Source organism: Thunnus thynnus, chromosome 20 (genome assembly GCF_963924715.1).
Source record: "Thunnus thynnus chromosome 20, fThuThy2.1, whole genome shotgun sequence".
Taxonomy (NCBI): Eukaryota; Metazoa; Chordata; class Actinopteri; order Scombriformes; family Scombridae; genus Thunnus; species Thunnus thynnus.
Window position 1 is genome coordinate 8,853,595 of NC_089536.1, and position 141,235 is coordinate 8,994,829.

The following is a 141,235-nucleotide window of genomic DNA, read 5'->3' on the forward strand; positions in this document are numbered from 1 at the left end:
CCCAAAATGTTGGATGTGTAGAGAGGATAATGTGTGTATGTCAGCTTGTTGTGTAAGTGACTGGAATGCCAAATATAATGTTTACTAGATTTCCCCAATGAAACCACAAAGTCCAGTGCAACACTGCAGCAGTTCCATTTGAAGGAGAATATAGATAAAACAAACTCTAGTTTAATACAGAAAATATAACAATTATGCGTCCAATCCAGGAAGCTCAAGTCAAACACAACCCGCTCATGCATAAAAGGCATTTTGTTAGCCCAATACTATATTATGTGTGATTACTTTAAATCTATGTTAATTATTGTTGCATTTTCTAGTTCCAGATCTTAACAATGAGGTTGCCGCCTTTCTGAGATACAATCAGACATTAAGCTGTGTGTGTGTGTGTGTTTGTGTGCATGTGTGTAGCTGTGTACACTGGTGAGGACAGATGTTTAAACAGGCAATCATCACTCAATGAGTAAACAGCTCTGGAGATTGGACTAAAGTGTGTGTGACTGTGGAGGTGAATACTAAAAGAGGAAGACAGAGAGTGCGAATGAAAAGACAAAGGAAGAACAGACAAAACTCTATCAGCTCATATTAGAAAGCAGCCATCAGGGCTGCATGCAGATTTGTGATTAACCCACATTTGTGGTATTTTTATCATCCAATGCAACTCTTTTATCAAAGCCATGTGTCAGAAAAGGAAGAAGCATCCTGAGGGACATTTTACCCCAAGTATGAGTTGAAATACAGACTCCTCAGGGCTTCACGGCTGATCTCTTTGGCCGCTGGCCCGCACAGTTTACCCAGCACTTGGTCAGTCCGTCTGTCTGCATCTTCATCTGCATCCCACCTCCTCCTCCTCCCCTTCCTCCTCCTCCTCCTCCTTGTAAAGACACACTTTGAAAGCGAAAATAGCTCAAGAGCAGAAAGACATGAGACTTGTCAGATCCATAAATAAATTGGGTCTTTGTGCACTTTGTTTGAGACTGGCTGACATTTTAAAGCCTGCCAGGTATTAATACCATTTCTCATGAGACAAAGATTGTATGCGTGGGTGTGCATAAATGTATGTGTGTGTATGTGTGTGTGTGTGTGTGTAAATGTGTCCCAGAAACATGTGTAACCAGTCCTCACAGATGTAGGCATGCTGACAGGTTTATGGTCGAGTTGAATCAGCAGAGTATCGTTCAGATAATGATCAAATTCCCTCAGGTACGGAGGAACGGACAAAGAATTAAAGGAGGTCAAGAGGGTGTGTGGGGGGGTTAAAGGTTAAGGCCCCGATCACGCAGAGCACTTTTTGCAGGTTGCAAAACGCGAGGCATAACACACTGCCTTTTTTTGTTGAAGCCTACAATTTAAAAGAAGAGCAGCTTGCTGTGTCTTTTTTATTTTTATTGCTGCTAGGCAACCACCAAATCACCTGTCCCTAGCCTAACTGTTTTTTTGTTTTTTTGCTGTGAAGTAAACTCACAGATCTGTACTGTTTATTTTTTAAGATCATTAGTTAGCTAGTTAGTAGCTGTTAAGACCATAACTATGGTTGGTAAAGTTATATAGCTGCGGGTATTTAGCAAAAGCCACCACCAGTTTGTCCGCAACTCGAGGCATTCAGGGCGCTCCTGCAAAAACGTGAGGCGCATAGAGCTGAAGGCGCTCAGCAACGCTAAAGCAGCGAGCAAAAAGCTTCACTCTCATTGAAAACAATTACAAAAAGCTGCCCCCAGGCAGCTAAAAAGCACTCTGTCTGATCAGCGGAAGAAAAGTGAGGAGGTGCGAGAGAAGGCCATTAATGGTCACCTAAATATAGGAGCAGTTTCAAGGTCATTTCTCCTCTTCATCACCACTCGCTTTCTCTCCTTGGTTGATTTTACGAGGTGGGGGGTCACTGGTAATTATCTGGTGTTGTCATACCTCGGGGGCTCAGCGAGACACCGGGTCACCTGTGATTCTGATTGAGGTCCTGGACATTCACACACACACACACACACACACACACACACAGAGGCATACACACATGATGCATACATGGAAGCAGCAGCAGGCGAATGTGCAGTGTTTCATTACGCTTCTGATTTGGTCATTCATCATGTCACAGTGAGGTCACACACAGCAGCCAACACAAGTTTATGTCTGTTGAGACTCTGTGTGTGTGTGTGTGAGAGTGTACAGGTTGTGAGTGTGTGTGTACACGTGTTTGGTATGAAGGCTTTGTTTTTTGTTGTTTATTGGTCCAGTTTACCCTTCAAGGCAGGCAGAGTGCACTTACACTTGTTCAATTCAAATGAAAGGGGTGAGGAACGACAACTTATTTGATTTGATATCACTTTTATGTCTGTGCCTTAAACCTGCATTAACTGATGATAAATACTCCACCCATTCACCAGCTAGTCACTAACTGTGTTTGTTTGCTGTTTGGTGCTGAGCAGGTAACGTACAGTCAGTTCTTAGCTCTTTTTCTCTGGTAACAGCTGCCTGCCGCAGCTTAAAATGACGCTATGAGAGCGCTGAGAGTGAACCAAAACTGTGAAGTTGCAGTTGGACAGCTAAACAATGAGCTGAAACTCACTATAAAGCCGAGTCACTGATAATTCTCTGTAGGTTCATCACTACTAGCGACGCCTCTGACATTACACATTGTTGTTTGATACATTGCTATCATAAAAAATAAAGATTATAGTATAGTATAGTATAGCTGTAGGCAGGAGCTGATTAGCTTAGGTTAACATAAAAACTGTTCAAGGCTCAAAAATATGTGAACCAACACCTCTAAAGTTGTGTTCAGACCAAATGCAAATTTCACTTTGTGTTTTTCACACAGCTTTATCTCTGGACTTTGTCTGTGTACCAAATGTACTGTACAGTCCAATGCTCACTTCCCGTTTAAAACCACGAGTGTCATGTTTCCAACCACGAGTCAGGACATTTTTTTAAAAAAACATAACATTGTTGTGTTTACTGTTGCCATGATGACAAAGTTTGCTTAACTTTAAGGAAGTTTCAAGTGATCATTTTAACCCAAACCATTTACCTAACCCTAACAAAGTGTTTTTTGTGCCTGCACCTAACCAGACCTCAACCAGTGTTGTCACACCATAAAACATAATTATTTATATTATGGTACATATATACATAGACATATATATTTATATCGGTTATTTTGGAGTGTATTACCACGGCCACTAGATGGCATAAATGTAACTATAGGCCGTTTTTGCCAGCTGAATTTTAGACCTATACTGTTGTTTAATTATGAGGATGTGTTGGTGCTGTAAGGTAGCTAGCAAAGTTCACGCCGACCATGTGTGTGCATCAGGCTGTTGTTGGCTAAGAAATAGCCTATAACTAAACCACTAATTGTTTATACATTTCTGTTTGTGTACAGATTAAACAAACAAGATAATAACGTGTTAATCAGTGAGCTTTAGTGGTGTTAGTTGGCAAGCTAGGCTAACTGTCTCCTCCTGCTTCCAGTCTTTATGCTAAGCTAATCGCCTCCCAGCTCAGACATGAGATTCGTATCAATCCTCTCAACATCACCAAATGTCGAACTATTCCTTTAATGAACATTAGATTGAATTTGAAACCTTTTCAACACTCATCTTTTTAAAATCTATAAGCAGCAATATAGGACATAGAAGCTGACATCGTTAAGTTTTGGCTGCTTAAAATGCTGTGCACATTCAAGCAATAATTTGGATATTAAAAAATTGAAGGTAAGCAGACAGATAATCTACAAAATGTAAAAAAAAATGTGATCAAACTGAGGCAATCTGACAGAGAAACACTTTCAGGTACGACAGCAAACACCAAGAGCTTCATTAAAAGACGCTTCCACGCAAATGTATTTTAATATTATGCACACCTCAAATGAATGTTAAGCGTGTTGCATATATTCTGTCCTCCTCAGTAAGCTAATGCATGAATGGACTGTGTGTGGACGTCCCTGTGTGGGTATTGTGAGATAGCGATCGGATGTTTCTGCTCAGAGACACCAAAAACACACACACACAGATCAAAGCTCTGCTCTGGCCTCAGTTCACTAACCTCAGTGATGCTGTGTTTTCTCAGAAAGATGTGTAATGGCAGAAATGCTTTTATGTAAATAAACTCTGCAGTAATGTCTATATGGACATCAGATAGCTGTGCAGTCCTGTTTGCAGTATGATTTTTTATCACGACGCAGAGGAGAGGTCACACTTAAAGGTCTATTCCTCATAGTAGCGTCTATTAATAATGTCTTACACTGTACAAAATATCAAAATATTATGTTTAAAAATATTCTCATGGTCAATATTTCAAGTTTCAGTGATCTCTATCTTATCTATCAGTAAGGGTTATGCTGACACCTTGTTACAACTGATGTTGCTTTATCGCCACCTTGTGGTTGATCACAGTCAGAGGCTGAAGGGAATTTTTTTTGCACATTGAAAAGTATTTCAGTTGAATAAGAAATCATTTAAAGGGTTACTTCACCCGAGTTACATCAGTTGGTTATTCATTTGTAAAGCAATGTGTAATCACTTGAGCATTTTAGCTCATTAAAAGACAATTATAAGGTGTTAACTGTAAGCGGCAGAGAACAGACTAACATTAAAGGGCTGGTTCATACCAAATTTAAAGTCCTCCTCCAGTCAAACGTGTTCTGCTTCTTGTTCTCCAACTTGTTTGAGCTTCACTGTGCAGAATGATGTATGTGCAGAGTGTGACACTAGAAGACTCTTTAACATTAATCTACTGAAGAAGGAAAGTTTCTCTGTTTTCACCATAAATCTCAGTTTAAGGGGTGTACACCTATGAGCAGGATTTGTGACATCACAATTAATTTGGAGCCAATCATGGTCCAGTATTCAACTTATGTGTGATGTGAAAACTTGAAGCCTCCAGTGCACAAACACTGAGATTGGACTAGAAGGAGACAGATTTGCATATTCATAGATTCTGGGTTCTCATGTCATTTTAAGGCTTATAACAAAATAATGAAACTTTTTCTGGAGATCTTTAAACAAAAACTTTTTATTCTCATTTACCTCTAGTGGTATCTACCCCATGCAGGTAGTTGTTGTTTTATTTGCCTGAGTTCTCTGAGTCATCTGCCTCCACTGTGATCCAATGGAAAAATTCAGCAGAACAAAATAAGTATCCTTGTTGCTCGCTGTGAACAGTTTTCATTGCTTTCAACTACTTCCCACTAAAGAAATAGTCCCTTTGAAACCTGTTATCAGTGTGTTCTGTGGCTTATTCAGAATAAACAGGACACTGATTCTGGAGACACACATTCCTGCTGCATTAATTAAATGTACTTCCATTCACCTCCATTTTTATGGGGTGGCGATGCAAATCTTAGAGGCAAATAAGCCCGAAAAATTATCATCATGTCAAGATATAGATTTTTGTAATTTGAGGGAACTGACCCTTTAAGATTACATGTATCAGCATCTCATTAAGAAGGCGAAACATGTTGTTAAGACAGTCATTTATTGAGGCACTTGACACAAGCCATGGAATGTACAAATCAAATACAACAAATTTAAGGTATTTTTCACATTCTTGCATCTGTAAACATGGTAAAGATAATACATTCTGACAGTTAATTCACATTGCACTGACCCCCCCAGCAACGGAGAGACACGCGAGGAAAAATATCAACCCCTCGCTCAGGGTAGTTTACATCAAACGACAGCTACACAGAGTGTACAAAACAGCAGTGGAGCCAAATACAAAACTATTACCCGACCCCCTGTTAGCTCCTCTGTCGTGAAGAGCGCAGATCTGACAGGAGTGGGTCAGCAAAAAACCAACATGTAGACAAGCTGTTCATGTGCTCTCGTTTTACCTGAAAATGCATCTATCCAGTCGCTTCACATAACATGTGTAAGAGGTAAGCAAATTGGGGATGAGGCATCTAAGTCTATTAAGCAGCACAAGAACACTTCTCTACTTCAGAAATCTGATCATTATTCAATATATTAAATATATAAATACAGTATCTATACTTTTTTAGCAGGCATGTGCACAGGCAGAGTCCAAATATGTCCGTCCTCTTTGGCTTTGCTCATTTGGATGTAAACATTAATGTACATATACTGTATATGTATGTGTTTTCAATAAGGATAGGATGCTCATAGGAATTACTCCTTGGCTAATCGCAAAAATAATTTCCTTTTCATATATTTTTTCCCCATTTATAGTTTTTGTTGTCTCGTGGCCCTACATGGCTCTCAAAAAATGTCCGTGCACATGCCTGCTTTTTTTAGAAACTTGCAAGGCCAAAAAACAAAAGATCTCAGGTGTGTGCAGGAGGGTAAGGCTGCTGTTGGGCTACTGTTCATGAAGAGATACAGAATGAGGTTTTAAAGTGAAAGCTACAGCTCAGGTTTGAAAAGCTCTCGGACGTTCGTACACCCCCCCCCCCGGTTGTCCTCTGGAGGAGCTGAGCCTGACAAAACTGAACAGCGGGCTCAGCTGGTGCTCACATCAGTAAGGGTTGGTGACAATAAGGCTATAGTTAGTAGAGGAATACACCACCAAAAACAAATGTTTTTAGTATCAAATACTTATTTTCTGTAGGTTTGTTAGGTGAAGGCTTGTGCTTGATCCAAACACCAAATATGCAGAAATATGGTTGAATACAACTTGTGTGTGAGTTTGTTGTTTGCAACCAATGTCAGCAAACACAGTTGTGAGGCCATAGCTACAGCTGAGAAACCAACGTCATGTTCTCAGTTTGTTTTTTTTACTGTGCTGTAATATATTATGAGCTGTTTCAACTTAACGTAAGTTCCCTGCTGCCTTAAAAATGTAAAACTGAGATAACTAAAGATATCAAGTTCACAAAACAAAAGGTATTGAGTTGAATCAACAACTGTTCAGTCACACTGATAAAAAGGTCGCGGTCAGACTTTGCTTTCTATTTACATTTTCTCAGTTTGAAGATTCAGTTTTTCATGTAACTCAAAGAACTTGTTGTTCTTGGAACTACTTTATACCAGAGTCAGTACAAAGTCAACATGCAAGGCTACTTAAATTATATGTGTACAGGGGTAGGGACTGAATCTGATACTAACATCCATCACAGTTTGCATTGTTTTCATTAAAACAACCATGACTTATCTTACAGGGAGCTTACCATCATGTATGTTTTCTTCAAACTACAAAAAAGAAGGGTCTCTGAAGAGTTTTAACCCTCAAACAATGCATGTTGGGAAGTATGCTAATAGATTATGTTTCTTTAAAAACTTAATTTAACGAGTTGCAGTTCATTCAATTTAACTCATGATTTCAAGTCAAAATACTTCAAATCAGTTTTAATTTGAAATTAATAAAACTTATGTATTATAAGTTAATGACAAAAATGTGTTGATTCCATTAAATTCCTGTATGATGACAAATTACATTCGGATTGTTTTTGTCTACAATAATTATACTACTAGCTGTTTGGATAATGTTTTGAAATAGCATTTAGACCATAAAATGAGAGAAAATTAGCAGAAAATATCAATAAATCAAATGTAAACAGTTAGGAAATTTTACAGTCAAACATTTTTATAGAGGTGTGTTATTAAACTGGAGGAGTTTGGACTCAGTATTTCTAAAATCCTGGCTTCAGGTGGGTGTAGTTACAACAGTCATAAAATTGGGTTCTTTCAAGCCTGCAGGTATAGTGAATGTTTGATATTTAAAACATGAGATTTTTGTGAAATATTCCTTTAAGGTGTGAAACTTGATGCTCAGTCTACTGTAGACTGTCAGCCATCTCTAGAGTGTCCCAGACTGATTGTTGTGTGTCAGTCTCTTTGTTGTTTGGTATTTATATTGTATTTTGTGGCCTGGTGGTGAGAATTCAGCCACACCTACACAGGGAACGATTAACGATGAGATTTTACCCCTTTATGCTCTGTGAAATGGGAAAAATCTACTTCCAGCCTGCTTAGACAGACACATTGCATCTGCGAACCCCTGTCTTTTTATACCTGTGTAAATGTAGCCCGTTAGCCCGTCCCATTCTGCGGAGTGAGGCTCTCCCAGGGACAGATGATCTCTTTGGCTCCTACTCCTCCCCGAGAGGCAGCTCGGTTCTCCTCCTCCTCATCCTCAGACTCTATGGGGTAGATACGGCACTCTGGGGGAATATCCACTTTAATCTGGAAAAAGCTGTGAAAGGTTGCAGAAAGTGAGACACTTGTCCGACGTTAATGTTCTGTTAAAATACTATGCAGCCAGACAGTATTAAGATAGTGAGATTTTTTTTGTTTTGTCGGCTCTTTTCTCTGGCACGTTGGATTTGAAATGACAAAATGAGTATGTGGTTAAAGTGCTGACTTTCAGCTTTAATTTGAGGTTGTTTACATTCACATTAGAGGGACTTGAATTTGTAGCCGTTTTTATACATATTCCCCTATTTTATAGGAACAGAAAGTAATTGGACGAGTTAACATATAAACTTAAATAGAACTATTATAATTAAGGCAGTATTCATTTATTTTATTTTATTATTTATGTGGCTACTTGGGGGAGGTGGAACAAGCTGTAAACACAATACTAATGAATTATCGCCTTATAAAACTGTTATGGGAAACACCTTAGCCAACAGCAGACGCAGAGCAACATTTTAAGTAGTGTTTTTGGCCTCCTGTTGAATATAAGTCTAATATTCATAGTATCTCTGGTTTGGTCTCTGCCAATTCCTGAAGGAAATGTTTGGCTCTTTAGCTTCTAAATGCTCACCAGCGCAGTGAGACAAACCAAAACAGTTAAGTTGTGGGCTGAAAAACCAAACCAATGAGCTGAAGGACCCTAAAACACTAGAGCTAAGGGGAACTGCAGAGTTGGGTAATAATCTGTGGGTTAATGACTATAAGCAACAACTTTCTCTATATGTGTAGTCGTTTGATCCATTGTTGATATAAAAATATTGATTAATGCAGCTTTAAATTTGGTGTCAACTCCTTTGCAGTCAATGGAGTAGAACACAACTAATTTCATATTTTTGAGGTCGATAGCTACACTTCTGTGATAAGCTAATATTCGCTCTAATACTCTACAACCCACAGACATCAACAGACACCATCAGGCCTGTACTTTTTTTATTTTCTGACTTCAGAATCAAGAACAAAAAAAGCTCTTGGCTGCATTGTCTGTCTGTTTAGGATCATTGGTGCATTGGAAACACCCTCACACAACCTTAAAGCTTAAAGTTACCAGTTAAACATTCATATTAAAGTGTTTGTTTCATTTAAAATCCAAACTGCTGGATTGGAGCTGAAAGACTGAAAATATAGCTATAACTGTAGAAAACACAATGCTTTCTGACTGCACTGTCAGTGAGGGGATCATGTTGTAGATTCTGTTTTCTGTGCAGTTTTGTAGGCGTGACTGTCTTTGTCTCACACTCACTTGCCGATCCTCCTGGTTGGAGCCTGGCTGGGTTGATCTGGGCTGATTGGCTGAATGCGGCTGCTTGTCCCGGCAGCCGAGTGGCATTTAGGCGACAGGCTGGCAAACATGGTGGAGGGGGTGCATCCCCGCTTCAGCAGACGCCGCAGGGAGAGAGCCATGCGAGACTTGGACACGTTTCCTCCTACTGAAGGTCGAGCTTCAAGGTTCCCCTCACGCTCCCCTTCACCTGCCTCCACTCGCCGCTCAGAGGCAGAGGTGCTGTCTAAGGCCACGCTGATGGGGGACGGACAGACCGGAGTGTGGGCCAGGAAAGGGAGAGAAGGTGAGGCGTTGGCAGAAGGGGAGTCGGTGATGCCAGAATAGACAGCAAGGTGGGGGACGGGGGTGGTGAAGCGGCACAGCTGTGAGGTCAAAGGGCAAGAGAAACAAGTCAGAGGGCGGCGAGAGAGGGTCTCCTTCCAAATACATGTGTGTGCATTTTGGAAGGTTTTCAGCAGATGATTCCTTCCAAACATTTAGAAAGAAATGACTGATCATATGTTAATTTAAAGGATATGGATGGCGATTTTCTACATTTTTCTTATTGTCAACAGATCTCATGTGCAGAACCAAACCAACAATGAATTCATCCTACTTACAAACATTGTGTGTGTATCCAAAGTCTGATATATCTTATTCCTTTGTGCCATAGACCTCCGTAGCTGACCAAAAGCTATTAAAAACACATCAATGAGCCACACTGCTGCACTGGGTGACATGTTCCTTCACCACAAAGTTTACACTTACAGTAGTTTGTTAGAAAAAGACTCCAAAAGACTAATAACAACGGTCACATTTTCAGTCTCAGGAGAGAAGTTCCTTGTATGGCGGATGCCACTGTGGCACTCGTTGACGTGTTTTTGGACAACAACGGAGGTCTACGGCACAGAGGAATATGATATGTCAGGCTTTGGATACACACACACGGTATTTGTAAGTAGGATGAATTCATTGTTGGTTTTGGTTCTGCACATGATGTTGCCAATAAGAAAAATATAGAAAATCACCAGAAATATCCTATGAAGCTCATACCTACAATGCGTTATACCTTCATAATGCACTACAGCACATGTAATGCACATGCATCATTAGAGTATTAACTATTAATCATGCATCATGTCTTTTTATAACAGTCATAAGACATAAATTTGCAAGGTCAAGTAATACAGTTGCTCATAGTCACTCTTGTTCATTAAAAGCTGTTACTAGAAAAAAATGAATGAAGATTGTGGTTTTACTGTTAACACCTTAATGAAAGCTCATTGATTGCACTAAGAAAAGGTGTATTGATGACCAGCTAATATTTCCTCTGACAGTGAGAGAGACATGATATGACCATCATACGGCCTTTTGTTCCTGACATCAGAGACTTCTTTAGAGTAGCAGCTCTCTCAGGGGAAACAAAACCACAGATGTGTTAAAGAAGGAGAACACCGGCTCCGACATGCTTGAAGGCAATAAGAATACAATAAACACCAGAGTTGTTCTCTGCTCAGTGTAGATATTTATGTATTTATAGCCTAATTAAATTCATATTTATTCAGACATTTTGATGTGTTATAGCTTTAATTTTGTTTCTGTGTAGCAAAAACTATGTACTGGAACTGAAAAAGCATTTCTAATCACACAAACTTCAACATCATGATGTTCAGAATACTTTCATACTGCTATGTGATGGATGTTATAGGACATTATCATATAATCTAGACCCATATTTTTAGCTAAGCTTCTCATTAATGCAGTTTTTTTTTTAGCTTTTTTCCTGTGTGTGAAGTATTATCATTATTACTGTATTACTATTATGATGATGATGCAAGATGAAGATTTACTCTTATAATGTTTTAGACATGATACATATGAGGCTGCAACTGATTATTTTCTTGATTAATACGACAGTCGTTTTGTTTAAAGTGTCAGTTGTTTTGTCCAACAAACAATAAATCAATTATTTTTTAAAAAGCTGCAAATTAGTTTTCAATCGATCAACTAATCAATTAATAATTTCAGCTCTAATACATATGTTACAGTGCATTATGTATGCACCTATGGCTGATCTTTGCATCACATGTACTGTCTCTAGTTTTAACTGAGATTAGTTCAGCGTCGTTGCCAATAATCAGGACAGAATCGTCATCAATCACTTCAAGCAGACAGCGTTGAAAACTCGAGGAAGGACAAGAGGAATGTGTGTCATGACGTTGATGAAAACAGTGAATGAAGACTCAGGACAAACAGATAAACATGAGGTGGTTTGTGGATGTTTTATTAGCTTATGACTGATGACACACAGAAAACATACAGACCAGTACAGAACGCTCTGACAGTGAAGACGGACAGTACAACACATGCATTATGGGAAACAATATGACAGACAAGGGTTACAGCATGTATGGACAGAAATGTAACAGACGTCCGAAAATGTCCAATCGTCTTCTGCCTGTAGTCTGTTCTCAATAAATCTGTGTGTGTTTAAAGAGTCAATTCACTGTAATCACTTAAAAACATATTTCTAGCCATGCAGATACTTTTGGTTTTATTTGAAAAGAGACATTAGTTGAAACACTGTGGTAGTAAAAGCATTTAAAAAGTCTCGGCAGTGTACATCTCAAAATGTAAATAAGTGCAGGGCTAGATACCACGAGAGGTAACGTTTGTGCAATGATGTTTGTAATTACAATGAAGTGACCTTTTAAAATAGTCCTACTTTACTTCACTATATATCTACTACACCTAATGTGTCTACACCACTCTGGCTGTAATACCATGCAACTAAATTATGATTTCATATTCTGTATTGCACATTCCCATTCTCAATAACTTCACTTTCCACTTTCTCAAACAGCAAACAGCTAATTTTTTACACCCTGAAAGTAACTTACTAACACTTTCTGTTGCACTACCAATCACACCAACATGACAGTGGCTCGCCGGGTCGAGTTTGAATGATTTTTTGTGGCATGTTGAGGATGAAACAACCTCCAAACAGGAGTTTTTTTCTCCACTGAACATCATGTTGGAAATAAATATTCTTGATTCTTTGACATTAGCATGGATATGCCTGTCAGTTTTTGTTTGAATATCATTAAACCTGCAATAACTGAGATTTTAACCACTTGGGGTCAGCAGAAACATGCTGTGAACTTTGGCGAACTTATTAGCAAACAGTTGCCTATTTACACATCCAACATATACAAAGCAACATTCATCTAGAGACATGTTTTTCGGGACATGTGGTGGATGTAAATCTAATATTTTCTCTCCTTAAAGGTATGTTTTGCTCTGCTTTGGGAATATCTGGATTCTTAACTGCTAAATGCTCCACTATGTTCAACAGCTAGTCTCTAACCGTGTCTGCCGTTTGGTGCTGCAGGTTGTTTTAAGTGGCTTTTTGGAGCTCTTCTGCTGATGCTGCTGCCAAAAATGGCGCTATGAGAGCACTTTAAAGTTGGCCACAAAACCAAAACAATGAGCTGAAAGACGCTTTAAAGCTCCATAAAGCTGTGGGGAACTGCATTCGGGTGATAATTCTCTCTGGAATCATCACTAGAAGCAACTTTTCACGTTACACATAATCATTTGATCCATTGTTAATATAAAAATCTCGATTATAGCAGCTTTAAAGGATAACTACGATGGCTTTAAAATGTAGACAACATCAGTAAGAAATGTACTACAGCTCCTATTCAAATGACTGCACTAAATAATTCAGTTACATAAAGTGGAATAATCAGAACCCTGACTGAGCGTCAGTATGTAAACTCATTTATCACTGAGCACCATGTGTTTGTGTTCATCTCTTAGGAGGAGGAGGAGGGACCTCCTTGCCCTGCTTGCTGAGTTTGCTCATGACCTGTGTGATGTCAACAGGGGCGCTGGCGGCCAGCTTGGCCCTCTGCTCCTGCTCCTGCTGCCGGAGGATGATGGGGCTGAGGCTGGGCCGCCTGTTCTTCGCATTATGCTCCAACTGGGCGTCACTGGGGGGGATTGAGAGGGATGATAAAAGAGAGGAGAAGGGAGGAAAAGACAAGGTAAAAATTACGTTTTTTAGAGTGATGGATGAAATGGATGAAGTAGCTGCAGTGAGCTGCAGTGAGACCAATTATCAGCCAGAGAGATGAGAATTTGGGTTTTTCAGATGTACTAATAAGTCACCCTTTGAGCCATTTCTGACTGTGCACTTGTTCTTTATCAGGCTGGATGAGATAACCGTATTCAGACTAAATATATTCAGAAAAAGTGCCATCAGTTAAATGCAAAAACGTGGGAATTTAAAGCTGCCACTTACGAGAATTTGTGCTCATCAGGACAGATGGCCTTCTTCGTCGTGTCCTTAAACACTGGAGATTTCATGTATCGACCATACGAGTCCTTCTTCATGAGCATGTAGATGTGAGTTTGGGCTGCGTCCAGCACGTATCTGTGTGGATGTCTCAGGCCACTCACGGTGATTTCCATTGTCTTTCCATCAATGTTGATCCACCGAGGTGCACCACGGGCCAGGAATGTCCTGGGATCAGGAGATTAAAATTGAAATTAAAAAGCTTAATATAGTCAAGTGACAGCTGCACTTGACGATATTATTTCAAACCTCGACAGCCATGAATTAGAGTCATTAGAGATAGCTGACGTATTCCACACAGAGAAGAAATGAAGACATTACTTGTAGATGTGCTCGGCTTTCTCTCTCATTGTCGCAGCTGTTCCCCACTTCAGATCCTCGCAACTTTCCCAGAACGCCAAGTTCTCACCTAAGATATTTGACAACGGAATACAATTGAATAGAAAAGAGAAAAAGGTTTACTAAGCTGATGTTTGCCCCTTCTAATCAGTCTTGTTCAATGTGTGTTTTTGTAGGTCATCTAATTAAAACAACAACCATCGTACCACTGAATTCTTTCTTCAGGAAGAGTCTGAAATCATCTCGTCCTCGAGGGTCTGAGAGCAGCTCTCCAAAGCTGAACGTCCACCTCTCCACACGCATTTTAGTTGGGATTTCCACACTGTGACACGCACAAATAAAGAAAAAACAAATCACCGAAAAGAACAAATTGTACTAGTTATTGTAAATTATATTCCAACCATCAGTTGAATCTCAAACACCTGTTAAATGAATGACATATAAATGATGTATCGTCCTTAGCTGACTCACTTGGGCATGTTCAAGTTCCAGTATGTGACATCATCAGTGAGCCAGGGGTTGCTGGGAAGACACTTGGAGAGGAAAGGGTCGTGGCTGTTGTAGGTGGAGCAGTATTTCACCAATCTGCAAAGACGGGGAAGGGAATTTACTGGAGAGGAGCGTCAAAGTAGCAGGCAATGATACAACCAAAGGGACTGCTGAATCTCAACTACTGGAATATCTTTGCATGACTTACAGTTTAAAAAAAACCTTATTTATCTTAAGCTGGCCCTTTATGCTGCCCCTCAACTCAGCCTCTGTCTCTAACAGGCTGTTTTAGCGCCTGTCTCTTTAAGGCCCCCCCTCCCGATGAGCCAACTCTGATTGGTTAGCAGTTCTGCAGGCTACGTAAACAAACTACAGTAGTACGATTTCACTTCTTTTTCTCGACCTTTACTCAAAATGAAAACTGCTCAAATACATCCATACATGTTAGAGCCAAAATCTGATCCGAAATATGCAAGTGGACAACCTGAACAACAAAAATCTTAGCAACAAAGGCTACAGAACGGATGGCTGTTTGTGGGCATGCACAAACAATCTGACGTCATCAAGAGGAGAAAGTAGAAGTAACTTTGCAAATTTAACATTCAGAGCAGGTTGAAGCCTGGCTTTTGACTTGCTGGGAGCATTTTACATACGTTCAACCTAAAGTTTTGGAACTTTGATCATGTTCAAAATAGATATCTGACATTATAACAGTATATAAATACATCTCTTGTAATTTAATTTCCTAAAAGTTACGTCCTGTTGCTTCAGTACACTCAGGTGTAAAAAGGAATCATGTCGCCAAATATGTCAAGTCACCACTAAATGGTAACAAAAGTGGGACATTACTGACACTAATGATAGATGGTAAATTAGTGACTAAAGCAGCTTTTCTCTTTTGACCGAATGTTGAAACATAAAATGTATTACTTTCGCCAAGGAGTTAATGTTTTTCTTCTTGTCTGTTTGTTAGTTAACAACATATAGTACAATTCTGGCGAACAGCTCTTATTGACATTGAATGGAAAGTTCAGCCACTGGTCAAAGAATAAGTAATAAGATTTTAGTTTTGAATCCAGAATTTTTTTACATTTTTGCTATCTTTGCTGCCTTTCTGAATGAAAGAAACCTGACCCTGAATGTCTATAAGTATATTTGAATGTAGATCTGCTCCCAGCTGCAAATTATCATTTTAATGAAAACATTTTATAGGATTGTGCAGCTTTGGCATAAGTATGTTCTTCCTGATACATCTTACAAATTGCTTATCACATGCTAGCAGGCTGATGACATGATAGCAAGTCACCAAACCTTCAGTTACTGTATCTATATCATGTCAAATCTCATCTCTGCATGACTTCCACTTGTCCTACATTTGCAGGTCAGTGGCGATACAGTGAGAGAAATATGTGTTTGTTATTATGAGATGTGCAGTATGATGCAACCGATCTATGGCGACTTGTTTTTTTCTCACAGATATACTGTAGGCAAGCTGGAAATATGATGGACTAGCTTACGCGCCAATGGACACAGACGACTTCACTCTGGGCCTCATGATGGACTGCTGGGTAAAGATCATCTAGAGGAAGCAGAAGAGAGATGACGGCTATAAAAACGCCATCGCTGCTAATGATAACACTTGGTTGAGATGAAACAGGACGAGAGAAAGAAGTGGGCTGCAAAATCTCACTTACGATTCTCTCGTAGAAGTCGGGTGTTTTTGTCTGGAGGAGAAAATATATGAAATGTTACATAACAGATTATGTGTCATATCACGGATTTAAAATCTACATCTGCAGAGACAGAGTGGGATATTTGTGCTGGGTGTATTTGTGTGTGTGCTCTTGTACTTCAGTGGTTTTTGTGGACCATTGTGAGTTTTAGACTACATTTTGAATGATTCTTGAAAAGGCTGTTTGAGAGTTAAAGTGGTTGCAAGTAGGTTAAGTGACAGCCAAGGTTTCTGTGTGTGTGTGTGTGTGTGTGTGTAGGTGTTTATAACCAGTTTAAAAGTCTGGATACAAAAAGAGAGCCATGGAAAATGCCTGCAGTAGAAAGAAGAGGAGAGGAGAGGAGAGGAGAGGAGAGGAGAGGAGAGGAGAGGAGAGGAGAGGAGAGGAGAGGAGAGAAGAGAAGAGAAAAGAGAATTTATTTTAGTTAAAGGTGAGTTTAATGATTGAAACAGCAGACAGGGGAAAGGAAAAGGAAGATAAGGAGCCGTTTACTGCACCTGGATCCATGCATTAAAGCCTCTTATTGAATATAAGCTGATTGACAGGAATTATGTTCATACAGGTCATGCAGAGACTCACCTGTTACCTCGTCTGCGTTTGGATCAACTCGTCTCTCCAGTCCATAGTCCATGGCACTCACTGTCCCTGGCTACACACACACACACACACACACACACACACACACACACACACACACACACACACACACACATCAAATAAAAGAAATTACACAACGTGTGTTTACCAAAGGACCAATTAATTAAAGCAGATGGCCATTTTACAATGCTAATCAACGGCTGCTAATGTGTCACACAATTCCCGACCACGTGGGACGACAAGAGGCCAGCCACGTGTGAAATGTGATTTTGTTTTAATTCACTGTTGGTTGTGATGAAAACATCTTACAGATATTTGTTTGTTTCCAGCAGGGGTTTTAAAAATTGATTGACTATAAACCACATTTACTAGCTGACAGAATAAATCTGTCCCTGAGAAATGAAATTATCTCAGATGGAAAGCTTCTGTGATTTTTATGAATAAGAGGGTGAGTGTGTAGAGTATGGGATTGTCAAGCGAGCAAATAAGTGTAACTTATATTAATATTTTATGTAATGTGAATGCAAACACCATCTCTTCTTTTCTGTTTGTTGCCTTCAGCATAAACATTTTCTTAGGCAGAAAAAGTGCAATAAAAATGAGACTCGAAACAAAACTTCTGTAATTTTTTCTACAGGGAAGGCTAAAAGAATATTATATGTTTAGGAAAATAAGCTTAATTGCTTGTCAGGATTAGATGATCAGAGCAATTACAACCGCTCTCATGCCTGTGCATTTAGCACTGAAGTAGCACCATGAAGTGATTAGCTTTGCTTAGCATAAACACTTGAAACAGGGGGAAACATCTAACCCGGCTCTGTCCAGAGTTTGAAAATACACCTACCAACATCTCTCAAGCTCAACACTTAACATGTAGTATCATATTTGTTGAATTTGTGCACAAACAGAAATGTAAAAAATAACTCTACTTCCCTCCTGTTCCTCCAGCTGTCTGAGCATTGTGTATGCAACCTGTCGCCTTTACGTCAGTACAATGCAGACAGCTGACTACTTCTGGCAGCTTCATGTACTTAGAAGACTATAATTGTGTGGTCCTTTGTGATGTTTGATCTTATCTGTTGTAATTAAGTTCTGATTGTAATGTTTTTATTGGATTGTCTTTCATTTATGTATGTATGTGCTCTGATATTTCTTTGTCTATCTGTTTCTTTTAGTGGTTGTGGGGAGGACCCAAAAATTCCCATCCATAGCACGTGAGTAAGGTGTAGTTATCAGATTTGCCTCTAGGTGGCGTATGCCTACAGCTTGGGGAAACTAAAATTGAGACTGAAGGGGAAACGATTCGCCACCGTGGAAAAAAATCCAGTAATAAACATAGGAGGCTCCGGGCACGGTGACAAAAGATGTCTACAGGAAATGTTTCCAGGAATGGGAGAAGCGCTTGGACAAATGTATCACATCTCAAGGAGAGTACTTTGAACTGGATCAGAGAGGTACAACTGAAAGATTTATAATCACAGATTTGGCCAAAAGACTCATTTTCATCTGCAGTCTCTGCACAGATTGATGTCATATGAGGAGTGACCCAAAAATTCCCAGAATTGTTAAAAAATATACTGACACATTAGCATCATATTGATGTTAATTAACGTGTGTTGTCCCTGATAAATAAATGGATAAAGTAAAGTAAATTAAAGTACAGAACTCACAGGTTTGCTGTGTGTCAATATGTTTTAGATAATTCTTTAAAATAGGCACCACGTAAGCACAATATAATCTAATAGAATAAAAGTCTTAAAAAATGGACAGACTGGGCCTCAAGATTATGTTATCATTATTATTATTATTATTTCAGCTTATATTTGCAGTAGCAGAGCGTATTCCCAATCAAATTTGTACTTAATCAAATGGTCATGAACCAGTTGACACAAAGTAAACCTTTGGGGTCTTTTGAGGCCCACTTTCCCAGATCCAGCCTCACAACACCGGGTAAAACTTAAGACTCATAATGCCGCAAGCAAGAGGTGCAAACCACTGCACCACATCTCCTACGCAGTGTGAAATATTAATCAGTCGTGCCCTTTTCCTCTGACTGGACATGTAATGGTAATGAGGCATCATGGGTAGAGATAATGAGATACCCTGGGAAGTATAGAGGTGGAGTGCAATTTATTTTCAGACTTCTCTGTCTGCTGGCAATCCACTGATATGAAGCTGTATCCTGCGCTCACAGTACAAGTCTGACAGCCATCTGTGTGTGTGTGTGTGTGTGTGTGTGTTCTCACCGGAGGTCTGTGAACCACCCAGTAGGCTCTCTCCTGGCAGTCAAACACCACACGGTCCGGCTTCTTCCTTTCCTTTGCAGCCCTAAAAGCCACACAGATTATTGTAACACCTTCTTGATTGTAAAACTCAGTGATGCCATTGAGTTTCTTCTTTCACACACCTACCTGTACTGCTCCTTAGCTTGCATCACTATGAAATCCCATTTATGATTCATCCACTTGTGAAGACGGTTATACTGCTCCTGAGCACAGAAAATAACACCTCGGTAAATGTCAACCAACAAAATTAATTATACTTGGGTCTCTCGGTGTCGCTCTTACCTGCTCATGCAGCTCCAGGATTCCTTTCTTACGTATGTTTCTTTTCGCCAGGTAGATTGCTTTAACAATGAAATGAAAAGGCGTGTTTAGCCGAGTGTTTGGAACAGGACGGGATATAAAATGCGCACAAGTGCAGTCGCACTCACCATAATCTGTGTCCTCGACAGGCCACTGCTGTGTAGGCCAGAAATACGGTGTCTGGGAAGGACAAATGAGCGAGTTATTATGTGTTCAGTGTTACTTTGAGTTGGATTTGTTTGTTACGAACCAGAACCAAAATTATTTAAATTTATCGTTGCTCTGGAAACCAAAACCAGACCAATTTCGGGTCACAAAATGCCGTTCTGCTTGCTCCTGCCTTTGTTCCGTCCTTGAACGGTGAACTATTTTATCTTCCTATTTTACCTTTTGCATGTTAGAGCAGTTAAAACAAAACAAATATTAGGATGACCTCAGTTCCTCGGCTTCACTTCATCCGTCTGTTTTTGACAACTGAGTGACTCATCGGTTGGACGAACAAGTATCAACTTGTTCAACAAAAAATTAATTCACAATAATTCTGATGTTTGATTAACCTGTTGAGTCATTTATCAAGCAAACATTTTCATGTTCCAGCCCCTCAAATATGAAGTTTTGCTGCTTTACTGTGTTTCATATCATTATAAACTGGATTTCTTTGATTTTTGGACTGTTAGTGGGACAAAACAAGACAATTTAAGACTTCAGAATGCATTTTTAGCAATTCTATCCGTAAGTCGCTATCAGTTATCAGTTACCGTGTGCTGAAGTTAAGAAAGAGAGCAATTAAAAATGCAATGAGAGATGGTCTATGTGTCATTAGCATAACACTTGTATTCTTGGTCCCTAACTGGCTATTTTCAGTCAAGTCCAGTATAGGGAGATTCTTCTATCACAGTATAAGTATGTGATTTTATCTCATGATATATATATAAAATGTAATCACAATTACACACATGGTCTGTTTTGACTAATCCACCAGATTAAATACAGAAAAAAATTAAAGTGCATCATCAAATTGATGGAAAAATCCTGTAAATCCAATATTATATCATGAAGCGTTCCTTCTCACTGCCTACCACAACCAGAGATAATCAGTTTCTGTTGTCTCATGGTATATATCATCATATCGTCCGACTCTAGTCAAGTCAGTCTGTTTACAGAGCATATTTAACACCAATAAAAGTGCTTTACAGAATACAGAAACTTGCACCTAATCACAACTACCAGTGGATTCACATCTGCATGTGTAAAAATAAAACGTAATGTTATACTCTATTAACAATTTTAACACAACCTATTTACTAAAAATGTTAAATGTTTGTTAGTTTTGGAAAACTTCTGTGATCCTTCATCAGATGTTGGGAGCATTTGCAGCTTTTAAAGATCAACCAAGACAAGAAACTTTTCAAAAGGAAGCTTCTTATGTATCCTGTCTGAAGAAACTATTTCAGCACAGTACGTGGCTCCTTTGGGTTTAAAATTTGGGCCAAAAAGTCTGAAAAATGGTGTGTGTGTGTGTGTGTGTGTGTGTGTACCTGGAAGCGATAGAGGGACGCATCTGGTTTGATCACTAAGCGTTTGTGGTCTTGTAGAGGATAGATGTATCCTAACGCCACCAGCATAGAGCCAAAACTCCTCGCCTCTGAAAACAACAGACATATATTTAAGTTAATTTAGGTCATTTGGGCATGAATTTAAAGCACATAAAACCTCTCACAAACTCTGTAATTAACGTAAAGTACATACTATAGCATCATCTCTCACCTTGCGTGTCTACTTTGAATCTGTCTGCTAACCAGGCGACTATGTCTTCACCTGCAGAGAAAAGATGCAAATGACAAGTCTGAGGAAACAAAGCATCTATAGAAAAAAAAAAAAAAAGCACTTCAGACAAAAGCAGCTCTGACAGCGAACGAAAAGAAATAAGTGCTGTGAGTGTTTGTGAGGTGGGTGTGCGCCTCTAAATGTCAGACCCCTCTCTGATATACCACTACTGACTATGTCGATAGCCTGTGAGCCACTCCAGCTAATGTGAGGAGACAGATGGAGGGAGAGAGGCAGAGGAGGAGGTGGACAGGGGGTTTGTGGAGGAAGAGCACAGCGAGAAACAGAGGAAAGAGAGGAGAGAAAGATACAAGGAAAGGAAAGGAGGAGATGAGAGGAAAGAAGAGGAGAGGTGAGAGGAGTAAAGTAAAGAAAGATGAAGGTAAGAAAAGGGAAGGAGAGAAGTAAGGGAAGGAGAGAAAGATAAAGAGAAGGAAGCAACAGGGGAGGAAAGGAGAAAAAAGAGGAGAGGAAGGGACAGGAAAAGAGAGATGAGTAAAGAAAAGAGTAAAGAAATGGAGTGGAGAGGAGTAAAATATTAAGGTAAAGAAAGGAAAGAACAGGAGAGGAAAGGAAAAGAAACGAGAAAAAGGAGAGGAGCGGGAAGAAACGGAAAGTAAAGAATGTTGAGGATAAGAAAAAGGAAAGATAGAGGAGAGGAGAGAGAGAAAAATAAAAAATGAGAGTAAAAGAAGGTAAAGAAAGAGGCAGGTAAAAAAAGGAGAGGAGAGAGGAAAGGAAAGAAAATTAAAGGAAAGTAAACAAGAGGAGAGGAAAGGAAAGAAAGATGAAGGCAAAAGGAAAGAGAAGAGGAAAGAGAAGGAAAGAAAGATGAAGGTAAGACAAGCAGTGGAAAGGAAAGAAAGATAAAGAAAAGGAAATAAAAAGAGAGGAAAAGAAAGGAAAGAAGAAAAGAGGAAAGAAAGTTAAAGGAGAGGAGGAGAGGAGAGGCATGTTTGCTAAGTTTCATTGATTCAGCTATTTTAACCAGCCTGACGTAGAACTCTAGGTTCCCTCTCTTCCTCTTCTTCTCCTCCTCCTCCTCTGCTGCTGCTGCCGCCCGCCCACCTTGCTCTGTGTCTGCTTTTCTCCTGTTTTTGTCTCTGTTACTTGCTCTTTTCCTCTCGCCCGCTCAATCATCCTCCTCCTTCACCTCCTACTTTTTTCCCTCTCTCTGACTCCGAGACCGCGGGGGTTGTCATGGAGATGGAATCTGTAGCTCTCGAGTTTGAGCCCAGAGCTCTGGTATCCTCCAGTGAGACTATACAGGCACAATCACTCAACCAGCCGCTGAATAACATCAAGTGTGTACCGTACGTGCATTCATCAGTGTTTGCATGTCCGCATGTGTGTGTGAGTGTGTGTGTGTGTGTGTGTGTGTGTCGCCTCCTCACCGGTGATGGCGTGTGGTATTGTTGTGATGACCAGCCGCTGAGGCTGCGACTTAACTCCTGATTTGGGATCCTGCATCTCCAGCAGCACTTTCTCCGCCTGCGAAGGAACATTATAAGGGGGGGTGAGAAGAGGTTATCACGACAACTGGTTCTAGGAGTGGGGGGCAGAGGTCACCGTGCCAACAGGTTTCTTGAAAAAAAAAAACAGGTTAGATGGATTAAAGATTTGAAAAAAATGTATCTTAATTGCCTCTAAGTGATTTGAGAACTCTGATATTAAGGCTCACTATCAAAGCGCGTCATTAATACTTCCTATCACACAAATGTGAGTGATTAGCCGACTCTCTTAACTCTATTTCCACTTCTTAAGTCCAAAAACTACAATAAAACTGCAAATCTGAACCATAACACTGTATTCAAAGATGGCAAAAGGTGAGGTGTGGGGTTTGTTTGATGACCTGATCTAATTGTTTTTGCTTGGCTTGTGTAGGAGGTTTTTCACGGTGAGTCACTGCCCTAAATAGTTTCTTAGTTATTGCGTCATCTGATCCCACAGCTCCCATAGATCCCACAGCTCAGGTGTGTACTGGAAAGCACGGAACAGTGCGGTTTATTAATTCAGTTTGTGTGTGAATGTGTGTGAGAGAGAGAGTGAGTGTGTTTGTGTGTGAGTGTGTGTGTGTGTGTGTGCGGTCGACTCCTGAGACTGTTTGAAGTGGCTTTGTGCTTTGAAGTCATCCTGGAGAGGCTATAAGCCCCGGGCTGAGCTGGACCAAAGTGGGCTTTCATGGACCAAAACACCAAGTTCTCCTGGACATGAGTTCTCTGTCAGCATTCCCCTGGAGAGCAGGGCATTGTGAGAGCTGTGAATCAATAGACTCTAGACATAGAAATTATTCTGTTAATGATAGAGCTTTTTTTTCTTAATGACCTCCTCCGCAATACCAAGAGTTACTACGCTGTGATAAACACGCAGCTCCTAACATGAACAAATGTGAAATGTGAGATGATGAATCGAGCCACACTCTGGCCACAGGACCGGGCTGGATTGTTTTCCAATACACAGCGCCTGGATTAACTTCTTTCCAGAGGCTGGTTGGTGTAGATGGAAGCACTGATACTGATCCAGGCTTAATGCTTATTAAACTGAATGACCTTATCACTGTGAAAAGGTTGCAACAAAACACAGACTAACATTTAGTGTGACAGACAGACGAAGTGCGAACTGACACCAAGATAACATCTGATTTGCAGCATTTTGATGTCTTGTCACTGTGTTACATGCTTTTCTGAATGCTTGCTTATGAGATTTTAATTGATTTTAATTAATTGGGTGACTACAATTCAGATTTTTTTGAATGCATAATTGAGGCAATGAAGGTTGTGTAATTCAAATGGTACCTGCTTTACAAAAAATGTCCAACCTAAAGAAATCTGTAGACCATCAGGCAAGGGATTCCTCTGAGGATCTTTAGAGAATACAGATTGTTTTAGAAGCTACTATAATGTGATTACAGCCAGGTTTTATGAGGTTACAGCAGATCAATACAGCACAAGCATTGCGTTTAGAGAATCCATGGTGCGTCTGCAGGTATTGTCTATATAAGCCTGAGCAGCTTTGTGATAACCACTGATGTAAAGGGGGATAGCCTACCTTCTTGAGACATGCCATCCGTGGTCGATACCTCTGTCCATGATCCCGGAGAGCGTTTCTAATTGTCATAGTGCCTGGTGCTTTCCACTCCCTCACACACGCACACACTCTCCCTCACACACACACACACACAGTCAATTCAACTGTCGCCTGTGAGCCCTGTCTGTGTCGTGTGGGGATGCTGAGGGGAAGTACAATGATCTATACCGGTGCTGCCTTCAAGTGCTCCTACATGGAGGGTGGGAATTTGAAAATGTGTTGTTACATTCTCGTTTTTCTCATTTAAATTGATTTTATAACGAAAGTGATATTGACACATCGGATATGTAACGGAAATAGGCAATTTATAGAAAAGCGAGGATGTCTTGTGTGCATTTCCCTATTTAACAATCTTTACAAGTGCGTTATGAAATTCCGTATTCCTTAACAGCCATGAATGCAACATCACTAAAGGGAGAAGGGACTCGACCAATCAGAGCGCGGCTTTTTCTAACCGGTAATGCTTGTTACGCAGTTACCAAAGCGAGCCACCAGAGAGCGACATGGTATCATCATTCAACTTCAGCTAATGTTCCGATTTATTTTTTACAAACTTAATTCAGAAATTATAGATTGTTTTATCAGTTAAACCACTACAGACTGCTTAAATGTAGTTAAACACGCCGAATAACCTCAGCTTATTAGTTTGTAAATGTGTAATTGCGTCGCTACGACCGTTAGGACAGATCATTATACTCATACTTCCAACTGACGTATTCATATGTCAACCTCGACGTATATATTAAGAGTTTATCGAGACATATGTAACTAAAGGTAAAATGTAATGTTTGTGTGAGTCAACAAGACATAAATGGTTAGATGTAAAGTGACCTAAGATTGATGGTAAACACTCAGCAGCACTACTTCCTGAGTTTAGGGAAGGGGCTTGGTCCCGTGCCTGCGCCCCGCGACCGCGCATCAAATTAGCATCGATGAAGTTTGTGCGAACATGGCGGATTTCCTGCCGACCAGGTCCGTATTAAAAGTTTGTCTACCCGTCTGCCTGCTTAACAACAGCGAGGTAGAACAGTTGAGAAAGTCGAAGGAGATCGATAAATGTCTTTCTCGGGACAAAACGTACGTGAAACGGCTGGTGAAGATCCTGCTGCTCGGCGCTGGCGAGAGCGGCAAGTCGACTTTCCTCAAACAAATGCGGATCATCCACGGCCAGGACTTCGACCAGCAAGCCCGAGAGGACTTCAGAGCCACGATTTACAGCAACGTTATCAAAGGTAACCTCGAAGGCACACTACGAGAGGAAATGGGGCGTTTGGCTACGACAGAAAGGCCTCAGAAAGGCGCTTAAAATGGATGGGAAAGTTTCCACATCTGTTTAAGCAGCGCTGGGCTGGCGGAGAGGACATACATAAACAGTCTACATCTGCTGTCGGCACACCCATATGCACCGCGTTTCTGATTATATCTCCCGGTTTAGCAGTTCGTAGCTGCACAGACATTGCATAGTTGGCATTTTTAAGTTTTTACAATTGCCATATAGAGGCTAGCAGTTTCAAATAGCCATAGGCAAGTTTTGCTGTTGCTCAATATCTAACCTAGGGATGTAGCTAATGGAGGGTGAACCTTCACTGCATTATGCTGTAAGGTCTGTCCACTCTTTGTATGTACAGGGTGTACTCTAAATAAAAAAGTTACATCATAGAGTTGAATCAATAACTCTTAACGGTCACATAAAAGTAAGTCATTATAAGCTTCACTAATGTATTTATTTTATGTAGAGCTGCAACAATCAGTCGATTAACCAATTAGTTGCCAACTATTGAATTAATTGCCACCTATGTTGATAATTGATTAATTGTTTTGAGTCATTTTTTTATGAAAAAAAAGTCAAACTTCTCTGATTCAAGCTTCTCAAATGTGAATATTTTCTGGTTCCTTTAGTTCTAAATGACAGTAGACTGAATATTTTTGGGCTGTGGACAAAATAAGACATTTGAGGATGTCATCGTGGGCTCTGGGAAAGAGTGATCGACATTTTTCACCATTTTCTGACATTAAAGAGTACGGTGTAGGCCTGTTGTGATTTGACACTATATAAATAAAACTGACTTGACTTAATTTCATAGCCCAAGTAATGAAAATACTTGTTAGTTGCAGCTCTAATTTTATTAATCACTATTTGCTAGGTGTTGCTTTACCTGTGTCAGCCTCTTGTGTATGTTTATGAGGTCAGTTAAGTGTTATTTGTACAGGGTCAAATAGCAAAATGTTACAATTTTCCGATCTTTACTCCTCCAGAAGTATTTGTCACATGGGTTTTTATGTTGGTGACTGTGAAACCATACAGTCACATCCTTTTTACATGCTGCTGCATCACTCTTGGTAGAGAAAACAGGTTTGTAGGACGCTGGTGTTATGTTAGTTCACCTTTTCTTCTAGCCTCTTACCCACATTGGGTTTCATTTCACTACCAGCAGGCCCTCCCTCACTTTGATCTTTTCACTGCCCCACCAGGTATACGTGTGTTGGTGGATGCCCGGGAGAAGCTGCACATCCCGTGGGGTGACCCAGACAACCAGCAGCATGGGGACAAGTTGATGGCATTCGACACCCGGTCAGCCAAGATGGCCAACGGGCAGCTGGAGACATCCGTCTTCTTGCAGTACCTGCCCGCCATCAGAGCTCTGTGGGTGGACTCGGGTATACAGAATGCCTACGACCGACGCAGAGAGTTTCAGCTGGTGAGTGGATGTACACGCAAGCACACAGTGAAATAGCAGTACTGAAAGATAATGCTGGCCCAGTGTTTGTACTAATTCACTGATAAGAACTTTTCTTTATGTCACTCTAGTACCAAACTCTCTATTACCAAATCAGATAGGAGTTTTCTGCTCTTTTATGAAAAGTCAGAGTTCATGAGCTGAAAGGTGTAAAAAACTGCAGAGAAAATAGAAAGTGAAACTGAATTTCTACTTAATTCATCCTCCCTTTCCTCTCTCCCTATATCTCGCTCTGGTTCTTATTTCTCTGGCGCTCTCTGTCGAGCGGTCAGACATGTGATTTAGTCAGCTTCCTGTTTACACCTCTCCCCGCTCCTTATGTCTTGGCTGTCGGCATGCACATTTTAACAGTGACGTTTACCCCAGAATAAAGCTGTGGTCGAGAACCTTCTCATGTACTTTCTGGGACCTTCCTGCGCTTTCATTTTACCCGGTAGCACTTTCACAACCCACTGCAACTTTTTATTTTTTTATTCAGGGTTGCTGTCACGTCATGTGATGTGAACTTTGAGGGTCTCTAAATGACCAGCAAATACATGACACAATTCTCCAAGTTCAGTAATGAGATAAAAGCAGAAAATTAACATTTTTTTTGTTCTGTCAGTTGCATAAGCCTGAACTGTTCTCAATGGTGTTTTGTTAGTCTGTCACACACGCAGCTTGCTGTTGTGAGCTGGTTGTGCAGACAGAAAGGGGAATAAGAGTGATCAGAGCTGGAATGTTGATCTGTAGTTAAACAGCTTTATGCTTACATACAGAGCCCCGGCTCTCCCACTCAGCGTTATTTGCACACAAACACAAGAGTGTCACACACCTCAAGTTACACAAGGACACACAAACACACACACACACACACACACATACATACATGCATACATTCTGTGTGTGTGAGTGTAAGGCTGCAACTATCGATCATTTACATATATTTAATGTAGAAAAAAGGTGAAAAATGTTCCTCAAAATATCAGAGTTGACGAAAATCTATATGCATGCACTGAACTCCTCTGAATCTGTCATCAGGATTAGTCACTGATAATTTGTATTAGTGCTGAAACAGTTAGTCAATTAATCAATTAGTGGTCTGACAGAAAAATAAAAGGCAAGAATGTTTATAATCAATTCAAAGGTTTAGCATTGCATCCTATAACATTGTTTGGCAAACAAAACAAGCAACTTATTGACCTTAACCTGGACTCTTTCAAGGTGTGACGGATACCTTTATAGATATTTAGATATTTTATAGGTTAAACAATTGGTCAGAAAAATGTTGCAGCATTTATTCTTATATTTGCAAGTATAAATAGTATATATTTGCATGTTTTAAAATCTCATCCCTCATTTACAGCCAGTGTTATGTCTAACCAATACACAGGACTACACATATGTACAGCATTTACAGATTAGTGTACATCTAAAATTATTGGTCGCTCAACAGAAAATTAATTGGCATTAATTAATTAATTTGGTGATAGTCATTTATCAATTAAGCTGCCAAATATTTCATGGTTCCAGCATCTCATGTGTGAGGATTTTCTGCTTTTTTTGTGTCTTAAATGATAGTAAACTGAATATTTTTGGACTGTTGGTCAGAGAAAACAGACAGATGATTAACCAATAAATGATAGACAAATAACATGGTCAGCAGATTAGTAAAAGCTACAGCTGCAGCTAACCATTATTTTCATTATAGATTAATTATATTATGTTCTCTATTAATCATTTTATCGTTTTATTTACAAAACATCAGGAAATACTGAAACATGTACTCTAATATAAAACCAGGAAAAACAGCACATTTTTACATTTGAGAAGCTGGGACAAGGGGATGTTTGACTTTTTTTTGCTTGAAATTTGACTCAAAGATGAATCTGTTATAAAATAGTCACAATGAATTTTCTGTCAATTGATGATTCGACTAATCGTTGCAGCTCTAGTTACAGCCCTAGATTCAACCATACACTCATAGTCACATTCATAGTACCTCTCATATGTTCTCTGACATGCCATTCAAGGACTCCACTTTAATTTCCTTAATATTATTACCTGAGGGCAATATAACTCCAAAAGATGAGCGCTCTTATTTTGACAGAAGCAGCAGCTGAAGAGTTGTTCTGTCAGGAGCTGTTTCCAATTTTCCTTGTTCTTGTTAGCGAACACTAATTTGTTTCCTTGCTAGCAGATACAACCCATCGTGTTTTGACCATGCCCTTTTTGTGATGCCTTATTTGCATCACAAATCACACGTGCCTTCGGGCTTGCTTGTAATGATTAAAAATGCATGTACAGTATAGAGAAAACCACAAAGGGCATGTCTCGCTCGGTGTAGTACAAAGTTCACCAACTGCTGACATCAGCCATAAACATAATCTCTTCTTACTTGAGATTTTTTTTTAAATCAATGTAGTGACACCTTCTAATGACAAAAAACAAAAAACCCCGCTATGTTTCGCATGAGTGAACACACTGATGTTGTTATATAATGTTGTGTTTCAGTTTTGCTTTGAGAGCACACATATATAAACTGAAAGGCACAGTCACGCCGTATAATGAACAGAAAGAGCTCAGAGTGATTGCTGTTCTTGTTTCGCTTCTTCTTTTTGTTATCAGACTCATTTTTGGTAATTTCAAAACCACTGGCTCCCTCTGACTTTAACTTCTTTACTCAGGCAAAGCCAGTCTTATGGCCAAAATTAAAATTAGCTTCACAACAAGGTGTCTCCTCTTTCTTTGGCTTTAGACTAGCAGCACGCCATTCTACTCCTCCCCTAGTGTAATCTTAGCCTAGCACACACTTCCCACGTGTGCACACACACACATTCACACACACACATGCACACACAGGTTTTTCAGGTCAGGTCAGTTTTTTTTGTTTTTTTTTAAAAGATCAAAAGGTGAGTACAGGAGCCTACAGCATGGGGAAATGGCTGCTATGTGTTGCTAACATGCAGAAATAAAACCCAATCAATCACTACTACTGACAAGGGTTGAATTTTACAACAAGGGGAGTCGGTTTATTGTGCCAATAATGCAAAGCACAGCCATGAAAAGGTGCGGTGCGTCACAGTATAGACACTGTGGGTCAGAGCGAAGATGACAAGAGAGATCTGTTTTGCTTTTTGCAGTCAGTTTTGGGTTTATGCTGCGCACAGGGGACACACACACACACACACACACACACACACACAGATAAAGGAATGCATCTCATTCTTGGCAGCCTCATGTCTGGGCTTGCACTAATTGCACATGAACAGCGTCAGAATGGTCTAGAAAAAACATCCCTACACACACACACACACCAGACCTAGCCACACTTCTGAATACATCAAAGACACACTTACAAACATGTGACTACTGCCATACGAAATGCTTTGCATCCTGCTTCACCTACCTCAGAGCAGACTCAGCTATCAGGCAGACACACAAGTTTTGAAAAAGAAAACAAACAGATTACCTGCGTGTGTGTGTTTGTGTCTGTCTGAGCTACTTTCAGGGACAAATTTCAGACTTAAGACCAGTTTATTGGGGACCTAGGACAATATGTGTGTGTGTGTGTGTGTGTGTGTGTGTGTGTGTGTGTGTGTGTGTGTGTGTGTGTGTGTGTGTGCGTGCGTGTGCGTGTGCGCGTGTGTGCATGTGTGTGTGTCGGCTCCCCGTCTCTACAACAGCAACAGATTTATTCTATTGAATGCAGTGACAGTGAATATGAACCTCATGTAAACTCTGCACGTATCATTACACTTTGTGATTAATATGTAATAAATTGTGAAGAATTAACAGGAATTCCTCCTCTGTCCTGTCGCAGGGTGAGTCAGTGAAGTATTTCTTGGATAATCTGGATAAGCTTGGCGACCCGGTAAGTTGTTTCTCTTTGCACTAATTGTTATAATCAGTCCTGTAGATATTATAGTTAATATTGCAACACGTCTAGACAATTTAATTTAACACCGGCACACAAACAGCTAAGATTATTGTTGAAGGATGCTGACGTTTCAGAAGAAGAAGCACTTTAACATGAGAAAACTGGCATGTTATCACCTCTTTCCTGATGTTTTGCCTTTTTTCAGTGTTTTCAGTAGATATTATATGTGTTAGTAGGATTTATTTTGTAAGATAAAATGTTTTTCTGTTATTTTCCTCAAATTACTGCTCAATATCCACCTTCTTTTGAAGACTATTTTTATTAATTTTTCCAACAAATCTACAGTACTTCACTCACTTTGTCCCTACTCTTCTTTCTCTTCTTCTAACAACTAAATAAATAACAATCTTTCACCACTTGTAAGGTGTACCATTACATTTATATTTACAATTATTTTCATTACCGATTAATCTGTTGACTGTCTATGTTTGGTCTGTAAAATCAGTCTCCCAAAAACCAGGATACAACCTTAATGTCTTTTTTGTCCTGACTAACAGTCAACAACCCAAAGACGTACAGTTTAATATCATAGAGGACTAAAGAAACCAGAAAATATTCATGTTTCAGACACCAGATTGAGAGAATTTTAGCATCAGCATCATTATCAGAATAGCTGCAGTTAATTTTGCCAATTGACTTATCGTTGCAGATCTATTTATATTCAACCCAGTCCTTCATTTAGCAGAAGATTCCCAGCATGGCTTTATCTTAAATAAACAAACACTCACTTTTCCTCTTCAAACATGTGGGGGGGGTTTTCTCCATATAATGGAAAACTATTATTTTTAACCCAGACAATGTTTGGAGAATCCCTTTCTTTTTCAGTAAGCAGTAAGTAGCTTAATAATAAATACATGTCTATACATTAATATTCTTTATCTCTCTAAATAAGATCCATATGATATGAGTGAAATAAAAAAAAGTTTGAGATCATATTAATAACATCCTCCCAAAACTCTTGTATTTAACACAAACCCACGAACAATGAACAAGAGTAACATGAGACTCTTTGGATTTATAACAAATATCAGGAATATTGTCATTATATTTATTTAGTTTGAAGTCCACATCATCCAGGTGTACTGGAGCAGCTGTAACTTAGTGTTATTTATTTGTGTCTGAGCCGTTACACACGCTTCCCTCCGATCTTTACATCCAACTTCCAAACTGCCATTTAGACTCGAGACTTTAGAGTTTTCAGCAGAACCAGCTTTAAGCCGGATATAAACTAATGTTAAACTTCTACCTTTGATTTTTTCCCAAAGATGAAAGTACGTAGGCTTTTCAAATGTTGAGAATGAATAAAGCTTAAAATTTGCTAATATTTTTTAATTGTTTCCTTAAAATGTTGATACTTTGCTGTGATTCCCTCAAAGCTCATAAATGTGTAACTTCTATATAGTTCATAAACCTTTTCCTTGATTAAGGTTGAAAGCCTACATCAAACGTTTGTGGATTATATGAAATATTTCCCCATATTGGACTAAAACAAAATCATGTGTTCTCAGGTTTCATGTATTTCTTTACCCAAAAGTAAGAGTAATGTTTGCACAAAAGATAACCTGAGGAAATGAGGTTACGTTGTGGTAAAGACAGAGATTTCAAGATAATAGGCTCACTAATTCTATGCAAAACAAACTTTCCCTACTCTCAGCTGCAGTCTCTTTTTTTTATTCATCTACATAATTTCTGTCTTACTGTTGTAATAGTAAAATTCCAGCTAGCAGAATCTATCGCTCAGGGTTTTATGGTATTATATTCTTTCTAGTATTTATATAGACTTTCGCTCATTGTGTCTTTCCATCTCTCCACCAGACTTATCTTCCAACCCAACAAGACATCCTGCTGGCCCGCAGGCCCACCAAGGGCATCCACGAGTATGACTTTGAGATCAAGAACGTGCCCTTCAAGATGGTGGACGTGGGAGGGCAGCGCTCAGAGCGGAGGCGCTGGTTTGAATGTTTCGACTCAGTCACCTCCATCCTCTTCCTCGTCTCCTCCTCCGAATACGACCAGGTGAAGACTCGCTGCTGTGCCAAACGCTTGCCATGGCATCTAATTTCCTCTCGCGCACACACTCGAGATAGGATGATAAGTGGCACGTAATCAGTTTGTTCTAGCAGATAATGTTTGATGACTTTTTGATAAGTCATCATCGCCGTGTCTAAATGTGCATTTATTTCACTGCATGTATAGACTCCACAAATAGAATTAACAAATTATAACTCAATCTGAAACTATTATGTGATCATCACACATGATTCTGGGTACCATTAAAATAATTAATTAGTTGCAGTCATAAAGGTGATACTGATATTTTATTACTATGTTATATATCAACAAATGTTGACAAAAACACATAATATAAACCTTATTAATAAGGTTAATTAAATTTAGGTTATTACATAGATATGACCATGATATGCACTGAGCAGACCTGCCAGCCTGTACGCTTTTTGACATCAAAGTACACTGGTACAATTTGTCACTCTAAACTGCGCAAAAAGCTGGTGACGCCTGTGAGGTCAATTGTGCACATGCAGTACTCAAGACTAACAGGCAGCAGCGTCTAGCCTTCTGAAAAGCAAAAGAGGAAGAAGAGTTTGACCAATCATAGCGCCAGATTCATTCCCCTCTCTCTTTCATGGATGAGTAATAAGAGCTGGATAGGGCGCCACTGTTCGGCCTTGCAGCTAATTTTTCCCTGTGGCCATTCACGGTATTGCAGTGAAAAATCCCCCTGCAGCCCAAAAAGCATTTTTCCCATAGACCACCATTGTGAAAGAGTCGTTTGTAAAACAGTCAATGGGCTGAGTGGGAACTTGTGGGCGGGGCCAGCAGAGGAAACACTACTACGTATATTCAGTGGGACGCACAACGCGGAAGCAAACCCGCAAGCTAGAAACTTTTTTTGGCGTATGTGCCAGCCAAGCAGTTCTTATAGGACTGAATGGGCGTCATTTTAGGTCCGGTACCCAGCTCTTATAATACACCCATGCTGTCTTCACCCAAATATCAAGCGTGGATGATCATGATTGACAAATGCATAATGTCATTTCAAGAGACTGTAAATTGACAGCAACACAACATCGATTTTATCCCTCTTGTTCCCCCTCCTCACTTCAGCTGGCTGGTGAGGACGGTCCTTTTAACCTTTTAACTCCTTTGTGAAGGTAAATGGACTGGGGTGAATATTTAACGTTAATAACATTAGACCCAACATTACGTAATTTGCAAGCTAGCTTGCTTGTTCACCAGGCATATAAGTTGGCAAAGTAACATTAAGTTATATTGTCAGTGTGTCGCAGATTGATAAACATGACTTTTCATAGTAACTTACTGTATTCATAATCATTATTGCAGCCAATCCCGTTACTGTAATGAGAGGAACAGATCATGGCACATTGACAACAAAGCAAGTGCATGTGCCACACAAGTAACGTTACCTAGAAAGTTACCTGTGTGTGTGTGTGTGTGTGTGTGTGTGTGTGTTGGCGCTGTAGTCTATAACTACTCTAGGAACATTTCAAGGAAAGGAAACAACCCCCCATTGTAAATTAAGTACCATATGTAAGAAGGGATGTGATTACTTCGATAGTTTCAACACCCGTGTTCATATTCAGCCTGTTGTTTTTGTTATTAGGTCATCACACCATTAAGCAATAGTCTTCCTATAATGAAAACCGTTGTATTAACCAGCTCTAAAATATTTATTTCATCATAGCCACAAACTAGTCTGTTCAGGCTGGTTTGTGTTTTACAGCTACATTGTCATCATCTTTTCAAATTGGCTGAAAATCATATTTTCAAAAATCAAATTGGTTCAAAGTTTGATTATTGTGGAGGTGTAAACAATAGAAACTTTGTAAATGCAGCAGTAGTGGTAGGTTAGTGTGTAGCCTAAGTGGAATTGTATTCCTTGGTAAGCTGTATTTAGGCAGGTGAAAGATAAATGGATAAACAGGCATAAATGACCAACTAACAGTACAGACATCTGCAGATATTTCTGTAAACATTCTGTTAATGGTATCTTCATATCAGTACATCTCTCACTTTTTTGTCCGTTTGACTGTTGTATGTATGCAAATGATGTACTGTAATGCGTATGTATGCAAATATGTACAATATTTCATTGTGTGAACAGCAGTGATTTGCATCTGACACATCTAGGTTGCTGAAGTTGTATTTAAAAGAAGCAGAGCAGAACTTTTTACACTTGAAAAATAAACCTCCTGGAGTTCTCTGAGGTACAAGCTATGTAATGGTGACAGTTTCTAAATGACCTCAAGCATTACTTTGGCATGTCTGTATTTTTTTAATTTCTTATTCCTTATCAGCTGATAATTTACACTGATAGCGATATGCATATTATGCAATGAGCTAAAATCGTCTGATAAGAAAGGCCCAGCTGGTGCATCATGGGAGCCTAGGGGTTAAACCGTTACGTCCCCTGTTGTCATCCAGCTGGTGACCTTTGTGATATGTCATTCCCGCTCTCTCTCTCCATTAATTTCCTGTCATCTCCCATAAAACGCCCATAAAATGCCCGTAAAATGCGAACTCTCTACAGCCAAATATAAACAGTCGTTTGGCATCGGCACGTCTAAATAATTCTGTGGGGAGTTTTTGCCTTATTCCTGTAATAGACACACTCGGGTGATGCTGTCTCAAATAGCTAAGAGACGTACCCAACTTCGGTATACAGCTTTCATCTAATCCACCAGTCTTAACTGTAACTTAACTGGGAAACCAGAACACTCCCAAACAGTGAATCAAAGTGACAGCTCTGGTTTCTCTTTTCTTTTTGTCATAGAGACAATACTCATTATAAGAGCCTGGCTAACGTGACTGCTGTGGTCTAGCTAACAGACAGCAGCTTTAGACATTGCCAAAACTGCTGCACACATGCTAAAACATAGACCCAAGTAGACTGTACTTGGTTCATGGGGAGAAGAAGAAACCAAAACCAACATCCTGCACCAAACAAGGACAAATGCATACCATTACATCCCTACTTCACACAAAAGCCAACAAGATCTCACAGGATGTCCCATACTAGATTCAAAGGGACTATTTGGAAGGGTGCCATTAATGTCCGTATGCAGCTTTATTGTTTTTTTTACTACTTTGACTACATTTAGTTCAGTACAACAACACAGTACAATATCATCAGTATTAGTACCAGTAATAGTAGTAGAAGTTAATCCCTCTGTTGTGTTTAACAGGTGTTGATGGAAGACAGGCTGACCAACCGGCTGCGTGAATCACTCAACATCTTCGAGACCATCGTCAACAACCGCGTCTTTGTCAACGTTTCGATCATCCTCTTCCTCAACAAGACGGACCTGCTGGAGGAGAAGGTGAAGAGCGTTCCGCTCAAGGACTACTTTCCCGACTACACCGGCCCCGAGCACAGCCTGCCGGACATCCAGGCGTTCATGGTGGAGTGCTTCCGGACCAAGAGACGCGACGCCACCCAGAAACCCCTGTACCACCACTTCACCACAGCCATCAACACGGAGAATATCCGGCTGGTGTTCCGGGACGTCAAGGACACCATTCTCCATGACAACCTCAAACAGCTCATGCTCCAATGACCCCTGTCAACCTGTGAAAGTAGAGGACCTGAATGGGGACAAACCACCCCCTTGTTCCTGAAGAGGACTTGGGAGAAACCAGCCTCAGAAGAATCTGATAGATCTCAGTTTCTTCTTCAGCCGTTTTTATGTTAGTTTTTACTCTCCTCTTTTGAAGAGATGGCCTTCTTGTTAGTTCGGGGTTTGGTAGGGGAACAAGTCAGTAGGGCAGACTGTCTGTGGTTAAAAAAAAAAAAAAAGAAAAAAAAAAAAGAAAGACATGCAGGTGGTTTGGATGTTGGATAAGATCTGCTACTTCGTCTTGAGACTCTGTCCTCTGACCTGAGAGCCTTCCAGCACAAGACTCGTTGAGGCTTTTCGACTAACAAGGTGCCGGTGCCTGGCGGAAACCAGCAAAACATTTCACAAACCGGGCATATGGTTTTCCTAACCAGATATACAACTTACCAAGCTATAACCACGGTGAAATAAATACTTTGTTAACAAGTTCAAACGGCATGTAAGCAAAGTTATATGGTCAAAATGTACAAAGACCATCTGTCTGTGTTCTCAGAGTTTGATTTGCCAGTCTATGTCCTAGCACTGAATTCATCAAGTCCAAATTCACTCCATTATTTATGTTGCACTGCCCAGTGCTACCTTGTGAATCCCTGTAGTTTTTAGACAGGATTGTCAGCTTATTGATGATCTGGTCTACACATTTGTTTTTGTTTTTTCTCTTGTATTCTTGCACCACAGTTCCTCTTTCTCCCAATCCCAGTTGTTTCTATTTCTTGGTTCGAGATCAGCAGGTTTTAGGGTTCGGCACAGAGCCATTTTTTGCTATGACAAGGACCAGTTCATGGTTAAGATACAAAGAGTAGTTCAAGATTTGATGTGTAGATCGGCTCCAGCACTGGCACCTTGTCTGTGGAAGACTGCGAGAATTAACCTATGATGCCTTTCCATAAAATGTCTTAATAGAGACCTAATCACTGTGCCAGGGTCTCTAGATAATTTAAAATCAATCTTAGCTAAAACAAGTTTCCATGCAAGTTGTCCTTTTTTTTTTTTTTTTTTTGGTCATTCAGAAAATGACCTTTTATTGGCACATTTGGCAGATGTGCCAACAAGTGAACATGCAGTCCACTGTTTTCTCAGGGTTGAAACAAAAACCGGCGTTCATGATGATGTCATTGTTGAATGATTAGAATAATCTAATCTTTATCTGGGTGGCAGAGCGGCGAGACTCAGCCAGGCCTCAGTACAAGTTAGCTGGGTGGTGATTGGTACTGTATCCTCCTGGCTTTGACCCCAGAACGTTGGCCCAGACCCCCCCCACCCACCCCCACCCCTCCTCTGTTTTCATCTCTGATTAGATGCCTTGTAAAGGGACAGACCTCCTGTATGCCTGAATGATGAATGTCTATTAATAAATGAGCAGAGGTTTGTTCTGCGTGTGTCTGAATATACTGTAACCAACACTGTTATGGTGAGATGTACCCCGTCATGTGAGAATATCTGTGTTGGCACTGAGTTTTGACTCCAGACGTCTTTGAAAAACCCCTTGAAGGGATTTTTTTTCATGCATTCTTGTGCTGTTTAGGATTTCCCTTTTTAAAATATATTATGAATTTGTAGGAAAAAAAATATATAGACAAAAAAAGCTACTGGAGTTGAATACCTTTGTCAGCGACTGTATTCTTTGTTAGAGGACAACTTCCAGGCACTGTTAAAATCTCTGCTTCTCTGCCAAATTAAATCACCCCATGCTTTCTTGGGACTGTTCACACAGAAGGCAAGCTCATAGTTGAGCTTCAGTTTGCTTGCAGTCCTCGCTTTGTACATACTGTAATCTGTTGCCATGTAAATAATATTCAGGTTTATCTCCTTTATATGTAAATGGTTGTAGAAATGGCGTATTTTTTCCATTCTGAATGTGTTTCAATCATTGCTTTTCCGATTGAAGATGACCTTTTGATGTAGATGTATTTTTGTGTAATTTTTTCCATCACCTTACTGAAATTCATTCCTGTGTCAATTATAATGCCACTCTAACCTTATCAATAAAATACACTTTTCTAATGAAAGTATGCCCTTCTTTGTTTATTATACATATTAATGAGTATATGTTTTGGTTCTTTATGAATAACATTCACCCAAAAGTGAAAAATATATTTTTTTACAAAATATACTACCAAAATTGTACATTAAAAGTACACTTTAAACATTCTTTGGATAAATTTACAGATATGAGTTGGCAGTTCAACTTTTAAACCTAAAAGTGAAAAATGTGTATAAAATACAAATGTATTTTGTGTATAAGCAAAAATATTTCTTTTTAGCTTATTCTTTCCATCTTAGAATGACTATGAAACGAAATGTTAAACTTGTTTTCTGGTCCACTAAACACAAATACTACTTGAATCATAAAACGTTGTAACAACTGAGTAACTCCATACACTTGAAGAAGGCCACGGGATGTGGCTGAAAGCTTCTGAAACTGAAACTGGACCACGTGCTGTAAAGTTTTGTCAAAGAGAAGAAAATAGAGCAATAAAAACAAGAGTACTGCCAAAAACCGTTTCAAGATATTTTTCATCAGTAAAATATCAAATTTTTTCTCTAAAATAACATCGCAATTACTACCCTGGCCAGATCAAATACATCTCGAAAACAAATGTCAAATGTTTAGCGGGAATATTAACCTATTGCGTCAACAGAAAGTACGGTTTTCTGTTCCGAGGGGGTTTTACGCGAAGCCGGAAGTGGGCAGGAGTGAATCATCTTAATTTACGACGTAGACAGAAACAAGTCGGCGCACCACACCCACTGAACAGATCTTGCATATAGATGAGAAACACGCTCAGATAGGATGTTCATAAACCGTCACAGTCTCATCAGATAACTCATCTCCTACGTATCATGTTTTTCAACCAGTCGTAAACTAATACAGTAATTATTTAAACATAATTTTGTTATTTATATTCAGGCTTCCAACGTGCTACCCTGAAGGGTCTTTCCCTTCGCAACGGTTACGACCCTGCGCCCAACGTGCACACTTCTATAACTAAAAAAAAGTATGTAAAAGTGACACAACTGAGTATACATGTGATTAATAATGACACTTTGAATGACGGTACAAACTTTTGGGAAAATGCCTCACTCGATTTGATTTGCCTTGATATGCTGTTGAGCAGACTCGTGCATAATGAGCTCCGGTAAGTATCACAACATTATTTGTCACTCACAAAAGGACGAGACGTCACGTGACCTAATCACGACCAATATAAGGCCTTCTTATATTTGTTTAATTACCTGTATTGTGACTTACTGCGCTGCTGGATGGTTAAATACAGAAGAATACAGCTAAAAGTTTTGCACAAGTACAAGGTCACAGCCTGTATTAGTGACTTCCTTTTATGTCTTAATATTAATACTTAATTAACCCATCGACCCATAATGTGCACTAAAGAACAAATAATACATACTGTACATTTCTATATCATCAGATATATGTACAAGTTATCCAAAGTAGAGCTACTGAATCACTTTATAAAATGAAAACCTGTCCAAATTCTCTGATTCCAGCTTCTCACATGTGAATATTTTCTGATTTATTTAGTTGTCTATGACAGGAAACTGAATATATTTGGGTTGTGGACAAAACAAGACATATGCAGACGTCATCTTGGGCTTTGGGAAACAGTGATCGACATTTTTCACCATTTCCTGACATGTTATTGACCAATGAGGGGCTGAAGGCGGGCCATCACATGACGTCACTCGCCCATTTTTCTAGGTTGAGTGACGTTATGCGATGAAAAATGTCCGTCACTGTCAAAGCTCAAGATGCAACTTAAAATTTTGTCCCAACCAAAAGATATTCAGTTTACTGTCATGGAGGACTAAAGAAACCAGAAAATATTCACATTTAAGAAGCTGGAACCAGAGATATTTTAGTAGGTTTTCTTTGAAAATGGCTCAAAACAATTAATCAATTATCGAAATAGTTGGCGATGAATTTTCTGATGATTGACTTATCGATTAATAGGCTAATCATTGCAGTTTTATTGTTAGTTACACAGGAGCACTACTCTGTTCTTGTTTTTCCCCACAGAGGTGTGCCCATTCTGCGGGAAAACATACAAAAGGTTGAAGACCCACCTGCCCCACTGCAAGGCAGCCGCAAAGTCCAAAACACCTCCAACCCAACATGACGTCACAGCGAATCCAACTACATCGTCTTCTCAGCTGGCCGCAGGCTTGTCGGAGAACAAGTCCACACAGACAAAAAAGAGTAAGAAGGTGCCTGAAGTGTCATCAGGACCGCCACCGTCATTATCACCAGCGACTTCTTTGAAGAGTGCGAACACATCGTTCGCGTCACAGCCAGCATCGTCGTCCCTGAGTTCTATATCTCTTCCCCCATCAACTAAGAAGAAGAAACAGAAGCTGTCTGATCAAATCAAAATGGCCTCCTCTACCACCATCTCCCTCGACTCCTCCCCGTCGCTATCTCCTTCTCCGTCTCCTGCCCTCTCTAAGCCTAAAAAGAAGAGTCTCCGTACTTTGATAGAAGCTGCAAAGTCCAACCAGGTTTCTAAGGGACCACTGGGGGGAACCAGCTCTTCCTCGCTAAGCCCGGTTACTAGTCCCCTAAATTCAGGGACCAAGACTAATCCAGACTCATGTGCCTCTCCTGCGCTTCTGTCCACAGACGCCAAACCCAAACGTGCCTCTAAAAAGAAGGTGTCACAATCTCTCTCCAAAACCAAAAATACCTCAGCCTCTGTGGACTCGAAAGTGAAGGAAAGTAGTGCAAGAGGCACAGCAAGAAACAACTTCTGGGAGGACAGCGAGGGGGAAAGAGAGGATTTATCTGGGAATGAGATGCTCTGGAAATCTGAAAGAAGTAGTCGTCAGGCCAGAATTACCCTCCAGGATGTTAAGACCGCGTTAGGCCGAGCTAAAAACAACGGTGAGTCCAGCAGGATGGGCATCCTGGGCCAGATTGAAAGCAGTCTCAGTCCAGTTCCAGCAGGGAACCAAAAAGAAGACGTTAGCTGCTCGCTAACAGCTAAACCTCCATCAAACCAGCTGCCCAGTACCAGTTTACAACATAAGGAGCTAACACCAGCTAAGAGAAAAAAGTCCAAACAAGCATCTCATCTAATCCCGCTGCAAGACGACGGTTCCCTTCAGTCCAAACTATCCTCTCCTGCAACTCCGCTTCTCTCTGACCATCTATCGTCCCAGGTGAGCCAAGCCACGCCCCTTCCACTTACATTCACCATGAACGAGGGGCTGAAGTCGGGCCATCACATGACGTCACTCACACACCTTTCTAGCCCTCATCGTTTCCCTCTCGCTACGCAAACTCTGCCTGTCAGGGTGGAGACGACGGAGACACTGCGGCTCGAGGCCCGGAGAGAAAACACTGCCGGTGATGGAGCTAAAGGTCAGTATTTGACGGAGAGATGTAGAGCTGGCTATCGAATCTCAGTGCATTTTTTGGTTACAACTGAAATGTGTCTCAGGTATCAGAAGCTGGTGTTGAATGTCTGGTCAGATTCACAATCTTGTTCAGATAGTTTCATGTTCGCTTGATTGTGTTTAGACAACTTTAATGTTTCAAGTCTGTCTTAAAACAACAGTCAGAAGTCTAAATGAACATTGAAACATGTTTTTCCTGCTGTAATCATTCCTCCTGTTCATACTGCATAATGCACAATCCTCCTCTTTACGTGCAAAAATGTGTTTAGAAGTTTATCTGAAGATAAAGATGAAACTTCATCCGACCAAATTTGTCAAATCAAGTCAATATCAGTCAAAGTTACAGCCTGTTTAGTATAAAATTCCTTCTTTTTGTTTCCATCCTTTCGCTGCAGTTGAACAGGAAAACACAAAGAGGGAATTTTATACTAAAAAGACAGTAACTGTGGCAGATATCTACTTGATTTGACCAACTCAGACGGCTGAAGCTTCATACAAGCTTCATATAAACTATCAAATATATTTTTGCTCATAAAGAAGACTCCACTACTTACATTGTAAGTGCATTATGAAGGGATCTTCTAATGCCCAGTATGAACAGGAGGAATGATTACGGCAAGAAAAACCTGTTTCAATGTTTATTTGGGCTCCTGATTGTGGTTTTAAGAGAGACTTGGTTCATGTTTGTATTCCTCAAAGTGAGGTATTGAAAAAAGCATAATTGTGGTATCATACTGGTGATGCTATCCAAAAATTTGAACAATACACAGCCCTAGTGAAATGAAGGGGGATGTGTGTGTTGTGTTTGTGTGATGATTCTTTGTGGACTTCATGAACTGCAGGTGGTCTGAACCAGCGGAGTCTTGGGCAGGTGAGACTGAGGGAGCTGCCAGAGTGGCTGGCCTGCAAATCCCCCAGTCATCCTAGAGATGTAGTGGAAATGATGCAGAGAGGTCAGTACTGCACACAACTCACACACTAATATACTGTCCGGGTCACACCAGTAGGCCTCGTGTTTGTCTGATTTTATGCTTTTAAAGCGATACATCAACATTTTGGGAAGCATGTTGATTCACATTCTTGTAGAGAGTTAGACGAGAAGCTTGAAACCAATCTCATGTCTTTCCGTTTAAAATGAAGCTACAGCCAGGAGACGGTTAGCTTAGCTTAACTTAGCTTAGCATAAAAACATGAAATAGGTAAATACACGTAGCCTGGTTCTGTCCAAATGTAACAAATTCTTCCTAAAGGCACCTCTAAAGCTCACTATAGCACTCACTATTGTTTGTTTAAAGGACAGGTTCACAATTTTGCAAGTCTGTCTTAAATCAACAGTCAGGAGCCAAAATTAGCATTGAAACAGGTTTTTCTTGCTATAATCATCCCCCCTGGTCATACTGGCTATTAGAAGATCCCTTCATAACAATGTAAGTGATAAGGACCAAAGTTAATATGAAGCTTCAGTCATCCAAATGAGTCAAATCAAGTTCCTCTTTTTGTTAATATACTTCCACCGCAGCTCAAAAGGGAAACACAAAGTGGGAATTTTATGCAAAAAAAGACGACATATGGCAGATATCCACTTGATATGACTGACTCAGACTGCTGAAGCCTCATATAAGCTTCAGGTAAACTTTTAAATGCATTTTTGCACTAAATGACTGTGGACACACTGTGGATTTTGTCCCCCATCACTAAAGTAAAGCACATTTGAAGGGGATCTTTTAACAGCCAGTATGAAGGAATGATTACAGCGAGGAAAACCTCTTTCACTGTTCATATGGACACCTGACTGTTAAGACAGACTTGAAAAATCGTGAATCTATTCTTTAATTGATACAAAGAAAGTGTAAAAATTACCATTTGTGGCTTGTGTTCTTGGCTGGAAGCAGTGACTGCTCCCAGCCAAGAAATAGTCTGGCACATAATGCAAACCACAACGTGCGGTTTTTACACTAAATAAACCAGATATAATGTGTTAATTAGTGAGATGTGGAGGTGCTGGTTGGCACATTTTGTTATCTTTGGACAGAGCCAAGCTGGCTGCTTCCATTCTTTATGCAAATCTAACTGCCTCCTGCCTTCAGCTTTGCATTTAATGTATAGATATGAGAGCGGTATCAATCCTCTCATCTCTGCATGAAAGCAACGTATTTCCCAAACACCGTAGCAATATTGAGTGTGAAGTTTTTACATGTATGTTTTCCTCTCCTCCTCTATGCTTCCCTCAGGCTGGCAGTGGTATTACAGGAGGTATATTGATGTGAAGAGAGGCAGTGTTGGTGGACTGGGCATGCTGTTAGCAGGATACTGTGTGCTCAGCTACATCTGGAGTTACCCTCATATAAGTAAGTGCGCGGATTCCTCTGAGTTTCCTTATATAACGGTTAGATTTGGAGATAACTCAACATGTCAGCGGCTGCTTCTTTTTCCAGAGCGTGATCGCTGGAGGAAGTACCACTAAGGTCAATGGATGATGTTTGGACAAGCGTGACTGTGGAGGAGGAAACAGCAGCTGTGGCAAGAGGGAAGCTTCAGGACTTTTAGGCGTCTAACCTGACATTAATATATAATTAATCCAAACATTTCCTCTGGATTTGTATCTGACAAATTGTTTGTTTCAGTTGAACAGCTGGAACTGTTGCAATTCTGATGTTTCATTCTCAACTGATTTGCATCTGCCTGTGGGCAATGTAGCTTTTAAAAGGTTTAATTTCAGATTATTTATTTACTTATTTGTGTTTATCTTATTCACTTTGTGTTTTACTTTACAGATTCAGTGTTTTTTTGTGAATAATCTCTACTTTGGAATCAGTTAAAGAATCCAAACGGTTTTGGTTTATGATGAGAGGAGTCATTTGGACGTCAGTGGCCATGTTACACTCCCGATGTGTGTCCCAGGAGCTCCACTAGGTGTCATTGTTGGGTTGTGTGTTAACAAACCCAAAGAACGGTTGTGCAGTCTAACGTTTGCTATGCAGAGTTTTCTTAGCTCCTTTGTGTGTGTGTGTATGTGTGTGTGAGAGAGAGGCGTTGGTGCTGGGGTCCGTGAGAGGATTAAAGGGAACTAACAGATTTTTAACTTGATAAAAATCCTTCCCTGGAAGCCCAGATGTAGAGAGAAACATGAAATCATTGAAATGTCCTGAGATCAGTATCTGTGTAAAGATCATATCTGTGAAGTAGAGGGTTACAAATCTGTTTTTCTTTTGCAAATGCTTCCCCCCCCTGTCACATGATGTTATTATGCATGCTTAGTTCATCAGTGCCAGTATGAACACTCACAGAATAGTAATGGAGGGAAGCTGAAGGAGGTTCTCAGCCAGACCGGACCAGTTTGTTATTGTATTCAAAATGAATTTATTGTTGACTCTCCTTGCTGCTGTAGTGAACACACATTAGCTACAAATGAAGAAAATGACGGTATTTTTTTTGTGACGATTTTTTTTTTTCCTGGCGCCTCTTCTTTAGCCAACACAATAAAAAATAATTTCCATTTTCTCATGTTTTTTGTTTTACATTCTTTTCTTTTTTTTTCTCCATACAAAAATTATAAATATTTTGTGTTTCACTTTTCATTTTTATACAAAACAACAAACTATACATATCAAGTGAGACAAAACAACAGTGAAAATGGAGGCAGAAAAAAATCTCTGCACTGAAAACAGGTGAGAAAAAGCACAGTATGTTACTACCAGGCCCTCAGACACTGATATGCATCCAGATAACACAAAGTTTTGCCTACACTGGACTCTAAAACTATTTTTTTTTCTTGCAGGTATAAGTGCTATAGAGGCACTAAATCTTGCAGCAACCACTTGAAAGGGGCAACAAATCACACTTGACCCTTAAACGTGACATTTGAAATTGCTTTCAAAAGCAGAGAAAAGTTTTCTCAGTGTGCACTGGTAGATAGAAGAAGTCTACTGGAGCTGAGGCAGAGATACAGGTAGGCTGCAATGGCCACTGGCACTCTAACACAAAAGAAAAAAAAAAAAAAAAAAAGACAGATGAATTCTCTATCACTCCATATAAAAAGGCCTTCAGTCTGCTCTTGTAGCCTATTGGCAGGCATATTTCACAGATACATTTGTAGGAGAAATGTTTGCACTATCCAGAATCAACCCCGAGAGCCGTTTAACACATTTTTAACCGACGCTTTGGTCCTGTGGTGGTTTTGGCAGAAATCATGCTTTCTTGCATACGCCATAGTGCAGATTTCTGAAGAGTCGTTCCAAAAAAAAAATCAATCCAAAAACATAAAATACAGGGGAAATATTTAGGAGTAGTTATAAAAGTTTTGGCTCTAGAAATGAAATAAAAACTCATAAAATACTAAAAACTCTGAACACAATAGGAGTTAAAGTCAGATTAGGGGCATGACTTGAGGACAGTAAGGATCTGAGGTTGATTCTGGACAAGACCACACTCTCTCCTATTTATTTTGGTTGTGCTGCTGAGAAGGAAAAGAGCGTAAATGTGAGAAATGCTTCGATGGAAAGACTGCAACATGAAAAAAAACAACAAACACATCTTGGGAGACTGAGAAAATACTTGAGAATGGCAATCAAACAACCAAACTACATGAAATCCAGACCAGTGTGTATGTATTCAGATTAACACACACACACATACATACACACACACACACTGATAGACATGTCAAGGTAGTAAAGCATAGATAGACAGATATGATCAATATATAATTATATGCAAAAAGGCAGACAGACACATACAATCAATGACCCTCCAGCGTCATTTAAACAAATCAAGTCATGTTCACAGAGCCGGGGAACACACCATAATGAACAAAACAGTGTCATTTCTAAAAAAAAAAATAAAAAAAAAATGAGGAAATAGAAAAAAAAAAGATAAACACATTGTAACATATCTTCCTCAATCTGAGGACTCCCCCTAACACAAACACACTATGAAATGATAAAGTGGTTGAAGTCGATGTGTCTTGTCTTGTGTGTGTGTAGGGGCTTGCATACCTTTAAGGTACAAAAGAAAAAATGCCAAAGAAAATGTGACTTAAGCACAAGAGAGAAAAAAAAAAAAGCACTGCAGCATACAGTATCACTACTTTATATGTCTATGTGACTAGTTTGACTGCTTTCTAGTGTGATTACGAGGATATCCTTGTTGCATGGCGGCTGAAAAGCAGGTGAAGAGGTTTTGGTTCTGTTCCAAATGTTCACATTCTGTTTAGCCGAGCGTACGCTGCGTTTCCGACGAAAGCCTCATATTTTTTTTTTAATAGTTCCTGATAATAAGCCACAGTACGTTTAGTGCAATTTGTCTATGTGTTTCTGCTGGGCTTGCCTTAAAGGAAATATACACACCTCTGAAACCGTAAACCTACCTAACACATTGTAGAAAAGCGTGTGAGTGTGTGTGTGTGTGTGTGTGTTTGTAATGCAGGAAGAAAGTGAGTGAATGTATGTATATTTTTTTTTTTTTTGAATAGAACTTCTTCATGTAAACACTTAAAAATAAAAACCTAGAATTAGGCACAGAGTCGTCATTTAGTCTCCCCTCCTCATCCCTGTTCTTCAGCATAGGTAGTGGTGGGTTATCAACTGGCACAAAGTTTGAAATGGTTTGTGTGTGCGTGTGTGTGTGTGTGAAGAGAGGAGCAACTCTTGCATTCAGGGCTGTTTGCAGACCCTTCCCCTTTAAAAAAAAAACAACAAAAAAAAAAACGTTAAAATAAACATTTTCCATCTGTTAGTCCATTGCATTGCACACATTCCCGGATCTTTATAGGTGAATTATAAGTGCCTGTGTTCAACTCGCACACTGACTCCTTCGTCATGCCTCAAAAAATTAAACCATAAGAAACTTAAAAACATGCTACAAGGTCGGAGATGGTATCACAAAGAATATACGCCTGAAAGAAGAGTTAACCTCTCTCCACACAGGGTTGTGAGGGAATACAACAATCTTACAACAAATAAAAAAGAACCATACGTTAGGGATGATGTGGAGCGACGTGTCGACGGTCTTAACATTCCAGGATGCTGTTGACAGCCGCCTCTAGAGCAGAGTCGGTGTCGGTGTGAGGGGGTGAGGTGAGCTGAGGGGAATTGAGGGGCTGGATGGGGTGGGAGGAGAGGTTGTGAGACGCCTGGTAGTGCGTCTGTCCTCCCGACGTTGCTGCGAAAGGTGAGTGGTTACCTTGGGGATAACTGTTGGCAGCGATGAGGCTGTTGTTGCTGGCGCTGCTGGGCCCGAAGCGTTGCTGGGATCTCTTCAGTTCCAGGACGCTCTTGTTTTCTACGTGCGGAGGGTGGAGTCTATCTGCCGCACCTGTTCCCGCGGCCCCACCCCCTCCCGGGTCTCCGTACCCGGGCTGGGAGTCTGTCCTGTATGGTGGCTGCGTAGAGCCTCTGTCTGACTGATTCCAGCTACAGCTGGGCGGCTGAGAAGGGAAGGGATCTTTGAAAAGTTTGGATTTCACCCCACAACAGAAGTCCTCCATGAAGCTGTCTATAAAACAAAGAAGACAAGAAGAGTTACATAAAATCTTTCTGTGGGAGAAATAATTACTCCAAACGGCTTCACCCTTCATTAGTTTTTACCTGGATCCACTAGTACCATGCGTTTGTCTTGTGTCAGGTTGCTGCGCTCCTCTTGGTTGAAGGTCCTGTCAATCATCACCATTTCCGATGATGGACTGGAACGCTGCGGGGAAGTGAGAGGCTACCTGTTAACCTTGTGCCTGTCATGACATGAAACACATGTATGTATGAAAGTATTTGCTCATGTGTGAACCTACCTCAGCTTCCACCATCAGTAGCCGTCTGTACTTGTTTACCATGGCCTGGGTCCTCATCAGCACATGAGTCGCTACTAACTCAAATTCCTCATCCACTGCGAATAGTAAAACACAAAACTGTAATTGGATGAAAGAACTTTCACAAACGCAGGAAGCGAAGTTGTAGAGTTGCAGACTTAGCGTGATATAATTTAAAGGTGTACCCTGTGAGAACTCGTCCTGGCTGGGCGGAGCCCCCTGGAACACGTGGTAAGGGAGGAGTCTTTGCAGCGCGTCATCGATCGACGTGAATCGACATCGATCCGGTGTCTGAACTCCAATGTGATCCTTCCTCAACTGTTGTAAAATCCTGAGGAGACGGAAGGAGGAAAAAGACAAACTCCTTTAATGGCTGATGACAAGCCATACGAACACAAGACTACACATGAAATTAAAAACAAATATCTAAATAACACACGGTATGTCAACAGACTCACATTCCTCCTCTTGTAAGTGGTGGCGGGGCAGGCCTCTTCTGTGCACTGACCTATTGAAAATGAGTAAATAACAAAGTTAATACCATCAACATCATCCCTATCATCCAAAAATCAGCTTAAAATATACACAGACATGCAGAGGTGCAGATTAAGTTGTGTACCTGAGAGTTTAGGGTTGAATCTTGTGTCATGGTTTTCATGGCTAAGAGAGATAATACAAGTAACAAAAAAAAAAAACTCATTAGGTCAAAGTGCTGCAGAATTTTTACACTGAAAAAAATTATTAAAGCAATAACAGTTTTTGTTACCATGGATGCTGCTGAGCTGCACCTGTCTGTCCTGTTTGAGAGCAGGCGATGAAGAGTTCTGGAAAATAAAAATGAAAGTGATGTTGATCAGATGAGAGTTTCCAGGAAAGAGACACAAACACAAGAGCCAAACAGGGTGAAAATGAACTAAACGCCGTCAGTAGCAGTTAATTTCTTTTACCTGTCTGTAGTCTTGTTCCTGTGTCACCGTACCAGGTAAAGGGGACAAAGAATTGCAGTTCTGAGTTTGAGTCACTAGGAGGCGCTGCACAGGGCTAGCTGACACTTGGCTTTGACTGCCGACCCCCACTGTTGCCGGGCCAACCAGCGTCAGCCGCCCAGGAGCACACGATGTTTGCACAGAGGTGGCGCCCGCGCAAGAAGCTCCTGTCCATGTTTGAGTTACACCCCCTCCAACCTGACTGCCACTGACCACTCCCTGATTCAAAATTAGCTGCCCTCCTGGTGGTGCAGTGAAGTTTTGCCCCGCAACAATCTGCACCGCGTTCTGACTGGTAATTAGAGCGTTGGAGTTGGGGTCAGTGGGGCCATTGTGGATGGTGTTGGCCTGAGTGAGCGCCAAAGAGCTGGGCAGCAAAAACTGTCCAGGTGGTACATTTGTCTGGGCCTGCACTTGTTGCTGTTCCAGTGGCGGCTGCACTACAATGGAGCCATTGGCTGCATAGTGTCCTCCAGAAGCAGCAGTGTTAGCGTTAACTACATTAGCCATGGTGGTGGGAGCGGGCTGAAGACCAAGGCTGTAGACAGTCTGTGCGCCAGCTTGATGGGGTTTAGGCTGGATAGGTCTGACAAGAGTCTGGGTCCCTCCCGGTCCTCTCTGGATGATTATGTTTTGAAGGGGGATGTTTTTGAAAGGTAAGCCGACTTGGCCTACCTGCCCTTGGGTAGGGGCAAACACCTGCCCCCCTGTTGGGGCCCCCGCCGCAGCTACAGGCGCCCCCGGCCTCAGCACAATCTGAGGAGTTCTCTCCAGGCTGCTAAGAGTCATCACCCCACTGCCTGCCCCGAAAGAGCCCAACACCTGTATGTGCTGGGCGGAGCCATTGGGCAGCTGGGACACCCCTTGCAGGAATTGGCCAGCGGGGAACGCAGCTGTCGCCGTGGTAACCACACCCACCCCACCTCCATAACCCCCAGAGACCAGCTGGGAGGGGAAGGGAACAGGAGCCTGCACAAGAGTGGGAGCGGGCTGGGAGTCTAGTAAGGCCTCCTGGGCCAGCGTCTGCTCCGTGATGTCGGCCTCCAGGAGAGACTTCTGGAGGATGTCAAACGGCTGGTCCTCTCCCCCAAGACCCACCCCTCCAGGCGAGGTCCCGGTCCCCAATTCATCCTCGATAAATGAAAGGCTGCTGGAGAGCTGGAGGCCTTCCCCGCCTGAATCGTCGCCAAATTCACCCATTGTAGAAGAGCCATCCTTGAGGCCAGTGTTGGAGCCAGCCTAAATGAAGCATTTAGGGATAATGAGAAGAGAGTGGAAAACTATTTGCATGTGAACTGCATAAAAGACAGCTTTCCCCAAAGGCTTGTGTCTTACATTAACTATAAAGGAACTATACTGTAAACTTTTAATCAAATAGTTTACCATTTTGGTCTCCTAACACATTAACATTCATCCAAAAGTGCATTTCCCCCTGATTAGGACTCACTGTGTCACTAGCGAAGAAGGATCCATCTGAACCATAAGCTGCATTTGTCACATCATCCTCTTCAATCTGCAGAAAGAAAAAAAGACGGTCAAACCAACTCAAAAGAGAATGGACTCGGTTATTTTATGCATTAAAGTCAAAGCATCTAAATAAGTGATTCAAAGACACACTAAAAGGTTGGAAGCAAAAACTCTCAAAATGGCAGAATACAGTAAATAATCTGCAAGAGTCACTCACGGACTTGCTGTTGCTGCCATGGAGATAGTCATTCAATGCATCCACATCTCTGAAAAAGGTACAAAAGAGGTTTTTAGGGGCCTAGAACAAACATCTAATCTAACATCTAATGTTCTTAGCTAGTTCAGAGTAGGGTGGCAGAAAAGGTTTTTACAGTAAATCTCCACTAGACATTTAACTTCCCTAATTCTACAAAAGAGGAAAAAGATAAAGCTGTATATACACATGGTTTTGATTACAAAGAGGAACCCTCATAATATTGCCTGTCTAGTTACATGAGACATAAGGGCAAATATAGAAATGTGTAGCCACACTGTGAATTGCCCGGTGAAGACAAATATCAGTGCATTCATTCATAAAGTGATGGTATATCAGTTTTATAAAAGGGGGTTTTTACCCTAAAATATCCAGAAGACGGCGATCGTCCTCATCATCCATGACACCTAGAAGAGTACAGGGGGGGGTTATGAGTATGCATGGCTAATAACTTGAATAATCAAAGGAGTGAACCTCAATTGATCGCTTGTTTTTTGTTTTTATTCTGGAGGTAGGAGTGTATGAGCTGTAAGGGCTTAGCTTATCGTGTTAGCATCAAGGACATCTCACTCACAGATTTCCAGCAGGGAGCATGGATTCAGTCATTTAACACCCTTTGTTTCCAGTAACAGGATGGGCTGCAGGGTGAGAAAATGCAGTTGTAAGATTACAGAGTTATATGTGTGAGATAGAGGGTGTGGGAGTGTTGCGAGAGCGAGGGAGAAGACGGGTGTGTGGATGGGAGGGGGGGTGGTGGAGGGGGACAGATATGTTGTTCAGTGCTGTGGGAGATCAGTGTTTAAGTAAGGGCAGGATGTCCTTCATCCCCTCCTACAGATGCATGCCTCTGACACACAAACTTCCCACCCATTACTTCCCTCTGCTGTCCCACATTGGTTGTCTCTCGTGTCTGCACAGAGTGAAAATGGCCATTTGAGTGTAAATAACTCCACCCTGCTCCATTTAAACCTTGAATAGTTGTTTGAGTTTCTACATTGGAAGAAAGAGGTGTTGGCTTTATGTTGTGTCAGCCAACAAAAGTATGTAGCAGTCTCGGTGCTACGTTTTAAAAGGGGAAAATCACTTATTTTGGCACTATCTTGATCCAGCATAGTAGTGGTTTGTGAGTGTTTGGATGTCTATCAATTTACTGTCTATTTTTATTTTAATAGTTGTATTTAACCAATGCAGATCATGTGTTATAAGAATATTTCATTGGTCATTTATGCAGTAATTGAACATAATTCATTTAGAGGTTAGTTTATACTGTGTCAAAGTCAAGGGGATTTGTAGGCTTTGTGTTCCTGAGTCGGTGCAAAATGTAATGACTGCAATGCTACAAAATGGCTGTTACCATGCCATAGGCTGTCTTTACAGCTGAGCCACGTTCATCCTCCATCTTTGGTTCAGGGAGAACAAAGAACGACAGGGTTGCAGTTTAAAAAAAAAAAAAAAAAAGGCTGTTTGAACTTAATGTATTATGAATTATAAATACTAATAAATCTGCTAAAGTAAATGATATTACAGAAAATCAAGGTTTTAAATATTAATGAAAATACAGCTATTTTCCCCCCTCAGATAGGACAAGCTACCACAGGCAGTGAGGCACTTTTGTCGTTCAAAAGTAGACACAATGCTACAAAAATGTGATTTAAAAACCCCATGTAAACCTATTTATACTTAAACAAAAGTACGGAAACCAGGCGATTAACATAGTGACGTTTTATTTAACGACGACGCTTCCAATATTGACTGTAATGTAAAATAAATATAAAAAGAAAAAAAACAATATTTTAGCTCACTAATCCAAAATCACCAAACCAACGTCTTAACCGTTAAAGCCGACGTGTAGTTAACGACTCATACTGACGGTTGAACATTTATATTCAACCAGAATTCAAACGTTAACGTTAAGGCAAAGCATTAGTGCCTAATCTGACTAAAATAACCATTTGAGGTGGCAAAAAGCAATGTTTTTGAAGATTTTTCGACAAATTTGGTAAGGGTTGACAAAATGAAGCCGTCTTATCCGAACAGTTTGAGGATTTTTGTATAATTTTGAGCTGAAAATCAGCCTCCCAAATCCGCCCTTTAGCATACGGTGCTTCGACGCCACCATGCTAGCAGTAGTCCCTGTTGTAATCCTGCCAATGCTGCTGTTGGGTTTAGAAAGCCGGCTAATGTACAGCTTGCAAGTTTTATTTCCAAAAATAGACTGAATCGACAGAATGATAATCGCATTCAAGCAGCACAAAAACGCCCGTCGTCGACGCTGACGTGCTTCTTTCTTTCTCTGTTGGGGAGGCTTTCATTTGTCCTCTATGTGGCTCATCTGCCAGCACGAAAAACGTCACATTTGTCTCGATATGCCGAACCGACGCGTTTCAATCGCGGGGGTTTTCTACCAGCCGTTGTTCTGGTCGGGAAGCTCTCCGCGACATTTTAACGGTAAACATCGGCCTTGTTCTGGGGTTAGCTAGCCACGATGTCGACGACGCCTGTTTTTGAAACGGTCGGTTGGAATTCACCGAAAATGCTAAAGGACAAAAACCGTGTCGATCCATAAATATTTATCCCGATTAGCATAACATAAAGACGACTCAAAGAGGCGAACCCTTTACTCCTGTCTCACTCCTCTTGAAACCCAATATCTCCATTTGGCAACTTTTAATTTGCTCCCCCCCTCCTTCTCCTCCTCCTCCTTCTTCTCCCTCTCCCACTCATATATTTTCCTCACTGTCCCTGTTCTGTCTCGGATAGATTTTTCTCTCCGCTCAAACTCTCTTCCCTCCCTGAAGGAAGGGAGGAAGGAGGCTGTGTTGTGTTTTTTCCTTGAAATTTTTATCACAAAATTATAATACACTCAAAGGGGAAACTCACCGTCATGAAAAAGCAGTGCCTTGTCAACGGGGTTTCCTCGCCATCACCGCACGGGTTGTTGGGGTAGTGCACAGAACAAGGCAACCCAAAAAGCATCAGTCCACAGCGGCAGCACACGACTCTGCAAGTTTAACACATAAAATGTACAAACATGGGACGAATTAATTCTCAACACACATTTTTTTTTAATCCAAAAATATTAATTATAATTGCATGTTTCACTGCCCCCTATGAATAGCAGATATTAGACTTTACCATTACCAACGGTAGAGGGCGGGCCTCTGATGTGTGTGTGTATGAGTGTGTGTGTGTGTGTGTGTGTGTGTGTGTGTGTGTGTGTGTGTGTGTGTGTGTGTGTGTTTGTGTATTTTTGCCACACCTTGACGTCGCTCAGGTGTGACAGTTATACTGTGTATACAAGTTACCTATTAATCCACGTATTTTACACATATTTATTTAATTATGTCATTTAGGCTATTGCTGTCTAGCGTTTGTAATTATGTGTGTTTTTTCACGTCTTTTGTTACTTATGTTTTATTGTTTGTCTACTGTTTTATAGTCTTATATCTTAACTATTTTACTATCATTAAACTTTAATTAACCTACTTACACAGACGAAAATCAAAAGTTTTAAATTAATACAGTGCCTACTCAAGTTGTTGTTTTGAATTTTTGTATTTAAATCCCACATTAGATATTATTTTTTAATTAAAGCATATCTCTTTGATCTTTCTCTGTACGCCTATGCTGTAAACTATATATGAATATAAATACCATAATATTCGATTATGAATAAATACATGAGATTTCCCATTTAATACTGTAATAAAAGTGCAGCATATCCACATATTTTATACACATATATTTAGCCTGGTGCTGTCTACTGTCTGTAATTCTGTGTGGGTTTTTTATGTCTTTTGTTAACTTATTGTTTGTTTTTTACTGTTTTATGGTCTTATTTCTTAACTATTTTACTATTGTGAAGCACTTGTTCTGTGAAAGGTGCTATACTAAATAAACTTTATTTACTTACACAGATGAAAATCAAAAGTTTTAAGTTAATACAGTTCCTACTCAAGTTGTTTTGTTTTGAAATTAATTAAAGAATCTCTCTTTAAACTTTCTCTGTATGCTTATGCCATAAACTGTATGAACATAAATACCATAATATTATATTATTAATAAATATATGAGATGTCCCGTTATGTAATACTGTGAAAATAAACAGGGAGATTTGAATAAACATGGCTTAAAAAAGAGCTGAAAGGGTTACTGAGTGCATGTCAAGGCTCAAGGGAAATGTTAATGTGATAGTATCTTATGGAGACTGAATGAATTTGTTCCTGTCCAAATAAACACAAAACCGGGGTAAAAAAACATACATTCACTCATTGGAAAAAAACAGTAATTGCTACTCTTTCCTTTAATAAAATGTTTAAAACTTAAAACTATTCAAGCTGTCTCCACACACTTAACAGATTAAGATCCAAAAGAGATAAATGTATACTATGCTTGTATTGCTTATAAAACCTGTAAATATTCAGTGCCTATATAGGCCTACTCATCTATATTAGCAATGCTTAAACATTTTAATACTTTCAAATGGTTTATACCCACATTCTTTGTTTTATTGTAGTCAGAAATGTAAGGTTTTATCTTATTTTGTACAATCTGCAAGTATTCGTGTGAATGCTTATAGAAAGACAGTTTTTTGGGGTTTTTCTTTTTTTGTTGTTGTTGTTGTTGTTGTTTTTTTGTGTGTGTTTTTTATTTCTGTTCCATGCTAAACATTTGGCCCATCGAACATGGGACTACAAGACATCACTATTTTACAAAACATGCATCTTCCGGTGACACATACAAAGTACATACAGAGGGAGCCTGTGGAAAAAAGAAAAGAAAAAATATATCGAATATAAATTACATGCAGAGTCAACTCTTTTTTAAAACTAATTCTTAATTAAATAGCATTTATTGGGAAATATGTTCTTTATATTTCAGAAATTGTACATATAGGCATTAGACCTCTTAACAATATCAAGTGAGTTACATAAGTGGGTTTCGGGTAAGTGACTAAAACCTGAATATATTTTAGGTTTTGTTTGTTTTTTTTATCAATTTGCATTAATTGTGCAGATGATTTACTACCATGTGAGCTACAGTAGGGGGCGGTGTGCATCTTCAACTTCAGTTTGCAAAAACCACGAAGAAGAAGAAACGTCAACACTTCCGCAACAACATGGAAGCGACGGTAGAAGTTGGAGACAAGCTCGCCGGCGAAACCGGTGCCGTGAAAATACAGGAGCGCCTTCAGAAGCGGCACCAGGCGAGGATAGAGGATGTCGAGCGGAGAAAAGAAGCTAAAGAGAGTCAGTCTGTCGCCGAGGAGAAGGGCGAGTACTTCTCCAGCGCTTTCAACAGAGAGCGGGAGGCCGCGGAGGAGCTGCTGTCCGGTTGCTCCGGAGCGGACCGGGCCACCGTGACTCAGAAGCTAGAGGAGGCGACGGCCAAAACCGTGCAGCTCCAGAAGTTTCTGAGCGACAGCGTGTTGTTTCTAACGCAGTACGAGCTGAGACAAGCGCAGGCGGCTCTCCAGAAACTCCAGACTTCCCTGGCTGAGACGAGAGAGGAGGCTCTACCCAAGAAGAAGTTCGCTTTTAAAGCTCGCACTAAAGCCGCAGACAAAGTCTCAGCGACACCAGTGTCAGACACACCTTCACCTGATGCTGGCACACCTGCAGATGCTGGTAGCACCAAGGTGGATGAAGCCTCTGAGCAGTGCGGCTTCTCCAACATGAGCGATGTGGTTGTGATTAAACCAGCTGAGGAGATCCAGCAACGAGACGTGCTGTTGACCCATCTGACTAACTGCAAGGTGCGTCTGCTTGGTTCCCCCAGCACGCTGCACCTGAAGCACATCGACAGCTGTGAGATCCTATGTGGGCCGGTGTCTAGTTCAGTATTCATCGATCATTGTAGAAACAGCACTCTAGCCTTCCCCTGCCAGCAGCTGCGGACCCACAACACCACAGACACACAGGTGTATCTGCACGTCACGAGCCGAGCCATCATAGAAGACTGTAGAGGAGTGAGCTTCGCCCCCTTCTCCTGGTCTTACCCCAGCCTGGAGGAGGACTTTAGTGTGTCCGGCCTAGACCAGAACAGGAACAACTGGAACCAGGTGGATGACTTCAACTGGCTTGCTGCAGGAACACCTTCCCCCAACTGGGCTGTCATTCCAGAAGAAGACAGGAAAACCAGCTGGGACCCCAAGAATTGAACTTTTTAAGCCTCTATTTGCCAAAGTAGCATGTCAGACAAACCACCAAATTAATTGTTTTCAGCCAGAATACACATACATAATCATGTCCATGTGCTTTCATTGTTTCTTTTACGCTAGCGATTGTCGGCTTTAGTTGGCAGATTTCATTCACTGGTTGTGTTTTACTGCTCTGTGTGTATACAGCTGGGAAAAATGTCAGTTTGTATGACATGATTAAAGCTGCACTCATGTATTTAAATAAAAATGCACCTTATCAGCCTAAATCACATGTAGGCTATAATGCAGAAGAACATCTCATCCCCCCCTGAGACATTCACTCTTTAGCCAAAATGAGACTTTGGTTTGGAGCAGGGCTGAAACAAACTATCGATTTGTCAATTAATTTTTAGATTAATTGACTAGTTGTCTGGGCTATAAAATGTCAGAACATTGCATATAGGTAGATATTTTATTAATCCCCAAGGGAAATTTAAATGTTACAGCAGCCAACAATGAGGTAAAAGAAACAAATGCAATTAAAGGCTAAATTATATACAATAAATAAATACACTAACTCAAATATAAAAAAATGAATAGAGCGGAAGGAATAGAAAGGTCAGGTGGATTTTGCTTCAGGAGTAAGGTGCATGATTGTCCATGGATGTCAGAATTGAGTATACTAAATATTGATACCTGAGTAATGTACACAATATATATTGATACCCGCATAATACGATCAATGTTTCCCAAAGCCTAAGGTGCAACCTCAAATGTCTTGTCTGACCCAAAGATATTCAGTTTACTATCACAGAAGACTAAAGAAACCAGAAAATATTCTGATTTAAGAAGCTGGAATCAGAGAATTTTTGTATTATTTCTTTGAAAAATGACTCAAAACGATTAATCGGTTATCAAAATAGTTGGCAATCAATTTCCCTGTCGATCGATTAATCAACTAATTGTTGCAGCTCTAGTTTGGAGCACTTTAGGCTTAAATGCTCACCCCACAATTAGTTAAAAGAGCAAAATGTAAAACTCAAACAGCAGTGAGGCTTCAGACAGAGAAAGCTGGATTCTCCAACTCTGTGTTGATAGATTTGTTTACAGTTTACTGATGACACATTACAGGATATCTCCAAAGCAATAAATATGGTCTGATTGTGTCTTATCAAACATTGGTATTGACATACTAGGTGTGTCTAGAGCTGCAACAATCAGTCGATCCATCGATTAGTTGCCAACTGTTAAATTAATTGTCAACTTTTTTGATTTATCAATTAATTGTTTTGAGTCGTTTTATAAGAAAAAAATGTCCAAACTTTGATTCCAGCTTCTCAAATGTGAATATTGTCTGGTGTCTTTAGTCTTCTATGATAATAAACTGAATATCTTTTGTTGTCGTCAAAATAAAACATTTGAGGATGTCATCCTGGGCTTTGGGAAACATTTTTCAAAAAAGTTTCTGACATTTTAAGGATCAAACAAGATATTAAACAATAATCAGTGATGAAAATAATCGTTAGTTGCAGCCCTATATGTGTCAGCTGAGAAATAACAATAAATTGCAGCACAGAAAGGTGTTTGAGGTCATTTACAAACATCACATAGTTTGTCCATCAAAGAGCACTGATAAAATGTGCCACTGTACATATATTGATCGAAATTCGAGGGCAAAGCTATTCTGCTAATGGATCAATTACAGCTCAAAACTCACAAAAAGGTAGACATTCACTAAACTACCTGTATAGTCAGAATGTGTATTAAAACTGTTGAAGCTGGCAGGTGATCAGCATAATCATGTAGTCCTTGACAGGTCAATTATCTGACATAAAACATATTATGCAGCCTCGAGTCTTGATACAAACTGAGTCACCTTTACATATGAATTGTCGATTAATCACAGCCAGGAGCACTTTAAAGAAGGAAATGTGCGTCATTGTAATTGCAGCTTTAAATTTAGAAGTACTTTTCACAAAATAATAACGGTAATTTTCTGTTTCCTGTTACTCAATAGCTGTTATTATTGAACAAACCTGAAACCTATTCTATAACAAATCTACAGTACCATAAAAAGGACTATGAAACATTCAAACACATTATCATTTAAATGCAGAGCACTCAAAAGTAGAAAATTTGAATAGAGAACAGATAAAGAGCCTTGTGATAAAAACTGATTATTACTATTACTATTACTCTTATTCTGCTCACATCCGCTGAACCCTGACTGGCACTTTAAGTTTGAATCTTACAGAATGAAACTAAATCTCTGTATTTTGTACTCTGTCTCAAGAATCCTTTTTTTTTCTGGTGTTTTTATTGGTGATTATATTTTTAAAATATTTTTCTGTACAGTAATGCATACAAATGTACCCAGCCCACTTACTGCACTGCATGCATTTTTGAATCACTACAAACTAAAATAAAGAATACCTATTCACCTACCTTACATGGATCTTCCTTCATGTTTACATAAATTACTAATAAAGCTTTTTTAATTGTAACCTACAAGAGAAATATTAGGAAAGACAAATTGTCAAGTCAGTTTTTATTTGTATAGCTCAATATCGCAATCTTTACAATCTTTATAGTGTACAACATCCTTTGTCTTTAGACCATCAATTTGAATAAGGAAGAACTCCCTAAAAACCCTTTTAACTGGGAAGAAAATGGAAGAAAGCTCAGGAAGAGCAACAGAGAAGTGGTGGACCAAGACAGTATAGTGCAGAATACAGAATAGATATACAGAATAGACCAAGATAGCACAATCACAGAAATACAGCACATTAGATGCATGCAAATGTATTAAATGAAGTAGTCCACTTTGTATTTTTCTCCAAATTTTTGAGATCAAAATCAAGCAACCTTTTCAATTTTTGAGCATCTGTTCACCAGAGTATTTCAAGGGTTTGTCGAGCCAATACCTGAAAACTACTTAATTCATGCAATAACTATATACTTAAGTTTTCCACAATGTGGGAAAATTGTCTTTGGCTTCACCATACAGTGTTAAAAACAACAAAAGCCACTTCATCAATAAACAACAATTAAAAAAGAAAAAATACAGTTATAAAAAAATAATTTAAAATACAGCCATACAGCTGAGTAAGTAACATTGCAGCCACAGTGAAGTTTGAAGAAATCCGAATAGAAGTTGTATCAGACACAGTGTTGGTTCTACCTGCCAAGATAACAAGTGACAATAAGTTAATTATTGAGAGCACTTAAATGTAATTTATTAGCTTGCATTTTCCAAGATGGCTGTTTTTGTTTTCTTATTTCCATATAGATGTCTAACAACAATATGTCCGTCTAAATTCTTAGTTTTATTATCCTATGTAGCTATAAATGAATTATTTAAACATACAATCATTCAAGAGTAGTTGAAATGTGAGTGTGAAAACTCTGTCGTTCTGTGAATGGGTTACGGGGGCTTTATTAACTCATCCTATCTGCTCTACCATGAAGATATCCGGTTTGTGTTGAACTTGCAGACCCCTGTGAATGGGTATGCTCCACTTTCATGTCCATGGTCTCTGTCAGCCATGAGCTGATGCCATTACAGCTCCTGGTGTGTTCAATCAAGGAGACCATGACCACGTGAACGCTCAAACCAATTATGGCCCCTGGCAGCAGCTTACGATCAGGCTCATCTTGTGTAGAGGGATTTCTGCAAATTGGATCAGGCCTCTTACAGGGGCTTAGCATGACGTACTGCAACTTTGAGTTTAATCATGAGGATCCTCGGCAATCCTCCACCTCTCCAGGACGACCGAACATCACGATTAGCCTCACCTGTGTGTTCAGGAAGGAAAATTGGTAGAAGTTGGGAAAAATACAGCCTTATGAGATTGCAAGTTTCTGGCACAATGGGAGAGGAGAGAGCTTTGAAGAAATAACACTCCTGTGCTCCTCCAGGGTCCTTCTGGCTCCTTCATTTCTGCTGTTTTGCTGTGGGATGGATTACAGCCTGAGCTGAATCTCCTGTCCTGTTGGACAAACTAGAGGAGACCCTGACAACAGAGAGACAAGGAAACAGGAACTGGGACTGTAGCTTGGAGCATTACCCAAACTAAGGGGCAATCAAGAAATCTTGGAGCTCCTGCTGCTTTAGGTTATCATTTGGCTCTCTTCTTTACAGGCAAGGACACATCTCAGATTGAACAATGGCTTTGATGAAGGTCAAGTTTGATCTGAAAAAGCGAGTGAAGCTCGCTCAGACAGTCTGGTTCATGTACTGGTTCGCTGTAATGGCCGGTGTGCTGGTCTTCAGCATGGGCCTGTTCTTTAAGATCGAGCTGCGGAAGCGCTCAGAACTTATGGACAACAACGAGAGCCACTTCTTGCCCAACTTGCTCATATTTATGGGTCTATTAGCCTGTGGCATCAACGCCTTCGGAGGCAAAGTCTGCTACGACTCTCTGGACCCTGCAAAGTTTGCAAAGTGGAAGCCCATGTTGAAGACCTTCTTGATGTTCTGCGTGGGATTCAACGTCCTGCTTGTCGTGACGGCCCTGCTGTGTTTCTTGATGAGGATCCCTCTGCAGTTCACCCTGGCTGAGGGTTTGAGGAATGGCATGAAGTTCTACAAGGACACGGACACACCGGGACGCTGCTACATGAAGAGGACCCTGGACCTGATGCAGATGGAGTTTCGTTGCTGCGGAAATGACAACTACAGGGATTGGTTTGAGATTCAGTGGGTTAGCAACCGCTACCTGGACTTCAGCGCAAAGGAAGTCAAAGAGTAAGTCACAGAGCCAAAAACATTTAAACATTTAAAAGGTAGAGATGATTTATGAGTAGCAGCTATTGCAGTGTAGAAATATGTGTTTGATGTGTGATGTGACAGTGAAATGACTCTTTTGGAGACTGTCATTGAGTCTCAGTGTATCAAGGTGGAGGGCACTGGGGTGGGGTGATTTAGGGGTCGTTTATACAAAGTTAGTGTTCAGTATAAGTGGATTTGAGGAGGAGGTGGGTCAGAGCAGGTGTATTATTCACTTTCATCCACCGAGGATTACCATTACAGAAATGGTGACAGCAATGGGTTGCAATGGGACGTGTTACTGGGGGCAAGAAGGGAGGAAGAGGTTACTAGGCAGTTTTATGGATAAAGTTGGGAGGAGGGGCTTTGGTGATTAGGTACAGAAAAAGATATATCGGGTCAACCGGGCATGAGTGGGATTAAAAGTACATACAGTTGTTCCAGTCCAGTGATCTGTGGCCCCTTTGTGACAACCTATTACACTGACTTTAGCAGCAGCAAGTATGCAGTTTGCTTTGTGAGAACAACCAAAGGCTGTTACAAACGTTAGCACATCATTAGTGTTTAATCTCCAGGATTACAGTTCAGTGTCCTTCAAGAATCAGTGTCCCATCCAATCAGCTGACGATCTGGCAGCGCTCCAGGAACAGCACTGCCCAATAAAACAATTTGCTGGAGATTTTAAAATCAATGTAAACAATGACTACCTAGTGACAATAACACTGAACAAGATGGTAGAGAAGTGATTAGCCAAAGCTTTTGTGATACAATCACAGGTTAACCCCAGGGCAAGGGAAAGTAATGATAGAAAAGGCCGCTCTTAATGGCACATTTCAAAGATTCCCATGGTTTTTCAAATCCATATTAAAATACTTACTGAAACATCAGAACAGCCATCTTTGTAATGGCTAGTGCATTAATTAGTATTCAGAGCTTCACAACTCTTTACGTATTAAGAATAGTATTTCCTGTATGTTCTGTTGTGTTGACCCAAATGTTTTATCTGGCGTTGATGTTTCTAGAAATCACTGATCCATATCTGACCCTCTCAGGTCTTTGTGATCCAATCACACTCGTCTTTCCATTGACCTACAACTATCAATCACAGCTAAGATCCGCTCTTCAGATTGAGCACTGACACAAATGTCCTTAATTGGTTGTCTGAACACTTTCATGTGATCACTTGGAACACATTTATCAAAAGAAAAGGATTGTGGTAAAGCTCCGTAATTTAAACTATGACTTCACAGTCATTGTTCCCTATTTACCTTACAGACTAATAAGTGTCATATGTAGGCCTGCATGATTGAGACATTATCAATAAGCATACAGTAATTAAACAATAAACGGTAAGAGTTGATGGTAGGTGATGCTTGATTGATGATTGTACATCAGTGACAGTGGCACTCAAGCTCTGCAAGTGGTAAATACAACAAAAAAAGGATAATAATGAACACAATAAAGGCATGGACAGTGTAATACCTCATCAGCTCTGCAGTATGCCGCCTCTGTGACACTTTGAGTGCTTGATTTTTTTTATTCAGTGCTGTTTAGTGTTGATGCAAGAACATGTGGTGGTATTGGATTGTATAATATTGTAAAATACATCAACACCACATCAAAAATGTATTTCTTCTTATACTTATTATCAATTCGGTTCGATGATTGACTGAGGAGATAAACTGCAACATTCAGCAACAATAAACATAACACCTTGTAGTTATTTTTGGTAGAAGAGAAGTCTAACATGGTCTTGCTAATTATACCTCAACCGATTTTAGCCCACATATGTTACAAATATAGCATGGCAAGTTCCTGACCTTTAATCTCACCCCACTTTCTCCAACACATCATAACATGACACTAACATGACACTTTGCCTGATCTTCTTAGCCGCATCGGGAGCAACGTGGACGGCCAGTATCTGATGGATGGAGTCCCGTTCAGCTGCTGTAACCCAAGCTCCCCAAGACCCTGCATCCAGCAACAGATGACCAACAACACTGCCCACTACAGCTATGACCACTACACTGAGGAGCTCAACGTGTGGAAGCGTGGCTGCCGTGATGCCATGCTGTCCTACTATGGAGGCATGATGAACACCATTGGAGCCATGGTGCTGCTGGTCACTATTGTGGAGGTCAGGGCCACAAATACACAAATATTCACCTAAATGTGGTACATTTCCCCCTGTAGTAAATACTTTTTTTAATGAAATGTTAACAGATTAGTTAAAAATTAATAAGTTATAGTAGAATATCTTTACTTTGCCATAAGATGTGACATTTAAAGATCCCCTCCAGACATGTTTTAAAACATAAAAATACTCTGCTTTGAAATGTTTTTTGCACAAAAGGGTCAACTACCTTGTAAGAAATCCCCCAAATTACCTGAATCTATAAATATACAAATGTTTTTTCATTTCAAAAGTTTAACTACTGGACACAAGAAGTCTCCTATTCCACTGTGAAGTCCATTTTCAGTGTATGTGCACTGGAGGCTTCAGGTTTCCACATCACACTTCTGTTCTGTTCTGTAAATTGCGTATTGAACCTCGATTGACTTCTAAACTGAGATTAAGGTGAGCTCAAAGAAACTTTTCTAGCCTTCTGGTGTCAAACTCTGCACATACATCATTCTGCACAGTGAAAGGTTAAACATCCAAGTGAAGTAACAATAAAACAAACACATTTTCAAGTGGAGGAGGTCTTTAATGACTGAATAAATGTGTCAGCTGTCCCCCAATAAATTCAGGGACGGCACAGTAACACTATGTAGGAGTCAGGTGAGGCGAAGACCAAGAAATGAGGTGAATAACATGTGTATAAACATGCAAAGCTGTGACCCAGTTGGCATTCTTGTCATCCACCACCTCCTTCCTCTCTTCTGTCTTCTTCCCTCCTTTCCACTCTCCGCCCCCGCCATCAGCAATATCTTCTTAGTGCATCTCCTTCCCAGACGACTCTATCCTCTTTACATCATTCCTCCTACCGTACTGTCAGATTACCCTGCACCACTTTTGGCATGTATGGGAGTGCAGCTTACGTACAGTATCTCACCTGCCACTACCCAAAGGGTAATCCTAAAGCAGCCAAATGGCATCTCTGCTCTCTTCAACTCTCTCCTCGGCCTCCACTGCCAACATCTGTTGCTGTTGTTGATGTTGTTAAGAACCTGCTTGCCACAAACATGTACGCACAAGGCCTTGAAGTCAGTGATAATCTGAGTTCCTCAACTCAAGCAGACAGTAGATAGCACTATCTAGACAACATCTCTGCCCCAGAAATCCGGTAGCTTTAAAAATTTGGATTTTGGCGATACCCTGGAAGCTGATCAGACACACAGCCAGAGGAATCCCAGATTTAACAGTAGTTATGCAAGCGTCCCTATGCTGACACAGATAGTGGGCTCAGAGATGGAGTAATGAGTTAATCTGGGGGAGGTGACCAGGACAGACCCACTTCCTGGAATTTGATCTCCTGATCTAAAGTCACCATTCATAGTAACTGGCTTATTAACTTTTCTGTTGATACAGTTGAACTTTAGGCTGTAAATAAGTTCAAGAATTTCTAAGATATTTAAATGATTTTTAAAAACGTTATCAGCTATAATAATGATGGTGATGATACAGGTTTCCTTTAATGGTCATTTTTATTCACTTTCATACATACTGATACAGGTTTTGTCAACTTTTTTCTGTTACATACAATTTATATAAGAACATATTAGAGGTTTAGGAAGCTGACAATGCAGTCGCAACAATGCTGGTTGAGTCCGTCCAGGGATCTGTTGCAATGTCGTCCCCAACACTCTTCTCCTTTCATTTCTTGTCTGCTCCATACTGTATACTATCTAGGAAAGGCAAAAATGGGCAAATAAGAACATCTTGATAAAAATATGTACACTAAGTCAAACAAAATTTAATTTATTTGAATGAAAAGTTGATTGGATTTTTAAGCTTTAAACATGTAGTGGTCCTTGGGAATTTTCAGTTCTCTTTCCATGTGGTAAATAATCTCTCACAGTGCTCATCAAAGGTTCAAGTTTAACTGATATTTGTTCCTGTCGTTTGCAGATTGCAGTGACCGTGGGCCTGCAGTACGTGGACAGCTCCCTGTCCACCCTGGCTAACCCAGACGACCCGGAGAGCGAGAGCGAGGGCTGGATCCTGGAGAAGACAGTGAAGGAGACGTTCACCGACATCATGGCCAAAATGAAGGCCATGGGCAAAGGCACCAAGGTGGAGGAGGGGGATGAGGCAGCAGTTGCAACGGTGAGCTGAGATAACCCCTCCTGCAAAAACTGACACCACTCCCACCTGATGAGGAGGACGGGGACGTGTGAGATTTTTTCTACCAACATTTATTATGTAGATAACAACCTTCACACACATATTTGGCTACGAACTCCTTTTAAATGGACTCCTTACAAACGGACTCCTTGCATAAATAATACTGTATATTTAAACATAGAGAGAGATAATGAGAAGAATGAGTTATTGGTTATGGTTTTTCATTTTGGTTTCCCCCAACCAAACAAATCCATCTCAAGCTCCAACTCTGCGTCGCAAATTTACTGTTTTGGTTTCCAACACTCTGTGGATTTGGATCGTTCTTATTTCCATAAAATGTGCACAATGATAAGTCAAACAAATGTGATATGTATTGATAAATGTCAGATGCTTTGCATTCACAAATAAGTATGTAATTTTTCCTTTATAGTGTTGTCAGATAGTTTGGCGGGGAGAGCAGGCACTTAGGATGGGGATGGTGGTTGCTATGCAACCCCCCCTCTCATGGAAATCAGAGGTACAGATGGGAGATATTTACAGGCCAAGAAAAGCAGCGTTTTATTTTTGTTGACCTATCTATAGACTTTGGCTTGTAGCTGATACTGTATGTAGGGAAAAAAAACAAATTAAAGCCCACACCCACCTGTTTTTATACTCCAGACCCCCTTTGTCCACAATGAAAACTGGACCTGCTCCCGAGATGGAGTAAAATTATGAATTGAATGAATCAGGATGTATTATGCATGAATGTTGCAGCACATGGTCAAACAGTGAGGCATGGGAATCAGGAGGTGAGCCCCAGAGAGAAGCAGGGGCGACTCCAAACCTGTGGAGGACGAGTGAAATTGGCAGCTAAATCTTGGCTCCTGACCCCTGCACTGTAATCTCAGATCCTCTTTGATGTTTCCCTTGTGCATTCAGTATATTGACACATATGTATATTCTAAAAACTGGGTTGCTGTCTTTGTACATAGTGTAGAAAAGATGAAAAAATTTAACTTTTTTAAAATTATGTAATTAATCTAAATCTTTTATTTAAATCCATGTAAAGTTTGTTTTTTCCATATGATTTTTTTTGGGCTCTGTGTGTCTGTGTAGAAAAGGAGATAATGCTGATTGTATACATGAATAAAGGATTTTAGTGATGTGATTCGAGTGTAAAATAATAATGATGTCGTGTTGTCTCGACCTTGAGTCGCACAGACTTGAGATCAAGAAGTGAAGGCATGCTGTGAGTGCCGCAGGGTTCCTGATTAAGTCAATAGGATAAGGGCAATTATGGCATTACTGCTTTCACATGGACATGGGATGACTCTTCACATGTCTAGTGTGAGGACGTGTGTGCGTGTGTGTGTGTGTGTGTGTGTGTGTGTGTGGGCAGGAGAGGGGCGAGGGGGGTTATATACCAGATGCATTCACAAACCAAATAGTGCATGCACATGTCTTTGCAGGTGACTTTTCTGGACAAAAGTGTCTCTTGAATTGCATTTTTTAATTGATTTCATATACAATCTGATATTTTAGGATCAGCTTTGACTTCAGAGGATGCAAGTTACAAATCATTTGATCCCCTCAGTCCATATACTGATAAATAACAACTGGTGAGATATCCGTTTTGTTAAAACAAAATCCACATGTTGGTCTGATAGTCGAGATCCACATATTCTGCAGACTCCCGGCATGAAGAGTCGGGAACCATGATATCCAAGCCAGTGTGGCTTAGTTAGAGCAGATGGGAGGGGGACGTGAAGAGTCAGCAGGAACGGTAAAGAGGCCAACTCTGCGCGGTATTTTTGTTGGACCAAAGCACATAACCGGCGCTGAGTAGATAAGAGGCCTAATCGGCTTTAGATTAGCATGAGCCCCTCGAACCAGGTGAGCAGGTGATGTCCTCCTGCAGGACTCACGTCACGAAGACAGAGACAAACAAGAGAAAGTAATGGTCAGAGCAGGATCAAAATTCATGTCATCAAACAAAATGTTATGCTCCTGTCCAGGTAAATATGGCATCACAGAGACTTTCCACTAAATAATCATTTAGATCATCAGACGTCACAGTAAAGCACTTTCTTCTGCCCTAAAAGTATTGATTATTTGTTTCTTTAAAAGGGAATCTGATCAGTTCAGTTCTCTGCCTTCATATCAATAGAGGGAGATCCATCCTGGCTTGGATCCATCTTCAAAGATGTGCTGTTCTCAGGTCTTTCTTGCTAAAGAGATGTTACTCTTAATGAGACTTTATGATTAAATAAAGGTTATAATAATGATAATTATGATAAAAAATTATACTTTCATACATTCTGTGGGGCCTGCAAAAGGACAGGAGTAACTCTGGATCAGATTTACATACTTATCGGAGTATTTCAACATGATTTAACTGATTTTTATCTTCAGTAGGGTGTGTTTGAGTCCCACAGCCTTTGCACAGTTAGTGAATTATGGTTTTAGGAAAGAGGATTTTTGAAAATTGCCCTTAGAATATTAAATATTAGATCATGTGTTTAACTTTAATGGCAGTTTTAGTGTTAGTAGTAGGCCTCATTCATAAATCAACTTGTCAGACAGTTGTTTCTATGTCTAGAGAACTCATATTGCATGACCAAATATCTTCTTAACTTCTGCCAGAGCTTGTTTTATAGTAAAATATTTGTAGCAGTTACAAGTTTCCAATGTTCTTTCCAAACAAATTCTCACTCCCAAAGACAGCTGTCGCTTCTGCCGCAGAGCTGACATCTATTTACTCGTAGTCAGAAAAACAAACAAGCAGCTGACGGCATCCTGTTTTAACTGTATTCTGCTGCTCTCTGTTGGTGACTGCAGGTAACAAATTGAGATTACAGCTAAATCGTACCAACTGTGTGAGAATCTAATCAATTACATATCTCCAACTGTGATCTTAAATGTATTTAGGTTTCCAGCAGATTCACTTTCCTTTCTGTGATTTCAGCAGCTCACCAGCTGTTTTTCTTATTGCTTACACCCAACTTTTATAAGCCTTTCCAGATGTAAGTTATTTGGACTGCAAATGACTTACTTCCTCTGTGTCTTTGACAAATCTGCTGGCACGCATCAAAACTCCTGACCACTGACAGCTTCTCGCTCTCAACCGTTTCAGTTACACTAAACGTCCTCAAGAGGGTATCTTTCCATCAGTGATAATGTTTCTCCCACATTCTTGTTACAGGGGTGGCCTCCCCATTGCTGTAAAACCTTATCAGTAAAGAAAATGTATTACTAAGGCTTCATGCTAATAAAAAAAGAAACACATATGAAACAATTGCAGTAAAGCTCCTTTGTATGTAATGATGTAAACACCCAAATGAGACCCATTTTAATGAAACTTATGATAGGAATGAGCTTTTAGAAAAACCTCACAGAATCATCTACTCTACCTACTCTTCAACATGTTGGAGGAAACAAACTGAATTAGGGCGGCATCAGTGATATAATAATGATTATTTTCATCATCAGTTGATCTGTTGATTGCTTTTCTGATTAAGGGGGTAACTGTTTAGAGTATAAAATGTCAGAAAAAATATAAAAAATGACCATTACAAGATCCTGGAGTCTTCAATTTGGCTGTTTTGTGTGACCAAGAGCCTAAAACCTAAATATATTCCATTTATAATGATGCAAAACACTTGTAATGCAATGAAGATGACTGGATTTAATCATATTTGTCTCTCCTTTTGTTGAAGTTCTCATCCAAATGAGTAAATAAATCTTACTGAACATTGTCACAACATCTAAGCGCTTGACTACAAGATCTGTGGTTGGCTAAAGCATTATATTAGCATTAGGACTACAGCTAACATTCATTTACATTATTTATGAATCCGTTGATTATATTTGGATGATCATGTAGTCTATAAAATGTCCAAAACTAATGAAAAATGGCCATCACAAGCTTCTGGAACCCAAGTTGTCATCTTGAAATTACTTATTTTGTCAAGTAACAGTCCAAAACCCCAAAATATTTAATCTATAATGGTTTAGAACAGAGTGAAGCAGCAAATCTACATATTTGAGAAGCTTGAAACTATGAATATTTGGCATTTCTTCTTGTTAAACGACTTAAACGATGAATCAATTGACAAATATGATTCGTTAACTAACTGTCTCAGCACTAGAATGAATTATTCAAATTGTATGTTTAAACATATATAAACTGGGTGCATAGATTTCACATGTGATTCATTTTAAAAGCAGCTGTGCATCCAGAATGTGACTAATAAATGGATGCACACTACTGAATATGCATTAACAAGCTGCACTGATGAATATATGCAACATCAGAGTGTTTATTAATCATTTAGAGTGATACTGAACATGCAATAGGTGTTACAGTGAAAGGATGAGTGACATGTGCTCTAATATTAACTGAGCTGACCTTGAGGTTTCACCCAAAGGTCAGGGACACTGTGGCTCCCCACCACAACTATCGTATCTCACTTTACACTTCACTATGGCTGAATAAATATGGCAGACAGAAAGAAAAGCAGAGGCAGAGGCAGAGAGTGAAAGAGAGGCCCGTGACTGGTAGATGTGTGGCCTGCTCAGAGGGGCATTGTTGGAGCTATGAGAGGACAATGCACTGCCCCCGCCCTGAATACTCGCCATACCAGCTGACCAGCCATTACCAACACTGCTGCCCCATTACAATTCCTGCTGCTCTGACACACACACACATGCACACACACACACACACACACACACACACACACACATACACATTCTCAATCATAAGTTTAGTCTTACAAGGCAAAAACACACTCTGTCTAACAGCGGACAGAGGAGGGAAACCAGGTGGGAGGCCAACAGCGCCTGACAAAAGGCTTAAGTCAAGGCATGCATGGGCACACATATTATCTCGCCTCTGTGTGTGTGTGTGTGTGTGTGTGTGTGATTTACAGCATGTTAAGTTTAGACCCTCGCACCTATCTGTTCCTTCAGCAATGACATTTCAGTTGCCCGAGCAGCAGCCACCCAGAGAGAACAAGCGGCACACCTCACACCGTCTTATTATTTCAGGGTCCTCCCGGTCAGAAACTTCCTAAACACAAGTGCTCAAAGCGGAGGGTGTGAACAGGAGGGGAGACTTTCATGTTGTGTGAAAGACTGTGAGAGGAAGAAGTATCCAGATTATTTACTTCAGTAAAAAGTAGCGCTGTAAAAATACACTTTTACAAGTAATTCACTCTACTGCTTTAACTTGAGTAAAAGTAAAGAGGTGCAATCACTAAAATGTACTTAAAATATCAAAATTAAGAGTATTCATTATGCAGAATGTCCCCCGCCATTGTTACTAATATATTAGTAGATCATTATCATTGATTTGTTAACATTTATGTGGTACATTAATGGTGTAGCTGGTTCGTATAAGGTTTTTGATACTGTACTTTTATCTATCTTACAATGCACTCAACATGTAAAATCTTAAAAGTATAGGCCTGAAACAACAAGTTGATTAATCAATAAGTCGATCCACAGAAGATTAATTGTCAACAATTGTGATAATCAATAAGATATTTGAAGAAGAAAGAAAAAAAACTCCAGATATTCTCTGGTTTCAGCTTCTCCAGTGTGAAGTTTTGCTGCTTTTCTGTTTTTCAGTGTATCATTGTATCTTTCTTCTCTTCCTTACAATAAAAATAGTTAACAGATTAATCAATAATTAAAATAACCTGTACTGTACAGACGTTCCACTTCCACCAATTTTGACTGTAGTATTTCCATTAGATGCTAGTTTATAGCCTTTATAGCCTATTTACTCCACTACATTTCAGGGAAAAATAGCTCTAACGGCTATGTAGTAGTTACAGTTACTGTACAGGTTAAGATTTAACATAAAATATATATAATAAGCTTATAAAATATTGTATAATGTATTGTTAAAGATTAAAACAGTAGATCACAAGCTTTTTGGCTGATGACCCCTTACTAGAACAGCAGCATCTGGTCACGTTTCAGACGTTCCAGTTCCACCAAACCTCTAAACGTCTCAGATGGAATAGTTACAGGCCAAAAAATGTAAAATTATCCAAATTTCAGAAATAAAACAAACATTATAGAAAAGTCCAAAAAATGTGTGTATCTGAATTTTTTGTTTTATGTTATTTTCTTCTTTCCAACTCACTTAATCATCTCCCAGCCCCCAATCTGGGTGACCCTTTGGAAAAGGCCCGACCCCTAGTTTAGGTACCAATGGACTACACTACTATACTTTATGTAGACCCAAGGACCTCAGGGTTCCTACTACTAGGACCTAAAGTAGTTAAAACTTGCTACACCTCATCAGTATTAACAATCTAATAATGTAATATGATCATATATACAGTAAGTCACAGCAGAAATTGTACTTTTACTTCTGATACTTTCTTTTGCTGATAATACTATTTTGAATGCATGACTTTTACTTGTAACTGGGTATTTTTACATTGATATATTGGTACTTTAATTAAAGTAAATGATCTGAATACTTCCTCCACCACTGATAATCGATGTAGTTGCAGCTCTAGTAGCCGTACTGTAGCTGTCAAATACATGTAGTGGAGTAGAAAGCACAGTATTTCCCTAGTGGTCTCCCACTGACACTTAGAATATATTTTACATATTTTTTATTATAAATGTCTTTCTTCTTTTTTTATATTATTTAGGATTACTTAATTTTGTGTATATTTTGGCTGTTACACACCACAACACCAAAGCAAACTCCTTGCATGTGCACCTACTCTGCAATAAACCCAGTTCTAATAAAGTTACATGAAGGAAAAATACTCAAATAAAGTACAAATAAGTGAGTAAATATACTCACTTGTACTAGTTATTTGGCACTACTGGTGAGAGGGCACCTGCACACACACACACACACACACACACACACACACACACACACACACACACACACAGGACAAGTGATGGACAGTAACTCTTGCAGAACAGGTGTGCATACCTATGTTAAGCTGTTATATTGTTATACTGCGAGTATATGGTGTGTGTGTGTGCGCGCGCGCGTGTGTGTGTGTGTATGAGAGAGAGAGAGAGAGAGAGAGAGAGAGAAAGACGCCAGGCGGAGGGGTTATACGAGGGGCTGCTGAGGGGACGAGCACGAGCCTCCACCCCTCTTATGGCGGCCACGCGCAGCGCGCTCCCGACAGCCATCTCGTGCTGCTGCTGTACTGTAATCATATGATAGGGAGTCGATCCCCGGCCGCTGCAGAATACCGACACACCGGGCGGACGAGCGGAGAAGGATGGTAGATTTATAGCTGTTAAAAGAAGTGCGTGGAGTCGGTAAAAAAAAGTGTCGCCTGCAGTGTCAAAGTGAGCGAAACTCCCTCAGAAAGGAACTTTTTTCAAACTCTGGAGAGAGACAGAGAGAGAGAGAGAGTGAGTCGGACTTGAAGGGGGGAACCGTTTGGAAGAAGAGAGGGCGCTCACACGAAACGTTAACCGAAGGACAGTCGATTTAACGGGGGCTGAGAGAGGCGGTCAGCGGGTCGCGGCCGGTGGTATCCCCTGGGCTCCTCGCATCGCTGCTTCTCGGGGAGAGAGTGAGAGAGAGAGAGAGAGAGGGAGTGTGTGTGTGTGTGTTTTTATACATTTAGTTGTTTTTAAGTTTTAGCTAGGTCACTTTTTGTTTTATATATAAATATATATATAAATATATATAAATATAACTGAAGCAAAAGCCATGGTCGGGGAGACAGAGGTGAAGGAGAGACCCAAGTCCAACCCGGACTATCTAATGCAGCTGATGAACGACAGGAAGGTGATGAGTTCCCTGCCCAACTTCAGCGGCATCTTCACGCATCTGGAGCGGCTGCTGGATGAAGGTAAACCCGGAGCACCTCCACTAATAACCACATGTCACACTACAGAGTAAATTTATCCTTTTTTTTTGGTTTGTTTTTTTACCAATCAGACACAATAAGTTTCATGGTCAGTGTTGATAAAAGTCACCGTGGTTGACTCACTTGATTGAATCATCAATTAGTGAAATTCCTTTCTGGTTGCTTGGAAACGTGACAGTTCATGTCTATAACTAATGCTCATTAATTATTAAACACTTACATTGTATTTTTGAGTAATTTAGTCGCTGTTACTGGCATTTAATTGCTCAGTATAATAAATCTAACATTCCTAAAAATGTTAGTGGTGTGATTTGCCTGAAGTCATATTTCTAATTTGTTGAAAGCAGCAGATGAGCTCTCTCTGTCTCTCTCTCTCTCTCTCTCTCTCTCTCTGTCACACACCAAGACACCTTCTCAATCCTCTCTCTCTCTCTTTTTTTCTTTCTCTCTTTCTCACACACACACACACACACACATACACACACAGTCAGTTGGTGATGGGAACAAACAGACAGTTGTTAGTCTTTCCCAGTGACCTAATGCGCAGGCTTATGCGAATGCTGCAGCCCATCCCTGAGCAGGAACGAGAGCATGTCACTGTGTAAAATATTTGATTTGAGGCCCAAAGACATGCTGCTTCAATGTGCTCTAAGTGTTGATAAACTGTATGACATTTTGTAAAGAGCCTTGACATCACGGCGTGAAGCTTCGCCGCCCTTTATTGCAACAAGTATGCATTCTTAAAAAGTGGCATCATGACTCATTTATGTGTCCTCTTTTTTTTTTTTTCTGAATCGGTTCCTAGTTGGTGCTACAAGCCAACGAGAGCCTGTTGTCGCTACTGTTGTTACACATCAGGATCACCGAGGTCCCCACTTTGTAGCTCTGTGACAAGTCTCATGACGCAGCAAAGGTTGTCCTCAAACCAGACGACCTCTGCCTGACAAACAGGTCGATTTAACATCTCTAGTTTTGCTCGAGTCGAAGGCTGACAGCCGAGCATATTCGTCCCTCGCACATGATAATGTGACACCCACGTTTAGAGTGAAAGGCATTGTACCATGCCCACTTTTCAGCCGGGCTGTGCTGTATATTCTATTCTGCCTGAGATAGACTTATGTGGACAAGGCACTCAGGCATAAGGGCTCTGAACCAAAAAGTTTGTGCAGGGTAATAAGAAAGCCTGCCAGTCACACATATTGTATTCAGGGTGCATGTTTGTTGCATATTAGGAAACACTGTGGTGTAGTCCGGTCTATATATAAACCTATGATAGGTTGAAGTGTTAAGATAAGGCCCGCCACAGCTCTCCCCCCTTTTTTTATCTTTCTCTTCTTCGACGCTCTTGTTCTTCTTTCACTTCTCGTTTTACTTCAGCAAGTTATGTGAAGTGTGACAAAAGCCCTTCTTGCTTGCCTGTGCAGATTTGTTTGCGTGTGTGTGTGTGTGTGTGTGCGTGTTTTTTTTTTTTTAATAGTCGCTTTTGGTGTGTAACAGGTCAGAATAGGTTATTAGAGGATCATAGTTGTCACTGTAGCTGTAGCTGTAATTATAGCGTCCTACTGTAGTTATTATGGTCAGACTTATCACTGAGACATGTCTGTCAGCCTGCTTAGGTCAGATGATATTTGTGCCTCAAGGCAGTTATTCTGCCATGTGTGTGTGTGTGTGTGTGTGTGTGTGTGTGTGAGTTCAACCCAGGGCTCTGTGTGTGTATGTGTTGCGTATGTGTTTGTATGGTGCAGTAGTCAGTTATTATTGTGCTAGTGTGTCATTACAAAGGCATCACAGGCTAGCATCGGTCATTGAGTCGACCCTAAACAAACAGACTGGCAGACAAACATAGTAGGAGTCATTTATAATGGTGCTTCGGCGCAAACAACCAAAACCCTTAGCCAAAAATTTGACCTTTCAGGAAATGTGTCATTCTGCCAGCATTTGTCGATTATGTTAAGTTTTTTTTAACACTCATGGTAAATATAGATGAATCTTTCAATGCTTTCGAATAATTTCAACGCCTTTTTCTGTGTTATTGTTGTTATTGTTGGTTAACTGTTTACTGCAACAGAACTTTATAGACACTGGTGAGGAGGGTAGGTCACTGTGACACACCCCCCCCCCCCCCCACCACCCCACCCCCTCACCCCCTCCCCGCTAACGTGTATGCAAGCATTAAGTACAGAGTGAAAGGGGGGAGCAGCATGTGCGACTGTGTTAAACACTGTTGAAGAAAGAAACTGAAGAGAGAAACTGTCAGTAATAGAGGAGGCTTGATTGCAAAGCATTCAGTGGTTAGATTCTACATTGTGGTGCAGAATGCCTGTGACTGTCTCCCTGCCTGTCTGCCCGTCTGTCTGTCTGTCTGCCTGTCTGTCTGTCTGTCTGCCTGTCCGTCTGTCCGTCTGCTGTCACACTCAGAACGTCCTGTAATCCTGGTGACAATGAATCACCATCTTAAGAAATGGACAGTCTGTGACGAAATGTGAAAATCGCCGTCACCCACAGACACAGACGTCCTCCACTCACGTTTGCTCACGTTATTCTAACCCCCCGTCTTTCTTTATGTCTTCCCCTTGTCTCCCAGAAATCGGGAGGGTACGCAAGGACATGTACAACGACACAGTGAACGGAGGCATGTTCAACGGGCGGGACATGGAGGAGCTTCCTGAAGCTATCGGTCCCGTAGCGCAGCTGCAGGAGAAGCTCTATGTGCCTGTCAAAGAGTACCCCGATGTAAGTGGACAAATCCATGACCTTTGACTTTTTTTTTTTTTTGGTGGAGGTTCTGTTGACTTTTCTCTGTTGTCACCTTATCTCCTCTTAGTTACAGAAAGGGTGCCAGAAAGTCAGCATGTCTCTCCACCACAGGGACCTTTTGCTTTACATTTTATCTAAAAGCTGATTTCATTCTGACATCATCCTTGCTCACACCCAATGATGTAATCCAAATTGAAAAAAATGGATCAATAATGAACCTTGACCAGTGTTTCCAGTAAGATAAAAAGTGAACAATTGACAGTTATATTTTAAGATTCAGATTAAGTTAAGTTTTGCGTATTAAAAAAAGCAATATTTTCATGTAAATTCCATCACTGTGACGCTGTTATTCAGAGCGGTGTGCAACAACTTTACCTTATAAATATTTATAAGAGCTTAAAAAGGTGGATTAAGTCTTTTCCCGAAATATAAAGACAAGTGCACATCTATGAAGTGAATTTACCATCCAGGACATCCCTGCTCACACCAAATACAGTTAACTACTTCGATATGAGTTGTGTTGATCCAGATTGAATGGCTCACATGATCTTCTCCATGCATCAGCTCGCCAATCACTGAATACAATGACAGGCTGTCCTCACTCACATGACAGGAGACTAACAGGACACTCACACACACACACACACACATACACACACACACACACACAGGAGCACATTGGAAAACGGTTGAGATCAAGGTTAAATTTAGAGAGCAGTTCCTCTATCAGAATTTGTGAGTGCGTGTCGAGGGTCATCCTAGAGGCCGAAGCGAATATGTCGCAACTGCTACTGAAGTGAACATTAGGTCAGGAAGCAAGCTCAGGGAGACTTCAGTGGAGACATAAAAGAGGAAGGGGCAGGACAAATGTCATGAGTGTATGAAGAAAGGCAGAGGGATAGTGGCAAAGAAACAAACATGCACACACACACACAGAGGGGCAGCTGTCTACTTAATCACTCAGTCTTGGTGACAGATAAGGTTAAGAGAACGGCGGTGTCCTGTCATGCCACCAGCACCAGCCAGCACCCATATAATGAGCTATTTTTGTCTCTCTTAGTAACACAAACACATCACAGATGCACAAACTTCAAAAGCACACACACACTCAAATGACAGCGCACGGAAATACACACACACAATTCAAATACACACCTATGTGATTGTGTCTGTGATGTAATTTGTGTCTGTCTTCCTTCGGGCCTGTTGTGTTTTGTTCTGTTGTTTTTTTTTTTTCAGTGTGTTTTTGCTCTTTTGTGTAGTTCAATTTCGTAGGGAGGATCCTCGGCCCACGTGGACTGACGGCCAAGCAACTGGAGGCAGAAACCGGCTGCAAGATTATGGTTCGAGGAAAGGGCTCCATGAGAGACAAGAAGAAGGTATACACACACATAAAAGCACACGAGATACATGCTTTCACCCTCTCATTGTCCGGTCAAATCGGCTTTTGTTCTCCCTAATAGACCACAGGATTATGCATTATGTTATATTTAGTTAAAGGAATAGTTCAACATTTTGGGAAATACACTTATTTGCTTTCTTACAGAGAATTAGATGAGAAAATTGATACCAAGCTCATATCTGACTGCAAAATATGAACCTAGAGCTAGTAGCTGATCAGACTGGAAACAGGGGCAAACAGATAGCTTGAATTACCCCAAAATGTAAAAAAAAAAAACACCTCAACACCAGCACCTCTAAAGCTCACAAATGAACACACTACATCTTGTTTGTTAAATCCGTACAAAAACTATATAAAGACACATGAGTGTTATGATGTCTTTACAGTAAATATAAAACTACAACCAGCAGCCATTTAGCTTAGCTTAGCATTGAGACTGGAAACAGGGGCAAACAGCTAGCTTGAATCACTCCAAAATGTAAAAAAAACCCTACCAGTAAATCTAAAGCTCACAAATTAACACACTACATCTTGTTTGTTAAATCTGTACAAAAACTATATAAAGACACATGAGTGGTACGATGTCTATACAGTAAATATAAATCTACAATCAGCAGCCAGTTAGCTTAGCTTAGCATTAAGACTGGAAACAGGGGCAAACAGCTAGCTTGAATTATCCCAAAATGTAAAAAAAACCTTACCATTAAATCTAAAGCTCACAAATGAACACACTACATCTTGTTTGTTAAATCCGTACAAAAACTATATAAAGACACATGAGTGGTACGATGTCTATACAGTAAATATAAAGCTACAACCAGCAGCCAGTTAGCTTAGCTTAGCATTAAGACTGGAAACAGGGGCAAACAGCTAGCTTGAATTATCCCAAAATGTAAAAAAAAACCTTACCAGTGAATCTAAAGCTCACAAATGAACACACTACATCTTGTTTATTAAATCTGTACAAAAACTATATAAAGACACATGAGTGGTACGATGTCTATACAGTAAATATAAAGCTACAACCAGCAGCCAGTTAGCTTAGCTTAGCATTAAGACTGGAAACAGGGGCAAACAGCTAGCTTGAATTATCCCAAAATGTAAAAAAAACCCTACCAGTACCTCTAAAGCTCACAAATTAACACACTACATCTTGTTTGTTAAATCTGTACAAAAACTATATAAAGACACATGAGTGGTACGATGTCTTTACAGTAAAAGTAAAGCTACAACCAGCAGCCAGTTAGCTTAGCTTAGCATTAAGACTGGAAACAGGGGCAAACAGCTAGCTTGAATTATTCCAAAATGTAAAAAAAACCTTACCAGTAAATCTAAAGCTCACAAATTAACACACTACATCTTGTTTGTTAAATCCGTACAAAAACTATATAAAGACACATGAGTGGTACGATGTCTATACAGTAAATATAAATCTACAATCAGCAGCCAGTTAGCTTAGCTTAGCATTGAGAGTGGAAACAGGGGTAAACAGCTAGCCTGGTCAAGAAATAGTCCTGCAGACTATCCCCTTGTTAAACAGCAACTTCAGACAGAGGCAGGCTAGCTCTTTCCCCTCATTACCAGTTTGTATGCTAAGTGGTATCGATCGTCTCATCTAGCTCTCGACAAAACCGGAAAGGTTTATTTCCCAAAATGCCAAACTATTGAGCCATTGGGTTTCAGTTATTTTTGTATGCTCTGAAAATCAACTGGCTTAAACTTTGGTTGAGACAGGTAATCCATCACACTTAACCATCATTTGTGCTTTCATTATTGTCAAAGTTGCATTCAAATTGATCCTTAACCAGCAATAACAAAACAATTACAAAATATAACAATAACAAAAATAAATGAGGATGTGATTTTCACTGCAAGCAAGTTTTAAGATGTGTTGGAGAGGACTTTCAGCAGTGCCGACATGAGTGGAATCCAATAGGTGACTGCAAACTGCGAAAAACATGTTCAGAAATTTTAAAATAATTATCCTTTGTTATTTTACTGTTCTGCAGTAAAATTGAGTTCATGTAATTTGTAAAAAAGGGGCTGAAATGTGCAAAAAGATGTAGTCCCAAAAGAAACTGAAAAGAAAAAGAAAAGAAACTGTTAATACATGTTACAAAAAGCAGGTATCAATCTATCTATCTATCTGTCTATCTATCTATCATCTATCTGTCTATCTGTCCATCTGTCTGTCTATCTATCTGTCCGTCTGTCTGTCTATCTATCTATCTGTCTATCTATCATCTATCTGTCTATCTATCAATCTATCTATCTGTCTGTCTATCTATCTGTTTATCTATCTATATCTATCTATCTATCATCTATCTATCTATCTATCTGTCTATCTATCTATCTATCTATCTATCTATCTATCTATCATCTATCTGTCTATCTTTCTATCGATCTATCTATCTATCTATCTATCTATCTATCTATCTATCTATCTGTCTATCTATCTATCTATCTATCTATCTATCTATCTATCATCTATCTGTCTATCTATCAATCTATCTATCTGTCTGTCTATCTATCTGTCTATCTATCTATCTATCTATCTATCTATCTATCTGTCTATCTATCTATCTATCTATCTATCATCTATCTGTCTATCTTTCTATCTATCTATCTATCTATCTATCTATCTATCTATCTATCTATCATCTATCTGTCTATCTTTCTATCGATCTATCTATCTATCTATCTATCTATCTATCTATCTATCTATCTATCTGTCTATCTATCTATCTATCTATCTATCTATCTATCTATCATCTATCTGTCTATCTATCAATCTATCTATCAGTCTGTCTATCTATCTGTTTATCTATCTATATCTATCTATCTATCTATCTATCTATCTATCTGTCTATCTATCTATCTATCTGTCTATCTATCTGTCTGTCTATCTATCATCTATCTGTCTATCTATCTATCTGTCTGTCTATCTATCTGTTTATCTATCTATATCTATCTATCTATCTATCTATCTATCTATCTATCTATCTTTCTAACCGCCCTTCTCTCACAATGAGTTTTGTTGCTCAGTTTTTCTCTCCTGTCCTGGTGTTCAGTCCATCTGTCCTCCCTTCCTCTCCCCTGGTGTCTGCTGTTGGACGGAGTCGGCTCAAGCTTTCCAAACGGCAGGTGGAGCAAGTCCAGCATTCCTCCCCCCCACCCCCTCACCTCCCTCCCCCCACCTCCCCCTTTCTCTCTCTCTCTCCCTCTCTCTCCAGAACATTCCCTACCCCGCACGCCCCTCAGAGAGAGACACACACAGAGACAGAGAGGAAGGAAAACAGAGACACAGTGGGAGGCAACAGGGGGAGAGGAGAAAAAGATGTTGACTTTTAGTGCTCTTCAGAATGATACATCTCACTTGACAAAACATCCACAGAGGATATTATCTCCCAGCGTACCACACTGAGATAGAAGGTTTCATAATTTCAGTTTCAGCGAGGGCTGCAACCTAAAACGCTAAAGATTAATTTATTATTTACATAATAACCAATAGTTCAGGCTATAAAATGTAAACAAGCCTACAGACATGTTAGTTGCTCTGTCAGGCTGTACTTAAAGGAACACTTTGATGTTTTGGGAAATTCGTTCATTGCTTTCTTGCAGAGTTAGATGAGAGGTTTGATACCACTCTCATGTCTCTACGGCAAAAAATAAGGCTACAGCCAGCAGCTGGTAAGCGTAGCATAAAGACTGGAAGCAGGGGAAAACAGCTAGCCTGGCTAGGAAGTCAGTGCACCTGGCCAAGAAATAGTTCCAGCTCATAACCCCCCCTTAAAACCACAACTTGTCATTTTTACTCTTAGGTTTTTGTATGGATTAAACAAAAAAGATATAATGTGTTAATTAGTGAGTATTACAGACATTTGTTGGCTGATTTTCTTTTACCTTTATAACACAGACTGCTTACAGTTGTTATGCTAAGCTAAACTAACCATCTCTTGGGCTGGATGTAGCTTCATATTTAGCATATAGACATGAGAGTGCTATCAGTCCTTTCATCTAACTAAGCAAGAAAGCAAATAAGCAAAATGATTCCTTTACTGTACGCACAGCTGTGCTTTGAACTAAATGCTAACATCAGCAATGACAATGCTAACGTGCTGGTAATGTTTATTTTGGTCACCATCTTACTTTAGCGCGTTAGCGTTGTAGCATTTGCTAATTAGCACTAAACACAAGCTGTGAAGCTGATGGGAATGTCACTAGCTTTTAAGTATCGGACAGAGTGACATATTGACCTGATGATAAAGCTACGTCAAAAATTAAGGGATCACTAAAGTAATTACAGCTCATCCTGAGGGGAACATGATTGTCTGGACCAAATTTTGTTTAAAATTTCACTCTGAACCACAAGTGTCAACCTTATGGTGAAACTAGAGGAAAAGTTAGACGATCACCAAAGTCATTTGGAGAGTGCATCCAAAATTTCATGGCAATCTATTCAATATTTGCCAAGATATTTTTATTTGGACCACAATGATGGACAGATTGAGTTATTGACTAATATTGCCATCCCTAGTGTCCTAGAGTTCCCAGAGGGCAAACAGACTTCGGTCAAATTGTTTAATTTAATGATGAACTTCAACAAAATATTGTGATGATAAGAGAAAACAGGGAAAAGCAGATAATCCATTTTAAAGAGTAGCCAGTTCGTGTTTTGTATTGTTCTGACTAACAAATTCAACCAGCAGCAAGGTCTGCGTTTGGTATTTTTACTTTACAAATGACTGAAACGATGAATCAACTACTAATGCTGTCATTATCATTTAATTAACATTGGAAAATCAGTTTATTATCTAATCATTTCAGCGCTAGATTTATTGTAAAAAAGAGAGCGCGAGCAATGGCAAAGACCAGTGTAGCATGTTGGAGAAGAGTTTCCAGGAAGGGGGATTTTGGGAGGTTAGAAAGAAAGAATCAGATTCAAGTAAATCTGCGATAAAATGTAACACCAAAATTGTGTTTCCACTGAATAGCAACATGGTTATTTCACAAGTTTGATAACGCCTCTAAAGCTGCATTACATGACCTTGAGCCTTGTGTGTGTGTGTGTGTGTGTGTGTGTGTGTGTGTGTTTGTGAGTAGTTTGAGGCCGATCCAAAAAACAGCCAAAAAAGAAGAAAAGCGAAATCCTGTTCCCTCTCTGCAGTAATGGACAGAGCTCACGGTGCATTCAGACGGAGCATTTCAAATGTTTTTTTTTTTTTTTGTGTGTGTTTCAGGAGGAGATGAACCGAGGGAAGCCCAACTGGGAGCACCTCAGCGAGGACCTCCACGTCCTGATCACGGTGGAGGACACACACAACCGGGCCAAGATCAAACTCCAGCGGGCCATCAATGAGGTCAAGAAACTTCTAGTACCCGCTGTGAGTATGCGTCCGACCTCGCGGTATCAAATATTACAGACTGGACTGATGGAAAAACTCTGTGTGACTGGATGAGAGTTCACTGTGTTGGTATGCATGGAAGGGGGAAGGGGATTGTCAGTCCAAAAGTGTGTGTTTGTGTCTTTTTTGTGTTTTTGTCTGTGTGTGTGTGTGTGTGTGTGTGTCTCTCTGTGTGTATGAGAGAGTATGTGTAAGGGGTTAGGGTAATTAGGGAACACGCATAAAGGGGTTTCCATGGTAACCCCGGGTTGTTTGAAAGGCTGAGGGGAATGAATGGAGAGTCTGTTCACTCGTTCTCCCCACTCCATCACTCCTTTCACTCGTTCACAACTCACTTCATTCCCAACTACTGGCTACAGTATTCCTTTTTCTCCCTGGGTTTTTTTTGTTGTCCGCACAAGGGGACATTTTGATTGCGCTCCTCAACATTTCTCACATTCTCCAGCCCACCTACAACCCCCCCCCCCCCCCCCCCACCCCCCCACCCCCCCCCCTCACACACACACACACAGGCACACATACGCACATAAACATGCAAAAACATGACCACAAACAAGAAACACACTTCTGAACTTTGCAAAGACGTGGGCATATAGGCACAGAGACACACACTCTCTAATTTTAATGTTTTGTCTGACAGAGACGCACAAAAGCATATATTTTGAAATCACAAGGCTCCTTCCTTTTTTTTCCTCTGCATTATTTGCAACAATAGAAACAGACTGAAAAGACCAGCAGGGGGATTTCTATTGCAGCAATCAGCCGTCACTTTCAGTTCCAATCACAGCACGGTATCGGCCAACCCCAAAGGTTAAAGGATGTAAGAAGTGTCTACAGGCAATCAGGAGCTGAACACCTGTTAATCTATGTTTGTGCATGTGTGTCTATCTGTGTGTGTGTGTGTGTGTGTGTGTGTGGAGGGTGAAGTTAATAATACGTGTTAGTTTAACCCCCCCGACCTTGCTTTCGAACTGTAAATCAGTCAAGCTTTTCACCGAGCTGTAACTAGAGCTAAGAAGCTAGTGTGTGTTTGACACTGAATATGTCCTGTGTGGTTGAGTGGCTGCGTTCAAGGTCTAGTCAACTCGATTTGAGACAATGTAAGAATTATTTTGTGCAGAAAAGATTTGAATTGTATCATAATTAGTTTCAGCACACTGTAACATTTGCTGACTTTTTGACCATACGCTCACAAAAGTTAATTTGCATGTTGAATGGCTGAATGGCAGTACTCGCTAAGAAAGCTGACTGTCCTGTTGTTCCTGCATGTGTTCGCGTAGGCTGAGGGGGAGGACAACCTGAAGAAGATGCAGTTGATGGAGCTGGCCATCCTCAATGGAACCTACAGAGACGCCAATGTCAAGACGCGTAAGGATGACATCATAGCTAACATGTGGAGGAGGGTTGGTGGGTGACAAAGGAGGGGTCTCGGTACAGGAGTCCACTGTATATATGAACAATGCCTCTGTTTCTCCTGTTAAATAGACTGTTTGTCTCCTTCTTGTCCTCTCCTCTTCTTCCCCTGTCTATTGTATGTGTGTGCGCTCTGTGTGCGCTCGCGTGTGGGTGTACACATACTTGCATTATTGTATGTTCGTGTGCCGTACAGCCACCGCCGCCTTTCCTCTAGCGACCCCTCAGGCGCCTCGAATAATCACAGGCCCGACACCCGTCCTGCCTCCCACCTTGCGCAACCCAGCTCCTGTCACCACGCCGACCATCATGCCCCTGATTCGTCAGATCCAGAGCTCCACCCTCGTGCCGGGAGCCAATCCGCATGCGGCACTAGTGCAGCAAGGACCCGAATCTGGAATTATCTACACGCCCTATGAGTATCCCTACACACTCACGCCCTCCATATTGGAATACCCGATTGACTCAACTGGAGTATTAGGTAAATAAATGCAAAAGTCCATCACAGTCATACATAGACAATGGATGTATTATGAGAACTGGATATTTGACTCCAATGAAAGTTGCCAAACAAGCGCATAAAACTTTTCTCTCCCTGACCCCGCCCGTTTGTCTAATAGACTGAACATTGAGTGAACATCATTCATATAAAACTTGCTTTTCTAGGCCCTGGGGAAGTTTTACAAATACTGAATCTTCATGGTTTAAAAATTCAGGAAACACAGTGTAATAATCGGCTCTCTGTCAGCAACTTACAGTAACACATGTGTTCTGTAATAGCAGCCAATGGGGAAAATGTGTAAAGTTCTGCAGGGGCCTAAAACTAAGACCTGAACCTGGCTTGTAGGTGCATCTTTGTGACCTTACTTGACTTGACTGGTGCCGCCAAATTTGAGCCCTGAACCCATCCATTAGTGTGAAGCAAAGCATATGACACGTTGCAAGTAGATGATTGGCTCAGTCAGAGAGAGAAAAGGGGAAATGTATTTAAAGGATAAATTACAAAAGAGGCTTAACCTAAGGTCCACTTACTAGCTTTTTTCAGAGCTTAGTTTCGAAATGATCCTCCTCAACATATGGAAGTAGCTCAGTTGTCATCACATGATGTAGTATAGCACTTTATTTTCATGATAACTGGTGAACATGTATGAGTTGGGATGTGTTTTATTGTTAAATACTCTTTCCAAATTATATTTTTTAAAAATCATACATGAGCCAGAATCGAGCCTGAAGCTTTACCCCAAAAAATGTCCGGAAACAGACTGAAAACCAGATATGAAACCAGTCAACATCAAGTTGGGTTTGATAGTAAAACGCCGCGGTTCGCCACTGGGACAAATTGGCTGCCATATCCAGCTCTTGTAATACATCCACGACATACATTGATGCATGCTGATGCTCATTGCTGGGCTAACAGTCCCTTCTCCCTGTGTTTTTGCAGGTATGGCTTTCCCAACCAAAGGCTAAGCGATAGCAACCCTTCCTAGCACACACACGGACTGGCTTGCAGAGACCCCCTCCCCTCCCCCTCCCCTCTTACCCCCCTACATACTTGTCCTACAGGGCAAACACTAAAAGTTTGCTCATACTTTAGGATGACAGATTCCTCGACAGTCATTCTGTAGTCAAGTGTCCATTCCTTCGCTCATTACTCTGTTAATTTCCTCTTTGTATTAGCAGACTAGTGTTGTGGTGTGACAGCATAACCTATTTAACTTTTTTTAATAGTTCAGCTTCCGCTTGTAATTTTAACACATTTTAGTGAACCCATAGATATTTTAGCGCCGCTGTTTGTGATTTAATATACTGTATGTTAAAGCTTATTTTGATCACAAAGCTATAGAGTGACTTTGCTTACAGCTGATATTGAATCTACTAGTGAAGCTTAGTGAGAAATTAGTGGTTTGGATTAATCTTTTCTTTAGAGAACAGAGCAGAAGACCACAAAACAACAAGAAATTCTGCCTCTTAGAAGCGTGATGTTTGACTTATTTTCACCCTCAGCCTTGAACACTTTGTAAATTCATGGTTTCACTGATGTTGGTGCCATGGGTGGACTGTCTGATGTCTTTCTGATGAGTAACCTTCTGTGTTCTGTTTTGGCAATGTCATCGCGCTGTTAGCAGGTGCCATGACCACTAAGGTACGACGCCACGACAAGAGAATCCATCCTTACCAAAGGGTAGTGACCACAGACAGAGGTTAGTTAGCTCACCAGCCACTTTATGTGTGTGTATGTGTGTGTGTTAGTGTGCGTGCATGCAGACCAATGGACCAATTTCAGTTTACATGTGTCTGTAATACGGCATGCCTAAAAAGAAATAACTGTATCAGGCAAAAAGGTCACACGCTGAAGCAGCTTCAGTGTAAAATGTGAAACAGTATTTGTTGCAGTGAAAGTGAAATAAGTGAGCAGATTGAGAGGAACCATGTTAGGGGTGACAGCTGCAGTGGTTATCTTTGCTCGCCTGTTAGATAAACTGGACGGCTTGCAGGCCGGGACCCTCTCAATTAGAATGGATCACTCCATTCATGTGACTCGGTCCTTGTGACTCTGGATTTGGAGTCCTCTCAGAACTTTTTTTTTTTTTGTTGTTGTTTATCTCTTCACTACTACTTTTTACCCTACAAATACTGTGGGAAGTTTTATTTATACCCAACTTCATTCCAGTAGATTTCCACAAAATGTATTTTTTATTATTAATTAATTCCTGTGTTGTGCCCAATGACTATATGATACTTAAAGTAACAGTGATTGTTTCCTAAAGGTCATTCAATTCAAGTGCATTATGATCTTTGGTCTTTACTACTAAAACACAGCGTGTGATAACTACTGAAGTCTGTGTTACAAGCTCTTTTGTATGAAATACTGTTGTTTGTGGTCTTATCAGTCACCCACTGGACTTTATCATTGGGACTGTTTACATCTTTCATATATTTCCTAGCCAGAGTGGTGCTGTTACCATGTATTTAGCTGCAAAATAAATTTGTATATAGGGATTTTAAGGATTTAAGTGCTTATATGAAGCTTATGGAACAAAATCGCTTGGAAATACTTGTAGTATTTTTTTTTTTTTTTTTTTTTTTTTTTTTTTTTTTAGTTTTTTTAGTTTGTAAATTTTTATTTTTGTTTTTACGGTATGCTTTTTATAGATGAAGTGTCTCCATGTAAACTTCAAACTTTATTCAAAGTGTGTAGCTACTACTGTTTTAGTCACCGCGAAAGGTGGCAATGAAGGCAGTGTTTTGCTCTGTGTATTTAAGATGAGGTGACCTTCTCAATTCACAGGCCTCGTGACTGTTTTATGCAATAGAAATGGACTAGCTAGCTACATTATGTGTGTGTGTGAGCAGTGGTGCTCTTGTTGTACACGATGGACAAAAAACACTAAAAGGCAATAAAGATGACTATTGAAAAAAATCTCTAAAGCAAACCAAAGCCTCTAAATTCTTGTAGTTAGACTGTCTATTGTTAAAATGTTTCTTAAGTCCCTCTAAAATCACCATCTCTTAACCTCTCATCGCTGTCTCTTATGGTGCCTCTTTGCTTACTGTAGTTATTAGGTGCTCTTCTAATACTTCATAGCAAAAAGATCAAACCATAATCAATAATCAGTAAACCTTAATCACAACTGTTAATCATCAAGATCTTATGCCTGCTGCTAAACAACAGCTCTAGCTGTCAGTGAGTGAAAGTATTTCTGAGGCCCAGACACTTCTCTTTGGACATAAAGGTCACTCTCTCACCCACATGAAACCATGCTGTCTCCCTCTCTGTCCATGGTTTCACTGTCTGTCTGCTAGACGTAGCACAGCTAGCATGAGTAGTTTCACTATAGCAGCAGTCACATGATAGGAGGGGTATCTCCTAAAACCTACCCATGCAAACACCTTCATGAGCGCATGTGAGCATCGCTAACCAGCCATTCCTTATGTCAACACCCGGTGGTTGATGTAAGTCCTTGTGAATGGTTGTGCATGGCTCATGAAGGTGTTCTGCTGCTCCTACCTCGTGCCCCTTGTGCTGTGTGACTGCAGTAGATCTGCCTTGTTGTCATCCTGACGCCACTAGCTGACACTAATCTCTTTTCTATCTTTTTTTCTTTTTATGTCCCCTTTTATGTGCCCTTTTTTTCCTTTCCACGTCTGTCCGTCTCTGTCTGTCTAACTCTAGCTGCCACGGCAACTAACCCATGACCCCTTGACCTTCTGACCTTTCCGCCCACTGATGACCCACCCATCTCTGCCCGCTGGCGTGCTCATTGGCCCACGGCCCCGCCACTCCCCCAGCTCAGCCAACCAGAGACCAGCACATTGGGAACAACCTGGCTGCTTCTGTCTAACCAACCAACCAGACGACAGCGATCATGGGAATAAACCTCAGGACCCCGCCCATCACCGAGTCCTAACCTAAACTTTACCAAACGTGCCTTCCTTCCGAAAGTTCAAAGCCAGTCTAAGATTTTTTTTATAACCATCCAACAGCCACAATCCCAATTTGTATTTGCCATGCACAACCAGTAGACTTTATTGGGAATGGGCCCCAAAGCAGTGAAGGGCTCCCAAACCAATCCCTGGCTGTGCCAAACTGTCTCTCTGAGCTGCCCTGCCCTCAGTCCATGTGATGCAATAATAATGACTCTATTAATAGCATGGTAACTATACTGATTATGATGATAATTGTACTTATCCAGCACAGAAACCCTCCATAAACACTAAACTAAAAGAGATATGTTGATATTTTGACGTATTTTTCCTCATTGGGCGCTGAAACTTACCAAGTGTCTTTTTAAGTGTTTCCTCTTTGTGTCAACATACATTAAATGAAAGGTTCATAATTTGTCAAGACTGTTTAAAACAACAGTCAGGTGCCCAAATGAACATTGACACATGTTTTTCTTGCTGGAATCATTCCTCCTGTTCATACTGGCCGTTACAGGATCCCTTCGTAATACGATTTCAATGTAAGTGATGGAGGACAAAATCCACAAGCATCCCTCAGTGCATACATGTGTTTCAAAAGTTTATCTGGAGATATTATGTAGCTTTAGCCGTCCAAATTAGTCAATTCAAGTCAATATCTTTCAAATTTACTGTCTTCTTAGTGCCAAATTAATTCTTTCTGTTGCGATCATTAAAGATATCCACTTTAATTGACTAACTCAGACAGTTGAAGCCTCATATTATCTTCAGAGAAACTTTTAAATACATTTTTGCCAAAAACGAGGGCTGTGGATTTTGTCCTCCATCACTTACATTGAAAGTGCATTTGGAGGGGATCTTTTAATGGTCAGTATGAACAGGAGGAATGATTACAGCAAGAAAAACCTGCTTCAATGTTCATACGGGCACCTGACTGTTGTTTTAACACACTTGAAAAATTGTGAACCTATCTTTTAGTTTCATTATAACACATAATTGGTGTTAAAATGTTCATATATTAACACGCTTTCCCTCGAAATGTAACACCAATGTGTCGTTCCAGCGATCTATTTAAAATGTCTCTTGCTTTTTTTTAAGAGCGTATCATTTTTTCTGCTTCGTTTACCTTTAAAAAAAAAAAACGTCTCGCTAGTGTGACTTCCATTTCTGTTTGCCACATTTTGAACAAGTGACGCTAAAAAAAAAAAAGCCATCGCTCACTCGAGTTAAAACGCGCAGAACTTCTCTCGTCATGAAGCGACAGGTGCTCAGTGAGGAAAAAACAAAAAAAAACTGAAATCCAAAATGCCAAAGTATCTCGTTTTTTTCTAAGTAGGTAAGGCACGTTACCCTCGAAGTCGACATATACAGTATAAATGCCAAGCCTGTGCTCACTCACAGTACAGATACACACACACACAAACACACACACACAAACACACAGGGAAGGTTGCACTTCTTTTGTCTAAATGTAGAGGATTTACACAACGATGCCTTTGCCTTTATCACACTACAGTATTGTATGAGCTTGAACAAACAGTGCCTTTATTTATGGAGTGCGATGGAACAATGTTACACCTAAATCTTTCACTACCACATTATGGATTTATGCCCGGCGTGAAAATTATGTCATTTGGGTTTATGCAGATGAATTATGGCTGCAGCCTAATTGTCATTGACAGTTTATGGCTTTACATGCATATAACTCTTCTCAATTCCTATTTTAGTGCCAAAAAAAAGTGGCTCATTTGAATTGGCACTGAGCTCCGACTACAATGTCTGAAATGTTTATGTGAGGTTCAGATGCCTCAAGAGAACAGTGTTATATTTTATCCTTTCTTTTTTTTTTGTTTGTTTGTTTGTTTTTTGATTGTTTGGTTGTTTGATTGTTTTGTTGGAGATGAATTCGTCCATACATATATTTTGCATGTGTATCCGCTTTTTCTCAGAGCACAAACAGTTTGACTGTGACTCTACATACATACACACACACACACACATACAAAAAAAAATACAAAACACCTGATGCCTTGATATCAAACAAATCATGGAGTCGTAACATCTGTAACAAGTTTATAATGTATTTTTATATTCTATTTTGTACGTGAAAATAACATTAAATGACCTTTTCAGATAAGAATGTAATGCCTTATTATGGAGAATAATTTGATGAATTTAACTATCTATCTGTCATGTGTCATCAGTAATCCTGTCACCTTCTCAATGTCCTGAAATACTGGAGTCTCTGATGTTTTCTGTATTAACTTGAGCCTTTTGAAATCAGCATTGCTTGCCTCCTGTGCCTTTTGTATACGAGTGTGACAATTAACAGTGTAGTTCAACATTAATCTACTCTTCTGTGCCAAGTGTAGGTTACTAACTGTTACCACTTCTGTGATTATTAACCACTTTAATTGTATCTGTCTCTGCTTTGGACTCCTTTTAAAATACATGTGTGTCTAAAAAAAAGAAGTGAAGAAAAAAAAAAGAGAAAATGTTGATCGATGAACTTTTAACTTTTAAAGTATTCTGAGCAGGAATAACTCTTTGTACTGGAAGGCAATCCTAGCACACTATTAAACTCATAGTTGTAAAACTAACAAACTTTGTTGCTTTTTCTCTGTAGCACTTAATTATGCAAATCAGCTTCCTTTCTGCATACTAATCACCAAACACTTCTTAGATACTGAGAAAAAAGTGGTGGTTTTGCATCAGCCAGTCCTTTGACTACACAAACATCCAACAGATACTTCAGACTAGATGCAGGGAAAAGGCCACAACATGTTTCTTCCCACTTCTCCTTTTACTGTGTTCTTTCCCTCTTTCTCTATCTTTTCTCGTCATTGAAGTGGGCATTTCACACATTTGTGTAATAAGAGAGAACAAAACACACCCAGCTCACCATGGTTTCTCAGAGGCATGCACATGTATAACAGAAAAAAAAAAAAAAAAAAAAAGGAGGGGGGGGGGGGGGGGTTCAGGTTTTGGAGCACTAGATGGCTAGGGGATTGAAGGGAAATTGATTGTGCAAGCTCGCCCTCAAACATCTGCAGAGTAAATATTACACAGGATAACAGTCTGTCCCTGAAGTCTACGCTAATAACCTACATGTGTCATAGTAGCAACATTTGTTTTAATCAGGCTTTTGTTTTCATCGCTAATGGTGCGCTTATTAAAAATTAAAGCATAGAAAAGTTAATTCGAGCCTTTGACACTTGAAGTTAAAAGTGAAAATTCCCTTTAAACTAGTACACACATTTGCAAAAAGGAAAAAAAAAAAAAAAATAGAAAATCACATGGGGTTTTCCATGGTGAATACAGCAGTGGGTGGCTCATTCGTCCTCTCCCTGCCCTTCCTGCTTTCATTGTGGAGTCGGGGGTGATATTGAACTTCAGGCTTGGAGTTGAGCCTGCTCTGCAGCCGCAACCCCAGCCCCCTGATCAGAGAGAGAGAAAGGACATAATGTGACCGCTGCTGACAATCCTCTGGACAGGAAGAAGCAGAGATAGCAAAAAAAAAAAAAAAAAAGGGGAGAGAGAGAGAGAGAGGACAGGGATGGGTGGGGGTGCGTGAGTGTTTGGATGGGTGTGTACTCTTGTCTGTTTTTCCTGTTTTTAGTCAAGTTTTCTTTCTTTTTCTTGTTCTCCTCGTCTGGTATGAAACACTCTTCAAGCATCTGGTAATGTATTCTGCAGTCAGCTCTCGCCATTGCCAACACTGGGGCCCAGAGCACCCAGCGCTTATAATCAAAGTGTGTTTGTGTGTGCATGGGTGTGTGTGTGTGTGTGTGTGTGTGTGGGAGAAAAAAGAGAGAGAGAGGAAAAGACAGGTTGATTTACATTGCCTATGTATGCACGGCATTCTCCACATAATGAACAGCTCCAGATTTCCTCTGCTTGGTAAATATTTAATGACCGAGTGGCGGAATGATTTTAGCTGGATAACAGTGGAGTCCTAAGCTGCGGGGAAACGGCTCAAAAGTTGTATTTCAAACCCCTCTCTCCTCTTGTCCTCTTCCCATGTAAATAAGGCCAACTCCCCCTAACTCCACACACCCCTCTGAGGCAGTTTAAAGACCCAACACTGTCTCCTTGTCTCCTTGACAACCAGCATACACTGGGGTCCTGTCGTGGCCTCTCTGTCTTTTGTGTTTGGGAGCTCAGAGAGACAGAAAGAAAGAAAGACAGAAAGAAAGAAAGAGAGAGAGACAGGAAAGAAAAAAAAAGAGGAAGAGAGGAGGAGAAGATGAAAACAAGAGTTGCTGAAAAAGAAGATGACAACAAAGATGACATCACAGCTATTTTTTTTTTTTATTCCCACAACCAAAAATTTGATGATGATGATGATGATTAGCCCAAGGCACAAAATGGGTGGCAGCTCAGTCTGGGAGTGTGAGCGCAGAGAGAGAGAGAGAGAGAGAGAGAGAGAGAGAGAGAGGAAAGAGAGAGAGAGGCCCAGGGCTGAATGGAGCATTGTGGGAAGACAGTGGGCACACTGGGCAGTAACACAGAGAACACTAACTCACAGATCATGCCAGCGAGTCTGAAAACACCCACACTGGGCGACAATGGCAAACTTCATCGCTCCACTTGGCCCCTTCTGAATACACACATACAATGGCAGAATCCAAATAAGATGCTCTGTTATTTGCGAAATTCAACACACTAAATTCCTTCACTGCCTCTGTCCCTTTGACCGGCAGCAGATGGCCACAGACGTGCGCGTACGTGTGCGTGTGTGGGGGGTCTTGTAGCTGTGTTGCATCATGGGTAAGTACGCAGCAGGGTTGAAAGGTGGGAAATCGTGCACTTACAGGCCTGACAGGTGTCATATGGAAGTTAACACATGCAGCTCTAGGCCTACTTCTCTACTTCAAGTGGTGCAAACAGCAAATCCAACTTGTATCTATTGTGACATGCATCAAATTTAACTTAATCAGCCAATTAAATCTATTTAGACTGAGGACTAATAAGAACCAGAACCAATGAGTTTGACTCCGCTTTAGTTGGTTTTGGTTCTTTTTTGTCAGCTCTCTGCTGCCTCCCTGTGGATCATATGAGGAAGTTCACGCTTTATTCTTAAAGGACAAGTTCACAATTTTTCAAGTCTGTCTTAAAACAACAGTCAGGCGTCCATACGAACACTGATAAAATTTTTCCTTGCTGTAATCATTCCTCCTGTTCATACTGGCTGTTAAAAGATCCTCTTCAAATGCATATTAAACGTAAGTGATGGGGGCCAAAATCCACAGTGTGGCAAAATGACATTTTGTGCAAAAAATGTATTTAAAAGTTTATCTGAAGGTTATATGAAGCTTCAGCAGTCTGAGTTAGTCATATCAAGTGGATATCTGACACATTTACAGTCTTTTTAGCATCAAATTACCTCTTTGTGTGTCTTCAGACAGTGTTTCCCTGTTGAGCTGCAGTGGAAGTAACAAAAAGAGGGACTTTGGCACTAAAAAGACTGTAATGTTGAAAGATATCTACTTGATTTGACTCATTTGGACGACTGAAGTTTCATATTAGCTTCAGATAAACTTTTAAGTACATTTTCGTCACATACATTTCAAGTGTGTCATGAAGGGATCTTCTATTGGTCAGTATAAACAGGAGGAATGATTACAGCAAGAAAAACCTGCGTCAATGATCATCTGGACTCCTGACTGTTGTTTTAAGATTTAGAGTAAATTGCAACAGGTGATCAGCTATAGACAATATATGACAGGTAAACTAAATCTGTAAATAACCTTATTTTACCCAAGGCTACGGAAATCCACTCAAAACAATATATTATACCGTCTATTCTGTTAAAGAGTCTATTTCTGTTAAAACTACTGAATATAATCTTTTTCCTGGTTGCCACTGACAGAATCACTGTATACTAGTAGCAGAATGGAGGAATGGTTTGAAGAGAAGTCTGTTTGTACTCGGTCACATCTTTAAGTACAATCTATGAGTGGACTGGTAATGAAGGAGAAACTGCAAAATCTACTGAGTAACATTTACAGTTAATTTAATATCTAATAATATATATTTGAATGCTTTTTATAATTAATTCCAGTTATACTGCAAGTCCCTGAAATGCATGCACTTTAATAATATATGTCTTTAAGACTAATAGAATCTGACTGTACTGACCATTAAATGTAAATTGAAGTAAATTTTATATTTTTATTTATTGTATTTTCTTTTTTATTTACATGTTATATTTTTGTACTTGATTTTTTAATGTTTCTGTTTCTCTACTTAGACATAGAGATTGAGGATTTGTATATGTACATGTCATGGTTGTTTGCAAATTCATTGTTCAATAAAACATGTTTTTAAAGGTGACAAAAGGAAGTTTTAGCAAAAAGTTAAAATAAAATATAATGTACATATGTTAAATGAAGACAAAATAAATTAAAACATATAGAGATGATTTCAGACTGCTTTCAAGTAACTCTATCTCACTTTATGTACAGTAAGATTTAAAAACATTAACATTGTGCGTATATTTATGCCTGCGTGGTGTTAGAAAGTAACTAGGTACCTTTACTGGAGTAGTACTGTAATACTAGAACTATGAGGTGTTTTCATTTTATACTTTATTCATTACATTTCTGAGGGAGATATTGTACTTTTCCCTCCAGTTATTTGACATTTAGAGTTAATTGTTCCTTGTGAGAAGAATAGAATAGAATAAAACAGAACAGATCTTTATTGTCCACCAGGTGGAAAATTGTCTTTGGCTCACCAAAACATAAAGACTCACAACACATGAATGTATAACTGATAGTGAACATGAAGGACATGAAGGACTTCTTACATAGATTTTTAGTTTCAGATGAACTCTATAGCGCCTCCCGGAGCTCAAAGGCTCAAACTGGCTGAATAGAGAAGATTTTTAATACAAGTTTATAAGATGTGATGCACTCTGGAGGTGACTGTGAAAACAGAACTTTTAGGCCTAATCATACTGGATTAGTTATGATCTCATACTGGAATCACTTTGTGAATAACATGACATGGAAAAAGGCTCCTACCTACTTCCAAACTTATTCACAGATCCACCCAGCTAAGATATATTTTTAAAAATCAGAAAAGATATTGATATCCATTGTACATTTTGTTGTAGCTCCTCTGACACTGTTTATTTTGACCCTTTTGTGAGACTCCTTTGGAATAACGTGTATTTTTATCAAAAACCATACTGATGAAGTGTTATATTATTCTGGAAACATGTAGTAAAGATAATAATAATAACTTTATTTGTGTAGCACTTTTCAAAACAAATGTATTGTTTTGAATACTGTTACGACCCAGCTCAGGGGAATCTCTGGCGCAACATGAAAAGAATGAGACTCCCTTCTTCCCGGCTCCCAAGAACCACCAGCAACAAGGGATTTGGAGCCTTTTAAAGGTTTTATTGAAAATCTTCAAGGCTTCAGGGTGGGCTAACAGCAAAATAACAAACAAAGGTGAACTGACGCTGAGCAACCTAAACTTACCTACTCAAACAAAAAGAACAAAAGACAACCTAACTCCTAATGTGACAAAAACAGGAGAAAAAAAGTGAAGTTAAACAAAAATGCTACCCACCATTACAAAACTTGGGCTGGTATATCATGTAAGCAAATTTACATACAACATTTCACATTGAAACATGTTGACTGGCAGGTTGGTTGGAAGTGCACTGTAAAAAAAAAAAATCGTAAAAAAATCGTAAAAAGTCTGGCAGCAAAAGTTGCCTTTGGTTGTTCTACAGAGACTTATTTTAAAAATACAGATATTTACTTTGGACATTGTCTACATTTTTACAGTCCAACCATTGTAAAGTAAAAAGAAAATTTCATTATAAAACATCGCTAGAATGTTAAACAAATGTATAAATCTACACAAAAAATGAAAAAGATTGCAGAACTTCCTTAAAATTACCTAATTTAAATGAAGACTCTTGTTTTCATACAGTAATCTAAATTCATAGGTTTATCCAATCCAATTAAATCAACTACAATTTGGAATGTCCCTAACCCTAACCCATAAAACCAAAGAACATCATGCAGGTTGATTAACTTTATAAATTAACTTCACATTAATTAACTATTTGAACAAAAATAAATAATCTGATCTAACATGTTTTCCAGGATCTAGGGTTCATAATTTTGTATTTTTATGTAGTATTGATGTGTGTGGATATGTTGTATGACTTCTGCCATTCTGCCACCAGGTTGTGCCTTTGAGTAAGCAGAAGTAGTAGAAGAAGAGGAACTTCCTCCAGTTGCAGTAGTTAGCACAAAGCTAGTGGGTTTTAACAGCAGCAAAAATAAGCTGGTGGACTGTAAGCTACATATACTGCTTTGTTGTGGTTGTAAAGTGCACAGATAAAAAAAACTGCAAATTATACTACAGCCTGAGTCTTTGTCTGCAACACATGACTACTGGTATATTTACTCGCCAAATGGAAAATCTACCCGCATTTGGCGCTTGCACAATGAAACATAGTATTCTATCTGATGGTTACTTTTTTCTGCTGTGGATTGTGTAGACTAATACCTCCATTAATTTAGAACACTGAAATTGTTCAAACATCAAGTATCATCAAGGAAAAATACCATCTTGTTTGCCTGATCTTGAAGGATTGCATTTGTACCACAAGCTGTGGTTGAGTTGCATTGACTTTGAACTAGTGAGGGACCTCGAACAGAATAATGAAGCTCTGTCATGAAAAGCTGTGAATTCATAAGCTGTCTTGTCTGAATCAGAAACGGTCTGGTAATATTAAGCATGAAACAAAATCAGCGCAGGTATGCGAAAATGCTTTCAACAAGCTTTGAGCTCAATCCTGTCTCGCATTGTTTTCTTGCTCCTGGTAGACACTGTCTTTAAAGCCTGGGTTGTGCACACTATACTAGAAGCCACCCTTTCATGTCTCAAAACGTTAACTGTTTATGCTCAATATCTACAATGATACAAATAGGTGATTCAGCTAAATAAAAACTGTCAAGTCTTTTCGAGTCATCTGCCTCAAATCAAAGTCAAGTCGAGTCTTATCAGTGTTAGTCAACCAAGTCGCGAGCCCTCAAATTTGCGACTCGGGTCAAGTCATGAGACTTGAGTCCCCAACCTCTGACAAATATTGATTGAACTTTCCTTGGCCATGGAAATAGGGGCTAAATTAAAAAACAGGAGCTAAACTCATTCCAGAAACAAACAAATAAGCTAATACATTATCAGTATTAACATACAGATGTGAATCTGCATGATAAAAAAAAGCCTCAAGTTCATAGGACAGATTGAAAGTCACCCACTTCCTTTCAGAATTCCAGCGATGGCTGTGATCCTCTGCAATGAGCCTCAGCAAGCCTTGTCCTGAGAATACAGAAGCAGAAAAAATGTATCATCCTCTTAAACGTACCTGCACACCAACAGGTGTCAATGTTGTCAATGCCTGTATTTTTTTCAATGTACACACAATGGCAACTTTGTCTCCCACCCTCACAGCAGCGGCAGAGGGGAGCCATGAGGCTGCCGCTATTAAGGAGTGCAGTTTGCCGCTTGAACAGAAATTGAGCATGATCAAACTTTGCCTCTTTTAGTGGGCATTAAGGGTTTAAAAAGGTCGGAAATTGAAGTTGGGGCCAGATCAAGCTGTTCTTTAAATGTGATCAACAAAATCTTAAAACCATTTGTAAAACTGACTGGTATCCTGTGTTGGGATGCTTAATTTAGAGTGATGTAGTAGTCTCTACATTTGGAACCAGTTAAAACTGCAGTATTTTGCAAAATCTTTAGGCAAGAGTGATTTTCACTTTTTGGTTTGCAATATAATGATTGAATTATGCAGAATATACAGTTTAAAATAAAAAACAAACAACAAATATACACAATATATATAAAATAACATGATTAAATCCCTATCGTCAATACAGTGAAAATTCTCTAAATTACTGAACATCTTTTCTGTGAATATATCATTTATTTACAAAGCAGTCAAAGTATGTATATCCATGCTTCACTGATGCGTAGGGTTGGGAAAAAATAGACTTAAAGCTTAAATGAACGGAGCAGCAGAAAAGCAGGTCCATCTCCCGTGCAGCAAACACGCTAGGGCTGTCACTTTTTCCCAAAACAAAGTTTGAATGAATTAACAATGCTATGGAATTCATTCAAATTATATAGAACATTAGCATTATGTAATTTATAGGCTAAAATAGGAGGTTGGGCGAGGTTGTGTAGCTGCTGGTGCTCTGATTCTTTAGCTTTGCTTGGGTGAGACGCTAACAGGTGACTCCATTTGTTGTTGTGGTAACGTTATTGTAAAGTAGTTGCTTCATACAAAGTCGGCAAACAGCCTTATCTTTATCAATAATTTTGCCATTGATAGAGTCCAATCCAAAATGCTTACAAACAGCACTTCTGAGGTGCATTAGTGTTGACATGATCTGAGTTTCCTCCAGTTTTCATCACGCTCTCTTTACCTAGCCCTATGTCATGCAATAGTTCCAGTGTGACAGTGTGGTTTAGCCACTGATCTATATAATGAGTGAGCTAGTGCACACACCTGGTAAACAGATAGAACTGCAGACATGCAGTGAAGCACCCAGAAGCAGTTCCTTAAACTCCACTTGGCTTTCCCCTGGCTGAGAACAGCCTCCTGCAGGGTGGTGAGGTTGGGTATGACCATGGGGATGTTGAGGCCCGGAACCTTCCAAAAACCGTGCAGGCCGTATGTGAAGGCTGTGCCTGGGAAAACCATGCCAGCGATGCAAAACAACTCAGGAAGAGGCTGGGGGATGCAAAGTTCAAATAATTATCATGATTAAAATACTTATTTTATCAATAAATTTGTGACACATTGATATACTAACATTGCATTAAAACATACATATTTTGAGGTGTTATTATTTTCCAAGTGTATTACAACTGTATTTCTAACCCAAACCCCAACTACAGATTGTTTCAGCTTCTGCCATCTGGTAAACGGTACCGCAGCCTCAAAGCCCAGATCAGCAGGCTCTGAGACAGTTTTTTCCACCAGACAACCAGGCTTATGAAAAATGAACACTAATTGCCTGTCTGCACATTACACACACACACACACACACACACACACACACACAAACACACTTACACAGCACTTTACACACACTACACTCATTTCACTACCACACTGTAAATCTTACTGCATTGTGTTTCTTGTATTATTTGTATTTTTACATAGAATTCAATGTAATTTAACATTCAAGACATTAAGTAATTGAATAATCCTGTTAAAAAAAACTATAATATTCCATTACCGTAATTTACAGATTACAGCCTTTATTTTATAGTGAATATTTTTAATAAAATAATTTACCATGTTTTTATGGCATTTACACTTAATGTAGAAAAAAAAAAAAAAAAAAAACCCTGTAAAATAATACAGTAAATTTCTGTGAAATAACTTTTTTTTTTTTTTTACAGTGTGGAGAGAAGTGAACCCACAGGAGGTGAAGGAAGCGGCCTTAAAACTGCAAACTTGGATGCTGGAACCGATCAACTCCTTGGAACAACCTTCACACTCATACAGTCCCCATCATTCAATCAGCCCAGCTCACCTGCAGCCCATCACAGCTCATCAGCAGAGAGAGGGCGAGATCCACAATACATGAACGGGATTAAAGCACATACAAATACTACATAAAAAAATACTCAGACAACCTCTGGGTGGTCACAAATACTAGAGGATAACTCTGAATTGAATAACCAGCTATTTCTTGCAAATCATTTAATTTTATTGGCTAAATGTCACATTCATAAAAGCAAATTTACAGGTAAAAAGCCAAACTTTTTGTTTTTCACAAAGGAGGTCAAACAGTACATTGGTTCACATCGATTTTCCTCTAATCCAAAGGATGTAAAAACTATAAATACCTGTTTTTTATTTAAAATCATTATATGAACTGTAACTCCCCCGATATTCTGTATATGATCACTTTGTGGAAGAGAAAATTGTAACTTTTTTATATCAATAAAATAGATTTTTTAAAAAGGTTGTAAGTGCATTATTGAATGGATCTTCTAATGGTCAGTATGAACAGGACGAATGATAACAGCAAGAAAAACCTGTTTCAGTGTTCATTTGGGCACCTGTACACCTGTTGTGAACCCGTCCTTTAAAAGATTTGCAGTAAACAGGTGATCGACTATAAACAGTATGTGACAGGTGAACTAAATCTGCAAATAATCCCACTTTACCCATGGCTAAAGAAATCCATTCAAATTAATTGATTATACTGTCTGTCTAAAACCACTGAATATAATGTTTTTCCTTGTTTGTAATGGAGTAGTTTCACTTTGTGATCATTCAATCTTTAGTTAAGAAAGATATCTGAGTATCGCTCCGCCACTGTTTATAAAATGTCACCAATACAATCAAATAATGAACTAAAGAAATACGTATTTGTGAAAGAGCACCTCTTGTTACTCTGCTTTTACCCTGCGGTCAGTTTTGTAATTTCCTCGCTACTTCAACCGATTTGTCCTTGAGTTAAATAAACTGATCCCAGATCTGTGCAGGTGTCGTAAAATCGTAAGGAGTGTTAACGTTATGACAAATGTTTTGTTGCTTTACTTGTCACTTTTAAAGAGGTTTTAGTCATAAAATTGGGAGGTGACATCGAGTTTTATGACGGTATATACTGTCTTTTCCACTTTTCATGACCGGAGTTGTTGACGTAACGTCAGCGCAACGTCAGTAGTCGCTTTACGGCAGAGCGTGCTGCTGCTGGAGGTCAGAGGCACGTTAGGAAAACGAAGTCATTAACCTGTGACGAAAAGCTGCTGTTTTCACACGGGAAAATTAACGTAAAATACAAAATACACACTGTAAGGACAACGTGTACTGGTGGCGGTGAATCCAGCAGCTCGTCGTTTATCAGTTTGTGTCTCGTTTTGAGTATTACGACATAGCTAGCTAACCTCAGCGGGGTCGGTTCGTCTTCAGCTCCTCAGCCAGGTGAACACTTCAGATCTTCTACAGCCATGGACAACAACTCACAAGGTCCAGGGGGACTCAAAGCAGGTCTCGGCAGTATCTTTGGAGGTGGAGCACCTGAATACTCCAACACAGAGCTCGCCGGTGTCCCATGTAAGTGTGTTTTTACTGTAACGGTTGCTAACTGCCGGTGTTTCGGTTTAACGAGTGACGGTGTTAACTGGTTGAACTGGTCGAAAACACAAACAGAACATTTCGTCCTAAACTTTAAATTCCCATAAATTGAAAGTTCAACACAGTATATATTCGTCTGGTTCCTCTTTTCTTAACGTTACACAAGAAGCATTTATCTGTCTTCACCTATTTTTTGAAATTCTTCCTTTAAATGTTTACTTGTTTGAAGATGAAACTTATTTTAGTGTCCCACACTGATGGGTCCTGTAGTCACACAGTTTACACAATAGTTAACCATAAATTGAACATACTGTGTGCCCACTAGGACAATATAATAATGATAATATTAGGCTTATAATAATAACTTTATTTATTCAGCACCTTTTAAAAACAGAGTTTACAAAGTGCTTAGACAGACAAACCAAAAGCAGGATACTCAGAAGGCAAAATAGCAACAGAAAGTGAAACAAAAGCAAGACAGAATGAAGGTAAAGTTAAAGGTATACTATGCAGGTTTTTCCTTACAAAGAAAAAAAACACCAGTCCCTTTCAATCATCACTTGCGGCCCACTAGAAGTGCGTGACGGTGTATTTATCTGCAGAGACTCTGCCCTCTCCCTGTATTTTCTTACTTTCTTATTATTTTGTTGTGTTTGGGACGTTTCTGGGCGTCAACCTTTGGCCAGTGGGTGTGTAGCCCCCAGCCAATAACAGTATGCAGGGTCTATTTGTGCTTTACGTAACTGCATAACAGAAAGTAACCGTAATGTAATGCAGGAGAAGGATGAAGATGGTGTTTTAAGGATTTTAACAAAATAATTGAACTTTTTCGTGGAAAAACCATATCAGACACAAATTATTACTTAAAGTAGAGTATTCTATACACATGTTAAAACATGTCTGGAGGGGATTTTTAACTATTTACTTAAGTGAAATTGTGTGCCGAGCAAGAAGCATTCATCTTGTTATTTTTAATGTGGGAAAGAAAATGTATAGATTAGCAGTGCAGCAGATTTTATACCATTATTTTCAGTCGAAAAAGTGACTCATATTCACATTAAACTTCACCTGCTCTGTCCCAGTGGACTCACAACGTGTGGGATTGTATATTGTGCTCAAACTATGTGATTGTTGTACTTCCAGTGGCCACAAGATTTGTCCAATATACTGTCTGTTTAACCTGTGACCATCAGTGTGGGACGAGATGCAGTGTTTCCTCTCAAACAAGCAAACATTTAAAGAGATTAGTTTCAGAAGAAATAAGTGACGCTGCCTTAATGCAACGTATAAAAGACGTTGATAACACAATAACTCAGTTTGACTAATTCTGTATTAAATATATCTGACTGAATGATACTCCATAATAATCATCATAATAATAATAATAATAATAATAATGATAATAATGATAAAACATTTAACTTGTACTGCACTTTTCATTCGCAGTGAATCTGAAAGTGCTAAGTCCTAAATGTTTTTACACTGACCATGTAATCTGTGAACAGCTCCCACAACATTTGATTCTAAAGTATCAAAGCAGGTTTGTGGTTGGGCCACATTTTCTACTGACAATAATGTCAAATCCTTCATAAAAAACAGTCAAACTAACTGTAAGAAAGGTGAACGCTTCTAGCTGGTGACACAGTTTAATATACAAATTTTGTAAGACAAAAATAATGTGATGAATGTTTATTAAATTTGTAATTAAAGTAAAATGAATAAGGCATTCATAAGGACACCTATGTGTTTTCAACAGCAGCCGTCACTACGACAACCATGACACATTCGGCTTAAAGTCACCAGTTAACACGAGTTGTTGTTAAAAATAACCTTGTCTATATGTGATTCATGTAAGTGTTTAGTCAGCTTTGTGTTGTGGTGTCATTTCAGTGACTGGGATGAGTCCGCTGTCCCCTTACCTCAACGTCGACCCTCGTTACCTGGTTCAGGTAAGTTAAAGTGGAATATTAGCCGTTTTCAGTGAAATAAATGAGGTCAAGTCAGTTTTATTTGTGTAGCACTTTTCATACACAATGGCAGTTCAAATATCAGTGACATCAGTATAAAAGCATTTGATCAACATGATGAAATCATTGTAAAGTTTAAAAATACAGAAATATAGCTCCAAATCAAGCACACACACACATTCACAAACATAAAAACATAATAATAAAAATAGGAAAAAAAAGATAAAAAGTTGAAAAACAGTTGTCCAGCCACACACACTAAACAGAAAGGTTTTAAGTTTTCTTTTAAACATGGAAACAGCAGTGACTGATCTCAGGTCATCTGGTAGTTTATTCCAGAGAGCAGGACCAAAGTAACTAAAAGCTCTCTCTGGAGACCTGAATCTTATTCCAGGTACAGTTAGACGACAACTACTAGTTGTCCGGAGGGGTCTGGTTGGACTGTAGTCAGTGAGCAGGTCAGTAATATACTGGGCAGCCAAACCATTAAGTGCTTTACAGACTATTAACAGAATTTTGAACTTGATTGTGTGCTGTACTGGGAGCCAGTGAAGAGATTTAAGAACTGGTGTAGTATGTTTATATTGGCGTGTTTGTGTAAGGACTCTAGCTGCTGCCTTCTGAGTCAGCTGCAGCCTTGAGATTGTCTGTTTTGATAGTCCGGCGTTAAGAGCATTACAGGCATCCAATCTGCTAGAGATGAATACATGGACCAGAATCTGCTTGAGATATGAACCCTCTAACTCTGGATATATTATTTAAGTGATAGAAAGCTGTCCTAGTTATGCTTCTGACACGACATTCAAAGTTAAGATACACAATGTGTTTATTTTTCTGACTGTAACAGCTGATAATGTTGTGTTTCAGGACACAGATGAGTTCATTCTACCTACAGGTGCCAATAAAACGAGAGGACGGTTTGAACTGGCTTTCTTTACTATTGGAGGCTCCTGTATTACTGGTAAGAAACAAATCACACCTGTTAGCTTTCATAAATGTCACACAACTTCCTTAAACCTACTTAAAACTTAATTTATTCTGGTGATTGGGATTTACAGACTGTTTTATTTCCTACAACTGGCATAATTGTAGTAAGAATGAGAGCACTATACACTCATTGAGCATTTTATTAGGAACACCTGTGCAATCTAATGCAATCCAATACAACAGCTCTGCCATAAATTCTACTTTCATGAAGCTTGTACATTTTCAGTTATTGTTGACGTCAGAAAGATGATAATTCTACTGTATGTTTATTATTGAGGTCATACTGGTGGTGGTGATGGTGCACTGGAGTGAATTGTATTGAAAAATGTTCCTACACTTAAATTTAATACCCTTCAGTACACCTCCACCACCCACTACAACGTCAATAATAAACAAAAAGTGGAATTATCACCTTTCTGACAATGTCAATAAAAACTGTTCAAAGTGCACTATACGAGCAAAAGTTTGAGGACACTCTGGTATTTGCAGACAGTTTGGGAAAGGCCCTTTCCTGTTTCAACATAACAATGCCCCTGTTCACAAAATTGAAGTCTTAAAAGAAATAGCTTTTCCAAGTCTGGTGTGAAATAACTTGACTGGCCTGCACAGAGCACTGCCCTCAACCCCATCCAGACAATTTGGGTCGAACTGATCCGCAGACTGCGAGCCAGGTCATATCAACCAGCATCAGTGCCTGAACTCACTAATGCTCTTACAGCTGTGTGGGAACAAAACTCTGTCTGTTTTGTTAGGGGTTAAGGTTAATGTCCATGGTTTTGGAATCAGAATCATCCTTTATTGGCAAAGTATGTTTACACATACAAGGAATTTGACTCGGGTTTCCAGTGGCTCTCGGTGTGCTTACACACAACAATCTCCAGGAAGATACACATAGACAACAAGCTGAACAAAGATAATTAAACATAAACGTATCACTATTATGTACAAGCAAGTGGGTGAAAAAATAGATACATAAGTAAACCAATGGACAACAACATATATACAGGTGGAACCATTTTTGTAAATTGTAAACAATATATAAGTAGTCAAAGGTGTGTAAGATGTGTAAGTGATCAGTTATTTTATATACACACAGTCGGCGGTTATGTACAGTATATAGAATGAGATGTTCACTAATCACGTATGGGTTCGATGTCATGGTGTTCATATACTTGTGGCCATGTACTTCAATTGGACTAATATATATTGAAACAGCTCAATGTTTTCAGTCTGAAATGTGACATTTGCGATGTTTTCCACTGAACTCAAGTAAAAGTCTCTTTGTTTTTTTGACTTCAGGAGCTGCATTTGGAGCTGTTAATGGTCTCAGGATGGGCCTGAAGGAGACCAGCGACATGGCATGGTCCAAACCTCGTAATGTACAGTGAGTATGAAGACGATAAAGAGTTCAGTTCACTATTAGACTCGGCTGGTGTTACTCCTGGATGATTTGACCTCTAAATGTTCACTTTCTCTCTCTCCAGGATTCTCAACATGGTGACCAGACAGGGTGCTTCATGGGCCAACACTCTGGGCTCTGTTGGTAAGATCATCATAATGTACCTACAGATAATGATACATAATGGTATTAAACATATTGCAACATGTAAGATAGTATCAGTTATTTTTATGGATGCTTTTAGGAATTTTAGTTGCCTTAATTGTTAAGTTTCCCTCTTTTTAATTATCATGACTTGACTCCTGTGTAAGACAGATATGCTGTAAGCTGTTTTTGCTGCCTCTGATAAAACTTTGCGTATTTTTCTTTGCCATTGCAGCCTTACTATACAGTGCTTTTGGTGTGGCAATAGAGAAAGCCAGAGGAGCAGAAGATGACATCAACACAGTAGCTGCCGGCACGTTAACTGGGATGCTCTTTAAATCAGCCAGTAGGTGTCTTCTCTGCTTGTCTATCTGTCAATAATGTGAAATGTGCCTAATAGTGTTATTGACTTAAGCCTGAGTACTTGTTTAAAATGTTTTAATGCAATTTGGATAACTGGATTTTAGAATTTGTCTCATTAGAAATCCTCCTAAATAATTATTGCCATCAAAATCAATTAGTTTAACTTTGAGTTGTCACATCATGAGATCTTGATCAACATGATGTTGACTTTTTACTGTATGCTCTTTGAATAATTTTGCAATTTTAAGGAACTGATATTAAGGTTATGCTGTGAATCATCATTGCAGTATTAAGTTTGTTCATATTCATATTGTTCTGAGCTCCTTTTTAGGAGCTCTGTAGGCATGTTGTGACACACAGACGACAGTAATAAGATAATCATTGGAAAGCACCTAAAGGTCAAACAAATTACACTTTGTAGGTGTTGTTAACCTTCTTTAAGCTCTAAATTAGTGTGTCAAGTCCAAACATCTGGTACTTAAGGAATTATTTGCTGAAATTACCGTTTGACAGATGGTTGTGGTGCATGTTGTGTTCATACTCAGCTTCATCTCTTATTCTATTACTATTTTGTGTTCCCAGGTGGTCTGAAGGGTGTCGCCCGTGGAGGTCTGGCTGGTTTAGCTTTGTCTGGTGCCTACGCAGTCTACAACAACTGGGACCACCTCACCGGCGCCTCCTCATCCTCCAGGCTGTACTAAACTTTCCTTCACATCTTCTTCAACTTTAGGGCCAAATATCTCCAGGACACAGCCTTTAACCACAGCGCTAAGAGGAATTAGACTCTGGTCAAATGCAGTGTGCTCTCCAGTGAAGCGAGTTGGTCCCAGTTCGCTGGCGCCCCCCCCCTCCCCATAGCCACTTTCCAGGAGCATTCTGAGATGAAAATGTGGACTTACTCCACTGGGATTCCAGATGTAGACCGTCCTAAAACACCCCTCGCATCATTTGTCTTCATCCTCTGAGGTATTCCTGTCACTGATCAGATACAGATCAGTAATAAGATGGAATATGTGTCATTTGTTATATTATCGTTTATGAGAGACTTATTAGTCTTCAATAATGCTAATTTTTTTGAAATCAGTAAACCCATGACGTGGGTTAAATGAGCCAATATCAATTTGTAAGATGACTTGTGGAATCTGGAGTGTGTGCTTCACCAGATAAATGGCGGTGGATTCATGTTCTGATCTTGGACTGAAAGACTCTTCTCCCGTAGAAGAGCAAATAGATATTTAACGACGATCTGCAAACACAGAACTGTTGTATTTATTGAAGCGTAACCACAGTGGGTTCTGTGTTACTGTGCAAGAGGGTTTCTTGCCTGATGTGACCGTCGCTGTAAAGCTATACTGGAAGTACGTGCTGTTTATGTGTCTCCATCAAACCCACTGAAATAATAAAACATGGGAAAACAAACTCTTTTTTTTGCCTTTTAATCAATTTTATTGCGCAAAGGTAGTCTGTAAAAGTTCATGAGTAGTCTAAACTATACAGTGCTCTGTCACAAATATCTGCTGTTCAAAAATCAGAGCATTGCATAGTGTATACTGCAAAATATGAGTTAGAAAATGATTATTGCACATTCAGAACATGTATTTACATCTTGAAGTGGTTGTATTAGTTCCAGAAATGGTGTTTGGGACAGAGGGAGACAAACGGTTTGTATTAATCTGTAGACATCCGAGAGGTGACGTAACACAGAGCGGAGCTTATGTTTGCTGTCAGCGCTGAGTCAGGTGTCCCGCTTAGTGCAGGAAGAAGTCCCTGATGCGCGTTGCCTCGATCCAGGGGATGTAGGCGGCGGTGCGGGTGAACACGCTGGGTTTGTTCTCCACAGTGCAGCCGATGGGGCCGAAGCTCACCACGCCGTGCACTTCCCAGCGGTCCTGCCCCAGCTGGCACAGCAGAGGACCACCAGAGTCACCCTGGGAGAGGAAAGAGGGGAGAGGAGTCGGAAAGTTTTCATGACGAGGTGTTTTTAAAAAAATATTCTTCACTTCTACCACCAACTGTAAATCTGTCGTACCTGGCATGCAGCGGGGGGATCCTCGGTGTCTCTGAACCCAGCGCAGATCATGGAGTCTCGGACGCGGTCGCCCCAGAACTTCTTCTGTCGACATGTCTTGAAGTCAATGATGGGCAGACGGGCTTGATTCAAGGCTTCTGCCAGAGACACGTTCTCCTTCCCACCTGAAATGTGTTAAAGGAAAGTTTTCAATTCAAACCTGCAGTGCAAAACTTTTACATATAAACATGACATTCAAGCCCCTGACAAATGAGTTCACACAATGCTGATTAAACCCATCACTGCCAGATAAATCTCTCTGTATTTTGCAGTATGCAGAGTTTTTAATCTCGTGTTTAATCTGGGGTTTGACATTTCCCACGTTGGCCAGATGAATGCATACTGTGCATGCTTTATGGGCAGAGCATGATCACCAGAGATTTCCACCAGCCGAGCTGGCTAACTTCCGGTTAGCTCTCTGCTAACTTGAATGGGGATAAAATAATTAAATTGTGTGGCTCTTCTAGATTTTCCAATTATCCAGTTATTGCACCGAATGGATCCAATTCTGATAGTGAAACAAGTCATTTTGCTGAAGTTGTGTGATGCTCAAAACAATTTATCCATCATTTTACAGCCACAACAGTTTGCCTATGACATAAGCATGTGTCGACAGTGTTTTTGTAATTGATCTCTACAGATGGTCGTGCTGGGTCTGGTGTTGGTGCAGACTGAAATATCTCAACGTTTGTCAGACAGATTGCCATTAAATCTTACACAATCCCAGACAATGAATCTTACTCACTCTGGTGAGTGACCTGACTTTCCCTTAAGCGCCACCAGCACGTCAAAGTTTTCACTTATTCTTTGTGAAATATCTCAACATCTACATGAGTTGGCACACAATTTTGGACAGACGTTCATGGCTCCCAGAGGATTGATCTTGATGACTTTGACTTTTCCTTCAGTGCAAGCAGCAGGTTGACATTTTTAGTTGTTATTGAAATATCTTCACAACTTATTGGACAGATTTTCGTTAAATTTGGAACAAACTAACGATTATTTTCATTATCGATTAATCTGCTGAATATTTTCTTGATTAACCAGTTAAATGCTAAAAGTAGGGAAAAGATTCAGAGTCCACAGTGATGCCTTCAGTTTGCTTGTTTTGTCAGACTCTAAAACCTTCAGTTATTCTGTTTAATATGTCAATTTACACTTGACATACTGTATATGACAGAAAAGAGCAAATCGTCTCATTCGAAAAGCTGGAACCAAAGAACTTTTGGCCTTTCTGCTTAAAAAAATGACCAAAACGATTAAGCAGTTATCAACATAATTGCCAATTAACATTATTTTGATTGATTAATTGACTAATTATTGCAGCTCTAGTACAAACATTCATGCCCTCGTTGGGACAAGTTGTAGCGTTAATGACTTTGATACCTTGACCTTTCCTCTAGTGCCATCAGTAGGTCAAAGTACAGTTAGTCTGTAGTTAAAGCCTGTAGTTTATCAGTGGACCCTGAGCTCTCTCTCCTCTATATTTTCCGTCACTCACCCCGGGTGTCTCCCCAGCCTGTGACCCAGCAGTAGTGTCCCGGCTTGAGGCTGGTCTGCTTGCGCGGCAGGCAGGCGTAGCGGATGAAGTTTGAGGGGGAGATGTCTGTGCCGGCCTTCACCAGAGCGATGTCGTAATCCAGTTCGCTGTTCATGGGGTAACGGAAGTTCTCGTGGCGGTAGATCCTCTTCACCGGGAAAATCCTCTCAGCGGTCTCCGAGCGCTTCAGCTGATGCTTCCCCAGGACGATCCTCCAGCTCCCAGCATCCTCAGCTTTACCTCTGAGGGTCAAAGAAACGTTCTAGTTGCGTTTTCTTTTCAAACTGTTTGCTAAAACATTTGTTCAAACATCAAACTAGAACTTAATGTGCCACTCAGTGGTTGCTTTTCTGTGTTTGTGGAGGGGGTTTCTTACTTTTGGAAGCAGTGAGCAGCAGTAAGGACCCAGTTCTTGTGGATGAGAGTTCCTCCACAGACATGAATGTAATGTTTACTTCCCCTGGGACGAACCTAGAAGAGACAAGAAGACAAGTTTCCTCAGTGATGTGAGATTATTCTGCTGGTCAACTCAGACATCTCAGCCCACATAGCCACATAAACAAACTGTCTACACAACATGAGAAAGAAGACTTCCTCAAGCACAGTCCTCTGAAGTATTTTAGGGATTTAAGCTTTGATTAACAGCATTTAGGTCACAAAACACCAACAGTACACACCAAACAGCTCTTACTCCTCTATTTTATATCTATGAGCCCAATAAGTTAAATGTAATAATTTCATTTTCATCATCTGATCCGTCTTTGATCCATCATGTCTAATGAGGTTAAACTGGTGTGATAAGAGTCAATCTTAACTGAAGAAAGCTCAGCAATGAATAAAAGGGTCTTGATTACATTTACGCATCCCATCTACTCCCTCTGTGACAATAAATACAGTTTGATAGCAATTTAAGCCAATTTGCTGATAATACTTAACAAAATTGTCTAAATCACGTAGAAATATTATCACATCTGGGAATTAATCTGTTCCTTTGAAAGGTGTCGTCTCATTCCTGTGTAGTGGTCCAAGACATAAATGGGATTTCTCAAATAATGAAATATTGATGAAAACTATGTTTTTTAGTTGTAATTTATAGGCCTGTAGGTGTTAAAAGATTAAATATATAATCTGTGTTCAGAAGGAAATAGTACTGAAATCATCCACATCAAATTTTAGCAACAACATTTTTGATAATTAATCACTTAAGTCACTTATCAAGAAAAAAATGCCAAACATCTTCTGGTTTCTGCCTCTTGAATGTGACAATTTGCTCAATTTCTCTTTTACATATTGTTAATTGGGCTCTGAATTGTTGTCAGATAAAGCAAGTAATTTAAAAACATCAACTTGTAATAGCCATTTTTCACTTTTTTCTGAGTTTATAGACTAGTGGAGATAAACTGATAATTTCCCAGTTGCAGTCCTAGAAGCGATAATGTGTCCCAGCCAACATGCAGCTATGCCTCTTATGCAAGTCTATAAGTGGACTGGAGTCTTCACTGTGACGTTTTCATGCGGCCAATAATCCCATTGTCCCGTTTAAGACCTCCCTATACTTTAAATAATGAACCACGTCAATACAAAGACAGATTTACCTGCAGAGAGACCTGCCAGGGCCACGAGTGAGGTCTGGCCTCGTTCCCAGACACAATCCTCTCAGCCATGTTGGGCTTGAAGTGGGCCATGCCACAATCCTTAGGCCAGTCTAAGAGGAGACACACACACACCACACAGTACAGAACAGATCAGGAATTCAAAGTATTTTTCAACAGGAGTCTCTGTGTTGATTGCTGATGTGTTTGTAGGCATATTTGTGTGTGCGTTCGCCCTCACCCAGATGGAGGACTTTGTGCTGTCGTCCGGAGGTGAGTGTGTATGCAGCTGCGGGCAGGGATGCCTTGCTCAACAGCAGCGGCAGCAGCAGAGACAGAAAGAGGAGCAGAGGAGGTCCTGGAACAGCCATCGTCTTCCACAGAATCACCGGCCGGCACACATCCCACGCTATTTATACCAGGCAGCGAGCACACGCAGATGTACATACACAGGTACACATACAGTACACACACAACCGCACACCTCCACGGACAATGAGCAGTGTCACAACAAAGCCAGAGCGCTGGATTGTTCCCCTGTAGCTGTGAGTTTCCACTGCCGCTGAGAAAAAGGGGGATTTCGTGGAGTCCCATCAGCACTTTCACATACATATATGCTCACAGTACACATGTTGGTCTACACAGGACAAAGGCTGTACACAAATAAACATCACATCATGCCACACGACTCATGGAAGTGACATAGTGACCTGAAAATCACCTTTATCTCTGATATCACACTATAGTTCATCCTGTGTAAACATGACTCAGTGGAACAGATGTTGTTACCTGTGCATTGAGGTAACAACATCAACAAACAGAACCTGGATATTCATACATGTCAGTCAGGAAGAGTAGTAGGGGGCGAACGAGAGGGGGCAGACCAGGATTTAAAGGGCCGGTTCTATGCAGACCATTAAATGCTCATGACAGATACACTGTCTGTATCAACTTATATGTTGGAAGAAATGCAGTACAGAAATAAATAGTGTTGCCATTTCATAGTTTGTCCCTCAGACAGCACTAACACTTTAATTTTTTAACTGTAAAAACTTTTAAAACAACAGCAAAAACAAATTTAAAGGATCCTCATTAAATACCAATATACTGTGATCAAATTGATATCAAATATATTTATGTTAGGCTGTAAATCATCATTTGAAGAAGAAATGGTCCAAACTGTGTGTTTTGTGGATTATTAAGAGTGATGAGGACATTGATTTTGTAAAGAAAAAAATAAATTTTTAATGTAATTTTTCACACCACAAATGAAATTTGATTCACCTCAGAAATATTAGGGACAAAAACCTTAAACTTTGGTATATAAATTAAAACTACCTGCATGGCTCGATATCACAAGATGAGAAACATGTCATTTGGGTGAACTGGCCCCTTTAAGATCAGAAAATAAGAATAAATACATGATAGAGACCCTCCCTCTCCCTCTACTATCTGTGAAAATATGGCAGCAACAACAGTAACTGCAGTGGAAGCCACTAGTGAGTTAGGCTTTTTGACTGCGGTGAATGAGAGAGAATGTGCCCGCTCATCTGAATGGCAGCGCCTGAATGGTCAAACCGCACCACCGTGGTTCACCAAGTTTACATACGACTGAACTTTGTGTGTGTGGTTTTTCTTTTTTTTTTATTTTGCCCACAGTGAATGAGTTGAGTGAGTGTGGGAAGAGAAGGATGGGGAGTTTATTCTTACACAACATGTTCATGCTCTCACAATTATCTGTGTGGAGGTATTTGAGTGTGTATTCGGACATGTTTTTTTCTACATCTGTTGGCTGTAAACGGTGGGAGATGTTACCTGGGGGTTTTTTTTCTCTTATATCCAGAAAAATATGTGATCTCAGGTGTGTAGGTTCAAAGAGTTAGACCAAAGAAAGACTCAAGGAACTTTTTTTTCTTGATTAAAACATGTTTTGTTCATACACTTTTTTTTTTTGCACACTTTTATCCAGCTGTTGAAGAAGTATTCAGATCTTTTACTTAAAGAAAAGTACAAATATAACATGGAAGGATATATTTTATTTCATGTAAACGTCCTGCATTCAAATTTTACTTGAAAGAAGTGTACAGAAGTATTATCAGCTAAATGTATTGATCATGCAGAAATGCCCCATTCAAAATGTTATATTAATATAAATATGATTGTTTTATTATTGCTGATGTCATTACATGTAAGAAGCATTTTATGGTTGTAGTTGGTTGAAGTGGAGCAACTTTTAACTACTTCATATACTTCTTGGTTTTTAAAACTATGACTATGAGTGTATTTTACGAATAAATCTTAATCTGCAAAGTAACTATAGCTGTGAAATAAAATGTACTGGAGTAAAAAGTACAATATTTCCCTCTGAAATGTAGTGAAGTAAGCAGCAGATATATCGGTACTGGTGTTTTGCTGATAAGTAATAAGAAACTGCAGTACAGAAATGCATAACATATGAAACTGTACCACCATAGTATGTACTGAGTCTCCAAGTACATACAGTATCTTAGTCACAACTCCTCCATATAAAAAAAATTATGTCATTATGTACAAAAAGTAAATATGACTCGATATGTTTTTTTATCAAACTTAAAACTCTCAAATATCAGTTTTGGCCTCAAAACTCAAGTATTGATAGGGCTTTGATAGAAAGTAGCTCGAATTAAGAAAAAATAACTCATCTACTTTTGCTGCTCCTATCACTTTCCCTTTGTAAATAACCTTTTTTATCATTTGCTTTATGAGTCTTTTCCTGTATGTTCCTCGAGTCTTTGCTCATTTGTCAGCTTCCGCCCTTAAACAAAACAAAAACTTTTAGAGCAACAGAAATACAAAGATGAAATTTGTTTTTATTGAACATCTACATTTACAAATGTTTTTGGTTGTCTCACTAATTTACCAGTAAGTCTTGACTTTCATGGAAACCTCACTAGATACGCATCTACCCATCACTAAAAAGTAGATCTGAATGAGTTGAGGAGTTTCTAACATTGGATCTTCATTTTTTTTTTTTTACCAAATGACAAGAAAAATGCTGACAGAATGATTTAAAAGCAGGTTAAAACCACATGAAAGTGAGAACTGCTCCCAGTGTCTCTCTCAGCTTTACTTGGTTTATTATTAGCGCTTCTGTGCAAACTGAGGACTTGATCAGCTGTTGATAATCAATAAAGAGTCAGGTTTTCAGTCTTCAAGATCAGTCGTCTACCTTTCTAGAGCCTCCACACCAGCCAGGCCTCCTCAGCGACCTGATCACACTCCTCTTCCGGCTGTGTCCACTCGAGGGTGACTTTGGATGGCTGGTGCCCTCCTCTACGTACACCTCCTCCTCTTTTTCTTTTACGTTCTCTCCTTCTGCTTTGCTTATTCTACGTGCAGCTTCCACTGTTTCCTCCTTCTTGCCTCCTCCTCCTTCCTCTTCCACTTCCATCCCTCCGTCAGCCTCCGGTGTCTCCTCAGTCTCACCCTCCACCAAACAAGTTGACGTAATAACCATCACAGGTGGGTTCATTTCTGGGGCCATGGCCTTTACCATGTTCGATATGAGAGGAGGCTTTGGTGCTTTCTTCTTCTTTGAGGTACGTCTCGTTGGTCGGGGGCTGTTCTTGAGTTCCAGATGTTTCCGTATGGCTGTGCTCAGCTCCTCCGGATCCAAACATGCTCCGTGCACATCCCACGTCATCCCGTCCTCGTCCCACTGCACCTGCTTCATGCTGCTCCTCCTCCCCAGCTCGTCCCTCTCGTCCCCCTGGATCTTCAGACACGACCGTCTCCTCTCTAGACCATGTGAGGACGCGGTGTTGACATCCCACGTCGGGTCATCTCCTTGTCTCTCCTCCTCCTCCTCCTCGCCGCTGCTCACTGGGAACATGCTGGAGGATGGTGACACCAAGTTGGAGTGAGACCCCACTGAGGACTTCAGGTTCAATCTCGATCCAGGTGGTGAGCCCAAGATGGAGTGGGAGCCCATGTTGGAGGTGGACATGTTCCTCCTGAGGTCCCACCAGGAGTTGACAGGAGACAGTGTCTGCACCGCGGCGTCTACCAGTTCCAGCTGTGAAGTCATCGTACCTTCCTCCCTGAACATTTCTACCTTTGGAGCCTGTGTGATGCCTTCTCTGGAGGTAAAGTGGCACCTGCAGCATTCACGCAACCCTGAGTCGCTCAAGGAAGAAACCAGAGGTGACCTCCAACATCTTTGCCCCAATTGCCATGGCAGCTGTAGATGGTTCACTGATGCTCCTCTTCCTGATTCTTGTCCGTCTGCTGCCGAATTAGGTGTCAAGTCACCAGACATTCGCACTGGGCTTCTCACTCCTTCAACCTCTGACAACTGCATGCCTTCACAGCTGGGCGGCTCTTCTATCACGCCATCAGCAAGGCATCCAGGATCTGATGACTCACATCCTTCCTTTAAGCTAACAGAGGACGTTATCGGGGAAGGATATTGAAAAGAGAGCGAATTATTCCCCAGGAAGCATTCATCGTCTGTGTCTGTGAGCTGGATGAGATTGGGGGAGTTGGACGGCAGGGGTGAAGTGGTGTGAGCCTGCAGGGGAGACGGCAGGGGTGAGGCGGTGTGAGCCTGCAGGGGAGACGGCAGGGGTGAAGTGGTGTGAGCCTGCAGGGGAGACGGCAGGGGTGAAGATGTGTGAGCCTGCAGGGGAGACGGCAGGGGTGAGGTGGTGTGAGCCTGCAGGGGAGACGGCAGGGGTGAAGATGTGTGAGCCTGCAGGGGGGACGGCAGGGGTGAATATGTGTGAGCCTGCAGGGGAGACGGCAGGGGTGAATATGTGTGAGCCTGCAGGGGAGACGGCAGGGGTGAAGATGTGTGAGCCTGCAGGGGAGACGGCAGGGGTGAATATGTGTGAGCTTGCAGGGGAGATGGCAGGGGTGAGGTGGTGTGAGCCTGCAGGGGAGACGGCAGGGGTGAGGTGGTGTGAGCCTGCAGCGGCGACGGCAGGGGTGAATATGTGTGAGCTTGCAGGGGAGACGGCAGGGGTGAGGTGGTGTGAGGCTGCAGGGGAGACGGCAGGGGTGAAGATGTGTGAGCTTGCAGGGGAGACGGCAGGGGTGAATATGTGTGAGCTTGCAGGGGAGACGGCAGGGGTGAATATGTGTGAGCTTGCAGCGGCGACGGCAAGGGTGAGGTGGTGTGAGGCGAGTCTCCCTGCTGATGTGTGCTCAGTGTTAGTGGAAAAGAAGAAGTTGAAAGATTGAGGGGTGGTAAAGTGGGCGTCTGCAGCGGGGAGACGAATGGTGAGGGTGTGGTTGGGGAAGAAGCTGTTTTGGACATTGGCGAGTCCGGTGCAGAAGAACAAGGGCCTTCTTGGGTGAGACTGCAGGGGCGTGAGGACCCTCCTTTCCATACCACCGTGTCTGGAGTGCTGCTGCGGCTGTGTGTGCTGCCACTGCACTCACTCCAGCGCTGCATGTTGGCAAGCCAGCGCTCGCTGATCGCTGGAGGACCGAGTGCATCCACGTGTTGAGCTGCAAGTGGCGCCTGAAGGTTGTTGACCTGCTGCCACACGTGAGGGTGCAGCTGCTGCAGCATCACCGAGCTCTGCTCAGAGTGTGTGTTGGTGCTGGAGCTGCGTTTCAAGTCCATTCTGGTCCAGGCCGGGTCCCGCTTGTGTGGCGGTCCGGTCGCCATGACCACATCCATGGAGCTCTTAGAGAGGGAGAAAATGGGTGCCTTATCGTCCTCATCCTCCAGTCCTTCACTCCCAGCTGTGCTGGAGTAAGAGACAGACTGACTGACTGAGCAACAGACCGGCTGGTAGTTCTCAGAGGCAGGGCGCCCGGGCTTCGCCATGGCAACAGCAACAACCTGCAAAGAAAAACAACTTTAAGCCTTGAAATGCTCTTATAATAGCACTCTCATGTCTGTATGGTAAATATGAAGCTACAGCCAAGAGATGATTAGCTTAGCTTAGCTTAGTGTAAAGACTGGAAACAGGGGGAAACAGCTAGCCTGGCTCCACCCAAAGGTAACCAGCATCTCTAAAGCTCATTAATGAACACGTGGACTATTTCATGGCTGGCACAAGACACATTTCATCTTCTGGCCAAGACACAGTGCCCATCAAAACCCCCCAAATTTGATAATTTTTTGTACAGATTTAACCCTAACCCTAACCCTTTTTTCTACAGATTTAACAAACAAGATATAACAAGTTACTTAATGAGCTTTAGCGGTGCTGGTAGGTAGATTTTGTGCTCCCTGCTGCTTCCTGTCTTTACACGATGTTAAGTTAACCGGCTGCTGGCTGTAGCTGCATATTTAGCATCCCAACACAAGAGTGGTATCAACCTTCTCAAACTCTTGGCAAGAAAGCAAACCTATTACTTTAATCTTTTCTTTCTTTCTGAATCTGACACACATCCTAAACCCAGTCAGTGCGCGTGCACACACACACACATTCCTATGCGCTCCCAGATTAGCCTAATGAGATTACACAATCCAGATTATTTGATTATTGAGACAGAATGTAGATTGATCAAGACAGATTTAAGAGAGCCTTTGACCTCCAGTTGGCTAAAGACAAAGAAGCAAAAGAGACAAAAAAAAGGAAAAAAATCACAAGAACGGATGATAGAAGTTATAAAAAATCTGATGTTTTTCTTTTCCTCTAACAGCATCAATGTGTGTGCTATGCCTACATTTATTCTTTGGTGTATTTATGTTTTTAAAAACCAATTAGTTACGCCAGATCATCAGTCTCACATTTATTGAAAATGTATGCTCAATGATTTAGTGGAGCAAAAAAACATGCCCAAATCCATTATTAGATTAAAACTAACTGCCTAACCGTCTAATTCACTTCTGTCCCAAACTGACCTGGTAGTGTTTCGACCACAGCTGACCTGCTGATACCCAGACCGCCTCACAATTTGTCTGTATTTAAAGAATAAACAGCCACCTAACCCACATATATGGCTGTTCATGCACATAGAAAACACTGCGTGATGTCCCAGAAAACAGAAAAATAAGCTCTTACCTGTAAATTCACAACTTTGTGTCCTGTTTTGCTCTCTGCCCTGCCACAGAGCAGGTAGTGCTAAATGGCGTTTCTCTTTCCTCCCCTCATTCCTCCCTCACTTCTTAAGAAGATCACCTTTCCTCTATCCAGCTGCCTTCATGTCTTCACACACAACTCAGTTATCCTCTCTTGTTACTTTTCTTCAGCTTGATCTTCTACTGTGTGTCTTTTTTTCTTTGACTATACAATGTGCAGTTGGCATTACTGTAAATATGTACGTTTCTCTCTGTGAATGTGTGCGTTTGTTTGAGGTGTGCATGCATCAGAGAGGGCCATTACTCTACCTTTAGCTCTGAGGATTAGCTGCCTCCTGTCATCTCATTAGCTATCGTCCAATCTCTTAACAGTCTGAGTGTGTGTGGGCATATGTGTGTGTAAATGAACCCACAGTGGATGGATGAGTGGCTAATTCTGAGTTAAGATCAAGTCAGATGTACGTCATATTACACGCAGTTATTTACATGTTTGTGAGGGGGGATGAGATGGAAATATTTAAAAGCAGTCAATTAATATAAAAAAAATGAAAACACACCAGTGTTCTTGCAAGTTCTATCCCCTCGGTTATAGATTATGTTGACTTTTTTTTACACACATGGAGCTCCATTGTTGACACGTCACAGATATGAGTGAGCATAGTTAGTGTTCATCCAGAAAGAAAAAAAGAAAAAGAAATAAATCCATAATGTAGTTTTGCATAAACCAAGAAAAGGAAGGGGAAAAAAGAGTAAATTTAGTCATCAAATCCAGATAAGTACTGTCCAGCAGAATAGCTCAGAGGGGATCAGAAAACAAATGTACAAATACAATTGTGTAACAGCTAAGTTACACACTTGTTGTAACTTAGCTGTTACACAATTGTATTGGTATAGGCATTACTCAGTTATAGTGAATGAGGAAAGATTTCCACATAAAAGGGTAAAAATGGTTGAGATTATGTAGACTTTACAGTACATTTTGAATTCATGCTGTAGAGTTTCAGGTTTTCCCCCTCAGGCAGACATGAGTTTCTTTGTATCTCCATACAGTAAGAAAATCAATTAGCAGACTATTGTAACTGTTTTTAATGCAGCCACAAGTGCAGACTGATTTGAAAACCTTTGCATTGCATCCCTTCATAATAATAATAGTGTAAATTCACAAATGATCAGGATTTATTTCCAGACTTTCCTCTAATCTTTGCTCTTTTTTCTTATCACGGCTGGATTAACCTTTTGCTGTTGGGCCCCTGTTGACCATCAGCCACCTCTCCCCCTCTATGGACTGTGTGTACCCTGTCGCCTCCAAGTTCTCATTAACTACAGACTACATAGCAGATTACAATATACACAAAAGCTTCATTATACAACCAGAGACCAGTACTCTTGTGTGCTGGAATAACATTATCTGGTCCCAGGTAAATCAGTTTATGGTAATTTGATCAAGTTTATTCAGGAATATGGACCATGTGAGCATGATATGAAATAAAACATCAAAGCCTAAAAATAGATAATGACACAGGCCACAAGGTCAGGACCCACCTTAGTTGATATTGTACTTTAGTGGTGCAAATTTGAAACATTTGCAACAAATTTATGATTTATTAATGGACACTCGGTGAATCTGGGGCTTATGAGGAAGTTGCCATTCCAGCCTTGTGTCCTGTGAATTTCTGGGTATTTTTATTTCGTCTGACCTGTAAAGATTCTTCACAAAGCCACGACTAAGACATCACTATTTGTTTGAAGGGGTTATATTCTATAGACATGCAAACTGCAATGACTGATCGCAAGTAGGAATTGCTTTGCTTTAAAGGGTCACAAGCCAAAATGTTTAAGAACGACTGGGTAACACAACTCCAGCGAGTTTCAAGAGGCTACTAATTGATTTTTATACCTTAAAGGGGTACTAAAGTGATTTAGCCTTGCACTTCCATAAAGTTAAAGCGTTCGTTAAAGACATAAAAGGACAAAAACTGAAAAAAATGAGGGCAGCAGTAGCCGAGATATCCTAAGTTTTAGTGAATCAAGCTCAAAAGCCACTGGGTCCTATATTTCCCATCATGCAACCAATAGCCTGATGATATCATCAGGGTTATTAGGTTGACTTTACTTGACAGAGCTCCTCCAGAGCCACAGAAGACACTGGAAGTCTGTAAAAAACAACTGTTTTCACAGACTGAGTAGAACTCCTCTTGGCTAGTAAACTGACCTTTATGTGTAAAATTGATGGAATAGCCCTTTAAAGCGGCTATAATCAATATTTTTTTATAAAAGCAATGTATTAAATGACAGTGTGTAATGTCAGGGGTGTCACTCGTAGTGATGAACGGCTCCCCTCAGCTTTACAGAGCTTTATATTGAGTTTCAGCTCATTGTTTAGCTGTCTGGCTGCAACAGAAAAAAACTCTAAAAACCCCACTGTGCACTACCTGCTCAGCACCAAACAGTAAACAGACACAGTTCACATCTAGCTGGTGAACATAGTGGAGCATTTAGCAGCTAAAGAGCCAGATATTTCCCTCATGAGTAAGAAGAAACCAAAAGCTGAGCTAAAAGAGAGCGAATACTGGACTTAAATTCATCAGATGGACAGAAACACGAACATTTTGAGGAAACGGACGGAGATCAACAGCTGCCTAGAAGGTCAGAAAAATACATGAAAACATTTTAAAACACTATAACATGATTTGCAAATGTTTAGCTGTAATGTGAAATACTGGTATGTAATTCATAAATGAGTTAAAACCTCCTAAATCACTGGTATGGTCCTTGACAGAGGTATGAATGTCACAGCCAAACAAAAAGCCAGATAACAGCATGAAATTGTGAGAACCAGGCAGCTGTGTTGTACTCTTTCACAAACAGCAAACTCTACACACACCACTGAGAGCCAGCTCCACTACGACTCTACGACTCTCACTTTAATAACTAATGTTAGGACACAGCTTCAGCTTTGGACAGTCAGTCTGTCTCAGTGAAAGCTGACAAGAAGAAAAGCTAAAGAGAGCTGCTTTCTTTTGAGGTTGGAGCTGAAAAATAACTTTATCTCTCCATGGCGGGTAAGTTAGAGCCTGTTCTCCTCGTGTGTCTTTCCCTCTGCTTTCCACAGACTTTCATGTTGTTTTCCTGGTTTATGTGTGTTTTTGTGTAGACCAGAAGTTACTGTTGGCCGTTGGTGTGTCTGTGGTTCTCCTGGTGCTGCTGCTGCTGCTGGGTCTGATGGTGTACTATCTGTGCAGGAGGAAGGATCAGAGACAGTACCAGGAGCTGCTCTCTACGGTGCCTTCAGTGCCAGCATGCTCTGCTCCGGTCATCCTGGTTTCTCAGGGCTCCTGGGCCACGTTAGTACCATGAATAAAAAATCTTTCCCATAAAATATGCATGTAGAAGTACAGTTTAAAGAATAGGTTCACATTTTTTCAAGTCTGTCTTAAAACAGCACTAACATGCTCACATTAATAGTCACTGTAATAATTCATCTTGTGCATTAAAGCGATGAGGGACAAAATTCGTTTTCCTCATTCTGTGCAAAAATGCATTAAAAACTGCAAAACTAATATGAGGCTTCAGCAATTTGAGTCAGACAAATTGCAGTTTTTTTTAGAATGAAATTCCCTCTTTTTGTTACTACTACTGTAGTACTAACTTTGTGTACAATTACTCATCAGCAACCAAAAACAGTTGAAATGTACATACAGACACATGAGTGTTGTTTCTTGAGAAAGACTTGAAAAAATATAAATCTTTACTATCATTTAGAGTTTTCTCTCACTGTTTATTGATGTAGATCTTTAAAGAATTAAAACTGTAGATTGAAAAATCTTTGCACAAATTTCCATTAAAATGACAAAACATAGTTTGACATCTAAACACATATAAATAAAAATAAGAATATAAAATTACTTGAACATGTATAAATAATTTGTGGCAGAAAGAGCTCAATTAGTTGTTAATCACTTGGCTCAATATAAATATTGATAAGTCATTGACATTGGTTGACAAAACAATCTCAACTTAATGTTCACTTACTTGCTTTTGACCATAGCACATGGTCCTGTGGAGATCCGGTATAGAGTTATTATATATGATATTATAGATTGTTTTCATCAACTGCTTTTGACAAGGTCAGTGTCAACTTTTAAAGGGCAGGTCCAGTATTTTTTGGTTTTTGAGGTTTTTATATCATTCTGTAGCTTCCCAGTATTGTTCCATATGAATTCAAATCCAAAAATTCAAATTTTGGTCGAGGTACGTATGTTTTAGCATCAAAATACCATTTTCCCAAGCCCTTCTAAAAACTTTTCCCATGTGACCTGACGTAGGTTTCTGCATGATGATGTTACTACATATAAATTGATAAAGATATTTATACCACTCAGAAAATCAAAATATCCATTTCTCTGAATCATCAGGGTAGTGGGTAATTTAGTCTTGATTTTAAGAGACACCAGCACTAAAATACCACTGAAATTAGATCATAGAAATCATCTGACCAACATTTGTCGGTTGTCACAATTCATTTGAAAATAATGTGTTGATTTTTAAAAAAATGCTGAACATTTGTCTCTCTCTGTAAAAGGCCCAATGAGGTCCCTTTCACCTTGCCTCCACGCTTTATGACACGAAACCGTGACAACCTGAAGACTGAGGAGAAAGTAGAGGAGGTGGAGGAGATGAAGATGGAGCCTCGGAGGGACATACTAGCCCACCGTGGGTCACTCTCAGTAAGGAGTAGGTCATCACTGCCTTTATTTAGAAGTATGAAAAGATGGTTAGAGCCACTTTGAATTTTAGAAGTGAAATTCAGTCCTTTGAAACATAAATTAAAGGATAATACTGTTAATAACTAATGGGATGTGATTTATAGATAGAAGAGATGTTTGAGCTGCTGATATGACATCCCAGTACCCATCAAATGCATAAGATTGAATTTAAAGGACCAGTGCGCAAGATTTAGTGGGATCTATTGGCAGAAATGGAACATAATATTCGTAAGCATGTTTTAATTAGTGTATAATCACCTGAAACTAAGAATCATTGTGTTTTTGTTACCTTAGAACGAGCCCTTTATATCTACATGAGGAGCGGATCCTCTTCCACAGAGTCCGCCATGTTGCACTGCCATGTTTCTACAGTAGCCCAGAATGGACAAACCGAACACTGTCTCTAGAGAGGGTCTTTTCGTGTTTTTTGTGAGTTTCACAGCCACCGTAGGTTCTCCTACATGCTTGGAAGGGGAGGAAGAGGTTATCAGTTGGTTACAATCTGCAACGTCACCCCTAGATGTCACTAAATCTTACACACTGGTCCTCTAAGTGGTAACAAATTCTTACACGCAGCACACTTCCAGTATATTTATGTTTCCGTCAGGTTGGTACCCGGTGGGGACGCTGCTGGCCGGTCTGTACTCTGCTCCTCCTCTGAACGAGGTGGTGGCGCCTCCTCCCGGCATGGCCACACGTCTCTGCTTCTCCGTGGAGTATCGACACAGCAGCGAACAGCTCATGGTCTCCTTGCTCCGCCTCGGCAACCTCCCTCCCCGTTTTCACGGCAACGTCACACTGGTGGAGCTCCGGCTTCTCCCTGACGACCGGCGGCCCCGCCAGGCCAAAGCCAGAGGCACAGGGCCCGACCCGGAGTTCAACGACTGCTTCGTTTTCCAGGCGAGGACACAAAAGTTTTGAATTAACTGACACACACACAAACAAACCTCAGAGACACAAGAACAAATACTTAAAGCTCAGCTCTAGACCTGTTTTAAGATGTTGAATTTTTGTCTGATATGCTATTTCCACAAAAAAGTGAAATTATCTTGTTATCTTGTGAAATTATCTGCACATGAGATTTGTTGACAGTAAGAAAAATCTAGAAAATCTCCAACTTTATCCTTTAATTTGTATCAGCTCTCATCCCGTCTGTCTCACTCTCTTTCTGTATGTTCCCTCCACAGGTGTCAGGAGTGTGCGTGCCTCAGAGCACCCTGAGTGTGTGCGTGCTGAGTGTGGTGCAAGACGGCAAACGCCACGCTGTGGGCAGGGTGCTGTTTCCTCTAGAGGGGGAGCTCGGTCAGGCCGGCAGGGTGCTCTGGAGAGACCTGGAGACTGAGGACGACACTCAGGTGCACGACAACACACACACAGGAAGCATGCATGCGCACAGATTTTGGCATGTAAGCTCATAATTAGTCTGTCCTCTTGAAATCTGTGTCAGTGTTCAGAGCTGGGTGACGTGCAGGTTTCTCTCAGCTACAGTCCGGCTCTGCAGCGCCTCTCTGTGGTGGTTCTGAGGGCTCGAGGCCTGCAGCTGCTCTCAGACGCAGGTAGAACAACGAGTCAAAATATGAACAGTGGAGTAACAGTGTAAGCATGATAATACGGCATCTGTGTGTGTGTGTTTCCCAGGTGTGTGCGTCCAGGTGAGCTTACAAATACACACTCGGGTGGTGAAGATCAAGCGCAGCTGTGTGGTGAAGGGTGAAACGGATCACTACTTCAACCACAGGATGACCTTTAAACTGCGACCCCAGCACCTGGACGAGGCCTGTCTGAGGTTTGAGCTGCAGCAGCCACATGACGTCAGCTCAGGTGAAACTTACTGTAAAAAACTGCCTTTTGGATTTTAAACTAACCAGATAAAATCGGGCAAAATGTTCAACTTTGGTTCCAGTGAGAGTTCAGGGCTGTTAAAGGTTTTTTCTTTTCTTTTCTTTCTGAGTTTATATTTCCTTTTTTTGGTTCATGTGGTAATGTAATGTCATTATGTGTCAATTTTCTCCACATCTGACAACATACCATACAGTATATCACACAAATTCAATCAAATATCATCCAAACAAAACGTTAAAAAAAAAACATTATTTGATTAAATGCTACTGCAGGTAATCAGATCTTCTTCAGGTTGACTTACAGACAAAGAAATTATAATGCTGAAAAGAGATTTGGTTTTAGGTGAATTCCAGTAAACAAGCAAAGAAGATTATTCGCATTTTTGAATAAAAAAACAAACAAAACGAACAACAATTTACCTAACAGAGGTTTCCACTTGTTGTAATACTGTAAATAAAGATGACAGCACATCTATAAAGGATCTCTTGCACCATATTACAAACCAGTTTCACAGTTTTCTTCCTCAGTTTGCCAGTTAATGTTATCAACATCAAATTGATAAACAGAGGTAGACGTGAAATACAAACAGTTTATAGTTCACGAAAGAAGATAACTTTTTATTTTTGTTGTGTTCAGCTGCACTTAAAAAAGGAGGTTAAGGATTAAGACTCTTGATTTATTAAACCTTTAACCGTTTCATGATGGTTAATTTAAAGAAACCGTGTAAATCTGATCAATTGACTTGCAATATAAACTTCAGTGTTAATGTGAATAGATGAGAGAGGATGAGCTGAGACAGAGGTCAGCTGTGTATTCACCTGTGTTCATGTGTGTCCCAGAGCCTCCGGCCCTAATGGGAGTTCTGGTTTTGGGTCCCTTCATGTACGCCAGGGGCCCGCAGCTGCAGCACTGGATGGACATGGTCAACACGCCGCAGGAGCCGGTTAAACTGTGGCACGGACTCAGCAGGGCCACATAACCCCCAAACCACACTCACACTCTTAACACATGCACGTACAGTACATACACACAATGTTTGCAATAATAAAAAAAGAAAACTACAAACTAAATGTGTTTGTTATTTGCTGCAAAAGTGAAGGAAGATTATTGCAGTAAAGTGACAATAAAAGAACTGAATCAGGAATTTGGGGATTGAACAATATCTGATATTATCTGATGATTAATTTTATCCCTCGATCACACAGAACCAAAGACCTGATTTGACAAGGCGATGACAGTAAATACACAGCTGCTGTATTTATAAAGGAAAGTTGGTAGATTGGAGAAGAAACTAGAAACGCCAGAGGGAAAAAATATGATTTGGTAATAACATGATAATAAGACACAACTTAATTTAAAGCCTCTGCTGCTGTGCTTCCAACTTTTTTCCTTTTCGGCTTGTGACACTTTACAATAAAACATTTTCTGGTTTGGGTTTGTTCTAAAAATGTTCTGAGAATGTTACATACAATGTTCTAGTAATGTTTTTAGTGGGAAGTTTTGTTTTGGTTCCTAAAACATCTCTAAAAACATCCTAAAAATGTTTGGTGACAACCTTCCTCAAACATTCTCAAAACATTTTCCGAATGTTGCAGTGAGAATGTACTTCCTGTGTTATCAAGTAACATTGTGGGATCTTTCTATAATATCTTACCTCAACAACGTCCTGAGAACACCCTCAGAAGAGCAGTTAAAACGTCATTTAACCTTATAGGAACATCATTTGAAATAATAAACATCCTTAAAACATTCTTTGAACATAACATTAAAACGTTTTCTTTAAAACATTATTAGAACTTGTAGGTAACGTTGTAGGTAACGTTGGCCAATGTTGTGGGAACGTTCCCTTCTAGCTGGTTGAGCTGTTAGCGGCTCCACCAAAAAAGCTGTTTCACATGGTTTCAATTTGAGGCCTAAAAAGGTCAAATTATCCACTGTTTCATAAAAAACAGCATTAGAGAAAACTCCAAACCATAAATACTGATTTTTTTGTACTAAAACATAGTTTTTTCTTCTTTCCCCTCCTATTAATTATTTTACGAGCTCACAGATTTATTTTACAACTGTCTGGTGAGGCCTGACTCTTAGGATGGGAGGGAGGGTTAAACCATAAGAGCTGAGAGAGGCACTGATGTATGAGACATCTAGCTTACAGAAAAAGTTAAGTCGGATACTGATTTTATTAAATGTATTTTGTATATGTATTGTTCAGACTGTGGCGCATATTGAGGCTTTATTTTATTTATTTTTATCTATTTCATACATTTCTAAAAGGCAGAAAACAGACAAAGGTGAGGAGGAACCCGACCAGACTTTAGCAGCTCTTCAACACTTCCAGATATTGTCCAGCAGGTGGAGACTTCTTCCTTTGTGTCCGTGAACGCAGCTTCAGTTTGAACCACCGAGTGTGAATAAAGGCGGAAGTCCTGAAAGAGCTGCTGCTGTTCTGTTGTGATCATGGACACAAACGTGACCAATTGTTAAAGTTATCAGTGATAATAGTGGTTTATATCAGGTTTTCATCATGAGGATAAATGAAAACACTTTACTGGAAGGACACAAAGTCGTGTTGGTTCCTTACAACACAGAGCACGTGCCCAGGTAACATCACCTCTGCTGCCAGAAGTCTTTAAAACATCTGTTTGTCTCCTTTATTCTGTTTCCTTCCTAATTATTATCATTTGGTGCTTTTCAATGAGCCTTAAAAGATGCCTTTATTATTCTACGTACTCTCAGTGCTTAATTGTTATTTAGGATGTTTTTCTTTTTGTTAAAAAAGTTGCAAAAATTAGTCACTTAGTCGATTAATCAATAAGTTGATCTGATCTTCAGAACTTTAATCGCCAACGATTTTGATAATCAATTCATCGTTTTCTATGAAAAAATGCCCACATTTTCTGGTTCCAGCTTCTTAAATGTGAATATTTTCTGGTTTCTTTCAAGGCTGCAACTAACAATTATTTTTATTATTGATTAATGGATTTATTGTTTGGTCTATAAAAATATCAGAAAAATGATGATCACTGTTTCCCAGTTTACTGTCATAGAGTTGGCACTTAGTTTAATAACTGACAACCAATTGATAAACGACTTATCACTGCAGCTGTAGTTTCTTATTGGAGAGTATTTTGTATTTGTGAGTAATTTTCTCTAAACAACCCATTACATCATTAAATATTGTTGATAAGGTTCCCTTGAATTTGTGTTTTTATTACAATTATGCCCAAGAAACATTCAGAGCAGGATGATTTACTGTTGAAAAATAAACTCTTCTCTGGCGGGAAAAACTATAAAATGGTGAAACTGTTTCAGAGTAAATCTGTTCACTACTTCACTTTCCTGTCATTTATCAGCTGACATACTGTCTACACAGACACCGATACATCTGCAATAAGCTAATATCGGCCAATTTATGGGTCAGACTCGAGTAGACTTGCCTTTGTTTAGTCTGGTTTATTAATTTTTTATCTTAGTGGTGTTTCACTATTTTATGTGTATCTTTTGTATAAAATTATGAACAACTTTGAGAAGTCTGTCTAGCATAACGTACAACCTGGAAACAGGCCTATTTTTCTTTAATCATCTTGTGATTAGTTGAAGGGTTATCGTCACCCAGGCTGAGGTCAAGAGGTCTGTACCGAGAAAAACTGTGAAATCGCCTTTTTAATGTTCTCACAAATAGAATAAATGTTTCATGAATCTGAAACATAATATAAAAAATCATCATATTATCGTCTTAATATGATATTAAGTACCTGTTTGAAAATTTTATGTGGTTTAGCTCCAGTATTTTTATTCAAGTTTCCCATTAACTGGAGTTTGGTGAAACTGGTTTTAAGGTTGAAGGTATCAGGAAAAAAAACACTGAGTTGAACTTGTGGAAACTTTCAGTCTCACCGACGTGTTTCTGCCTGTCAGGTATCACGAGTGGATGAAGTCTCCTGAGCTGCAGCAGCTGACGGCTTCAGAGCCGCTGACTCTGGAACAAGAGTACGACATGCAGAGGAGCTGGAGGGAAGATAACGACAGTAAGACGTCACCTGCAGGAAAAGTGCACAACAAAAACAACACTTTCACTTTTTATAAACCCTTTTAAAGCAGCGGTTACGATCTGGGGTCGAACTCCGTCTGACTTCAATCATCATCGTTTTTTTTTACTGTCATCCTTCAGATTTATTTGCATAAGTCTTTTTTAGGTAACTCTTAATGTCTCATTTGATCTGTGAAAATCAAAATCACCCTGAGGTCACACACAAGTGAAATATTTCAACCTTCACTCAAAGAAAATCTATTTTTATTTGATATTTTTGTAATTCTGTCTCACCAGAGTGCACGTTTATCATATTGGACAAGCAGCGGTGGGCGGACCCCAGTGTAAAGGAGGAGCAGTGCATGATGGGAGATGTCAACATATTCCTGACCGACCCATCAGACCCGTCATTGGCTGAGCTGGAGATCATGATAGCAGGTGACGCAAAGACTTACTGAACAAAGAGAAGCAACTTACATTTTTCTTTTTATATTTGAACTATTTCAACTTTATTTTCACTTCACTGTTGATTTTTTTTCATGTTGATTGGGTTTCTTGTTTTTAACAGAGCCAAGTTACAGAGGCAAAGGCATCGGAAAGGAGGTGACGTGCATGATGATGTGTTACGGTGAGCTGCTTACAAAGTACCTTTAAATATTTTTTAACATTTGTTAAAAGTTGTTTTGTTATTTACAGTAGGGAGAAGAGAGGTTGACATAGTTTGTGTGCAGATAAAATAAGGACTTTAAAGCTGCTCTAATCAATAATTTTACATTAACATTGGATCAAATAACTACGAGTAATGTGAAACATGTTGCTTGTAGTGACAAAACCACAGAAATCACCCGACTCTGCAGCTCCTCTCAGAGCTACGGAGCGTTTTAGCATCTTTCAGTTTATTGTTTTGGTTTTCACTATGAAACCGAATCCTTTAATTTTTTACCTTTAAAATTCCACCAACTTACATGTGAATAATGATGGAGTTAAGGTATTTATTAATGTTTTTTTTAAAGGGATAATTAATGGATTTTAATAAATTAAGGTATTTTTAGGGATTATTTGCACAGTTTAAAAACCATAAAAAAACTCCTTTTAATTTATACCTTAAAATGCCTTAAATGTCTAAAATCACCATTTGTGAATTACTGTACATTTACAAGGCTCCACCTGTCATCACACAGGTGACTAATTGAACTAAAATATATCCTATTATGGCACTGAAGACATGATATCTATGTAAAAAATGTATCCTAAGACAATTAATTTTATTCACTATTAATTGGCTGAATATCTGAAAATGTTGTAATGTGACCATGTTGTTGTATAATATTTATGTGCTGACAGAAATGCATAAGAAATATAGTGTAGACCTTTTTTTAATTTGATTTTTAAAGCTGTGTTTAATAGTTTTACTTGTTATAATTAAGTAAAAAGGTATCTAACCCTAACCAAGTAATCTAGCTAAACAGTAACTTAACAACTCCTGAACATCTTGTTTTTGTCGACCTCTGGTGGTTTAACTTCTCACCTTGCCACTGTGATGTACAGGTGTACTCCAGGACACTGTGACATCACTGTCGGGGTGTGACAGGCTTGAAAAAGGCAGCGATATACAGCTTTTTAGCATAAATTATTCATTAAACGTTCTGTGAATGGTGATCAATGTTTTGTCTTCCACCAGGAGTCACCAAACTCGGGATTAAAAAGTTTCAAGCGAAAATCGGGCTGGACAACGAGGTCAGCATCGCCATGTTCAAGAAGCTCCACTTCCACGAGGTATAATAAGCCACATAAACTCGTCCAGCAAACAGGATGTTAAGGTACGAAAATCCTGTAAGAGGCTCTGACCATCGTCCTTGTGTCTGTTTGCAGGAGTCGGTGTGTCAGGTGTTCAAAGAGGTGACTCTTGAGATGACGGTGGATGAGTCTGTTCGGACGAGGCTGCTGGACGACGCGACCTACATGAAGGAGAGAGACTACAGACAGACCTGCAGCAACAAACAGGAAGTGATTTCACAGTGACGTGTCGCGCTGGGCTTCACTCACACGTCCTAAAGACTTCCAACGGTGGAAAAAAAACTCTGGGACACCAAACTGGAAACCGGTTTGTAGTTTAGACTTGAGTCTCCTGTTCACCTTTATATGCTGCTTGGTTGGAAGTTATCAGAAGAAACTCTCAGCTGGAGAATATAAATAAATCTTTGTTTTCCTCTTTCTCTCTTTCTATGTCACTTTCTTTCATTTCTTCCTTTTTACTTTTAATATTTATGTATTTTTTTTAAACTGAAAACATAAAAATCCCCAAAACTGATATGATGTTTTCACCAGAAGTCTGTTCTTCTTTACAGTCATCGCTTTCATTTTGGATACTTTGGGACATTTAACTGTTAATTCTTGTTTACTTTTACTCAAGTAAAAATCTGAACTCAGACCTTCTACTTGTAATGTAGTATTTTTCCATTTCTGTATTATTATTATTATTATTATTGTTTCTGAAGTTGAGTATCTGAGTTGCGTCCCTGACATGCAGTCACACAAAATACATGTAAAAAAAACATGCATGCCTCTGATAATGAACCTTTAAAAGAATAGTTTGACATTTTGGCAGGCCGAGAGTTAGATGAGAAGATCAATATCACTCTCATATTTAAGCGTGGTATCAATCTTCTCATCTAATTCTCAGCAAGAAAAAGCAAATAAGCGAATTTCCCAAAATGTCAAACTATTCCTTAAAATTTTAAAAGCATGTACACTTCTGTTTGATAGGAACACGCTACCTATTGTATATTAAAAAGGGCTGCAACTAACAATTATTTTTATTACTGATTAAACTGCTGAATATTTTCTTCATTAATCAATTAATCAGTTGTCTATAAAACGTCTGTTATAATTTCCAAGAGTCCAAAGTTACGTCTTTAAATATCTTATTTTGACTGAACAACAGTCCAAAACCCAAAGATATTCAGTTTACTATCATGTACGACCAACAAAAAGCATAACATCATCACATTTGAGACTTTTTTTTGGCATATTTGCTTAAATAATGGCTAAAAAGATTATTCAATTATCAAAATAGTTCTGATTAATTTTCAGTCTTTCTCGCGACTTCAGTGATGCTGTTCGACCAAAACTTTCTTCCTTTCTTCTTCTTGCACACTCCTTCGCTTTTAAAAAGTCCATTAAATCGGCTTTTTTCTTCTTGTACATTTTTAATGTATATAATAAATCACGAGCCTGCAGGTTTCACTGTCAGTGATTTTTACGTTTAGACTAACTGCTTTTTGCAGAAGCATTTTGTCGCGGTCTCTGCCGCTGAGAGAAGATGAAGGATAGAAGCGTCCTGCGGTTTCTGATATCTGGTGGTTGGAAGTGGAAATGGGAAAAGAAATGTTAATTAATTTATGGTGTCTGATGGACACAATGTGAGTGCTGTTTATGAGTTTTCCTCATTTAAACTTTGGAAATCTGATTATGATGAAGACTTTTGCCCCCGTAACATCCTTCAGAGAAACCTTTTCGACTTGATGTTCAGTTCAGTAGAAGCAGGAACGTTTCTGGTAGCTGAATATGGACCAAGAGGCTCGGGTTTGTCGTCTTATTTGGGTTGAATCCAATTTAATCCTCAAATGATATATCACTACATCAAGATCCCAAAATCACTGTGACAACTTTTGTAGCAGCACTGCAAACAAAACAACTAAAGTCAAAAAATAAAGGAGGGAGAGGCGAGTTTTTACCTCTGTAAATTTGCTTCACTATCGCTAAAAGTAATTCAAACCCTCCAAACTGTTGACATTCAGAGGAGACCAGGATCAAAACGGTTCAAGAACAGCAACCATTTAATTCTAGATATGTCACTTTTAGGCCTGTGCATAAATATCAGGGTGCTTATTAAGGGGTTAACAGTTTTCTCAGTAAACACTGAAGTGCAGAGATTAATATTTTTCATGTTCATAAAGACTGAGGTTCAGTCACAGTGAAACAAATGTGATGTGCATTACAGCAAACATATTTGTCTCATATTCCTCCTAATTGCTGCATTAGTCCGCTGCATTTCTCATCATTTTTCCGTTGAAAACCGAAGGCTGGTTGATTACACGCTAACACAACATTACTTGTTGTGTCGACTCCAACTATTCCAGTCAAGTCATTTCAGCGCTTTTGAGATCAAGATACAGATATTTTAGGTTCAGTTAATGATAATCTCACATTTAAGAACATTTTCTGAGACATTTTTCATTTTCTCACTAAAAAATGAGAAAGGGGAGTAATTGATCAAAATGTTGATTTTAATTATCACTGCTTTCATGGTTTCCAGTCTTATTTATGGAGGTTGTACTGTGGATGTATAGGAACTGGATACCCGACTCAAAGATGGAGCCCAATCACTGTAATGAAAATAGCTCACCTGGCACGTGAGCTAAAACAGTTTTCTAGCTTCCCGTGTTTGTTTACGTGTCGTGAGACCCTCTGAATATGGTTTCCTGCTGGCCCAACTATAAAACTTTAAAATCACTTTTCTAGGTTCTGGGAAAGTTTTACAAATATACAACCTTCATGGTTTAAAAAATCACAATACAAAGAGTCATAATTTACCTTATTTGCAGTTTTAGATGTCCTGTCAACAGTTTTATAGACGTCTCTTTTATAATTAACACTGTGAAAAACTGGCAGCAAGGCTTAGTGGTGGCGCCGTATCCAGCTGTCTTAAAGCACCAGTATGTAAGATTTAGTGGCATCTAGCAGTGAGGTTGCAGATCGCAACCGAGTGAATACACCCTCCCTTCCAAGCATGTAGGAGAACCTACGGTGCCTGTGAAAAGTGAAAGTGTTTGGTTTGTCCACTCTGGTATACCATAGAAACATGGTAGTGCAACATGGCGGGCTCCGTGGAAGTGGACCTGCTCCCTATGTAGATATAAAGGCTCATTCTAAGGTAACGAAAACACAATGATTCTTAGTTTCAGGTGATTATAGACAAATAAAAACATACTTATGAATATTATTCCATTTCTGCCAGGTCCGTTCAGCTAGATGCCACTAAATTCTGTCCACTGGTCCTTTAACACGTCCATGGGTTGTTGGAAAGACGGTAGGCAACACTCAAGGCTGAGAAAACTTCCACCTCCTCTGCATGTTTTTCAGGTTAAAAAAATGAATTTCAGTTTTTGTTTAGAGTTAATTTACAGTTAATTTCGTAAAACGAACTGATCAGTTAAAGAGAAGGCAAATGAGGACAGTGCACTATGTATTAGAAATGTAAATTACATTATGTATTATAAAGTGATACATCTCAAGAGAACTGTAAGTAGAGTTAGTGCATTATTAATTCAACAACTTACATCGTATATTTGTTTTTTATCTCTACGTCTGTCAGTGGGTCGGTCATGGTAAATGGTAAATGGACTGTACTTGTATAGTGCCTTTCTGGTCTTCTGACCACTCAAAGCGCTCAAAATAAATAAATAATGAAATATCTCAAAAACTATCAGATGGATTAAGATGAAACTTGGGACAGACGTTCATAGTCCCAAGAGGTTTAATCCTACTGACTTTGGTGTTGCCCTGACTTTTCATCTAGTGCCACCATCAAGTTGACATTTGTGGATCGGCATTAAATGTTACAACTGTTGATGGATTGCCAAAGTCAATCAGTCAGTCAAATCATATCCCTCTCACAATGAATTGTAATAATAATAAGTGATCCTCTAACTTTCCATCAAGGGCCATCATCAGGTCAAAATCCTTATTTGTTTTGGTTTAAGATAAAATGCCTGCAAAACTAATGACATTCCCATCAGCCTCAGTTGTAGCTCTACTGTGTTTAAGTGCAGCCTCACAGCAGCATATGAAAAGATAACAAATTTCATCATAATACAGTATTGATATAAATGTATATAATGTATAGAACTAGCACATTCACTTTTTTTTGGTTTTTAGTTGAAAAAACAACCTACAAACTTTTCTATGATATGAAATTCAGGATTTAACAGTTTGAAACTTCTCATGTCTGCAGCCATTTAGAGGAATCAGCTCTCACACTAAGATGAAAGCCTGTATACGTTTGCTTTTTGTCACTTATGACAAGCAATTTCCTGCAGTTTTCTTTATGGCTTTCTGTAATGCATTTATCTAGACATGAGCAATCATGGAGGCTTGTTTCTCGGTACTTTAACTTCGCTGCGCCGCAAGTTTCAGTTTTCCAGCTACTACAACAAACAAGTTTCACCGAGCTAATGGTGAGTAGCTTTTCTCTGAAATATTAGCTTTCCGCCTCATGTTTCACGTCATCACATGAGCTAATTCACAATAATGTTTCGGATGTGGTCTAAAGTGCAGTTAAAGCGATGATGATAATTAGGAAATTGATATGATCCATCATGCAAACTTCTGGTCATCAGTGTTTGTGTGATGGAGTTTAGTTCTTATATTCACAGTTCAATTTAGAGTAATTTGTATCTTTTCGTATAAAAGCAGAAAAAACACATTTTACCACCTTCACAATGATATCATTAAACTATGACTATAAGTTAGAGTAGATGTTAGATGTTCTGGATCCGTAACAGCACAGTGTGTTTCCAAACGGAAGTGAAAGTGCGTCATTTGTTTCACAGTTTGAGTTTGCAGTTTTCTTGTTGAATACCTTTTTGGTTACCGACCAAATTCATTTTTTCTAGCAGCAAGTGTTGAAAATTGTTCAGAAAGTAGGAACTGAACATCACAAGCCAGCGCCGCACAGGAGGAGTGTTTTTGACTGGTGTTGTTATATGCTGGACGCTGTATGGCGTTGAATTAATGGTGTTCGATGAGTCCGGAACAGCGAATTGTGAAGAAAAATGGTGATTTAAAACAGGTTGTGGGACACTTGGCTTGTGATGCACTGATAACACTGTCAGATTGTTATTTTATTCTATTCTTCGATCAGATATATCCTGATATAATCATCTTACTAATTTTAGGGCTGTATTTTACTTAGGCAAAGTTGTATAAAACGAAATGAAACCCTGATACATTTGAGAAGTAAATTAACAAAGCAAATTAACTTTGGATTAACTTTTTTGATGATTGATTAATTGTTTTGAGTCATTTTTAAGCAAAAATGTCCACATTTTCTTATTCCAGTTTCTCAAATGTGAATATGTTCTGGTTTCTTTTTGATAATAAGTTAAATTTCTTTGAGTTGTAGACTACTGGTCAGGACAAAAGAAGACATCTGAAGATGTCAACTTGGGCTTTGGAAAACAGTAAACAACATTTTTACCATTTTCGGACATTTCATAGACGACTAATCAAGAAAATAATCATCAGACTAAATGATGATGAAAATAATCGTTAGGTGCAACCCTAATTTTGTTACATGGAAAGTTTTTCCTTCATTCCTGTGTGAAGTATTGAAAAGTATCCGTATTGTATTGGCACAGGTATCAAAAACATTTAAAATTATACACAACTACATAAGATCCTACTACAGTTTTAATCCTTGATTAATCTTAGTTGAGAGAATTTTCCAGTTGGTGAGGTGTAATTTTCACCGTTATTCTTCTGTAACACAAACAGTCACATGGTTCAGATATTCCTTGCAGTGCATAGCCATTTATTAACGCTGACAATGTTTGAGCATAGACAAAGCTGTACAAGAACCAGTGCAGCAGATTGTAAAGGCAGATTTTTTTTGCATGAAGACGTCCTGACAGATGAAAATAAGTTGTGAAGAAGAAGTTTCCTTTCATTTCTATCATTTCCATTACAGATGACAGACAAGAAGAAGAAGAAGAAAGGCATTTCAGACTTTGGACCTCTTTGGACCCTCAGTCACCAGAGTATTTGGGGCTAAATGTTGTAACTAATGCAGCAGTGTTTAAAGGACGATACCCGTGATATCTCTTGAACAACAAAACATGAAAACACTCATTATATTGTAAATCATGCTGTTTGTGTTTTTGCATTTTTCCTGTCTTCCATGTGTCCACCGGTTTCCATTCATGGTCTGAAAATCAATTAGCAGACTCATCAAAGTCTTCATTATTGTTGTCTGGTAATGTAGTTATCTGGTTTGACAACATTACAATGCATTTCCCCATAACAACAATTAAATATAAATAATTTAATGTTCCAACAAATCTAGCAGGTTTCAAGAGTATAATTGGTATTCAGAAATAAATGGAAACTAATGACTGCAGGGGAAGTACGAGAAATACACCCAGAAGTCTGAAGCCCAACAGCATGATTAATGAATCAAAATGATATGTAGACAGAATGTAACACATGCATGATCCTGTTAGTACAGTTAGTGCACCAGAAGTTTGCATGACTGATTAATTTAGGTCAATACAGAATATCAATACATCAGCCGATATTCATTTTATAACTTTTTTTTCTCCAAGTTTATAACAATCCCTTGAATTAGTTTAAGAGTTTAGAGGATTTGTATTGAGCGGTACATTTTACCTTTGAAAAAAATCTTGTCATTGCTGTCTGATGGACAAACTATGTAATGACTACTCTGTATTTAAATTATCTTAACACATATCTTTGACATTTCTGTACTGCAGTTTCTTGTTATTTATTGATACAATTATATCTGTGATATATCAGCCAAACTGAGGTAACAGTTTAGTTTGCATGCCAGACGTCTTTTATCTGCGAGATTTAGCTGGTTTGACTGATGTAAGACTTGAAAGACGGAGGAGGCCAAACACACAAGTTGAACTCTACATTCACACAGCCTTCACTGCACATGCTCAGACTGCCACATCTCACACTGGCTGATGCACAACTCTTGACTGTCAGTTAACACATGACTCAACGCTCCAGTGCAGCACAGACAGGGCCACCTGACATTTTACTGGACATCTCTCAAATCAGCCCGAGATCCATGTAATGCACCGAACTGCAAAGCGGCTGGTGGGCTGCTGGGCAAAGTGCAAAACATGGTCGACGGGCAGACATTTAAGACGATGACTTTTTATAAAACAGGCTGTAGTACAAAGAGGGTACAAGAGCGACAACAATTCCATAGGAATTTAAGATGATTTTTACACATCTGTCCATCCTCCTTCATCTATCTGTACAGACTCTTCACCTCCCGGCACCGCAAACAGGGTGAAGGGAAGCAGGGTTGCCCATTTTAATGAGAATCATGATTTCAGCATATTAAAAAAAAATCCCAGTATTCACAGATTGGAGTGGAAAACCTGAAGCTCTGGGTATCGATGGAGGCAGATGAGTATTTAGTTCTTAGACGCTTGCGTGGAATCAAGAAACTCCTTCGCTGCAGACGACATGTTTTGCACCAGCTGTCTGACGACACCCTCCTGCTCTCTGGCCCAGGATAGGCCGTCGTCCACGGCAGCGTTGATCGGCACACACATGGCTTCCTTTTGCAGGTCGGTCAGCCGGCAGGCGGCGGCAACTCCGGCCAATCCCAGCAGCAGCAGCAGGAGGAGCTTGAACATCAGGCCAATCAGAGAACGTCGAGGTTTAGGCACCGATTGCACAACAGCCTTTTTATCTGCTGAAATGAGACAAAGTGGGCGACATTAGAACAACAATTCCTTAATAAGTTATATTCTTGAAGAAGTACACCTGGAGTTTCGCCTGTTTTGGTGCATTAACTACAATTCAAGTACATCATGTGGGTGCTGGGATCAAGGACGGTTCAAGATCCAGTATTTGAGAGTCAGCCGCCAAACATCAACCATGTCGGTTTAAGAAAAAATATGACAAAAATTCACATTAGGCTTCCATTAACATCCATCTTTGCTTATTGGTTATGTTCTGGGTTTGTTTTTTGACAATGTAACACATGAATGTGACGCTTTTAGGAAGCCGATTCTCAAATCTCAGATGGTGAATTATCTTTTGAACGTATTACCGAGAGCTGTTGAAACAGTTGCTGGTAAAAACTGTACAGAAGCCGACAACCACCTGGAAGGTGGAGAATCAACGTCAAAAGTTAAGGACACTTAAAATATTGGTGATTTGTAGTTGGGCAAATGGGGGAAAAACTTCCTGCCTCACAAAAAAATTATCATCTGAGTTTTAGGAAGTCTATTATTCTTGAGGTGAGTCATAAATTCTGCCAACGAAACATGTGCATCCATATTGTTGAGTTGGAAATACTCAAACCATCTCCAAGTTGTGTGTATGTTGTTATAAAGTGGCCAATGCCGACTCAATGTGGCAAAAATAAAGTACTTAGAAAACCACCCTTTTCTTGTAAGTAAGACTTTGAGTTTTCAACCTTTCTGACTTGTGTTCACACTGCTAATATGC

General features: G+C 39.9%; 12 protein-coding genes across 27 annotated transcripts in view; 8 read left to right on the plus strand and 4 right to left on the minus strand.

Moving 5' to 3' along the window:
* Window positions 1–5,475: 5,475 nt before the first annotated feature.
* LOC137171500 (regulator of G-protein signaling 9-like) lies at window positions 5,476–25,154 on the minus strand. 3 transcript variants are annotated; one of them, XM_067575451.1, is made up of 18 exons: window positions 24,387–25,154; window positions 22,733–22,829; window positions 21,279–21,329; window positions 21,050–21,156; window positions 19,640–19,691; window positions 19,494–19,552; window positions 19,338–19,414; window positions 19,173–19,254; window positions 16,916–16,978; window positions 16,291–16,320; window positions 16,114–16,175; window positions 14,579–14,692; window positions 14,314–14,429; window positions 14,090–14,177; window positions 13,715–13,936; window positions 13,280–13,403; window positions 9,388–9,791; window positions 5,476–8,145 (listed from the first exon to the last, which is right to left on the minus strand). In XM_067575451.1, the coding sequence occupies exons 1-18, from the start codon at window positions 24,453–24,455 to the stop codon at window positions 7,983–7,985; spliced, it is 1,980 nt and encodes a 659-aa protein (XP_067431552.1). In that variant the 5' UTR covers window positions 24,456–25,154; the 3' UTR covers window positions 5,476–7,982. The 3 variants fall into 3 exon arrangements, with proteins under 3 accessions (XP_067431552.1, XP_067431554.1, XP_067431553.1); XM_067575452.1 differs by lacking the exons at window positions 5,476–8,145; window positions 9,388–9,791 and having other exon boundaries at window positions 11,666–13,403; XM_067575453.1 differs by lacking the exons at window positions 19,338–19,414; window positions 19,494–19,552; window positions 19,640–19,691; ... (2 more) ...; window positions 22,733–22,829; window positions 24,387–25,154 and having other exon boundaries at window positions 16,909–16,978; window positions 19,173–19,192.
* On the plus strand, window positions 25,145–38,748 carry LOC137171501 (guanine nucleotide-binding protein subunit alpha-13-like). Its single transcript, XM_067575454.1, has 5 exons — window positions 25,145–25,657; window positions 26,898–27,124; window positions 30,966–31,016; window positions 32,898–33,098; window positions 36,308–38,748. Exons 1-5 carry the CDS (start codon window positions 25,375–25,377, stop codon window positions 36,677–36,679), a joined length of 1,134 nt encoding a protein of 377 aa, XP_067431555.1. The 5' UTR covers window positions 25,145–25,374; the 3' UTR covers window positions 36,680–38,748.
* A 245-nt stretch (window positions 38,749–38,993) lies between these two features.
* si:dkey-21c1.4 (uncharacterized) lies at window positions 38,994–45,654 on the plus strand. Its single transcript, XM_067575669.1, has 5 exons — window positions 38,994–39,879; window positions 40,779–42,119; window positions 42,997–43,107; window positions 44,386–44,502; window positions 44,590–45,654. The coding sequence occupies exons 1-5, from the start codon at window positions 39,870–39,872 to the stop codon at window positions 44,616–44,618; spliced, it is 1,608 nt and encodes a 535-aa protein (XP_067431770.1). The 5' UTR covers window positions 38,994–39,869; the 3' UTR covers window positions 44,619–45,654.
* Window positions 45,485–54,723, minus strand: bicral (BICRA like chromatin remodeling complex associated protein). Of its 2 annotated transcripts, XM_067575668.1 has the most exons (14): window positions 54,274–54,335; window positions 53,014–53,058; window positions 52,234–52,297; window positions 52,021–52,066; window positions 51,624–51,672; window positions 51,387–51,452; window positions 49,901–51,178; window positions 49,720–49,777; window positions 49,573–49,613; window positions 49,412–49,461; window positions 49,139–49,284; window positions 48,936–49,030; window positions 48,739–48,841; window positions 45,485–48,646 (listed from the first exon to the last, which is right to left on the minus strand). In XM_067575668.1, exons 4-14 carry the CDS (start codon window positions 52,059–52,061, stop codon window positions 48,162–48,164), a joined length of 2,412 nt encoding a protein of 803 aa, XP_067431769.1. In that variant the 5' UTR covers window positions 52,062–52,066; window positions 52,234–52,297; window positions 53,014–53,058; window positions 54,274–54,335; the 3' UTR covers window positions 45,485–48,161. The 2 variants fall into 2 exon arrangements, with proteins under 2 accessions (XP_067431769.1, XP_067431768.1); XM_067575667.1 differs by lacking the exons at window positions 53,014–53,058; window positions 54,274–54,335 and adding an exon at window positions 54,540–54,723.
* A 2,005-nt stretch (window positions 54,724–56,728) lies between these two features.
* On the plus strand, window positions 56,729–58,391 carry tbcc (tubulin folding cofactor C). The gene has a single exon (XM_067576075.1). It carries the CDS (start codon window positions 56,779–56,781, stop codon window positions 57,817–57,819), a length of 1,041 nt encoding a protein of 346 aa, XP_067432176.1. The 5' UTR covers window positions 56,729–56,778; the 3' UTR covers window positions 57,820–58,391.
* Window positions 58,392–60,313: 1,922 nt separating this feature from the next.
* On the plus strand, window positions 60,314–68,007 carry prph2a (peripherin 2a (retinal degeneration, slow)). Its single transcript, XM_067576076.1, has 3 exons — window positions 60,314–62,545; window positions 64,460–64,706; window positions 66,642–68,007. Exons 1-3 carry the CDS (start codon window positions 61,965–61,967, stop codon window positions 66,846–66,848), a joined length of 1,035 nt encoding a protein of 344 aa, XP_067432177.1. The 5' UTR covers window positions 60,314–61,964; the 3' UTR covers window positions 66,849–68,007.
* A 5,994-nt stretch (window positions 68,008–74,001) lies between these two features.
* Window positions 74,002–102,939, plus strand: qki2 (QKI, KH domain containing, RNA binding 2). Of its 12 annotated transcripts, none has more exons than XM_067576167.1 (9): window positions 74,002–74,692; window positions 77,295–77,443; window positions 78,730–78,846; window positions 84,110–84,253; window positions 85,555–85,642; window positions 85,884–86,168; window positions 87,105–87,128; window positions 87,811–87,888; window positions 101,558–102,939. In XM_067576167.1, exons 1-9 carry the CDS (start codon window positions 74,551–74,553, stop codon window positions 101,743–101,745), a joined length of 1,215 nt encoding a protein of 404 aa, XP_067432268.1. In that variant the 5' UTR covers window positions 74,002–74,550; the 3' UTR covers window positions 101,746–102,939. The 12 variants fall into 12 exon arrangements, with proteins under 12 accessions (XP_067432268.1, XP_067432269.1, XP_067432270.1 ...); XM_067576168.1 differs by having other exon boundaries at window positions 87,814–87,888; XM_067576172.1 differs by lacking the exon at window positions 101,558–102,939 and adding an exon at window positions 89,862–97,841 and having other exon boundaries at window positions 74,008–74,692; window positions 87,814–87,888.
* A 148-nt stretch (window positions 102,940–103,087) lies between these two features.
* Window positions 103,088–109,523, plus strand: timm23a (translocase of inner mitochondrial membrane 23 homolog a (yeast)). The gene is made up of 7 exons (XM_067576180.1): window positions 103,088–103,223; window positions 105,135–105,193; window positions 106,079–106,172; window positions 107,498–107,582; window positions 107,683–107,741; window positions 107,977–108,087; window positions 108,687–109,523. Exons 1-7 carry the CDS (start codon window positions 103,118–103,120, stop codon window positions 108,803–108,805), a joined length of 633 nt encoding a protein of 210 aa, XP_067432281.1. The 5' UTR covers window positions 103,088–103,117; the 3' UTR covers window positions 108,806–109,523.
* Window position 109,524: 1 nt separating this feature from the next.
* zgc:112285 (uncharacterized protein LOC561476 homolog) lies at window positions 109,525–114,363 on the minus strand. Its single transcript, XM_067576179.1, has 6 exons — window positions 113,546–114,363; window positions 113,308–113,417; window positions 112,089–112,183; window positions 111,674–111,954; window positions 110,134–110,297; window positions 109,525–110,032 (listed from the first exon to the last, which is right to left on the minus strand). Exons 1-6 carry the CDS (start codon window positions 113,673–113,675, stop codon window positions 109,853–109,855), a joined length of 960 nt encoding a protein of 319 aa, XP_067432280.1. The 5' UTR covers window positions 113,676–114,363; the 3' UTR covers window positions 109,525–109,852.
* Window positions 114,364–123,460: 9,097 nt separating this feature from the next.
* On the plus strand, window positions 123,461–128,052 carry syt15 (synaptotagmin XV). Its single transcript, XM_067576790.1, has 7 exons — window positions 123,461–123,666; window positions 124,905–125,056; window positions 125,696–125,988; window positions 126,276–126,443; window positions 126,536–126,644; window positions 126,727–126,909; window positions 127,770–128,052. The coding sequence occupies exons 1-7, from the start codon at window positions 123,545–123,547 to the stop codon at window positions 127,907–127,909; spliced, it is 1,167 nt and encodes a 388-aa protein (XP_067432891.1). The 5' UTR covers window positions 123,461–123,544; the 3' UTR covers window positions 127,910–128,052.
* Window positions 128,053–129,326: 1,274 nt separating this feature from the next.
* On the plus strand, window positions 129,327–133,391 carry nat9 (N-acetyltransferase 9). Its single transcript, XM_067576481.1, has 6 exons — window positions 129,327–129,531; window positions 130,849–130,958; window positions 131,258–131,398; window positions 131,529–131,588; window positions 132,642–132,736; window positions 132,833–133,391. Exons 1-6 carry the CDS (start codon window positions 129,455–129,457, stop codon window positions 132,980–132,982), a joined length of 633 nt encoding a protein of 210 aa, XP_067432582.1. The 5' UTR covers window positions 129,327–129,454; the 3' UTR covers window positions 132,983–133,391.
* Window positions 133,392–138,533: 5,142 nt separating this feature from the next.
* lrrc59 (leucine rich repeat containing 59) overlaps window positions 138,534–141,235 on the minus strand; it is an 8,503-nt gene continuing 5,801 nt past the window's right edge. Inside the window, exon 8 of one of the 2 annotated variants that reach the window (XM_067576273.1) lies at window positions 138,534–140,471. In XM_067576273.1, coding sequence (XP_067432374.1) covers window positions 140,191–140,471 — 281 coding nt within the window. In that variant the 3' untranslated portion in view covers window positions 138,534–140,190. Of the gene's footprint in view, window positions 140,475–141,235 lie in introns of both variants that reach the window. The other variant, XM_067576272.1, reaches the window with a different exon arrangement.

Coding starts and splice junctions, on each gene's coding strand:
- LOC137171500 (XM_067575451.1), bottom strand. CDS start 24,455: ATGACAATTAGAAACGCTCTCCGGGATCATGGACAGAGGTATCGACCA. Junction 19,415..19,493: donor TCCTGGAGCTGCATGAGCAG/GTAAGAGCGACA, acceptor TTCTGTGCTCAG/GAGCAGTATAACCGTCTTCA. Junction 13,937..14,089: donor AAAGCCGAGCACATCTACAA/GTAATGTCTTCA, acceptor TCCTGATCCCAG/GACATTCCTGGCCCGTGGTG.
- LOC137171501 (XM_067575454.1), top strand. CDS start 25,375: ATGGCGGATTTCCTGCCGACCAGGTCCGTATTAAAAGTTTGTCTACCC. Junction 25,658..26,897: donor TTACAGCAACGTTATCAAAG/GTAACCTCGAAG, acceptor CTGCCCCACCAG/GTATACGTGTGTTGGTGGAT. Junction 27,125..30,965: donor GACGCAGAGAGTTTCAGCTG/GTGAGTGGATGT, acceptor GTCCTGTCGCAG/GGTGAGTCAGTGAAGTATTT.
- si:dkey-21c1.4 (XM_067575669.1), top strand. Junction 42,120..42,996: donor TGCCGGTGATGGAGCTAAAG/GTCAGTATTTGA, acceptor CATGAACTGCAG/GTGGTCTGAACCAGCGGAGT. Junction 43,108..44,385: donor AGTGGAAATGATGCAGAGAG/GTCAGTACTGCA, acceptor TGCTTCCCTCAG/GCTGGCAGTGGTATTACAGG.
- bicral (XM_067575667.1), bottom strand. CDS start 52,061: ATGGATGATGAGGACGATCGCCGTCTTCTGGATATTTTAGG. Junction 49,462..49,572: donor ATTCAACCCTAAACTCTCAG/GTACACAACTTA, acceptor CATTTTCAATAG/GTCAGTGCACAGAAGAGGCC. Junction 49,285..49,411: donor CCACTTACAAGAGGAGGAAT/GTGAGTCTGTTG, acceptor CCGTCTCCTCAG/GATTTTACAACAGTTGAGGA.
- tbcc (XM_067576075.1), top strand. CDS start 56,779: ATGGAAGCGACGGTAGAAGTTGGAGACAAGCTCGCCGGCGAAACCGGT.
- prph2a (XM_067576076.1), top strand. CDS start 61,965: ATGGCTTTGATGAAGGTCAAGTTTGATCTGAAAAAGCGAGTGAAGCTC. Junction 62,546..64,459: donor AGCGCAAAGGAAGTCAAAGA/GTAAGTCACAGA, acceptor TGATCTTCTTAG/CCGCATCGGGAGCAACGTGG. Junction 64,707..66,641: donor TGCTGGTCACTATTGTGGAG/GTCAGGGCCACA, acceptor TGTCGTTTGCAG/ATTGCAGTGACCGTGGGCCT.
- qki2 (XM_067576167.1), top strand. CDS start 74,551: ATGGTCGGGGAGACAGAGGTGAAGGAGAGACCCAAGTCCAACCCGGAC. Junction 84,254..85,554: donor AGAAACTTCTAGTACCCGCT/GTGAGTATGCGT, acceptor GTGTTCGCGTAG/GCTGAGGGGGAGGACAACCT. Junction 87,889..101,557: donor GGTAGTGACCACAGACAGAG/GTTAGTTAGCTC, acceptor TTTTTTTTACAG/TGTGGAGAGAAGTGAACCCA.
- timm23a (XM_067576180.1), top strand. CDS start 103,118: ATGGACAACAACTCACAAGGTCCAGGGGGACTCAAAGCAGGTCTCGGC. Junction 103,224..105,134: donor AGAGCTCGCCGGTGTCCCAT/GTAAGTGTGTTT, acceptor GTGTCATTTCAG/TGACTGGGATGAGTCCGCTG. Junction 107,583..107,682: donor TCCAAACCTCGTAATGTACA/GTGAGTATGAAG, acceptor CTCTCTCTCCAG/GATTCTCAACATGGTGACCA.
- zgc:112285 (XM_067576179.1), bottom strand. CDS start 113,675: ATGGCTGTTCCAGGACCTCCTCTGCTCCTCTTTCTGTCTCTGCTGCTG. Junction 110,298..111,673: donor AGGCTGGGGAGACACCCGGG/GTGAGTGACGGA, acceptor AACACATTTCAG/GTGGGAAGGAGAACGTGTCT. Junction 110,033..110,133: donor ATCCCCCCGCTGCATGCCAG/GTACGACAGATT, acceptor TTCCTCTCCCAG/GGTGACTCTGGTGGTCCTCT.
- syt15 (XM_067576790.1), top strand. CDS start 123,545: ATGGTGTACTATCTGTGCAGGAGGAAGGATCAGAGACAGTACCAGGAG. Junction 123,667..124,904: donor TCTCAGGGCTCCTGGGCCAC/GTTAGTACCATG, acceptor TCTCTGTAAAAG/GCCCAATGAGGTCCCTTTCA. Junction 126,910..127,769: donor GCCACATGACGTCAGCTCAG/GTGAAACTTACT, acceptor TGTGTGTCCCAG/AGCCTCCGGCCCTAATGGGA.
- nat9 (XM_067576481.1), top strand. CDS start 129,455: ATGAGGATAAATGAAAACACTTTACTGGAAGGACACAAAGTCGTGTTG. Junction 131,399..131,528: donor GCTGGAGATCATGATAGCAG/GTGACGCAAAGA, acceptor TGTTTTTAACAG/AGCCAAGTTACAGAGGCAAA. Junction 132,737..132,832: donor AGAAGCTCCACTTCCACGAG/GTATAATAAGCC, acceptor GTCTGTTTGCAG/GAGTCGGTGTGTCAGGTGTT.